General features: G+C 42.1%; 2 protein-coding genes across 5 annotated transcripts; both read right to left on the bottom strand.

Annotated features, from left to right (window-relative positions):
- Nucleotides 1-28,505: 28,505 nt before the first annotated feature.
- Nucleotides 28,506-40,558, bottom strand: TM2D3 (TM2 domain containing 3). Of its 4 annotated transcripts, XM_044917911.1 has the most exons (7): nucleotides 40,443-40,558; nucleotides 39,876-39,953; nucleotides 38,170-38,327; nucleotides 33,209-33,383; nucleotides 30,854-30,929; nucleotides 29,566-29,667; nucleotides 28,506-28,843 (listed from the first exon to the last, which is right to left on the bottom strand). In XM_044917911.1, the coding sequence occupies exons 1-7, from the start codon at nucleotides 40,531-40,533 to the stop codon at nucleotides 28,678-28,680; spliced, it is 846 nt and encodes a 281-aa protein (XP_044773846.1). In that variant the 5' UTR covers nucleotides 40,534-40,558; the 3' UTR covers nucleotides 28,506-28,677. The 4 variants fall into 4 exon arrangements, with proteins under 4 accessions (XP_044773846.1, XP_044773847.1, XP_044773848.1 ...); XM_044917912.1 differs by lacking the exon at nucleotides 29,566-29,667 and having other exon boundaries at nucleotides 39,876-39,968; XM_044917913.1 differs by lacking the exon at nucleotides 29,566-29,667.
- A 1,785-nt stretch (nucleotides 40,559-42,343) lies between these two features.
- TARS3 (threonyl-tRNA synthetase 3) lies at nucleotides 42,344-125,767 on the bottom strand. Its single transcript, XM_021680494.1, has 19 exons — nucleotides 125,389-125,767; nucleotides 124,356-124,421; nucleotides 123,505-123,701; nucleotides 116,479-116,602; nucleotides 111,951-112,072; nucleotides 109,992-110,109; nucleotides 100,695-100,759; nucleotides 97,964-98,042; nucleotides 97,194-97,340; nucleotides 96,262-96,360; nucleotides 89,637-89,803; nucleotides 87,422-87,584; nucleotides 74,924-75,061; nucleotides 71,134-71,211; nucleotides 70,948-71,048; nucleotides 49,048-49,152; nucleotides 45,702-45,774; nucleotides 44,834-44,948; nucleotides 42,344-43,194 (listed from the first exon to the last, which is right to left on the bottom strand). The coding sequence occupies exons 1-19, from the start codon at nucleotides 125,704-125,706 to the stop codon at nucleotides 43,046-43,048; spliced, it is 2,424 nt and encodes an 807-aa protein (XP_021536169.1). The 5' UTR covers nucleotides 125,707-125,767; the 3' UTR covers nucleotides 42,344-43,045.
- Between the last annotated feature and the right edge of the window lie 18,412 nt (nucleotides 125,768-144,179).

Genomic DNA, 144,179 nt, shown 5'->3' with positions numbered 1-144,179 from the left:
TAACTTTTCTAACCTATCAGTAAGGAAATCAAATTTTAATCATCAATGCTAAAAGAAAATTCCATTTATCTTTCAATTCTCTCTGTAGAAAATACTATTACAAAATTATCATCAAGAAACACAGGAAAGAGATACATAAGGGTAAGTTAGAATAGAAAATTAATTTTTAAAATTACATTATTTGGGGCACCTGGGTTGCTCAGTCAGCTAAGCATCTGCCTTTGGCTCAGGTCATGATCTCAGGATCTGGGATTGAGCCCTGTGTCAGGTTCCCTGCTCAGTGGAGAGTCTGCCCCTCCTTCTCCCTCTACCTCTCCCCGCACTCATGCTCTCTCTCTTGCTCGCTCTATCTCAAATAAATAAATAAAATCTTTTTTAACCCCCCCCCAAAATAAATAAAATTACATTTTTCAGAATGTTGTGATATTTGATGTTTAAAATTTGTAACTTCTTGTGATTTATTTTCTCATTAAATAAATATTCACCTTTTACATCATACTTAGTTTTGTTTGCATTATTTCATATTCTTTTTTTTAAAAGCTTCCCAATATGTAAGCTTTGAGCCCCATGAATCTGGATCTGCCTGGATGCAGGCCATTCTTGTGGCTTGAGAACACCCACAGAACCACTTAGTTTGGTTTAGTCAGGAGGGGATTTATTGATGGACATGAGAAGCCTCATGGCACCATCATGAAGATTGAAGGAGTCAGTTCTGGCTGAGTTTCCAAAACCACAGAACCACAGAGCTGGGCTTGCGGACCACAATGCCAACCCATCTCTACCACGCTGGGGCTGGTGCCCCCACCGCCACTGACTCTGGAACAGCTACCTCAGCTGCCCTTGGCATGCTCTCCATGGATGTCTGCCTGCCTGATGCTTCAAGATCCCCCTCTAGGTCACACTCACATGGTGTCTCCTGGGCAGACACCAAACCAGGTTGGGAAAAGGAGGTCAGTTTGGAAGTCAGGACTCACAATGCAGGGGGCTGTGAAAATGTCTGGAGGGGGTGGACAATATTACGAGCATCTCCAATGCCGAATGTCCATTACACTTACTGCATGACAAAAATCCATGGGGGTTCAGGTGTAGATAGGTCAATAAGGCAGTGTCCCAACTTCCAGGACTCCCAAGAGCATGGGGGAGAGAGACTCATGCCCAAATGTGCCAAAGGAGAGCACAAGGGCTCTGGCCACAGGCGCCCTTCACAATCCTCAGACTGTTTTCTGACAAGGGAGGCTAGTGACTTGGACAAATCCTCTAACTGGTTTATTCAGAGGGAGCAGTGCCAAGGAATGACCTCCAGGGCCCCTACTTTATACTCAGTCACTGATGTTGGGCACGTGGGTCCAAGAGCCAGGGGTCTGGTTCTGATCTCACCACTGGCTGGTCGCAGGCCTTGGGCCAGCTGCCCACACTGCCAGGCCCGGGGTGCACTTGTGAGGGTTGGCCTGAGCTTTCTTCCGGCTCCAGGACAAAGCGTCGCTTCGGGTCCACCTTGACGGCAGGACAATGTGTGGACCCCCACAGTTTCCGGGAGCTGCAGCAGCATCCACAGGTGGCATGGTCCTGCTGGGAAACTTTATCCCTGGGAATTGGCCGAGGGCCCAGGTCACAGGACCTGCTCTCAGATAGCTCAGCCTTCATCCAGAGAAAACAAAACACAGGCAAGACATATGATCTTCCTTTTCCACTTTCCCAGGGACCGAAGTCTCTGTAACAAAACCCAGCGGAGACGGACCCTCCTCAGAAACAAAACCCTCTCCCTGGCTGTCTTCTGGGGCAGTGGGGGGCTTGACAGGGAGCCCCGAGAGCTCTCCACCACGGGGCCGGGCTGGGACGGCTGCCTGGAGCCCACACAGTAAGGAAACGAAGCTCCCCTCTGCTCTGGAGCACTTCGCCAGAGTGGGGAACAACCTGGGGAGGGGTCGGCGTAAGGAATATCAGAGAGGACCAACGCCCCCCACAGTTAAGGGGAGAAATGGAAATCCTAAATAGTAATTCCAGGACACACCTATGCCAGGTGCCCCAAGGGCCTAAGGGCGGGACCAGAAAAATCCCCGGCCCAGGGTCCAGCCTGCAGAGCCCCCGGCCAACAGCTGCGGTCCTTCCTTTCCTGCCCTTCCCATCCGCACGCTCCCCTTCCTGCTTGGGGCCAGCACCCCAGGTCCAGCCGGCGAGGTCTTGGCAAAGCTCCACGCTGCATTCTCAGAGAGATTTTACTCTGGCAACTCAAAACGAGTCCCAGAAAGTCTTTCCTAGAAAGGACTCTTTTCTTTGACCTGATGGCTCCCACAACCCCCATTAACCGTCCCCCCTGTCTTAGTTGCTCCTCTCCGGCCACCTGCCCCTCCTGCTCCCTCACTTTCCGTGCCTCAACCAAAGACCTTCCTTCAGGTCACCCTTTCGCAGCTTCTGAAGTCTGACCTAGTCCAAGAAAGGTGCCAGCTGATGGGCAGGAAGGGCCCAGGCGGTGTGATCCGCTTGCAAGGAGCCGGGTCTGCCGCCCTCCCTCCGCCTGCTGGACCCGCGGCTCCCTCTGCGGATACAGAGCGCCGCCAAGTCACGGAGCTCAGAGGCGTGCCTAGCAGCCTGGCACCCACGCGCTGCTTGCCCGGGCTCACTAGTGAGAGGTCAATGAAAGAAGGATCAAGTTTCATTGATTAGAAGGTTATTCTGGAGAAAGGCAGGGAGACGAGAGAGAGAGAATGGAATTACAAATATATATATACACTAATACACATACATACGCCCTGCGGGCTATCCCCGTGGCTTTAGTCACCATGAGACACCAAGGACCCTTGGCTTTTATGTCCAGCCCGACTGCTCCCGGGTTCCAGACCCAGAGACCCAGCCACCGCTTGACACCTGCCCTGGAGCTACCCGGCCTCGCAGCATCGTCCCTTCCGCCAGAAGCCTCTCCCACCCCACGGCCTCTCCCACCCCACGGCCATCCATCACCGGGTTTTCTCAGTCGTCTCTCCCAACGATTCCTCGGATCCCTCGCTTTCCAGCACTGGCACAAGCGTCCGGGATGGTCCCCCCACACCCTGTGCAATCAGAGCGGCACTCAGCTCTTCCCCCCAGGGGCCCCCTCCTCACCGCTCCCTCACTGTGGCCTCGGGCAGCTTGCTCAGCATCCATGGCTATAAAGTGGTTGATGTCAGACGAGCTTTGGATAACTGGTCGCTGATGCGGGTGACTATGCTGCACTCCCCCAGTTCCGGTCCCCATTTCCAAAGCCGGGCTGGGGGCTGCCGGTCGCAGGGGCTGGTGGCAGAAGCACTGAGGCCTCGGCTCGGCCCCCGGTTCCCTCTTCCAGGGATGCGCACCCATCGGGCTGTGGGTGCCCCCTGGGGCAGAGGCCGGCGGCTCCTGCCCGCTGAGGTTGCCCTCTCACCTCCGGAGCCCACAGGGCTGGGGGAGCTCCCTCTTGGCTTCCCTTCCAGTGTATTTCCCAGGCCTGGCGGGGCCTCCCTGTGGGTGTCCCTGACATGCGCATCATTCCAGAAGTTCCTGGCTCTTCCAGCCTTCCTCAGCAGCCAATAGGCCCCGAGACCACCCAAGTGTGTCTGGAGCAGGGATCCAGCTTTAAAGAGATGCTGGCCCCTCTTCCTCCTCACCTCATGTCCAAAAGAGCTGGAAGCTTCAGCCAGAGGGCCTGTGCAGCCCGGTCCCTCTCTTGGCACATCCCAGCTGAGGAGCAGACATGCCTGCTCATGGCCACCAGACACCAGGGCTCCCGAAGAAGGGGACCAAAGTACACATGCCCGGCCCTGGAGCTCCGCCCTGCCCGACAGAAGGGGCACGTTTGGCAGCCTACCCAGTAGAGACACCTGTTCCTAATTCCCTTGAAGATGCCATATGTGCTAATGGGGTCTCTGCCTATTTGCATAAAGACCGAGGCATCTGCTAGGACAGAGATGTCAGGCTTGGCCAGCCACATCTATCCAGACAGCCAGGTCACTAGGGGAGGAAAACTGAAAGGGCTTTTGCACCAGAGATTCTACGGAGAGGTGTGAGCATGAGCAATACGGCTGGGGAGCCACCCAGCAGAGCACGAGAGTGAAGGGCAGCCATCCACACCACCATGCACCCCTTGGCCACAGAGGGCCACAGCAGTGCTTGGGGAGAGACACTCCTGCAGGGCACAGGAGTCGGGGGGAGGGGGACAGAGGGGCAGGGGGGCCGACTTACCCCTGGGCGTTGTAGGAACGCAAGAGGATGCCCAAAAATATCAGTGCCGGAAGGGCCCCAGTATCAGTGGAAGACGTAGATGTCCCCACAAATGCTCTGCTACCGGCAACCGGTCCCCACAAGCCTGGGCCCCTGCGTGCTCTGTCTCCGGGGAGCCACCCATCAGGGCTCTAGGCCCCAGGTGCAGGGTTTCCCTTCCACGCTCTCGGAAATTATCTAGCATTGGGAATCTGGGACCATTCCCACACAAACAGGGTTGCAAGAGCCGGGGGAGCAGAAGCAGGGCTCCGTGAAGGCAGCACTATATGCTAATTACCCCTCCCCCCTCCCCTCTCCCCCCTTCCCTGGGGGACTCGGGACTCAGCCAGGTTGGCCCAGGCGACTGCATCATCCTTTACCATCCTTTGCATTTCTCCTGATAGCCTTCTTCTGACTCCTGAGACGGGCCTGGTCCAACCTGATTTCGGCCAAATTAGTGACTGTCACTCCGTTTCACAGGACTCTCCCGCAGAGTGCCAGAGAATCGGGCCACCAAGGGTCACCAACTCACCAGCCCCGCCCAGTGACATGGATGTGGACTGCGGTAACTTGGGGGTGTAAGTAAAATAAGGACCCACCCCCAGGACTGTCTCCTACAGGTCTCTTCACACCTGTGCACAAAGTTGGAGGCACAGGATTCTCATCCCTGTGAGTTGTGACGGCAAAAGCACATTCCGTCAGGGGCTGGGGGCTGGGGGCTGGGTAAGTAAAGCAGGAACAGTGCAGTGGAGACCGACCCAGCCCCGAAAACACAGAGCGCACTGGGAACGTGCCAGTGCGTGGTCTCTAAGACCTACCCTGTTTCAGAGATGAGACTCAGGAAAGAGTGTGTGGCTTGTCTAGCAGCACATGATGCGGTCCCCACTGAGGCCACCACACCGAGAGCCAGAAGAGCTGAGTGCCCCACATCCTAAGGATGCTGAGCCATACACCTCAGCAAGTGGCTCGTGAGTGTCAGACCCTAAAGGGGGGCTACCCTTTCCGGGCAGACTTGCCAAGAGGTCCCCAAACCACTTTGAGCCCTTCTAGAAGGCCGTTTGATCAAGGAGGCTGAGAAAGAGAGTTTCTGGTTAGAGAGCTTTGGGGACAGTTTGGCAGGAGCTCTATGATGTTGTCCCTGCTCCCACCGTGGGGAGTGGAGGAGGGGGTTGACATTCTTGCCCCACCTCAAGCCCAGAGTAGAGGCTTGGGGCTCCTGGCACCCAGGGCAGGGAGCAGAGCATGGAGAGGGACTCAGGAAACTTGCAGAGGGGACCCGGAATCGGGGCACCTGGACTTCACCTTGGCCCTCCTGCAGGAGGGAAGCGGGCTGGCAGAAGGGCTACAATACGGACAACCTGCTCGTCCACCTTAGCAGGACAAAGGAGACAATGCAGAACGTGTCTGAGTTCAGGCCATCTTGACCAGACTTTGCTCAAGAAATGACCCGCAGGGACAGGGACACCAGCAGGAGGTTATGTGTGCCATAGGATGCAGGAAAGGGGTCCCCAAAGAACCCCTAAAAGCGCACCGGGAAAGAAAGAGATGGCTTTGAGCCTAATGAGTGGAGGAGGAGAAGCCCAAAGAAGAGAAGGAATAGGAAAAGGGGAAGAAAGGGGTGTGAGACGGAGGGATGCAGAAATGGAGGGATCCAGGGGTGAGAGGTGCAGAAATACAAAGATGCAAGGAGGAGGGGATGGAGGGATGGTGGGGGTCACGGGGAAAGCAGGGATGAGGGATGACAGTGTGAACCATGCTGGGAGGCAGAATACAGGGCTGCAGAGACGCAGGCAAAGGAATACAGGATGCAGGTTTGAGAGCTGGAAGGAGGAGAGAAGCCGTGTTGAGGAAAGCAGGTGCAGGGAGATAACCAGTGGGGACCCAGGGATTAGGGATGTAGGGGTGTGGGGGGATGGATGCAAACTGAATCATGTAGGGCTGAGGTGTGCAGCAATGGTGGGGGGCAAGAGTGAGGGAGGCGGCACTGAAAATCCAGGTTTTATCTTAACTCTTCCAATATTTAAATGTGGGCGACAAATTTAAATTTGGGTAAAATACTGAGCCAGATGAACAAAACATGAGACTCAAGCTCAGGGGCACCACACAGGCCTTTGGAGGTCAAGGTGAAGACGGTCCTGGGGAGCATGACAACGGGCAGCGAGCCCTCGCCGAGGCCGGCCGTGCATGCAAGGGCTTTGGTTCTGGGTGCAGAGGCCGCCAGGCCCCTGGCTGAGCTGCTCCTGCACATGGTAGGCTGTGACTGGAGGTTAAGTGTGGGGCAAGATCTGGCTGGCAGGCGAGGGCTGCCCGTGCCCCCCGGGGGAGCCCAGAGCCTGGGAGGCGGAGGCCCTGCAGGGAGGAGGTGCAGGTGAGGCCCCTTGAAACCCTGGCTGGGCTGGTGCCTGGGCTCACACCCAGATGTCCCCAAGGGCACAAGCTGGAGGGTAGAGAGCATGGTGCTGGTTCACAGGGCACTGTGAGCACGCCGCTGGCCCAGGGAGCCACGATGAAGGATCTGGCCCCATGGGGGTCCAAAGCAAGCACGAGGCCTAGGAGGCACAGAGCCCAAAGCAGGTAGGTGGGGATGGGGTCCACCTGAGAGCTGTCTCCTGGTCCCTACCATCGCCACCGTCCCCACACATAGCTGGAGCTGTGTCCTTTTGCCAATAGCCTCCGTCCTCACTGACCTGTCTGCCCTCCACGGTGCCAGGCTCCATCCTGTCCTGCACCCTGGCAAAGAGCATTTGTCAATGTTTGTGCATGACAGCACGAGACACCTTGCTTATTTTGCAGCCCCAAGATACGTTTGAGAGAGGAGGACACCTGCAGAAGAGCATCCCTTGCCCAGTATCTCCAGGTAGTAATGAGGACACCAGGAATTCACAGCCTTCTTCCATTAGGCTAAGATCCTGGGGGTGGGCAGAGTTGGGCCTGGCCTCAAGGCAGCAGCCAGATCAGCATTAGTGTTTGGAACCAACTGCTTGAGCCACCAACTGGGGCGGCGCAACCATAAGGTAATGTCAAGTTGATGCCTTGGAGAGCCGGAGGTAGGTGCGGTGACAGGTGTATGTGCTCAGTGCGGGGTGGGGTTCAGAGGAGGAGAGCGGGCCGGGGGTGCTTGGAATTGGCTCAGAGCCAACTCTCCTCTGACGAAAGAGACCCTGGACTCCCTGAGGTCCCAGGCATGCCCAGGGCCCTGCTTCCTCAAACCCCCTCCCCCCCCCATTCCTCTGGGAGGGAATTTTCAACTCTCGGGACTCACAGCTGGTTCCGACACGTGGAGTCTCGGAAAATCAGACAACATGGGGCCCCCTCGGGAGGTTTTCATCTGTATGTGGCAACAGCAAGGCAGTGAATTAACAAAGCCTAAAGCAGAACAGTGCTGGGCCCGCCCCACCTGGCTCAGGTGAGGAAACGTGGAGAACATCCACCAAGGGATGCTCTTCTGTAGAGCCAGTTCCTATCCCCAGCAGAGACCTGGCTGTGAGATCCCACGCGTGGTCCAGGACACCGTCCAGGCAGGCAGACCCGGGGGTGGAAATGTCCTCTCCGATCCCATGGTCCTGGGCTTCAAGGCTGCCAACAGGCTGAATTGAGCTCCCCAGAAAGAAGTCACCCCAAGGTCCTGTAGCGGGACAGCAGGCCCCCAGGCTTGGGAAATGCTGCGGGGTTCCAGAGCCACCCTTTCTGCCCTTTCCTCCATTCCACCCTTCTCACTGCTCCAAGGTACATCCAGACCATCCTGCTCATGACCATGGCGAGGGCGTTGCTCACCCTAGAAGGCAGGTGACGCTGCTGTGTGCACACCACGGTGACAGCTGGAGAAGGGCCACAGTCAGCTGGAAGTGTCCCCCCCCCCACGCCCCCGGGCTTCCGCAGCCATCCAATGTCAACTGAGCACCTGCTGTGGGCAGGGCATGGTGGCAGTCACTGGGAATCCGCTGGAGAACGGGGGGGGGGGTGGCGCACAGGTAGAGGGGAGACAGCAGCCCTCGGGCCACCACATCAGTAACACATGACTGACTTCACGGAGGAAGGTCCTAGGCGCTGGGTACACCTGGACGCTCAGGCAGGGGCCCCAGGTGCGACCACTTGCAGTTAGAGCGGAGCTGAGCGGGGAGCGGGGCCCAGGCAGAGGCAGAACATGCGGGCCACTGAGACTCCTGAGAGGGTGGGAGGGCTGGCAGCAGAGCGCGCTGGCTCCGTCGGGAAGTCTGAACTTTCTCCTGAGAGCCAGGAGGGGTTTTAGGGTGAAGGGTGACCTGCGAAGTGTAAGAGACCCCTCGGGGAGAAGGCAGGTCCAGGGCGGCCACGATGGGGTGGTGGTGGAGGAAGCAGAGCAAATGGTTGATGTCGAGGGAGGGACACATAGGCTAAGGTCCTGGGGGTGGGCAGAGTTGGGCCTGCTTGGGCAGAGCTTGGACCCTCTGCCCACCATCACCAGGGATAGGCAGCCCTGTGGCCCCTGGGTCGTTCGGGCCCTCGGGTCGTGGCTCACCTGGGCTTACAACCCTCAGCCTGGCCTTGGTCCCCGCAGTGTCACAAACACCTCCTGAGAGAGCTTAATTGTACCCGATGACCACGGTGTGGGCCCCAGTCATACGAGACCCTAAGTACCGTCTCACCAGAGTCTGGGAAGGCAAGGAGCTATCTGGTCTTTGGGTACAGCCCTCACAGCAGACGTGTGCCCTCTGTTACACCCTGAACGTGGCATTTCCTGGTCCTGGGTCCTCCTAAGCTTCCAACTTCCTGAAAACCTTCCCTACCCACCCAGCGCCCCAAGACCCAGCCTGGGGTAACTCAGCCTTCCCCAAGCCCTCAGTCTGGCTTCCCCCCACCTAGCTCAGACCCCCCTGGGGCCCACGTAATGTCAGTAGAATCCATCAGCCATTCGGTCCCTGATGCCGCCTGTGGGGCAGGTCTCCGGCTGCCAGAGCAGTCCTGATGAGGCCACCAAGCAGACACGCCACCAGGGCAGTGCAGTAAAGGCAAGGGACATGACCCCCGGGGGGCTTGGGAGGGTCATCGCCTTCTGGGGCAAGAACCATGGAAGAAGGGTTGGGCCACATACTGGTCCTGCAGAGCTGAACGGGTGGAGTTGGGTTGTGGGGGGAGGTCTCGTGTTGGGAAACCACCCCCCTTGACGTGGAGAGGACTTGACAATGCCACCCACAGAGGCAGGAGGGCAAAGGGTGAGGCCTCGGGGGCTCTGCCACTCGCAGAGCAAGTGACTCCACGTCTTCCAGCCTCCGATCTCCACTGGGACCACCAGACAGAGATTCACAAAGGGGCCTCGGGGACAAAATTAGCTTTATAGCTAGAGATCAATTATTACGCAAATTAACATATGCGGAACAGACAAGTCACCAGAAGCACCCTTTTCTCGTCCACTTTGGCTTGTTCGCCGTCATTATGTCCCAACCTCCAAGCAGGCAGCACAAGGCAGGCATTGCATTGGGAAGCCAGATGTTAAACAGACGTGTGCCAAAAGTCATCATTTAGCATTCGAATGTGCTGCAAGCAGCCCGGCCAGGTGCCCCCGGTCATATCGGAGTCCTGGACTGAGCACCCCATGTGGGACACGGGAGCTACAACTCAAAGTCATGGTTAAGTCACTCAGGGAGGACCAGTAGCGTCTCATTCCCATCAGGAAGCTGGTCTCCACTCCCTACCCACACTCCCCACGTCCCTTCATATAATCCCCACAGCTCTCTAAATGCATGCCATTGTCATCATCCAAATAGTGGGTGGGGCGGGGTCTTGGAAAACAAAGACACACATGTGCACAACAGGTGGATCTGGTTGGTCGCTACTAGGTGGGCGAAATAAAATCTAACTTACAACCACAGTGAGGCGCGAGTGTGCAAGTGTGTGTGTGTGTGTGTGTGTGTGTATTTGGTGATGACACAGGATGGCGCGAGGGCCCCTTATCCTGTATCAGAAGACGCATGATTTGTAGAAACACTGACAAATGTGTTAATTGGAGGATGAACGGCTCTGGGCGCCGTAGGTCTGTCAACCTTGGATTATACATCATAAAGGAGATCTTGATAAAAGAGTGAGTGCACGGCAGTGACATCTCATTGATTCAGCCCTGGCAGGAAACAACGAAATCTAATTTTTCAAGATAACTTGGGTTACCCCTGTAATCACTCAAACTTACAAATTAGCATTTTATCAGAAACATTGTTATCCTTAACCGAAGTATTCCGACCACAATTTAATCTTCCTCGGGGCCGCCTGTGGGAGATGGGTCATTCTGCGGGCTGTGATCAGGACGGCTTCAGGAGTAAGGGCGACCGTTTGGCACCAGAGGAAAGGGCTCCAGGTCACCGCATCTTTTTGCCTCGCATCTACCGTGTGGCTGAAGCAATTGACAAAGGACCATAGGGATCAATTATAGCAAAATGGCCAAGGTTAACATCATCATAATCGGTTGAAATGCTCGGGCTGAGCTGACACATAATGGATTGCATTGCCATCCGTCCAGACTTTGCCGAGGGAACAGAGAGGCTGGAGCTGATGCTGGGTGGCAGGCACACGCACCCATCTCATAACCCCAGGGTGCTGGGAGTGACCCCTAGGGTCAATCTGCAAGCTCTGGCAGTTTATACACCACAGCGCTCAAGACCATCCGGCCTTGTTGTTACTGGTTGGCTTTTACCCCACCACGTTCCATGGAGGATTTGAGGTGGCAACCACCTGTCACCCTGAGCTTGGACCCTCTGCCCACCATCACCAACTAAAGGCTAAACCCTCACTCATGGTGACTGTTGCCCGAGCACGCTGTGAGAACAATCACAAGTCACTGCGACTGATAACAGTAAATAACAGTAAAAGTAAACCAAAGTTTGCCATCTTCTTGTTTGTAAATTAGCGTGGTTTATAAATATCAAATATAGCGGTCATGCATTATGCTGACTGTTTCATACAGATTGTCTCATCTGGTGTCCACATCAACTCAATGAGGTAGCAACCAATAATACCCCTATTTTACAGATGAAGAAATGGAGGCCTCGAGCAAAGACCACACTGAAGTATTCAAGAGCTCTGCAGCCCAAGCTTTCCGCAGCTTTGCTGCCTGCCTCCTCATCAAGCCCCACTGCCCGACCATTTCTGCCACATCACTTGTACTCTGGTTCAGGAGAGAGAGGGGTGCAGGGACGGCTGGCCCACTGGCCCTTGCCTGCCTCCCTCCTGAGTGTCACAGACCAGCAAAGTATTTATAAATCTCCAGTTTCATCATCTACTTTCAAAAGGTTTTCATGATTATTATACAAAAAATTAGCTGAATTATTTACTTCGTCGAGCAATTTCCTCCCTTATGTAGCCCACACCCCAGCTGTTCTGGTTGCATTAGACGCTGTATCAGGTCCTACAGGGGCAGGTCACTGAGGAACAGCACTTGGCTGCTAGGACCGGACCGTGGTGTAAACGAGAGAGCATTTTGTTTCTCCCTCATGGAAATGAAGGCAGAGGTGGGGTGGAGGCTCCGCTGTGTCCTCAGGGACCTTCTGTCTTTCTGCTCTGCCTTCCTCGGTGTGTGGCTCTATCACGAAAGTCATCAAATCCCTGTCCCAGCCAGAAGAAAGAGGAAAAAAAGAGCAGGCAGAAAAGACACAGGCTCCTTCTTAAGGAGTTGTGTTTGTCAGGGTTCGGCCCCCAAAACAAAACATCCAGAAACTACACTTGGTACGTCAATCCAAAGGAGGCCAACACAGGGAGCTGGAAGGTGGAAGGATAAAGAGTAAATACGGGGGCGCCTGGGTGGCTCAGATGGTTAAGCGTCTGCCTTCGGCTCAGGTCATGATCCCAGGGTCCTGGGTTCGAGCCCCGCATCGGGCTCCCTGCTAGGCGGGGAGCCTGCTTCTCTCCCTCTGCCTCTGCCTCTCTCTCTCTCTGACTTTCATGAATAAATAAATTTAAAAATAAATTAAAAAATAAAATAAAAAAAGAGTAAATACAGATGCCTAGATAGTGGTGACGTCACCAGCCAGCCCGTGCAGCCCTGCAGCTAGGGCGGGGGAACAAAGGAGAGAGGTGGTGTGGCCACAGCTCGCAGCTCAGAAGAGGGTTGTGCCACACCTCCGAAGGAGCAGCAGGGCTGACTCTGGGAGAGCCCAAGGGAGCAAAGGCTCATTTGTCCTCCACGGCGCAACGATGGAGTGTGCGCACAATGGGAAATTCTGTGCCGTATGTGGGAAATTACAGCAACCCAGTAAAGTCAGAACCACTGAGGGTTGAGAGGCCAGGAGTGAAGTTTCTCCCTTGCTGCAGCCAGCTAATAAAGCTTACCTTTTTGGGCCATTGATGTGACCCTGGTGGTCTTAGGTTAGTGGGCTGTGACAGGTGGAGGGCCCAGCATGATCCAGCCAAGACCCTCAGTCCTGCAGACCAGGTCCTTGACGTAGTGATTGCGCGCACACCCCTTGAGTCACCTTCTGTCTGAGGCCACATCCTGCCTGCGACAGCAAGGTGAGTGTCAGTCTGAGCTCCAAATATCTCACTAAGCCCTTCAGGGAATTGAGTGTTGTTTGTCTGTAAGGGGTTGTCGACAAGGAGAGGGCAGATGTGGATTGAGTAAGTCCCTCCTCAAGCCACCTCCAAGGGCTACGTCTGCCCTTGCTCTATAGATGTCTTCTTACAAATGAACAACACTCAAGACATGGACAAGCACATAGTTCACAGGAGGGTCCTTGGCTCCACAGTTGAGGACAGCTGGTTCTGGGCCACGTTCTGGAGACATTAGACTGCATACACATCATTCTACCAACCACCACAATTCTTGAGGGATCACTTTAGTCTGAATCTGTGCCCCAACCAGGCCAAATACCTGTTAATTCCATACCTCCACATTACAAGTCTTACTCATACAAATGCCATTATTTCCCTAAGGACAATCGGAAGTCACAGTGGCCATTTTGGGTAACTTTTGACATAGACAGGATTGCTATTTTGATTGGCATCTGAAAACAAGTAGGAAAAAAAAATAATCCTGAATATCCAATGGCTTACATTCTTTTACTTGGCATGAGAGGACCTCTAAACTCAATTCAAATTCTAAAACTGTCTGCCTAGAAGATTTCCCAAATCCCAGGTGAGAAAGGAAAAACTTCAGTGATGAATTCAGACTCATGCCCGGCACATATACCCCAGGCTTTTCTGACCTCCCCCGGCCAGTCCATGTGTGGTTGGGCCAGGAGATGGAAAGCCTTGCATGGGAGAAGCTAGTTGGCATGACCCTAAAATTTTGCACACAAGGCTGACAAATCCTTAAAAACACAAAGTAGGAACTCTGCCAACAGAGACACTTGTCAATATTGCAAACAAAAGAGTAGCTGGCAGTTAATCATCCCACCCTAGCCACAAAGAAACAGCAACTCAAAAGTTCTGAGGTAGGGGCGTGTGGGTGGCTCAGTTGGTTAAGTGGCTGCCTTCAGCTCAGGTCATGATCCCAGGGTCCCAGGATTGAGCCCCGCATCGGGCTCCCTGCTCCGCCAGAGGCCTGCTTCTCCCTCTCCCACTCCCCCTGCTTGTGTTCCCTCTCTCACTGTCTCTCTCTCTCTGTCAAATAAATAAATAAAAATCTTTAAAAATAAAAAAATTAAAATTAAAAAAAAGACATCTATGTCTAAAAAAAAAAGTTCTGAGGTATTCTGAAGGGGCTCTAAGGGAGACGACAGCCAGTTCCCTCTCCTCTTCTTTTCAACCCCCTCTTCCTTCTTTTGTTCCATCTCATGAAAAACTTTGGAAATTAATTACAATAGATTGTATTTTCTATAAATGTCTACTACAGTATTACTAGTTTCCTATGCTTTTCCTGAGTCTACCTACTCCCTCAATAGGAGATGGAGTTCATGTCCATTCCCCTTGAGCTTGAATGGGCCTTTGTAACTGATTTAATGGCTAGACTGGGGTAGAAGTCACATTGCAATGACTTCTGGAGCTGGGCTAGAAGAGGCAATTCAACTTCTGTGTAGTCAACCACCATGCTGTAAAGGATGCCCAACGAGACCCATGCAGAGACCACATGGAGGGGTCCACATGGAGGGGAAGCCCAGGCAGGTGAAGAAGGAGCCATCAGATGATTCTGGCCCCATTCTTGGAGTCTCCCAGCTGCAGTCCCTAGTGATCATGGGACAGAACACATCATTCTGCTGTGCTGTGTCCAAATCTCTGATCCACAGTATCTGTGAAAGTAAGTGATTGTTTTATACCTTTAAGCTCTGAGGCAATTGTTACACAGGCCATGGAAATTCTTTTTTTTTTTTTTTAAAGATTTTGTTTATTCATTTGACAGAGAGAGACACAACGAGAGAGGGAACACAAGCAGAGGGAGTGGGAGAGGGGGAGAAGCAGGCTTCCCGCTGAGCAGGGAGCCCGATGTGGGGCTCGATCCCAGGACCCTGGGATCATGACCCGAGCCGAAGGCAGACGCTTAACAACTGAGCCACCCAGGCGCCCCAGGCCATGGAAATTCTAACATTAAATAATCACAAAAATGTTCTGTCATTATGTGCACACTCCAGAACTAACCACTCAGGCAAACAAACCTAACACAAAAGAAAAATAAACTAGGTTGTAAGGTCTCTTAAAATCCACAGGAGATACTGTCCTATTTGGTTATAGAGAGCTTATATAAATTTAAAAGTAGACAATTCAAGAACTTCCAAAGGAAAGAGAAAAAAATTCACCCATTGGTTTTGTGGTTGACTCAAATTTTTTCAAAGGGAAAGAGTTTAACTGTGATATTCATTAATGACCTTGGTTACAAAATAAGAATAAAAGCAGATCATTCACAGCTTTTAGCTTTTAAATATGGCTGGGAAACTCTTTTAAAGCCATTTTATAAAATAGAAGGATATAATTGAATAAAAAGTTCATGAAATGTTCTTGATAGATGACTGTAGACAAATTAGAATGAGTTCGTAATTTTAATTTAAAACATCTAATCTCTGCTTCCATATAGGATGTAGAAAGCTGCAAGGAACAATGAGAAAATCTGGATAGTTTACAATTAGGAGTACCCAATTTTTCTTGAATCTATCAGAGATGTAAGGTTACAAGGGAACCAAATAAGCTGAATTCCAAAGAAGGAGCAGACCCTCCTGCAAGAGGAAATGCAGTGCACAACCTGTTTCCCCTTTGGCCAAGCACAGGTGAAGCATGGCCATCAGGAGGTATGAAGACATTAGGTAACATTTTAGCAAATCATTAAAAGCCAAGTGTGGGCCTAGATGTAAGTTTGGAAAGGCTGAGGAATCCAGATTTAGGCGAATTGGCACCCACTTGTTCTCAAGGGAAATATTAGGAGCAGAGCAGAGGTGTGGGGGGTGACAGGCATGTGAGGATGCAGGAAGAGGCAAGCTGCTTTTGGAGGATAGGCACAAGGCCCTGCCCCTTTCCCGGATCCAACCCTCCTATGAAGCAAAAGCCAGAGACAGAGAGGGAGGGGCACAGGTAAAAGTCCATTGCTTTTCAAGAAAGACTAGAAGCAAACCCCATTTGCCTCTGGGAGAGAGGTAGGAAACCTCTTGCCCCAAGAACCCAGGGAAAAACCCATGGCTATGGTGGGAGTAAAAGGCAAGAAATCATTTTGGGCCTAGGATCTGACACCAATACAAGCAGAGGTCTGTTACCAGTGACAGGGGAAGGTCAGGAAACTCCCATTCAAAAGCAGAATTTAGAGACAAGGCAGAACTGAGTTGCCATGGGAAGGTTGGGCAGGAATGCTGAAAAAGCCCTGCACTGAGGTTTACAATCTGTCTCAGAGTGAGGCTGGACCAGGATAAGAGAGTGGCCCCTCTCACCAGAGGCCTAGTGTTGAGAAACAAGTCATAGCACAATCCCTGATGGAGAGACAAGAGTATAGAAGGAGCCTCCCAGTGGCACAGCTATGAAAGGAAAGCCTGAAAGGTGAAGGGATTATCAGAAACACTGAGAGAAACCATCTGGTGCCCCAGTCCCCACTATCAGCACAGGTAAAAGCATCCCACATTTAGAGAAATTGAAAGTGTCAGCTGCTCTACAGGTAGAAATAGCAACAACAAAACCCAAACCTGGTTCAACTCCTAACTGGATGCACTGAACCTTGAATACTAAAATCCAGACAGAAGAGGCATGCTCATTTGCAGGTGTAAATGCAATTTACCTCAGTCTGTACTGTTCTTCTACACACAGTGTCTGGCATATAATCAAAAATTACAATTAAAAAAAAGTAAGAGAAAACAATCTAGAGATAAAGCAATCAGCAGGAAATCGATTTGATGACCCAGATGGTTGGAACTATTAGACAGGGATTTAAAAATAACTATAGCTAAAAATAACTATAAAAATAACTATAATAAAAAATATTTATAATAACTATAACTATAAAAAGAACTTAACTTAATATGTTAATGCATTAGTGGAAAGGGGGGATACAAACATGAACAGATGGGGAATTTCACCAGAGAGATGCCAGCTATAACAAGGAGTGAAACAGCAATACTAGAAATAAAGTATATGATATCATAGATGAAGAATTCTTGTGACCAGTGCATAAGTAAAATGAATATAGCTTTGGAAAAATCAACAAACTTGAAGATAGGTCAATAGAAATGCTGTGAACTGAAACACAAGGAGAAAAAAGTGGTGAAAACAAATCAGAGCATTCAAGAGCTGTGGGTAGGACATCATCAGATGGTCTACACACACGTCTAACACACATGTAATTAAAGTCGCAGATGGAGAAGAATTTTAAGATAATGTGAAGAGAAGAAATATTAGAAGATAATAGTCAAGAATATTCCCCAAAAATAATAATAGGCATTCAACTACAGATTCAAGAATCCAGAGAACTCCAAGCAAAATAAACAGGAAAAAGAAAAAAAACACCAATACCACCAACCCCTCCCCCACCCCCCCCACACCTATACACATCATTGTCCCACTGCTCAAAGCTGAAGAAGAAAGGTTTTGAAGGCAGCCAGAGAAAAGTGGGAAGTTACACACAGAAGAGCAAAGAAAGAGTTACAGAACACTTCTGATCAGAAACTATGCAAGCCAGAAGACAATGGAATGGCATCTTTAAAAGTGCTGAAAGGAAAAAAAAAAGCCTTTCAACTCAGAATTCTATACTCAGTGAAAATATCTTTTGAAATTAAGGTAAAACACATTTTCAAACAAACAAAACCGGAGAGAATTCATTGACAGCAGGCTTGCATCATAAAAACTGTTAAAGGAACTTCTTGAGGCAGAAGGAGTGCTTGATAGTCACCCCAAGCAGGGCAGGATGAGCCTTCCCCACCCCCCACCACACCCCCCATCCTGGAATAGTTGAGATGTTGAGACTGATAATGCCATATACACCAAGAAGATATGGAAAGGTTTATTATTCATGGGATTTCCTGAGGAGAGAAGGGCAGGCAAAAGCCAGTCCAAATGGCAAGAGCAAAGTGGGGCCAGTGACTTTGGCTTATACTGTGACTGAGGATAGGGCAGAGGAAAGGGTTCAGGCACTCGGGCTGGGGTTTGTGTGGTTTGAACTTCCTGTGGGCACCACCAGAAGGAGTATTCAGGTTTTCTTATCAGCTTTCTTAATGGCTTTTGCCCCACATGTGGGGCAAAAAGGAAAGAAGGAGGAGTGGGCCTCGCAAGCTGTGAATGGTCCAACATCAGAAGTGGAGTCTTACTCTTTATTACATGTAGTATGATAGCAGGTGGAAACTTGGATTTACACAGGAATGAAGAGCATTATTTTTAATCATAGTAAAAGATAAATTCACAGCTTCTGGTTCCAGACAAAATGAGTAATCACACTTCACCTAATTCCTCCCACTATTTGCAACCATGAACAAAATACATAAAACCACCATCAGAAACTCTAAGAGATGGAGATGGGAAGTTGGGCTGACCAGAGACCTTGAGGAACAACCAGGCAGAGATTTCTTTGGGTTTTTTGTGTGTGCGCACGCGTGTGTGTGTGTGTGTTTAGCCTCCTACATACCCTTGTCTGAGTGCTAGAGACACCCACAACCCAGAAATGTCAACAGACCCAGACCAAAAAACCCCAAAGCTCCAAAGAAACCTTGTTCTCTCTTTGGCCAAAAGCTTTGACAAAGGGGAGTCCTACAAGATGGAACCCACTCTACTCCAGATGGAACTCCTCACAAAAAGCTACACCACCACCCCCAACCTTCAGCGGCAGGGACTGGAGTCAGGGCTGTCAACCATCCCTGCCCTACACTAATGAGGAGGCAGCCTCCCTCCTCCCATTGGGAGGATGGCAATGGGGACCATACGCAGAGACCTGTTGACCATGCCTGCACTAATGAGGAGATCCACCTCCTCCACCCTGGGATTTGGGGCAGACTTTGGAGTGAACCCCCACTAACTTTTCTGATCCTACACTAACATGAGCAGAGGTGGTACCCCTCCTCCTCCATTCCTAGCACTGCAGCGACTATGGAGGGATCCCTGTCTACCATCTCTGTCCTGCACTAAGCAAATGTCAGCAAAAGGTGGTGCTCCTCCACCACCCACTGGTGTATCAGTTGCAGGGACTATAACTACTCCCCTGTGTGCTAAGCAAACAGCAACAGGGAGGCAGTACCCTTCCCCTCCAATCAGAAAGTGAGTGAGGGGGTAGGGCGGTTACAGGAAAACAAACAAACAAACAACTGGAGACAGGGACACTTTACATCTGTGTATGATATCCTGAGCAGACCCCAAAGCAGTCAACGCATGACCAACCAGAATCAAAACATCAAGAGATTGGAGAACTTAACTTAATGTCAAATACTGCTCTTATTTCAGATTGGCCTCTGAGCAGCATACAAGATGAGCAGACCAGAATAGCACAGCAAACTAAACGGGCATTTGAACCACAGCCCACAAAAGTGTGCCAGAACATGCCCTCTGAACCTAAACAGGTTGACTGCCTGCTGAGAAAGATTTAAATAGAAACCAGAATCTCTGTACAACACTCAAAATGTCCTCGTTACCCACAATTACTCATCATACTAAGACCAGGGAAATCTCAACTTGAATGGGAAAAGACAATCAACAGACATGAACACCAAGATGATACAGATGCTATAATTTTATGGGACAAGGATTTTAAAGGAGCTACCACAAAAATGTTCCCAAAAGCAAGTACTAGAACTCTGGGGGAAAAAAAGAAAAAAAATACAAACCTTAAGCAAAGAAAAAGAAGACTTAAGAAGAACACAATAAAATATTGAGAACTAAAAAATAAGGTAAGCAAAATTTTAAAGCTCACCGAATGGGCTGAATAGCAGATGGAGATGACATTAGAAGGAATCAATGAACCTGAAGATAGAATAATAGACATTATCTAATCTGAACAGATAGAGAATCGATTTTTAAAATGAATAGAATCTCAGAAACATGTGGGACAATAACAAAAAAAAATCTAACATTCATGTCATCAGAAACTCAGTAAGAGAAGAATGTGGTGTTGAACAAGTACTTAGGGGCGCCTGGGTGGCTCAGTTGGTTAAGCGACTGCCTTCGGCTCAGGTCATGATCCTGGAGTCCCGGGATCGAGTCCCGGATCGGGCTCCCTGCTCGGCAGGGAACCTGCTTCTCCCTCTGACCCTCCCCCATCTCGTGCTCTCTCTCTCTGTCTCATTCTCTCTCGCAAATAAATAAATAAAACCTTAAAAAAAAAAAAAACAAGTACTTAAATAATGACTGAAAATTTCCCAAATTTGGCAAAAGACAAACTTACAGATTCAAGAACTTAAGCAAACCCCAAAAAGGATAAACTCAAAGAAATCCATGCCTAGGTATATCATAATCAAATTTCTCAAAACTAAAGACAAAGAAAAAATCTTGAAAGCAGCCAGAAAAAAAAAAAGTATTACCTGCAGCTGTAAAATATTTAAATGACAACATATCTCTCATCAGAAATTATGAAGGCCAGGGGCATCTGGGTGGCTCAGTCAGTTCAGCATCTGACTCTTGGTTTTGGCTCAGATCATGATCTAAGGTCATGAGATCGAGCCCCATGTCCAGCTCCACACTGAGGGTGGAGCCTGCTTAAGATTCTTGCTCTCCCTCGCCCTCTGCCCTCCCCCTCACTCCCACATACTGTCTCTAAAAAAGAAAAATCATGAAGGCCAGAAGGAAGTGTTATAACATTTTCCAAGCACTGAAAGAAAAAATTGTCACCCAGAATTCTGTATTCAGCAAAACTATCTTTCCAAGATAAAGGTGAAATAAAAGTATCCTCATATGAAAAAAATTAAAAATTTCATCAGAAGACCTGCACACACACATACAAAAAGCTAAAGGAAGTTCTTCAGACAGAAAGTGATAACAGAAAGAAACCTGGAACATTAGGAATGAAAAAGAGCAACAGAAAGTGTGTATTAGTTTTCTGCTGCTATATAACTAATCACCAGAAACTGGGAAGCTTGAAACAGCACATGGGGATCAGGAGTCTGAGATGGCTTACCTGGCTTCTCTGCTTCAGGGTCTCACCAAGCAGCAAACCAAGTGTCAGTGGGTCTGTGTTCCTTTCTGGATCTTAGGGTCTTATTCCAAGCTCACATGGTTGTTGGAAGAATTCAATTCCTTGCAATTGTAGGACTGAGACCCTCAGCTCCTACAGCTGCCTACAGTTCCCTGCCATGTGGCCCCCCAAATATGTTCATATCATAGCAGCTTGTTTCTTCAAGGACTCCTGTGATTAGCTTGCCCCCATCTGCAACAAGGCAATGTGAATCAGTGGTCCACTTCTGTCAGGGAGAAGTCAATGAAGCCCAGCAGGGAGCTGAACATGCACCCCAACCTAAACAGAAGGGTTTAAAAAAAAAAGAAAAAAATCAAACAGGTCTCACAACACAATACCCCAAATGCCCAAGATACAATAAAAAATCACTTGTTATATAATAACGAGGGCAATCACAACTTGAGTGAGAAAAGATAATCAAAAATGCCAACACTGAGATAACTCAGATTTGGAATTATCTGACAGGAATTTTAAAGCAGCAATAATAAAAATGCTTCAATTATGAACACTCTGAAAACAAATAAAAAATAGAAAATCTCAGCAAATAAATGGAAGATATAAAAAAGAACCAAAGAGGAACCACGTAACTAAAACTTCAATATTTTAAACTAAAAACGCACTGGACAGTCTCAGTAGTAGATTGGAGATGAATGAGGAAAGAATCAGTGAACTCAAAAAGAGATTAATAGAAATTTCCAGTATGAACAACCTGAGAAGACAGACTAAAATCTTTTTTAAAAAGAATAGTGCTCAGTTGGTTAAGTGTCTGCCTTCGCTCAGGTCATGATCCCAGGGTCCTGGGATCAAGTCCCACATCAGGCTCCCTGCTCAGTGGGGAGTCTGCTTCTCCCTCTGCCCTTCCCCTCTGCTCGTGCTCTCTCTCTTTTGCTTCTCTCTCTCTCAAATAAAAAAATACATAAAAAAAAAGAACAGTGCTTCAGGAACCTATGCGACAATAAAATAGTAAAATCTAACATTTGTATCCTTAGAGTCTCAGAAGAAGTGGAGAAAGAGTATGGGGCTGAAAAAATTTTTTGGAGAAAAATGGCTGAAAATAATTTTTAAAAATTCAACAAATCTAAAAGTAAGCAGGAAAAGAGGAAAAAGAATGGATGGAACAAGTAGAAAATAACTAACACAATGGCAGATTTAAATCCAACCATATCGCTAGTGATGTTAAGTGTAAATGGTCTAACCCCCCCCCCAATTAAACAGAAGAGATTGTCAGATTACAGGGAAAAAACAAGACCAAATATATACGGTCTAAAAGAAAATCAGTTTAAATATGAAAACACAGGCTGGTTACAAAAGTAAAAGGATAAAAAAAGATACACCAAGCAAACACTAATAAAATAAAAGGGGAGGTGTTTATACTAATATCAGACAAAGTAGACTTCAGAACAAGGCATGTGACCAGGGTCATTTCATGATAATGAAAGGGTCAATCCATCAAGAAGACATCACAGGTTCCTCAAAAAATTAAACAGAATTACCACATGATTCAGCAACCCACTATGAGATTACCCAGAGTAACTGAAAGCAGGGACTCAAACAGATATTTTTACAACCATGTTCATAACAGCATTATTCACAATAGCCAAAAGGCAGAGACAACCCAAATTTCTATCAACAGATAAATGGATAAACAAAATGTGGTATATACAAATAATGGTATCTTATTCAGACTTACAAAGGAATACAAGTTTGACACAGGCTATAATATGGGTAAGCCTCAAAGACATTGTTAACGGACACACAAAATAACAAATATTGTCTAGTTCCATTTATACGAGGTACCTAGGGTCATCAAATTCACAGTGACAGAAAGTAGAGTGGTGGTTGCCAGGGGCTGGGGGAGGGAGACTAAGGAGGTGTTTAATGGGGGAAGAGTTTCAGTTTGGGAAGATGAAAAACTTCTGGAGATGGATGGTAATGATGGTTGTACAACAATATGAATTTACTTAATCCCACCAAATTATACACATAAGATGGTTAAAATGGTAAATTTTGTGTTACATACATTTTACAACTAAAAAAGAGAAGTCATCACAATCCTACATGTGTATGCTTAACAATAGAGCAACAATTGATAGAACTGAAATGAGAAATACATAAATCCACCGTTACAGTTGGAGACCACAATACTCCTCTGTCAATAATTGATAGAACAAGTAGATAGAATATTGGCAAGTATGTAGAAATCCTGAAAAACGCTATCAACCAACTTGACCTAATTGACATTAATAAAACAATTACCTGGAGCAATAGAATACACATTCTTTTCAAGTGAGTATATGACATCGGGCGACATGATATTTTGAGCCATAAAGCAAACCAACAAATTTAAAAGAATTAAAATACAAATTTTAGTCTCTGACCACAGTGGAATTCAACTAGAAATTACAAAACTGTATCTTGAAAACTCCCATATATTTGGAAATTAAATGATATATTTAAAGATAATCCTTGGGTCAGGGTGCCTGGGTGGCTCATTCGGTTGAGCGTCTGACTCTTGATTTTAGCTCACATCATGATCTTGGGGTCGTGAGATCAGCCCCGCACCCAGTTCTGCCCTGGGCAGGGAGCCTGCTCGAGATTCTCTCTCCCTCTGCCCCTCCCCTGCTCATGCTGTCTCTAAAAAAATAAATAAATAAAATTTAAAAAATAACCCTTGGGTCAAAGAGGAAGCCAAATGAAGACTTACAAAACACTTTTAATTGGACACAACAGAATTTGTGAGATGTACCTAAAGTTTAGGGGGAAATTCACACCATTAAATACTTCTATTAGGAAATGAGAAATGTTTTAAATCAATGGCCCAAACTTCCACCTTAAGAAACTAGAAAAAAGTGGGGGAGTGTTGCTTGTATTCTGTATTTTTTTTTTTTTTTAATCTAGGGGTTAAAATCACAGCCTGGCTACTAGATGTAGTACTGGTTACGACATTTTTCCCTTTCTCAGGATAAACTCACACTGGCTGCCCCTTTTCTTTTGCTGTGAAATGAGTTCTTTGATCAGAAGCAATTTTGTGTGAAGCAGTAAAGGCGGCTACGGGAGGCAAATTCACATCCCAGATATACACTCCAGGCAGTTGCCATTTTTTTAAAAAACAGCTTTCTTGAGATATAATTTGTATATCATAAAGTTCTCCTGCTTTTTTCACTAGCACAGTGTTTTTGAGGTTTATCCATGTTATAGCATGTATCAGCACTTCATTCTTTTTATGACTAATATTCCACTGTATGGATATACCACATTCGTGTATGCATTATTCTTCAGTTGATGGATACTTGGGTTGTTTCCACTTTTTGACTATTAAAAATAATGCTGCTATGTGGGCGCCTGGGTGGCTCAGTTGGTTAAGCAACTGCCTTTGGCTCAGGTCATGATCCTGGAGTCCCGGGATCGAGTCCCACATCGGGCTCCCTGCTCGGCGAGGAGCCTGCTTCTCCCTCTGACCCTCCCCCCTCTCATGTACTCTCTCTCATTCTCGCTCTCTCAAATAAATAAATAAAATCTTTAAAAAAAAAATAATGCTGCTATGAACAAGTTTTTGTATGGGCACATGTTTTCATTTTTCTTGGGCATATATATCCAGAACTGCTGAGTCACATGGTAACTGTTTTAAAAATTTAAGATCTTCTCAACTGTTTTCCAAAGTGGCTGCAATCATTTTACATTCCCATCAGCAGTGTAAGAGGGTTCCAATTTCTCCACCTCCTCACCAATACCTATCATTGTCTTTTTTTTTTTTAAGATTTATTTATTTATTTATTTGAGAGAGAGAGAATGAGAGACAGAGAGCATGAGAGGGAGGAGGGTCAGAGGGAGAAGCAGACTCCCTGCCGAGCAGGGAGCCCGATGCGGGACTCGATCCCGGGACTCCAGGATCATGACCTGAGCCGAAGGCAGTCACTTAACCAACTGAGCCACCCAGGTGCCCTCATTGTCTTTTTTTTAAAAAAAGATTTTGACACACAGAGAGAAAGCAAGCGAGTGCAAGTGCACGAACAGGCACTTGCGGCAGGCAGAAGGAGAAGTGGCAGGCAGAAGGAGAAGCAAGCTTCCCGCTGAGCAGGGAGCCTGACGTGGGGCTCGATCCCAGGACCCTGAGATCATGACCTGAGCCAAAGGCAGATGCTGATCCGACTGAGCCACCCAGGCGCCCTGATTGTCTTTTTGATTATAGTCATCCTAGTGGGTATAAACTGGTGTGTCATTTCTTGTGTTCTTGTGTAATGTGGGCAACTTCATGTTATCATGTGAATAAATTCCCCTATTTTTCTTCTCAGAGCCCCGTTTGGAAGTCCCATTTTGTGTTCTATTTAATGTTGCGTGATCTGACAGCCAGAGGGAAGGCAGGGAAAGCTCAGCTGGAACTACCTTTCCTAGAATACCTAGTCTCTGGTCTCTTTACTGAGTTTTTCAACATGTTTCTCTTCCCCTCACTAGGAAGTGCATTTCATGACCCACGGAGGTCACCTTGGGCTTTGGAGCCTTTCTCTGGTTTAGTGTGGGACCCCCATATCCATCAGAGAATCCGTGCTGCTGGTCCAGAAGCCCCCTCCCCTGTTTGTTCCCAGCAGCCCCTTCCGCTCCCCGCTGCAGTAACCGGGGAAGGATAAGGATATGCCCCTTCCCCGCACCAGTCTGTTCCTCTTGCGAGTCAGTTGCTGGATTTGGCAGATTCACCAGGACCATTTGCGGGAGTAGCCTGGCACACCCGAGCAAAATTTTTTTCTTCTCTGACCATTTTTTGACATTTTTGACATTTGGTTGTCTTCTTCCTTGTTTGCTGATGGGTTCTTTCTGTTTGTTTTTTGCAGGAAGGAAGTGCCAGTATTACTATATCGTGTTTGTGTCATCAGGCATTTTTTGCAAGGGAGCTGTTGTAAGCCACTTTATCCAGACATTCTTAGGAATACTTTTAGAGATTTAGCTTACTTCTGGAGATTCCCCATTATTCACTCTTTGAACAAAGTCACTGTGCACCTACTGTGTGCCATGTAGGGACCTCAAAGGGGGCTACAGCACAGCACCAGAGCCCTGCCCTCATGGAACCTCCTACTTGGTAAATTACGTCCAAGTCTCTCAATCAAAGCTTCCTTATTTTCCATAAAAATGTGTTTGTAAAAGACAATGTCAATACTCCAAATTGAAGGATTTATACCAAATTCATCTAGGTTACAAATTAACTTACATACCCTCCAACATTCTGTGACCCTTCCAGCAGATATAGTATGGCCAGAAAGGAAGCTTCAGAGCAGAAGGGAAGGAATCTGCCTTCATTTTTAAGGTCCTGATGTTGTATGTGAAAAGCTGCATCAGATACAGCTCGTTTTCCACTCTTTGCTTATGGGAGGAGTTAAAAATCATTTGCAAATTCCTTAGCTGATGATATGCCAAAAATAAATGCAATTCTGGCAGAAAGTATTAAAGACTTGTGGCAAAGAGAAGACAGTTTGAGATCTTGAAATATTAAGATGTTTAAAAAAATCTTTTTATAAGCACCATAAACCAGAGCTGTTCCTCAGCAATTTGCAGAAACCAGATTAACGCGGTGCTAGAGCCAGTATTTACTCAGAGCCAGTTGCTGCACGTCGCCTCCCAGCAGCCACCTCAGCTGCACCCCCCGGAAGACCTCAAGTCTTCCAGTACCTCTAAGGCAGCGATGGCATTAACTCAGCCAGCAAAAAATCAGAGCCACGGGGGGAGGACATTGTGCTCTGGACGATGGGGGAGACAGAAATAAGTGACACGGCTCCTGCCCGGGCAGAATTACTAAGGCAAGTGGAAGAGCCCTGCCAAAGCAAGGCAGAGATTCCTAGGACGAAGTAGTGACATACGGCATGCTGCTGTGATAAATTCTGAATTTCCAGAGAACTGTCAATAGAGGGTGATGACTGATACGGTCCTACCTGATAGGGACTTAGCGGTCCCTAGTCAGAGCTTACAGCACACAGGCCTAGAGCCTGAAGGTCAGACCCAAACATGACCTTTTTGCTGCCAGCAGAGGCCCATGGAATTTTCTAGAGATCACACCCACCCTCTCTGGTGCCCTTGGGAAGTCTAGTTTTATTAGGCCTTTTTTTTTTTTTTTTTTTTTGAGGGGCCATGTATGAGCTCATCATTCACAAATTTGTTTAAACTGCATTTGGAAATCTTTTCCTCTTCCTGCTAGTTCTCTGTCGCGGAGGTCATCCACTCCACCAAATCCTGGATAGGAAGCATCCCTGATTTGCTTATAATTTTTAGGTCCCCAAGACTATCCCCTTCTAAAAGTTTCTCAGGAATTAGAGCAATTTCATTTATACGTCTCCTTTCACGGATTTTGAACCTTTGAAACACTGGAACTTCATGACTGAGCTCAGATCCCAAAGCCATAAAGATGCTCAACTGGCAAAGCAGGAGCTCCCTACTTCCTCCAAGAGCACTGAATGCAGCCGGTGATTCCCATCACTTCCCCGGCTCCTCATGGGCTAGCTCAACAGGGAAATATTGGCGAGTCTCTTCTGCGTAGAGCTAACTACGGAGGAGATTCAGGGGGAAATTTTATATAGTTAGCAAAGGAGCTGCTTCCTTGTAGGAACAGAAGCCTACTAAAGAAATAGCGGCTCAAGCCAGAGTCTCGTGTACCCATGACAGACGAGAATGTGTGTTTGCCCTGGAAAAGAAAGGTCCATGCAAACTAGGCTACTCCCATCTGAAGCACTGCCCATGCCCTGTGCCTCTGCTCATGTTCCTAGGAAAGAACCAGTTAACCTCAGCAGCTTCTAGAAATATAATGGGAATGTACCACCTAGTGACCAGGGCTAGAACTGTTAACTCAACTAGACCGAAAAAACCCCTCTGCAGAAGAGATTCTGAGCGTCAGGCCTTCTTAACTAGGAGGTTACTACACCAAGGTGGTTCAATTCCCCTGTAGTTTACAGGTAAACTATAATTAATAATCTTGTGAAGAAAAGATGCCTTTTCTTTCCATGAGATTTATGGGAACATGCTGAGAAATATTTTATAGCTTCTGGATCTGTTAGGCTGGTTAAGCCTTCTAGCTATTAACACAGATGTTTAAAAAGTAATACTCAGATACTCTAATTTGAAATAATGGTCTTTCTTTCCACGAAAGGGCCTACAACAGATTTATAAAGACTTGAAGACATTTCTCACACTGAAACACACTGTTTAACACTTCCACTGTGTGTCAATGAGCCAGCCAATTATGAATACATCTGTTGAAATGGAGTAAGGCTCTGAAAAATAAGACTTCTACCCCAGTAAGAGTTGTTACGATTACTCGATTCCATCCTAATACAGAAAACAGATCTATGTACTTCTTAAAGGAAACTGTAGTTTTATTAATTTTCCAGTACTCCTGCAAATATGTTACTAACAAAATTCAAACCAGAGCAACTACACACAAAAGTTCTGCCGTTTACTTCAAGCGTCATATATAAAGACCAGCCTACGGAGATAGTACACTGCGAAACGTACAGAGGGAAGTTAGGTACAGAACTTTTTTTTTAGCTAGAGAATAAAAACACGTTCCACTTTCTGCACACATAACTGAAAGTCTTTTCAAGGTTGGAGATCCAAGTGACATACTGACTTAATCTAAAACTAAAGTCATAGGAATTACGCAGATTTTCAATCACTGCAGCTTCTGTTCTAGTTTAAGTAAGTTCATATTTTTTACACTTGATCTTAGCCAAAAGGCCGAAAGCGATGAGTAAGTTTAAATTTTTTCACAGAAAAAAATAAATTTCAGGCAAATAAAAACAAATTCCAGATAAACATGGTTTTTATTTTTTATAATTTTACCTTCATCAAGGCAGGCAAAGTACAGATGCTGTACATAAAAACATACAAATACATTACTCACAGCACATCAATTCCTACGGGCAAAGAGACTGCTAAGCACTGCTCCTCTCTGAAGCACATAACCACAGCTAAATGTACAAAGAGCCATCTGCTGGTCCCACGTAGCCAACGCCAATCAGCAGGACGTCTATCAGCGTCCATATTCCCAGGCCGCCGAAGCTGAAGAGCTTGCCAAGGCCTTCCCGCCACTGGCCCAGGTAGAAACGGTCAGCTCCAAACCCGCCGAGGGTGATGCTGCAAGAGCAAACGGGTTATGGGGTGCGAGTCCATCAGTCACCCTCCAGCCACAGCCAGCTATGGCTCAACACTGGCACGAAGTCACACGTGTGAAAGGGCCTCAAATGATCACAATCCTTTGTGAGGACACAATGCCTACTTCCCAAATTCACGACACCAAATAATCACGGGCAAGAAGTCTGTTTAAATGTCAAAGGTAAACAAACAATTTTTAGCTGTGCTGAAATCTAATGGTTCCTCTTTTAAAGAAAAGTAATCCATCTCATTGCTTTTTAGTCTTGAAAATGGCACATGCGGGGGAACAAAGCAGGGAGCCAGTCCAACAGAAAGGACAGGAACACGGAGTCAGGAGGTGGGGTCGTGAGGCCGTCCCAGATCAAGTCGTCTGAACTCTGTCACTCATCTCCAAAAATGGAGTGTTAAGAACAAATGACTCTTAAGGTTCCTTCAAATTCCAAGATATAACAATATTCAGACAACTTCTCATTGTACTTCTTTTAAGCTTATTAAGGAACATTTCCAAACACATAAAAGAAAGTTGAAGACAACAGTAGCCCCGACCCAGCTCCACCACTGATCAGCATGTGGCCAGTCCCGTTGCGTCCGTAACCCCCTTGCCCCCATGCCGGAGTACGGGGACGCAAACCCTGGACATTATCCCATTCAGTGAATATTCTGAAAGAAACTATGTTGAGCTCTGAAAAGAAAATGATGCTTACTTTTTAAAAGTCAAGTTGTAAAATGCACCACGGTAACTTAAGATGTGAACAATCAAGGGGGAGGTGGCTGACAGGTATACAGGAACGATCTCCATAACTTTTCTGTCTCAAGTTATTTCAAAATAAAAAGGTTATTTTAAAAAAAAAAAAAAAAGTCCGTTGTTCATTTTCATTTGAACCACTGCTGACAAAGATGATGGGCAGTTATCAAATCTCATTTTTGTTGTATCGAATTTTCTACCTTGGACTATTCTTTTACTCTCCAGTTGGGGCTTCCCGCCAGGCAGGCTCTGCTCTGTCCCTCCCCAGCCCAAACCCTAAAGCAGTGCTGCTCAACAAGGGGCAACTTAGCAGTCTCTAAAGACATTTTTGCTTATCACACCGTGGAGTGCTACCGGCATCTAGTAAGTAGAGTCCAGAGAAGCTGCTAACCGCCCTGCTCGCCCCACAGCAAAGAATTATTTGGCCTGAATTTCAACAGCGACGAAGGTGAGAATCCCCTGACGTGTCATGCTACAGGCCACAGGGTCTCAGGCTCTAGCGCCAAACCTTCAACTGTAGATGCTCCAACTTTTTAATTAGTGAATAATCGGCATCACACTGCCCTTCCGTCTGGGAGTAAGAATTGGTATTTTTTCCCCCAAACTGTTGAAAAGTTTTAACAAATTCAAGCACATTTTTATGTTAAAATTATAAGTCCATAATTTGGATGGTGGAATTAGAGGTGATTTTTAATGTTTTATCTCAATTTTTCCTATTTTTCCTATTTTTAACAAATTCAAGCACATTTTTATGTTAAAATTATAAGTCCATAATTATCTCTGGATGGTGGAATTAGAGGTGATTTTTAATGTTTTATCTCAATTTTTCCTATTTTTCCTATTTGAGTATATGTTAGTTTTTATAATAAAGGAGGAAGTTACTAAAAATTAAAACTACAAATCATAAACCTATCTATTTCAAATAGTATATACCATTTTACCGACTCACATACACTCAGGATGGAAAACCCTGACTGGTTCTAATGATCTATAATAATAACTCAGTAAGGCATCTCTAGGATGTGCAGACATCTTGGGAGAAAAGCAAACATCCTGCCATTAATGTCCACGAAGGTCCTGGTCTGATCATCTAAGTAACTCCCTGCAGCTATGTTTCCTAGGGCCTCCCTAACACATGTGAAAGAATCTAAATCAAGGAGGAACTTGGCTGAGCTCAATGCATGGAAGATTCCACTGATCCCAATGAATCCGAATGGCATCCTTTACTTACTAGTAGCCAAGCTTACCTCAGGGCCAGAGCAGTAGACCACTTATAACCTCCAGTCCAGTTGCAGTACAGCATCTTTGGAAAAGTGCGGTTACCTTAAAAAAAAAAAAAAAAAAGGGAAAACACTCTACATAGAAACGGGTATAAAAATATTCTTACACAGAGACTAGTGGCCTTGTAATTTAAAATCTAAAAGTCAACTCTCTCTACAATAATTAAAGTTTGCTACAGTGACTGGTAAAAAGAAAGCCCTAACCATCTACAAACATACATTTAATGTTTAAATCAGTTAAGTAAGGGTTACAGCTTTAAGTATGTGAAGCTATCAAGACTTAGATGAAGTTTAGGGCAAATAAGACAGTGTGGTCTTATTTATCAAACAGGTAAATCAAGCAACGGGGAAAGGAGAAAGAGCCCAGCCCAGGCACACAGAAACACTTCCTGTGGGACGCAGGGCACACACAGATTGGCCTGGAAGAGTCCAGAGACAACTAGCTATCCATGTGGGATAAAAAGTAAACCTGAATCTACTTCACACCATATACCAAAACCAATTCCAGGTGGATTACAGACCTATATGTGAAAGGTCAAACTTCAACTTTTAAAAGAAAATATAGGAAATAAAAGGGCTATGAGTTGTATTAAAAAAAAAGTCAAGCTCTATCCAAAAGATACCCCCAAAAGTGGGGGGAGGGGTAGTTAAAATCTGGGAAAGGATTTTAGGGACACCAAAAGGTTATTATCCAAAATATGAAAGAATTCCCGGAAATCTTCAAGAAAAAAGACAACATTTATGAATAATAAGTATTGGAGAGCATGTGCATCAAGAACAGTTACGTACCAATGGTGGGAATGTAAACTGTTAAAAGCATTTTGGACAATAATACATGCTAGAGAGTATATTGCTAGACACAGCCCTGCACACGTGCAACCAGTAGGTATGTGCAAAAAATAATAGCACAACCTGTGAGAGCAAAAAACTGTAAATAATCCAAATACATAGAACAGAGAAACTATGATACAATCTTACAGTGGATTATTATACAGAAGTAAAAAAAAATAAGTTAATAAGACACATGGATCATCTTAGAGCCATAATGTTGAGAGGAAAAGAGGAAGGACAAGACCATAAACAGACTATTATTTTATGTAAGTCTAAAACAGGCACTACTGAATAATGTTATCATCCTTTAACTTATTATTTACATGTGATAGGACACAAAATGTAAAGAAAAGCAAGCGGGATGATAAGAAAATTCATCTACGGGTGGTTAGCTCTCAAGAGAAGCTAAGACAAGCAGGTGCAGGAGAAGCACTCAGCTAGCTGTCATGGCATCTGATTGCTTTAGTCGGTAATTTGGGCAAAACGTTATTACTGTACATTATGCTTTATACCTTACACATTGTTTCTTGGGTTATCATATACTACATTTTAAAAGATAAGAGAATTGCATGGGGTGCCTAGGTGGCTCAGTTGGTTGAGCGACTGCCTTCAGCTCAGGTCATGATCCTGGAGTCCCGGAATCGAGTCCCACATCGGGCTCCCTGCTCAGCAGGGAGTCTGCTTCTCCCTCTGACCCTCCCCGCTCTCATGTGCTCTCTCTCTCTCTCAAATAAATAAATAAAATCTTAAAAAAAAAAAAGATAAGAGAATTGCAAATTTTCTGTTTTTTTTTTTTTTTTTTTTTAGTTCACTGAATTTATTTTTTTATCTTTCAGTGGACACACAATGTTACATTAGTTTCAGGTGAACAACACAAGAAGTAATTCAACACCTATATTATGCTATGCCGGCCACAAGCGTAGCTACCATCTGTCACCACTGAGTTTATTAATGGGGCTTGCTGTAACTAGAAAGTGCTAATAAATGTTTCTGATTAAACAATTTAAATTTAGGGCGCCTGGATGGCTCAGTCAGTTAAGCGTCTGACTCTTGGTTTCGGCTCAGGCTGTGATCTCACGGTGGTGGGAATGAGCCCTGCATCGGGCTCCGTGCTCAGTGCAGAGTCTGCTTCAGATTCTTTCTCCTTCCGCCTCTGCCCCTCCCCACTCATTCTCCCCTTCTTTCAAATAAATAAAAATCTTAAAAATAAAAAAATAAATAAACGGGCACCTGGGTGGCTCAGTCAGTTAAGCGTCTGCCTTCAGCTCAGGTCATGATCCCAGAGTCCTGGGATCGAGTTCCACACTGGCAGCCTGCTTTTCCCTCTGTCCCTCACTCTGCTCGTGCTCTCTCTCTCTCAAATAAATAAATAAACTCTTTAAATAAATAAATAAATAATTTAAATTTAATTCTCAAACTGCTAATTAAAGTTCCACATGTAAGCTTAAAGAAAAGTATTTTGCTCACGAATTTCCTTGAACTCCAACTCACCCAAGCAATGAATGTGGTCCCTCACGGTGCAGTTGGCAATGTAACGCTGCCTGGGACAGGACACCGTCATGCAGCTGGTGGAATTGGAACACTCATAATCGGTTTCTGGAAGCTGCCAGCAAAACCTGCAAGTCATGTTGATGATGAAGTTCTTTTGGGATTTGAAGTCTTGATCCTGTATGCCAAAGGACAGAGAATGAATCTATCATAACAGTTCGTTAATTTGTCAATAAAAATACAAGGCACAAAACTCCTAAAAGACCTGTGAATAATACTAGCAGAAAGTGGGAGGAAAATAGGTACCAAACCAGTATGTACGCAAAATAAACGTACACAGTATGATCCTTTCGTCATAAAAATATACACCCAAAAATATATGCCTAAGGAAAAAAAACCTACATAAATTTACATCAAAATAACAAAGGTTATTCCAGGATGGTAAGATTATTTTACCACTTTCACTTGGCTAAATTTTTCATAATTGAACATGGGTACTTTTATAATACATAAAGAAAAAAGGGAAAATGTATTTTATCAAGCCACAGAGTCACAGGGAGCTGGAAGGACAGATGAGTACATCTGTTCAAGGTCACTGAGCTGCAAGTTATGTGCAGGACCCATGGTCCCAAACCCCAGTCTGACGCTCCCAGAAGTACAACACATGGACTGGCTGCCGAGTCTCAAATCCTCCTGAATATCTCCACCGGGGCCCAGGACCTCCGGGCTGTTACTGCTGCTCACACCTCTACTCAGTATAATCAACCAACAGGTCGCCCCAGAAAATCACTCTTAACTTTGAAAGAGCCACATGTTGAGATTCAGCCAAGTGTTCGTTGTTGGCGCTAAGCTTTTAAGACTGTAGATTTTTTTCACTTCAATTTAGAAAAACCATTATTTTGTTTTCTCTTGGAAGAGTAGCACTTGTTGTGTGCTGCACCTTTGGAAATTACAGGAAAAAACCGGTAACCTCTCCAGAGAGAACTACTTTTAATCTTTCATTTTTAATTCCTATAATACAGATTTATGTAAGTGCAATTATACTGAAAGCATTTTGTAACCTTTTTTCCCCACTTGACATTATAATGTAATACATAGTTTTCAAAATCATTTTTAAATGGTCAATCATCTCGGGAAGTATAAATTTACTAATTTTTTTGATCAATGCAAAACTGCGGTTTATGAATAACATCCAAAACTGGGGAAGGCACCATTTGATTTAGGCAGTATCATCTGAAACATCTGTGTATCTCTAGTGATGCACTGATAATGCACGCTTCTTATCAACTGTTTTTTAAACATCGTAGTCATTTAAATGTGGCGAATGTGGTACAGATTCCCAGATGAGACAGGAGCAAGGGGGAAGCTGGTCGGTCCTGTCTAGCCATGAGCAGCCACTGCCCTCCCCAGCAGCAAGCCCTGCTTAGTCTCTGGCCTTCTGGGGAATCTATTCTATGCATGAGTGTGTTTATGTCAGATACATTTCTTTTTTTTAATTTAACTTTCCCACTGATATTCACTTTTCACTGAATTCTGTAGCTATCAGTAAGTATCTTGAGAGCTGCCTAGTTCTTTTTAATAGCTGCTATTTATTTCATTTCATAGTGAATCATAAACAGTTCTCTCCTGGACATTAAGCTTGTTTTAAATCTCTGTCCGGGTGAACAACGCAGCTAAGAATATCCTTAGGCATATTTATTTGCATCCACGTACAGTATCTGTAAGATAAATTCCTAGACGTGGAATTGCTGGGACAAAAGATATATACATCTGTAAGATTCACGGATGTGACAATTGCCTACAAGAGGCTGACCAATCTGCCCACCCACTAACAAGACAGTGTCCCTTCTGTCCTCATGCACTCAGAGTGTTACCAAGCTTTTTTATTTCTTTGCCAGCCTGATAGGTTTGAAAATACATCCATTTACATTTCTTTAATTATGAGAAAAATTAAACATTTCTTCATATGTCGAAAGCCCATCTGTATTTCCTTTCCTCTGAGCCATCTACTTATGTCCTCATACCATTTTTCTATAGCACTGTCATGTTTTTCTCATTGGCTTTTAGGAAATCTTTACATATTACAGATATTAGTGCATTAGTTGTCACAGGTGTGAGAAATACTTTTTCCTAGTTTGCCATTGATCCTTTGCCTTTATGCTTTTTAAGGTCATTTTTAGCAGTCGAATGTATCGATTCTTTCTTTTACGGCTTCTAAGTTTTATTTCATATTTAGAAAAATATTTCCTACTTTGAGATTATAGCATAACAATCAAGCTTTCTCTGCTTACCTTGTGGCTTCATTTTATTACATTAAATTTCTGATCTCTCTGAATTTATTTTGGACAAGAGAGGGATTCCACTTTTCTCCCCAGAGCAACCCGGGCATCCCAGCACTGACTGAATCCATCTTCTCTCCGGAGAAGTACAGACCCCCTCAAAAGCTTATATATAGTAAAAAGATGTTACCTTTCCCTCTGTGAAACAGCTGTCATTACTAAGAGCCCAGAACCCATCGGAAGAAATTACACCTGCTTCAGATACACTAGCAGTCTGATAGCTTCTCCAAGTAACGCAAAACAACATTTCTGACAAGCACACTTCCAGCAGACATCAACTGGAGCAGGAGTGATAGGACATGGCAGGGGATGCAGGGTTTTTACATTTATTTCTGTAAAAGAATCCAGGTGAGATTCCCTTAGCCTGGGAGTTCTTATTCAGCATGTCTGGAGAAGGACTAGAAGAGTTCATTTTTTGGCCAGTAAGTTCAAAATAAGAGGGGGCAGGGAGGCACCTGAGTGCAAGCATGTGCAGATGAGAGAAAATAAGCATCTGCACGCTTACACGGGGATGGTCGTGGATGATTCCTTCCTGAAATGGTAACTTATTTACCAAGAAGGGACCCTACAGATCTTCGTAAAACAAATAAACACACGTGACTTGCCCTGGCTCACCAGGCAACAGTGGTCCCAGGACCCATGTCTGCAGGCAGTCAATTCATGTTTTTACTGCTCTCCACTTTCAAGAACAGACCACACTCTCTTGGGGCAGACTTCTAAGTCCCTACACCTGAGGACGGGGCACCTGTGATTTGACAGGACTCAGGGTCACTGGCCAAGGGAGGAGGCCGGTGATGTGAAAGCTCCTGGAGGAGGAGGAGAGAAAAAAATCCCGCCCAGGACACATCTCAGCCAGGGCCTGAGCACGGCACCAGGCACCATGACCGAGGAGTTCAGAAACTTCCCTTAAGCTTTGTAACTTCTCTCTACCTTTGTTATTTTTCCTATCTTCTGCTATTTCCTACTAAATGAAACAGTTTATTTTGGAAACATCTAAAGAAGGAAGAAACTGAGTATCCTGTCTCACCCAGTAACCAGTGCTGGGAGTGAACATCAAAGCCTCCGAGGCAAACCACAAAGGAGGCTAATTCTGGAAGAGTTCCCCCATTTTTCACGAAGTACCTACTATCTGTCAGACCTATGAGATAACATTTTTTATTTTTACATTGGAGTACAGCTGACACACAATGTTATGTTAGTTTCAGGTGGAGAGAACATTTTTCAAAGCCTTCAAATTAGTAAGTTTCACCATTAGGTAATTAGGGAGAATACTGTATTTAAGATTCAGCAACAAAGACTAATAATTCAAGGGCAGTCATGAACACTATCTGGCACCTACGCTCAATTTTCCGGTGTGCTGATACAAGATATAAAACGGCAATACTTAAGTTTTATGAAAACTAAACTGAGACACTGAGAGCACAAAATCTTTTTTTTTTTTTTTTAAAGATTTTATTTATTTATTTGACAGAGAGCGAGGCAGCGAGAAAGGGAACACAAGCAAGGGAGTGTGAGAGGGAGAAGCAGGCTTCCCGCTGAGCAGGGAGCCCGATGCGGGGCTCGATCCCAGGACCCCGGGATCATGACCTGAGCTGAAGGCAGACGCTTAAGGACTGAGCCACCCAGGCGCCCCGAGAGCACAAAATCTTATTTCCCCTTTGAAGAGAAGCCTTCCTTGCTCCCTCTCTGATACTAGACTTCATCAGGAAAATTACAGAAAGAGTGCAGGGGTGTAAGAAACTTTCCAGTCTAGCCCTCCACAGACCAAGTTCCAAAGACTGAAGGGGGAAGGTACCCTGTTCAAGTGACAGAAATGCTAGGACTGCCAAGTCAAAAGAGATCTGCAAGAGAGGACATGGTATGGAATCTGTTTCTTCCTCTTCAACCATTTCCCAAAAGTAGGGTTCCACAGAAACACTTTAGGAAAAGCTGTTCTGGGCCCATCTGCTCATTTCCCTCATTTGACAAGAGACAGATTAATAAGCCACACAGCTAGTTACGGCAGGGCCAAGAGTAAAACACTACTTCATTATTCGTTTCTACTCTTCCTCTCACCCAGAGAGTGGCCCCAAACAAGGGAGTGTGCAATAATTTTAACCTGGTCCACTTGTTAAAAAATGCAGATACCTGAGTCTCCCTGCCCTGTTCACGTTTAGCAGGCCAGGGGCTGGCTCCAGAAGTGATTCTAATGGCAGCCAGAGTCAAGCAGCTTGGAAGCAGGTACCCCTAGAGCACTCTATGGAACACCCAACTATGAAAGCCTTCCTAGGCCTCTTCCTGTCTGTCAAAATATCAGGAGATGGGATATCGGTGTGATGACTGTAATAGGGTCATTTCTAATAGGAAACAGTGCACGTGAGCCTTTTCTATTTCTGACTTTCTGTAAGGAGTCTGATAGTTGCTCCAATTTCGTTTGTCAAGAAACTGCCATCTGAACCCTGGCAACCAAACCTCCCTTGGAAAGGAAAGTTTCAGTCTTCTGATCACAGTCTTTGTTCCTAAAATATGACTTGCGGAATGCAGAGCGCTTTCTTTCAGGATTTCCCCCACAGTCAAGTCTAAACTGTACTTAGAACTTGAGGTTTACAGTGAGTTCATTTAAAATTAGTAAGTTGCAGTACTTACAACACAGGTGACGGAAGGTTTGACCGTGCAGTCAAAGGTGACAGGCTTGCCATAGACACAGGAGAAATTTGTCTTGCATTCTACACAGTCTGCAGGAAGTCTGCTACACAAACCATTACTTGGACACTTCATCACATAAGGTGGGATATCAGTACTTTCTGTGAAAAGTAAGAGGGATGCTTATTCTAATATTGATCAGCATCACAGGAGAAAACAATTTCCTGAGGGTAAGGGACACGACTGCCAGCGATGAAATGCTGCACTGGAATGGAAAATGACCGGGCTGGAATCAGAGACACCTGCAATTAAAGCAAGGTTCTGCCACCAAGCTGTGTGACCTGGTCCAAGAGTTCAACAGCTAAGTAAAAAGAATTTAATTACTGCTCCCCAAATGAGCATGAAAATCAAAGGTACTTATGTACATACAATGTATACACAAAGCTAGGTGTAAGTTTGGGCCTCAAAAAAATCTACTCTGTAACAAGATGAAAAATTAAGGCTTAGAGAGGGTAAGATTTGTTCATGATCACAGAGTGACAAAACCACGACCCAAATCTCTGTTTCTAATCCAATATTCTTTTCATCTGAATTCATTGATTTGGTAATTACAACACTGACCCTCCAACTGTATCAATCAGTACAATAGGGTACCAACTGTAGAAAATGTTCTCTGTCATTAGTCCACACTGGTACTTCAAAAAGCCATAATTTGCTAGTACCACTTACAGTTTTATACTACCAAAGTTCAACATAGTTCTCCATATTAATAGCTTGTTTGGTGGGTTATAATTTTTTTCCCAGCCAACCTTCCCAGGAGTACAATGTATTTTTATCAATTAAGAGAGGCTCATTTGCAAGTATACTTGGGGGAGGAAGAGACGCTTTCAATAACATCCAAAAGAATAAAAAATTCTTGTGCTTTCTCTATAATTTGTGTTTTAAATTCAAGTATGCTCCTGTCTTGTAGTAGTCTTAACATCCAAATAACAATCAGTAAAATACCTCTGCCAGTTTCAATTCATTGAAATAATGGAACTTTAAAGGGATGAACTATAGAGACAAAGGTTCTGTTTAGCAAAACACACTAAGACTCATTTAAAACTGATCCTACTTAAAGTCCCTGGATTATGTAATCAATTCTACTTTTCTTTTATTCTGATTACTCTTGTGGCTGGAAGTTGGACACTTAGAAATCACAAAGCCAAAATGATTTTAGAGGGCCAGGCTAACTTCACCACCTTAAAGATGAGGAAAGTGATGCTGAAGGGGTGAATAATCTGCTCAAGCTCCCAGTAGCTCAACCAGACCTACTGTCCAAGTCTTAATCTGTCTGTGATCCTTCCATTTCACACAGCGCCGGGAGGAGCCTCTAATGTCCAACATCAGGAATGGGGCTTAAGAAGAAAAAGAAAATTTCTGAAGGGAAAGAAGCACTGGTTGAAGGTGATCTTGATGAACGAGGCGGAAAAATAATAAAGAGACAGAAATGAGGAATGTGGAACTGGAAAAAGAGATGAGGCTGGAATTGGTACTGCAATATCAAGACAGTCTACAGAAAAACATCTGTGTATCTGTCTTTAGTTCACATAACCTAAAATACAATAAAAATTTCAAAAAAAATTGTAAAGTTATTTTATCTAAAAAAAGAAGAAAGAAACCACTAGATATAAATATACACATTTACTAGAATAGAAAATGTCTAGTACCTGCTGCCCTGGGAACTACTGTGAAAGTACGTGTTGGGCCCGGATCCTTTATTGACTGAGCCAGCGGCTGCGACTGCTCTAAATTTAAGGATCCTACAATTAGAGAAACATGTTATCCTGGGATATGAAAACCTTGGTTTGTGTGGTTAAGACGCAAGGTCCACACCAGGCCAATAAATGCTCATGAAAACATCACAGCTTGACTGCCCAGAAAACTAAACAAAGAAACGCCAATGGGGTCGACACCAATGTGGATCGATAGGCAACTAGGGAACAAAGCGTGGTCTCGGGTTCCAGGTCCGCTTCCCCGGCCGAGACCCCAACCCTCGGTCCCCCGCTCCAGGGCTCATCAGCCGCGCTCGGAGGCTCTGGGGTTCTTGAGAGGAGGCGCGGCCGCGGAGCGGGCGGTCAGGAACCCCCAGACCCGGCTGCAGAGACCTGCTGCCCCGCGCCCGGCACTCAGCCTCCGCCCTCCGCCCGCGGGCCTAGCGCGGACGCTTCCCGCAGCTCCCGGGGGCCTCGCTACCGCTCAGCCCGACCCCACGTGGACCCCGGCCTTTAACTCACCCCCGCCGGACAAGATATAGAACTGGAAGAGGAAGAGCAGCACCCGGCAGAGGCGGCGCAGGGTCCGCAGCGGGACCGCCGCAGCCGCCATGTCGCCGGCGCGCGCACTTCCGGCCCGCGAGGCGGGACTAGGCAGAGGGGCGGGGCGCCGGCGCGCGCCGTAGGGGCGTGTGCAGGCGCGTCCCCGGGGAGCCCAGGGCGCAGGCGCGGGCCGGCTCCGCGTGGGTTCTGCAGAACCTCGCGGGCCGCCCTCCGCGTTGCTGGGGTGGACGTGGGGTGGCCGCGACCTGTGAGGTTGTTTGGTTTCCCAGATTTCCCCACGGACGAGGCGCTCACTTCTCCTTCCATGGCTAGCGACCGGGAAGGGTCACCGGGACCGAAATTCACACCTGAAGTAGCTGCAATCAGAGGCGGGCAGGTTGGGGGAAGTTGGCCATCATCTCTATGTGGATGGATATGTATGTTTAGAGGTTAAAAACTGCTCGGTACTCTGCGAAGGTGTTGATGACGTATTTGATTGCATACCGAAAAGGTACTTATTTGCAAATGAAGAAACTGTGGCACAAACCCAGTAGGGCAAGTGACACCCCACGCCAAGGTGTGACAGGCAGCCTCAAAGGACGCCACCCTTTCCTGCGTTGCTGATCTGATCAGTGCCCAGCTAGCATCTCTGTGTGGTCAGCTTTGGGTTCACCTTTAGCCAACTCTTTAAAGACACTCCAGAAAGTTCCTTTGAGATTGGGAGAGGGCAGTAAATATACCTGGCAAGTATTCAGGTCCAGAAGTACTGGGACAAGAACCCTGGGATGTGAAAGGGGGGTCCAAAGCATGGGCCCCTCTCTGGAGAAGGCCAGCCTTGAGGAGGGGAGATGCACCCCCGGGCCTCTGGCTCCCTGTGTGCTCAGATGGCAGACTGCACCTATTTTTGTCACAGCATACTTTCTCCTGTGTTGTTGACGTGCGTTCCTCCTTCCCCACCCACCTGCCACAAGATTCTTTTGGGGGCCTTCTGACTCCCCACTCCTTCACTAGCAGTTCTGATGAATGAAAAGAATATACCGAATGGTGTCTGGCACACAATAAGACCTCAATAAATATTACCTTAAAAATTACATCACACAATTTGCACCTCTTAGTACTATACAGGTCTGATACATAATACAGTTTTGTTTACTAACTGTTCAGGATGCTAAATAATAAAGATGTTGAGAAGAGAGAGCATGTCTTAAATTTATTTTGAATTCCACAGCATCTAGCCATATAACACCCAATAAATACTTCTTGATTGGTAGCTAAATTCTCTACTGGCATAAAGCTATTTCAATTCGGTTCTGAGCAGTAAGGCGTTCCTCTCAGTTAAAATCAGAAATCCATTTGAATTGTGAAACTGAATAAAGGGAACCTCATTTAAGAGGGAGCCAGGAGGCCAGAAGGGGGAGCTCTCGTGCCCTACCACTCCTAATGGACTACAGAATTGTACTCCAAGAGAGGCACCTTGCATTCCCAACAGGAAGAACCTCTACTTTATTACCCCAGCAAAAAGAAGAAAGATTTTCTCTTTGCCTGGGGACGGTCCAGCCAACGAGAAACTGTCACAACCCAGCCAATGAAAAGCCGCTACACTTCAACTCCCAGTTTACTCCAGTGGACTTTTTGTTTATAACAGCCCTTCCAAACTCCCTCCTGCCCCCTTTATAAAAAAGCAGCGCCCTCTCATTTGTTCTCCAGACTTGTCTATGATTTTGTGATAGCTTACATGTCTCAAATTAAAATTATCTGCCATTCCCGAATGAATCCATTTTGGCTGGTAAAATAATGGACAGTTTTATTTTTAAGGTTAACAGAGTCTGTAAATCAGTAGAATGTCATCTCATGAAAAAAGTAATTTAACTCTAGGGGAGCAGCTTACTGTGGTATAAGCCCATAGCTGAAATACTGGAAACACTGTGTGTTGTCTTTTATTTAGGAATTTATTTTTTCTGCAGATGAACAGTTGTCAATTAGAAGCATTAAAACAGCAACTCTTAACCTACACCGCAAACAACAGTAGATTCCACAATACTGAATTTGAGGTTCTGAGTCCTTTGTCAATAATCCAGTATTTAGTACTAGTCGCTTCTTTTGTGGCTGTTGGTTAATTAAAACAAATTAAGTGACGATTCCAATTTTGGAGATAACGTTTCAGTGCGAACTTTAGTAAAACAATCATAAAAATACCTGAGATGTATTGTCCTAGAAAATAAGATTTTCCCTTATATTTAAACAAGCTTTGCAGGTTTTAATCTGAAGTCTATCTTTTGAAAACCACAATCTCAGCAATAACCTCTCCAAATCTTCATATCCTAGTATTTCCCTCTTTCAATAAATAACATTTCCCACTTAAGTCTTTCAAGGCATTTGGGAAATTAAAAATCTCCCAAGCTTGTCCTCGTATTCTCTTCAGACACATTAATGAACTAAACTTTTTATATCAGCTAATTATTGTCTCCTTTCTCACTGTGCCCATCAGTGAGTCAAAAGTTCTTAGAAGTACTAGCGATAAAGAAAAATGCATTTTTAGGGGTCAAAACAAGGTTACATAGAAGCAAGTACAAGGAAGAACTTCAAAAGTCTTCCTCAGCATTTAGTGTACGTGATTTCTTGAGATTCTTCAACTTATCAATGGCAGAAGTTACAGAAATCTCTCCATGAATTTTGTTGTCTCTTGTTCGAACATTTACAGCATTATTTGTCTTTTCCTTTTCTCCAACCACTGTGGAAAAGAAAGGGTAATAAACATATCTTAAATAAGTGATTTACTAAATATTAAGTCAATAGTCATATGACACGTCTTGAGTTCTTCTTCAGTATTAATCACTAATTATTAATCTAATGGCCATGAAGTCAGCCTCTGACAGTAAATTTCTTGAGAGAAGGAATGACTTCTAATCCCCTCTTCCTTATTGTCCACTTGCACAAACACATATTGTAGTCTTGGGGCACAAACTGGAGCAGGGAGAAAGGTCTCCCTGACTCCACATGCCATGTGGTATATGGGTATGACAGACCCCCTGACTCCATATGGCAATATGGGTAGGCACCAGACCCATGCCCAACCAGACAATCAAAATTTTCTGGAAAGTAGGTAGAAAGTTTCTCTGTAGTGCCCCTTATTGTGGGATGATGCAGCAATCTGCAGGCTTGTTTCTTGCCATGTGGAAGGAAGAAATTGGTCACCAGGTAAGGGGAATAAAGTAGATATTCAAGAGAAGCACAAAGAACCAGAGCAAAGTAGGAGCTAGAAATGAGGAGAAACAGTCCTGGTAAGGGTTGAGCAGCTTGCTCCAGTTACTCTTCTAATACTCATCTAATTTAATTCTACCTTCCATGTCAGGAGATACTCCATTACCCTTCCAGTAAATTCCATCTTTGTCTAAGTCAATGTGAGAGTTCTGTCACCAGAAGGAGCCTGATTGAAACATCACAATATCTACTACACAGTCAAATACTTTCGATGACAAATTGCGGATAGGACAGCCCTATGCATATTTATTTTACCTCCTACAGAATCATTCAACTTACTGGAGATAACAACATCATGCCTGGAGGCATCCAGGATCAGCTTCTCTTGATTTCTGAATCATTTTTTTTTAAGATTTTATTTATTTATTTGAGACAGAGAGAATGAGAGACAGAGAGCATGAGAGGGAGGAGGGTCAGAGGGAGAAGCAGACTCCCTGCCGAGCAGGGAGCCTGATGCGGGACTCGATCCCGGGACTCCAGGATCATGACCTGAGCCGAAGGCAGTCGCTTAACCAACTGAGCCACCCAGGCGCCCGATTTCTGAATCATTTTAAAGTCAAAATTTTAGATACTGCATCCAAGTACTCATATGTCTTAAGGACACTTTTTTCACTTAAATTCTTTTCTTCTGATCACCTTAAATTCGGCATCTTTCCCACTGATTAATTTAATCCCAAAGATTAATAATAAATCAGAAAAGCAAGGGAGAATATTTGAGGCCTGTCACATGACTGAAACATAAACAGCATAATTCTACTGATGAAATCATTTTCACATTTTTTTCCTTGTTGGCTTGAGATATTAACTACTGCTAGTGATACTATCCCACAGGATTCACGTGAGGTTTTATAACTCTTATTCCAGCAAATAACAAAGAGTATTTAAGAACAACTAACCAGGAACACCATGGACTGTTCTTTGTGTACAGGTAATAAACTGTCATAATCACATAGTTATACCATATTCATGTAGTTACACCATTCACCACTCACATAGTTATACCATACTCATGTAGTTTATACTATATTCAGATATTCAGATAGACCAGTTTTTGGAATTAAAGTGAAAAAAAAAACACAAGCATCTGAGAAAATATAAACTTAAGTTACCCAAAATAAAATTATACTGAGCCAGCTGCGCATTTCGTATTTTCTTATTTAATGTACAGCTATGATCTAAGTCAACGTCAGCCATGAACCCTTCTTCAAAAAATGCACTGGACACCTACAAGAAAATAAAACACTTTCATTATGACGATATTTATGGTAGCCAGCCTCTGAGATGACCCACAGGGTATTCACACCTTGTGTCGTCTCTGCCACATTGTACCAAGTGGCTCTATGTGACCACAGAGAAGGGCAGAAGTGATGGCATGTCACTTCTGAGATGAAGCTAGAAGACTATGGCTTCCACATCTTTAACATCACTCCCTCTGGGGAAACCAGCTGCCACGTTGGGAGGGATATTCAGGGAACCTCTGAAAAAGCACCCGGGGTGCAGAACTGAGGCCTCCAACAACGAAGTGAGTGAGCCCGCGGAAGGCAGCCCTGGCCGGCAGCACAACCAGAGGCTCTTGAGGGGCCCTGAGCCAGCAGCGCCCAGCCTCGCTGCTCCCAGATTCTGACTCGCAGAAACTGTGACATAATAAATGCTTGTGGTCCCAGGTTGTTGAGTTTTGGAGTTATCTGTTATACAGCAATAGACAAGTATTCTTCCTTAATAGAGCCATGTGGAAAAGAATAACTTAAGTATGAGATGTTTTAAAATCCCCATTTCTCAAAAACATTAAGAAATAAAATAGTCCTGATCCAGCTACACAGACATGACTCAGATGTTACTCTCAATTACTGAAAATGTGGGTTGCTAAAGTAATGTATTAGTTATGCAATATTTTAAGGCACAAATAACATTCCAAGTCAATAACCTTCACAGATGACATGCCGAGATTATTATGTACTTTTCTATCTCTGATTTTACCTGAAGTGCGTATTTTTCACAAGTTGGCCCCACAGGGATGACCATTACCTGACGAGGAGAGAGCCAGAAAGGCCTGAAAAATATATAAAATATGTATTTTCAAAATCTAATGATGATTATGTATTATGTGATTTAAAACATAGCCAAAGATTTTTTTAAAGTAAGACTTCACAAGAGAGCAGATTCAGCAGAGTGGTGTGGAAGTAAACCAAACTATATTGAGAGCTAAAAAGCAACAGGGTAGACAAAAGGGGAAGCTGGGAATTATGGGAGGAAAGGGAGGGAAGAACAGGTCAGCCACTGGGTCACACCACAGGGCAACTGCATTCCTGGGTATTTACCCCAGAGAAAGGAAAACATGTTCACACAGAAACCTTCCCACTAATGTTCATAGCAGCTTTATTTATAACAGCCCCAAACTGGAAACACTCCAAATGTCCTTCAATGGATGAATGATCAAACTGGTGCATCCACACCATGGAACACTATCAGCAATAAAAGGGGACCGACCACTGAGACTTGAAACGAGTTGGATGGATCTCAGTGGAATTCCACCGAGTGATTAAAGCCAATCCCACACAGTTGCACACCGTGTGATTCCATTTATGTAACATTCTTGAAATGACAAAATTATGGAGATGGAGAACAGATGAGTGGCTGTCGGAGGAGGATGATGGGGGTGGGGTAGGAGGTGTGTGACAATAAAATGGTAGCACGAGGAGTCCTCATAAGTAACAGAACTGTCCTTTATCTTAACTGATGGTGGGTACACAGGTGCTCAAATTTTATAGAACTCAACACACACATACACACAAGTGCATGTGAACTGGTGAGACCTAAATAAGGTTGGTGGATTGTATCAAAAATTTTCTGGTCATGATATTGTATAGAGTTCTGTAAGATGCTGCCATTGAGGAAAACTGAGTAAAGGGTATGCTGGACCTTTCTCCATGATTTCTTACCACTACATGTGAATCTACAATTATCTCAAAATGAAATTAAAAAAAAAAAGATGGGAAGTTGGGTATAAGCAATGTTTAATGCGGGAAATATTTCTTCATCAGTACTTTGTCTGAAGGTGAAAGGAAATGCCGTGGGCACTACCTGGCGGCACCTTATGAACACTTAGAAATTTATTCTTAAATTACAAAAGCAAAATAACGCATATGATAAAAGTAATAATACGTATAATAGAACACGGGAATACAGTGGATAAAGTGAAAAGTAAGCATTTCCTTTTGAGTTCTGTCCTCACCCCATCCCCAGGGGAGCCACATTTTAACAATTTCTATTTTGAGCTCTTGGAGAGGTGTCCACCACAACTCTGGCAGGCGTCTGAACTCTGGATAAATGGATTGCACAGCCTGTGCCCTAAGTCTGCATGGTGAGGGACAGCCCATTGAGTGCACAGCACCATCTCCTGTCTCCCACTCCATCTCCTGATTCCACTAGTTCTTTTTAGTTTTTCTAGCACATTCACTGCCACCACTCTCGGGCGAGACACCACCATCTCTTACCTACATTAAACTATTTAAAACAGGATCAACCGGAAAGAAATGTCAACGTGTTAACTCATACTTAGGTAGCATGCATGTTCTTTTGGTTTATCTGTAACTTTAACAGCTTGGACAACCCATGATACCTAAGTACATTTCTCTAAGATCACAAATCAAACTTCAGGGATGTACACAGACTCTAGCTACCCAGGACCTCTTAGAGACCCTCTGCTTGGGGAATTTCCCACCTTGTAGTACCTGCTGAGAAATTTGCTTTCACCAGCTGCCCTAGACATGTTCGAGTCCAGGCACGTGATCTGGCATGTACAAGCATGGTGCACGGATTTGGGACAGAGTAGCACCTGGGGGGAGGTACTACATGGAATCAATTCTGGCAGGGGTGGTGTGGAGACATGGAGCTCTGGGGGAGACCTGTGGGTCAACAATGGGAGCTGCAGGGACTGTGCCCATCGACAGCAGCATAGAACTAAATCACAACTAAACTGCGTGAGCAGATCTCAGTCAATTTCTTCAAAATATGATGGGAGACAAAGATGTCACACATGGTTGCTGGGCTGCAGCATTTCCACCTCCACTGGATGCGCCATCACAAGATGGATCATCTGCCACCTGGTGCCTTGACTGCCAGTAAGGCCAGTTGCTTCTGGGGGCACAGTAATACTAGCAAATCCTACCATGTCAGCTCAGCACCTTCCTTCTTTTGCTAAAAAAAAAAAAAAAAAATTACTTCCATGGTCAGAAGCATTATCGTGTTTCTGACCATTGAAGCCCAGTAAGTATTTACATGGTGCTGTTGACAGATGCATGGGAGGAAGGAAGAGCTAAGCAAATTCCAGAACTGATATCTTCTCCAGTGAGGACAAGTCACTGGCCCTTGCATGATGAGAAGGACCCAGAAAGCTGACTGTTCCCCAGGATTATGGTTCCACAGGAGGGACCAGGACTGAACCCTACTGATGGCAGATTGAGGCCTCAGAAGAGGCATTGCCAGAAGGAACGTGGGGAGGCCCATGTTGTTGAGCCCGTATCCCCGAGTGGCCACTTTGTTCGTGAACCACGGAGCAGCCACTGGGGGAAGAATGCAGCTGATGGTAACCACAGAATGGGTCCTCCTGTATTTGAATCTTTAAAAACACCCAACAGTGAGGGTTTGGGGTGGGTGACGTCACCGTCATGGCCCATTCTGAGTGATGATCCATGTTCCTCCCCCTCATATCTACTTGTCATCTATTTCCAATCTAATTACTTCTAGGTCTCTGACCTTGTGGCCAAAGCAGTCACCAGAGCCCAGGCATGGCTGTAACTCCATATGTCTGGCCATTTTTCCTTCCAAGGAAGGAGGACTATGAGATGTACTCAAATTCCTGCACTCGGGGGCATTTCACTTCCACACTTCTCCCCATTAGGTTTGTGCCAAAGTATTTTTCAGAGCCATTTGTGAACCAGGTTTACGTGTTTTTCTCCCCATGTTGATTGGGCACCCCCAGGAGGTGAACAACAAGGGTTGAAGGAGGGATGGCCATTCAGCAAGGGGTTGAACTGTACTCCCAGGGTCACCAGATGCAACCAGATCTTTAAAGGACTTGAAATAGGTGAAAAGATAACTCTTCAATTCTACTGTATTCCCCAAAAGGTAAATGATACAGTTTTAGGTTGTGCTGCTTTTGTCTTCTTTGTTTTGGTTTCCTGACATGGCAGATTCAATAAGAATTGATTACTTGCTATTTGGATACTTGCTAGTTATAAGGCAAGAGCCACCAATTTTTTCGCAGTAATCCTATCTTGTTCAAAATGATAGACATACAGCTTTTCTTTTCCATATCACTTACCATTTCCCCCCATAGTTTTCTGAGAGGATGGCTATCATTCGTTCCACTGACCCCAAAATGGCTCGATGAATGATCACAGGGTTCCTCTTATCGTCTCCATCCTTACTAAAAAATGAAAATTATAGATTTATGTATTCTCTTAAGATTCAATAATAACTTTATCTTCTTGCCTTCTATTTAAAAGTTATTTTCCTGAACTAGGAAAAACAACAGATTCCTTATAAATCATCTTTAAGCATATAATGTGCTATGTATTAGAAATAATAATACAAACCAAGGGAAAATGAAATATGTAGGAAAAAGCCAGGTAATATTAGAACACTATTTCTACTATAAGTCTACTGATTATCTTTGATTCTAAACTATTGGCTGTGATCAGTTTACTAATATTGATGGGCAATCTTGCAAATTATACTTTTTTAAAAATTAACTTTATTTTGAACTATGGCTTACTTCACCAGTACTATGTTGAACAATTGTCAGACACTGAAGAAATAAAGAAAATGGATTTGTTTCTAAATTCTCATTTTCTCAGGACACCTGAGTGGTGTAGTCGGTTGAGGGACTGACTCTTGGTTTCGGCTCAGTTGATGATCTCAGGGTGTTGGGATGGAGCCCCAGGTCAGGCACTGTACTCAGCGGGGAGCAGGCCTGAGATTCTCTCTCTCCCTGTCGTTCTGCTCTCCCCCCCCCCCCGCACTCTCTCTGCCTCTAAAATAAGGAAATCTTAAAAAAATAGATTTTAAATTCTCATTTTCTCATAAACACTAAAGATGAATCATGGGATGAATTGTTTTGTGAGTTATAAAGATAGAAAATGAAATTAAAAAAAAAAAACTTGTACTGCTGTAATTAGTTAAGCTGAATGTCATTTTACATGTTTAATGATTGCTTATATTTCTAATTTTTCTTCAATTGCCTACTGTGCCTCTTGTCCATTGTCTATTGGGAATGCGGGAGTAATTAATTTTTCTTTAAAGATTTTATTTATTTATTTGAGAGAGAGTGAGAGAGAGAAAGAGCACAAGAGGGGGGAGCGGGAGAGGGAGAAGCAGACTCCCTGCCGAGCAGGGAGCCCGATGTGGGACTCGATTCAGGGACTCCAAGATCATGACCTGAGCCGAAGGCAGTCGCTTAACCAGCTGAGCCACCCAGGCGCCCGAGTAATTAATTTTTATACATATATGTGAAAAAGTGTCTATATACAGTATACACACACACACACACATATATATACAGTAAACAAATATATGAAGACATATTAAGGAAATTAACTCCTTTTCTAATGTGGGAAATTGAAAATACTTCTTCCAAGCACATTTATTTACTTGTCCTTTGCCTGTTTTGGTACTATCTTTTCTATCATAAGTTTTTAATTTTGGACAAGTCAAGGCTGTCTTTCTCTCTCTCTCTTTTTAAATTTTTATTTATTTATGAGAGAGAGAGAAAGACAGCAAGAGAGAGCATGAGCAGAGGGGAGGGACACAGGGCGAGGGAGAAACAGACTTCCCACCAAACAGGGTGCCCCATGTGGGACTCGATCCCAGTACCCCAAGATCATGACCTGAGCTGAAGGCAGATGCTTAACTAACAGCCACCCAGGCGCCCCGCTGTCTTTTTCTTTATGAATTTTAACAGTAATGTTATATAAAGCAAGAACTTTCTCCAACATAATAGAGATATTCAATATATTTTCTTCTACTACTTTGGATTTTTAAAAATTCCAGTGTAAGGCAGCAACCTCTTTGACCTCAGCCGAAGCAACTTCTTCCTAGAAACATTGCCAAAGGCAAGGGAAGCAAGGGCAAAAATGAACTATTGGGACTTCATCAAGATAAAAAGCTTTTGCAAAGCAAAGGAAACAGTCAACAAAACCAAAAGACAACCGACAGAATGGGAGAAGATATTTACAAATGACATATCAGATAAAGGGCTAGTATCCAAAATCTATAAAGAACTCATCAAACTCAACACCCAAAGAACAAAGAATCCAATCAAGAAATGGGCAGAAGACATGAACAGACATTTTTCCAAAGAAGACATCCAAATGGCCAACAGACACATGAAAAAGTGCTCAATATCACTCGGCATCAGGGAAATCCAAATCCAAACCTCAATGAGATACCACCTCACACCAGTCAGAATGGCTAAAATTAACAACTCAGGAAACGACAGATGTTGGCGGGGATGCGGAGAAAGGGGAACCCTCCTACACTGTTGGTGGGAATGCAAGCTGGTGCAGCCACTCTGGAAAACTGTATGGAGGTTCCTCAAAAAGTTGAAAATAGAGCTACCGTATGATCCAGCAATTACACTACTGGGTATTTACCCCAAAGATACAAAAGTAGGGATCCGAAGGGGTATGTGCACCCCGATGTTTATAGCAGCAATGTCCACAATAGCCAAACTGTGAAAAGAGCCAAGATGTCCATCAACAGATGAATGGATAAAGAAGATGTGGTATATATATACAATGGAATATTATGCAGACATCAAAAGGAATGAGATCTTGCCATTTGCAACGACGTGGATGGAACTGGAGGGTATTATGTTGAGTGAAATAAGTCAAACAGAGAAAGACATGTATCATATGATCTCACTGATATGAGGAATTCTTAATTGCAGGAAACAAACTGAGGGTTGCTGGAGTGGGGGGTGGGGTGGGAGGGATGGGGTGACTGGGTGATAGACACTGGGGAGGGTATGTGCTCTGGTAAGTGCTGTGAATTGTGCAAGACTGTTGAATCTCAGATCTGTACCTCTGAAACAAATAATGCAATATATGTTAAGAAAAAAAAAGAAGAAGAAGAAGGTAGTGGGAGGGGAAGAATGAAGCAGGGGAAATCGGAGGGGTAGATGAACCATGAGAGACGATGGACTCTGAAAAACAAACAGGGTTCTAGAGGGGAGGGGGGTGGGAGGATGGGTTAGCCTGGTGGTGGGTATTGAGGAGGGCACGTTCTGCATGGAGCACTGGGTGTTATGCACAAACAATGAATCATGGAACACTTCATCTAAAACTAATGATATAATGTATGGGGATTAACATAAGAATAAATAAATAAATAAATAAAAAATATAAATAAATAAATAAAAATTCCAGTGTAGTTAACATAGTGTTATATTAGTTTCAGGCGTACAATATAGGCGTACAATTCCATATATTACTCAGTGCTCATAATGACAAGTGTACCCTTAATCCCCTTCACCTTTTCACCCATCCCCCCACCCACCACCCCTCTGGTAACCATCTGTTTGTTCTCTAATAATTAAGAGTCTGTTTTTTGGTTAGTCTCTTTTTCTTCCTTTGTTCATTTGTTTTGTTTCCACATGAGTGAAATCATACGGTATTTGTCTTTCTCTGACTGGCTTATTTTGCTTAGCATTATACTCTCTGGCTATACCCAGGTTGTTGCAAACGGCAAGATCTCATCCCCTTTTATGGCTGAGTAATATTCCATTGTAATATATACAGCACATCTTCTTCATCCATTCATCTCTTGATGGACAACTGGGCTGCTTCCATAGTTTGGCTATTGCAAGTAATTCTGCAATAAACATAGGGGTGCATATATCCTTTCAAATTAGTGTTTTTGTATTCTTTGGGTAAATACCCAGTAGCGTGCTTACTGGATCACAGGGTAGTCCTATTTTTAATTTTTTGAGGACCCTCCACGCTGTCTTCCAGAGTGGCTGCACCAGCTTGCATTCCTACCAACAGTGGAGGAGTGTCCCCTTTCTCTACATCCCCACCGTTTGTTGTTGATTTTAGCCATTCTGACAGGTGTGAGGTGACACCTCATTGTGATTTTGATTTGCATTTCCCTGATGGTGAGTGATATTTAGCAACTTTTCAGGTGTCTGTTGGCCATATGGACGGCTTCTTTGGAGAAATGTCTGTTCATGTCTGCCCATTTTTAATTGGATTATTTGTGGTTTTTTGTATTGAGTTGTATAAGTTCTTTATATATTTTGGATACTAACCCTTTATCGGATGTGTCATTTGCAAATATCTTCTCCCAGTCAGTAGGTTGTCTTTTAGTTTTGTTGATTGTTTCCTTCACTATGCAAAAACTTTTTATTTCGATGTAGTCCCAATAGTTCGTTTTTGCTTTTGTTTTCCTTGCCTCAGGAGACATATCTAGAAAGATGTTGTTATGGCCAATGTCAGAAAAACTACTGCCTGTGTTCTCTCCTAGGATTTTTATTGTTTCATGTCTCACATTTAGGTCCTTAAGTGATTTGGAGTTTATATTTCTGTATGGTGTAAGAAAGTGGTCCAATTTCATTCTTTTGCAGGTAGCTGTCCAGTTTTCTCAACACCATTTGTTGAAGACACTGTCCTTTTCCCATTGCATATCTTTGCCTCCTTTGTCAAAAATTAATTGACCATGGGGGCGCCTGGGTGGCTCAGTCGTTAAGCGTCTGCCTTCGGCTCAGGTCATGATCCCAGGGTCCTGGGATCGAGTCCCACATCGGGCTCCCTGCTCTGCGGGAAGCCTGCTTCTCCCTCTCCCACTCCTCCTGCTTGTGTTCCTGCTCTCACTATGTCTCTGTCAAAAAAATAAATAAAATCTTTAAAAAAAAAAATTAATTGACCATGTAATTGTGGGTTTATTTCTGGGATTTCTATTCTGTTCCACTGATCTGTGTGTCTATTTTTGTGCCAATACCATACTGTTTTGATTACTCCAGCTTTGTAATATAACCTAAAATCTGGATTTGTGATGCCTCCAGCTTTGTTTTTATTTTTCAAGATTGCTTTGGCTATTCAGCGTCTTTTGTGGTTCCATACAAATTTTAGGATTGTTTGTTCTAGCTCTGTGAAAAATGCTGGTGGTATTTTGATAGGGATTGCATTCAGTGTGCAGATTGCCTTGGGTAATATGGACATTTTAACATTTGTTCTTCCAATCCATGAGCATGATATGTCTTTCCATTTGTTTGTGTTGCCTTCAATTTCTTTCATCAATGTTTCATAGTTTTCAGAGTACAGGTGTTTCACCTTCTTTGTTAAGTTTATTCCTAGGTATTTTATTATTTTTGGTGTAACTATAAACGGGATTGTCTTCTTAATTTCTCTTTCTGCTGCTTCATTATTGATGTACAGAAAGGCAACAGATTTCTGTACATTGATATTGTATCCTGTGACCTTACTGAATTCATTTTTCAGTTCTAGTAATGTTTTGGTGGTCTTTAGGGTTTTCTCTAGGTAGTATCATGTCAGTACTACTTTAATGAATTTTTTAAAAATAGTTTATCCAGCTATAATTAATTTTTGTATCTAGTGTGCAATCTAGAATTTCACATTTTCCCTCCAAATGGACAGCCCAGCCAATTGTCCCAATGTCATTTATTGAACCCGCCCCCTCCCCACAGGTTTGAAATGCCTCATTTCCCATGTACTATATCCTCACATAAGTCTATATCTGGATGGTATTGCTTCATTCATATATAGCACTATTTTTTATTTGAAAAATTTAACATGTACAATTTGTGGTGAAGACTCTTTAAAACATTTATATCTACTTTTTTTTTAAAAGATTTTCTTTATTTGACAGAGAGAGAGAGATAGCGAGAGCAGGCACACAAGCAGGGAGAGTGGGTGAGGGAGAAGCAGGCTTCCCACCGAGCAGGGAGCCCGATGCGGGGCTCAATCCCAGGACCCTGGGATCATGACCTGAGCCGAAGGCAGACACTTAACCTACTGAGCCACCCAGACATCCCTATGTCTACTTTCAAGAATAATTTTTTAAAATTGTGTTAAGAAATACAGTATTACCAGTACTTCAAAAACCTCTTATGCACCCCTCCTCAGTCATATTCCCCTTCCTCCCATCATTGCTTTTCTTGGGGGTTTTACTACCACTGAGTTTCTAAGAAAACCAACAAGCAACACACACTGTGTAGCTGTGTAATGCTGGGGTGGGACCACCAGTGGTGAGGGAAGACTCCTTAAAGAAGAAGCCCTAACGAATTTAGAATGAAGTAATAAACTCTTTGGTTTCCCTGAGACTTTACAGGAGCCCCTTCCACGGGAGTCAGCATGAGTCCAGGGGAACACAGGTTCACCACGGTCCAGGCACCTGGCAGCAGCTGGTGTGGACCAGGTTCAGGTCATCCCACAGTAGGGCAGTCAGGGAAGTGGCCATGGGTACTCTCTGCTTCTAAGATCTTCAGCAATCTCTAAATCTCAAGAGGTGGGGGCAGAGCAGAGTGCCTTGGGTTCTTCTCACAGTGTTTTGATTACAGATTTAGATGAGTATTTTTGGATATCTCTCCTATGAACCTTATTTCTTTGGTTTTGGGACTGTCTTGTTTTCTTAAAACAAAAGACGGCTCTGTTTGCTAATCTCTGTTCTTTTATTTTTAAAACATTTTATTAGAGAACATGAAACATAGAAAAGTAAAGAGACTAGTATAATGAACTCCCACATAACCCTCTCTCAGCTTCACCCAAATGTCAACTCACAGCTAATTTTATTTGATCTGAATGCAACCCATTCCTGACACTATCCACTGCTCCCATTGTAAGCCTCATGAAAATGTTCCTGGTATTTGTTCCTAAAGTCCACTGGTCAAATTCCTTAAATAGACATGAAACTTTGATGACATGTACCTTACACTTAATGATTCCCTCCTTCCCTTCCAAAAAAAGATGGAAAAAACAAATTATGACTGTTAACTGTAATGAAGTGAGTTACCCCAAGATCTGTGCATAATTTTCTCAGAAACAAATTTCACATTATTGCAATAAATGTTATATGCTATGCTTACAAATTTCTTACAAGAAATTTGTATCTAAAAATATTAGCTAGCTACTATTAAAATATACACATACAAGGCAAACAAACAAAAACAGAGAAATCCATTCATTAGAGTCACTTCAAACATTAAAATTGGATATCATCATTGCCAATCATTTCTGCTAAGAGCCATTACAACCTGACTGCAGGCCAAATCCTATCTAGATCCCACAGAAAGCTCTGGGGTGGGGGTAGGTAGCTGAGTCCTGTCCTGCTCAGATACGAAGAAATAATTCATTCTATAAAATAATCAGTATGGTATACTTCTGAATGTTACATAACATTGTTTTTCTATAGGGAATGAAAGAGAAGCAGGATGATTCTTTCACAGGCCCCCAGGTACCAGAAATTTCTGTCCCATCATTTCTATCAAAAGAACTAAAATCAGGTCTAGCCTTAAGAAGGGCAAATAGTGACATAACCTATATGTACACATCTATACATTCAGATAAACATTAGAATTAATGCCAGCATCCCCAAAAATAATCCCAGTGGATTTTGTTGGCATTACATTAGATTTATAGATAAATCTGAAGAGAATTAATATCTTCCGAATATTGATTCTTCCCATTCCAAGAGTGTGGTATGAATTTTCATTTAAACAACTCTTTTTTCTTAAATTCCACATATGAGTGAAATTATATGATATTTGTCTTTCCCTGACTGACTTATTTCACTTAGCATAATACACTCTAGCTCCATCCACATCATTGCAAATGGCAGGATTTCATTCCTTTTGATGGCTGAATACAAGAAAGAAACAGACGAACATATGGGAAGGGGGAAAGAAAAAAAGGGAGAGAGGGAAACAAGCCATAAGTGACTCTTAATGACAGAAAACAAACTGAGGGTTGATGGAGGGAGGAGGGTGGGGAATGCGCTAGATGGGCGATAGGTATTAAGGAGGGCACTTGTCATGTTGAGCACTCTGTGTTGATGTAAGTGATGAATCACTGAATTCTACTCCTGAAACCAATACTGCACTGTATGTTAAATAACAAAATTTAAATTAAGAAAACCACACACACAAAATAAATAAACAATGCTTTTTTAATAGTTTTTGATAAAATTTTATGGTGTATATTCCATATAAATATTATACATTTATAATTCTTGTTAAGTTTACTCCTAGGTATTTTACTTCAGTATTGTTGCTTCTGAAATGTTTTTTCCCCACTGCATTTCCTAGCAGGTTATTGCTAATATATATGAAAGCAAATTGATTTCTGCATTTTGACCTTACTTAACTTTATCATTAGTTGCCATTTTTCTCCATTTGATTCTGGTAGATTTCAAGACATCTTAACATCTACAAGTAATAACAATTTTATCTTTTTACTTCAAATATTTGTACTCCCAGAACAATTCTAAGTAACAGTACAAACAGTAGGCATAATCCCCTTCTTTCCAAAAAAGTTGAGGTGTTCTTGTTATTTTCTAATAAATATTCTTTGTAATAGTAAGGAAATTTCTTTCATCTCACGTGTATGAGATGAGATTTCTCACATCTCATGTGAACTCGTGTTCATCTCACGAGTATGGATGTTAAATTTTGTTGATTGAATTTCAGCATTGTTGAATTTAATGAATGACAATAATATACTTTTTAATGCTGAACCAGCCCTGCTTTCTTAGAAAAAACCTTATTTGATCATGACGATGACCTTGATGCTCTTCTCTCCTTTTCCCTTCATATCTAAGCTATGAACAAATCACACTGGTTCTACCTTCAAAATATACCCGAAGTATCTCTTTAAAAAAAAAATCTCTATTATTACCACCTTATTCTAACTGTCATCATCTCTTACCTGGCCTCCAGACCACTGCCTCCACTCTTGCTCTCCTACTCTGTTTTCTACCCAACGCCTAGGATGGATGGATGGATGGATGGATGGATGGATGGATGGATGGATGGACAAATGGAAAGAGGAATGGATGATGGATGGACGGACTGATAGACAGATGAATAGAAGATGGAAATTGCCTTAGCTGATCTGCTTCTCCTCCGCATCCTCCTTGAATGCCCATTAATGCTCAAATTTTGTTGAACAAGTTGGGTCATTTCAGCATTAACAGAGTGCCATCACTCCTCATTCTTTTTGATCATTTTAGTAGGTTCCTGGGAAAAGATGGGTTTTGTAAACATGAACTTAAGATACCATCTTTCCTAAAAGGCCCAAATTTATTTTTGAAAGGTCTGTGCTTTCCCCCTCATTCTCCTAAGCATTTTTATTATTTTCATGTGTTGATGTAACTCTCAATATGTAACACTTCGACTATTCCTTCAGCTCTTTAACTTATAACTCTTAGTGTAGCTCTGTAACTAGGAATCAAAACACAAGATAAAGAATACAAAATAAAAGATTTTTTGAGGCTTGGACACAAATTGAGATCAATCCATAAAATCATACTGGGAAAATGGTGGTTGTTCATTTATTATAAGAATTTTATTAGGGGGGTGCCTGGATGGCTCAGTTGTTAAGCGGCCGCCTTCCGCTCAGGTCATGGTCCCAGGGTCTGGGATCGAGCCCCACATCGGGCTCCCTGCTTGGTGGGAAGCCTGCTTCTCCTTCTCCCACTTCCCCTGCTTGTGTTCCCTCTCTATGTCTCTGTCAAATAAATAAATAAAATCTTAAAAAAAAAAAAAGAATCTTATTAGGAAGGGCCCTGGGTGGCTCAGCCAGTTAAGTGTCTGCCTTTGGCTCAGGTCATGATCCCAGGGTTCTGGGATCAAGTCCCACATCAGGCTCCCTTTTCGGTGGAGAGTCTGCTTCTCCTTCTGCCCCTCCCTCTCCCGCTCATGCACACTCTCTCTCTCTCTTGCAAAAATAAATAAATAAAATCTTTTTAAAAAAAAGAATCTTATTAGGAAAATATTCTATTAAAATTATTGGATATGAAACATGCCAATAATTTTTCCCTTTTTGTCTTTATTAATGTTGAATGAAAGACAACTCAGGGCACGTGGGTGGCTCAGTTGGTTAAGCGTCTGCCTTTGGTTCAGGTCATGATCCCAGGGTCCTGGGATCGAGTTCTGCATTGGGCTCCCTGTTCTGCAGGGAGCCTGCTTCTCCCTCTGCCTTTGCCTCTCTCTCTCTCTCTCTGTCTCTCATGAATAAACAAATAAAATCTTTAAAAAAAAAAAGACAACTCAGCACATTATCTAATCAACACTATATCCAAAACTTAGACATGCTGGTAAGAGAAGAGTTTAAAGGGATGTTGTCATTTTGTCTAACTCAGATCAGGATGCTGGTTCCAGGCAAAATGGAGTAAGCATGCTCCATCCTAGTTCTCTCACTGAATACAAACATACACCCTGGAGAGAATGCATGGAACAGCCATCCAAGAACTCTGAAAAGTAAATGGTGCCAGGTGGATTGCTAAAGGAGACCAGAATTTGAAGTACCACCAAGCCAGCAGTCAGTTTCCTGTAACTTTGTCTTCCAGTATTGTGTGGCCTGATGGTCTGGACTAAAAGGCAGCCCCAAACCAAGAAGTATGCACCGGAAGCAGCTTCAAGAGAAATCCTCATTTCCTGGTCATGAGTCAGAACAAATAACTCCTAAATTTCAGAAAGAGTACAGGCTGAGGAAATCCTAGGGTTTCTTTTTCTCTTTTTTCTGTTCTCTTCTGTCCAGCCCCCAGGCATTCCCACAGAGGCAGGGACTAAACTGGCACTTAAAACTCTAAGAAAGGGGATCCTTCTCTCTGACCAGAAGAGCTATGGTCCCACATGTCAGGGATGAATCACAGTTGCTTTTTTTTTTCTCTCTCTCACCTCCTGATGCTTGGTTTCTAGCACAGATACAGTCACAGAAAGAGCATGGAGAAGAGGGGGAGCTAAAGCCCCAGCTTTCTGGCCATAGGACTATAAAAAGGTACCCCAGGGAATCAAAAGTGCCAGGGAAATCAGAGACAGGGAGTGCAACAGAGCTATCCCATAAAGCAGTGTATGAACTCACCCGGCCTCACCTCTGAACTGCAAATGCATAGGTCTGACCCTGAATAGCACACACCAGGCTTGAGAACTGAACCGTGTATGGGACTTGGCCACTAGGTGGCACACACACAGGACACATCTGAATAGCACTACCAAGGCTTTGAAAATTGAACTCACATTGGAACCACAGCCCACAGAAGGCATGTTGGAAATTAAGGCCTGAACTTAATTAACCCTTCAAATCGACTGCTAAAAAAAAAAAAAGAAAAGAATCAACAATCTCTTTATGATTTAAACAAACCCAGCATCTCCTAATATTCAAATTGTCTGGGATGCAATCCAAAGCTACGTGGCATATCACCAGGTAAATCTCAGTAGGTAAGGGGAAAAGACAACAGATTCCAACAGTGAGATGACAAAGATGGTGGAATTACTGAAGACTATAAAACAGCTGTTATAAGCATACTCCAAGTGAAGGTGAACACACTTGAAAGGACTAGAAAGATAAAAGTCTTAGAAAAGAAACTGTGAAACTAAAAAAATACAATGATGGGAATGAACAAAATTCACTAGATGGACATGGCAGCAAAGGCGATGACAGAAAAGAGTCAGTGAATTTAAAGATTAAAGGTAAAGGTAAAAGGATAGGAAAACCCCAAACAAGCAAAAGGAAGAAAATAATAAAGAGCAGGTATCAATTAAATTAAAAACATAATAGAGAAAAATCAATGAAATTAAAAGTCAGTTCTTTGAAAAGGTCAGTAAAATTGATGAACCTCTAGAAAAATTGACAAAGAAGAGAACAAAGATAGATATATTATGAATGAAAGAGAAGATATCACTACAGTCTCACAGAAATTAAAAGCATAATATGTGTAATATTATGAACACTCTGCATATAAATTCAACAACTTAAATGAATCAATTCCTTGAAAAGCACAAACTATCTCAATTTAACCAAAAAGAAATAGGTAACATAAACATCTTCTATCTCAATGAAAATGAACTCATAATTAAAAACCTTCCCAAAGAAAACCTCCAGCAGTGGTTTGGTATATAACCATCCATGGTTTTAATGGTATATTCTACCAAACATTTGAAAAAGAAATAACCAATTCTACATAATATCTTCCAGAAAATAAAAGACAGTGGACTACTTCCTAATTCATTTTGTGAGGCCGGCATTACTCAAATACCAAAACCAGTGAAAGACAGTGCAAGAAAAGAAAACCACAGACCAATATCCCATATGAACATACATGCAAACTATTAGGAGCTCAAATCCAGTAATATATAAAAACAATACACCATGAGCAAGTGGAATTTATTCCAGCAATGCAAAGCTGGTTCAACATTCTAAATCAATGTAATCCACCATATGAATGGGCTAAAAAAGAAAAATCACATATCAATTGATCCAGAAAAGGAATTTGACAAAATTCAAAATCAATTTTGGGGGTGCCTGGGTGGCCCAGTCGGTTAAGTGTCTGTCTTTGGCTCAGGTCATGATCCCAGGGTCCTGGGATCAAGACCAATATCGGGTTTCCTGCTCAGTGGGGAGCCTGCTTCTCCCTCTCCCTCTAACACTTACCCTGCTTGTGTTCTCTCTCTCTCTCAAATAAATAAATAAAATCTTTTTTAAAAATCCACTTATGATAAAAACTCTCAGAAAACTAAGAGTAGAGGAAAACTCCCTTAATTTGATAAAGAGCACCTACGAAGTCCTACACCTAACAATTGTACTTGAAGGTGAAACAACTATATGCTTTTCCTCCTAAGATTGGGAAGAAGGTGAGCATCTCCACCCTCATCCCTCTATTCAACCTAGAGCTGAAAGTTCTAGCCAGTGCCGTGAGGCAAGAGAAGGCAATAAAAAGCATACAGATGAGAAAGGAAGGGTAAAACGGTCTCTATTTGCAGATGGCATGACTGTCTACATAAAAAAATCCCAAGAATTCTACCAAAAAAAAATAAAAATAAAAAACAAAAACAAACCAAAAAAACCCTGCCCAAACTCCTAGAATATGTAAGTTCAGCAAACAAGATCAATATACAAAAATCAGCTGTATTTCCCAATGAACACACAGGTGCCAAAATTAAGAATACAATACACCATCTACAACTGCTCCACTCAAATGAAATACTTAGGTATAAATCTAATAAGACATGTATAGGACTTGTATGCTGAAATCTATAAAAACTGATGAAAGAAATCAAAGAAGTTCATAGATTGAAAGATTCAATACAGTTAAGTCACTTCTACCCTAAACTAATCTTTAGATTTAATGCAATTCCAATCAAAATTCTCACTAGGGTTTTTTGTTTGTTTTGGTTTTTTTTGTTTTTTTAATAGATCTATTGAAAGCAAAAGAGTTGGAAAACCCAAAACAACTCTGAAAAAGAATAAAAGATTCACATTATCTAATTTTAAAACAATATCAAGCTACAGTAATTGAATCAGTATGGTATTAATAAAGGGATAATCAATGAATCAGTGGAACAGAATTGAAAATCTAAAAATAGGACCACACAAATGTGTCCGGTTGATTTTTGACAAAGGCCCAAAGGCAAGTCAGTGGAGAAAGAACAGTTTTTACAAAAATGGTGTTAGAACAATTAGACATCTAGATGCAAACAATGAACTGTGACTTAAACATCACATCATACACAAACACAAGCTCAAAGTGGATCTTAGATCCAAAGGTAAAACCTAATATTAGAATACTTTTAAAATAAATCATAAAGGAAAACCTTGTGCTTAGGCAAAGGTTTGTGCTTAGGCAAAGTGTTTATAGACATGATGCCAAAAGCATGATCCATAAAAGAAAAAATTTACAAATTAGAATTCATTGAAATTAAAAACTCAAGATTGAAGGGAGAGTTAAGACTTTCACTGTAAAAAATGAAAAAACAACAGCTATAGATAAGGAGAAACTGTTTGCAAATCACGTATCTATCAAAGGGCTTGAATTATATAAAGAACTCTCAAAACTCAACAGTAAGAAAACAACCCAATTTAAAAATGAGCAAAAGGGGGTGCCTGGGTGGCTCAGTTGGTTAAGCGACTGCCTTCAGCTCAGGTCATGATCCTGGAGTCCCGGGATCGAGTCCCGCATCGGGCTCCCTGCTCGGCAGGGAGTCTGCTTCTCCCTCTGACCCTCCTCCCTCTCATGCTCTCTGTCTCTCATTCTCTCTCTCTCAAATAAATAAATAAAATCTTTAAAAAAAAATGAGCAAAAGACTTGAACAGACACTTAATCAAAGAGAATATATGAATGGCATATAAATATATGAAAAGATGTTAACATCATTAGCTACTAGAGAAATACAAAATTAAACCAAGGGGAAATACTACTACACCCCTATTAGAATGGCTTAAAAAAAAGAAAAAAAGAAAGAAACAAATCCTGAGAAAACCAAGGGCTGGCAAGAATACAGAACACCTGGAATTCTCATATATTGCTGGTGAGAATACAAAATGGCACAGCCACTCTGGAAAATAGTGTGTCAGTTTCTTAAAAGTTAAACACACACTTACCATATGCCCCATTCCTAGGTCTATACCCCAGAGAAATGAAAACTTACATTCACTCAAAAGCCTATACATTAAGTGTTTATAGCAGCTCTACTCATAATCACCCAAAACTGGAAATGAACCAAATGCCTTTTTATGAGTGATTGGAAAAACAAATTGTGGTGCATCCATATAACAGCATACTAGTCAGCAGTAAAAGGAATAAATTACTGATACATGCAAAAGCATGGATGAATCTCTAAGACATTATGCTGAGTGAAAAAAGCCAGTCTCAAAACGTTTATACTATATCATTCCATATATATAGCATTCTGTAAAAGGCAAAATTATAGGGACGGACAACATATTCATGATTGCTAAGGGCAAGGGATGGGAGGAGAATATGATGACAGGGGAGCAGCACAGGAGTTTGCTGGAATGATGGAATCATAATTTGGTGGTGGCACACAACTCTATATGGGTGTGAAAATTCATAGAACTGTACACACACATACATACACCACACACATATGAAACTTTACTGTATATTAAGAATTATTTTTTTAAAAAGCTGTTGGTGTGCAGTGACAAAATTGCCTTTTTACTCTGCTCTCCCTGGCAAATACCTCACCCTCAAGATACAGACCCAATGTTCACTCTTTATAAAGTCATCCCTCCTCACATCAGGGAGTTAGCAGCTTTGATTGTTTTAAAGTACTTTGTTCATATCTCTAATCTTATACTTACTTATCTTCCTTCCCCCACTAGATCATGTCCTCAGAAAATTCTCGTTGATCCCCAAATACATTATAAGCAGGTACATAAATATATGAGTATATTGGGAACTGGGGACAGGAAGATAGTGGTGAAGTAAGAGGACCTTAGGCTTGCCTCATCCCATGAATACAGCTAGCTAACTATCAAATCATCCTAAATACCCCAGAAATCAAAAACATTCAACTGAAGACTGAAAGAACAAACTCCACAACTAAAGGGAGAGAAGAAGACACATCAAAGAAGGTAGAAAGTGCAGAGACATGGTTTAGGGGAGAAAAGGATCCTAGCTGCTGTGGTGTGGAGGGAGCCATGGTCATATTGAATGGCAAGAGAGAGACGAGCACACGGGGGAACACACAAGGAAAATGTTTCCCCATAGCCATTGGCTTAGAAAATAGAGGGACTGAATTTCATGAGTTCTTGCAACTAGTGGGGCTTTAAGCCTAGAATTTTAGAATCAGCAGCCTTGGCTGGGATAGAGCCTAGAGGGCACTGCCCTAGTCCTAGAGAGAAGGCAGGCAAACAACCCGGGGGGCAGACAGCATGGAAAAAGCAATCTGAAGAGTACCTGGGGCACACAGTGGGGAGAATATTTGCTCTTCTTGGAGTGAGTCCCTGAGAGGAAGCATTCATGGACAGGCCTCTCCAGGAACAAAGGAGCTAGCCAGCATCATTTCCCTCCCCCAGCCTTCAGGATAAACAGAGCCACCTTTGGGAAGCAGCGCAGTGTGGACGCTGGCTGCCTAACTTGCTCACACCAAATCCCACCTCCCCACCCCCGCACTCCAATGGAACTGCCCTTCTCGGTCACACTTACCTCAGTCCCAGTGCAGTGGGCCTCTCCCCCAGAAGACTACAAACCCCTGCCCACAACACATCTCCCAATCAGAGAGTTCTATAGGGCCTCAGTTCTAGTGGAGGTGATGACATGTCTCATTTCAGAAGCAGACCAGAGCACCCCTAGTTAAAACTCACCACACTCAGCCCAGGGACCAAACACTGCCCACATCAGGCAAGGAGAGCCTCTGCAGATGACCAGCTTGAAGGAAAGAGCAGCCAGAACACAAGAGCAGAGCACACAGCACACAATGGAGACACTCCCTAAAGTGCCAGGCCTGGGCACTACAAGACCTCTTCTTCATAAGGCCATTACTTTCAGGAGTAGAAGACATAACTAGATTTTCTAACACACAGAAGCAGGCAGAGATGTAGACAAAATGAGACGACAGAGGAACTTATATCAAATGAATAAACAAGATAAGGCCACGACCAGAGATCTAAGTGAAACAGATGTAAGTAACATGCCTGATGAGAATTTAAAGTAATGATCATAATGATACTCACTGGAATTGAGAAAAGAAAGGAAGACATCAGTGAGATCCTTACCAAAGAGATAAGAATTAAAAAAGAATCACACAGAGATGAAGTATGTAATAAACGAGATTAAGAAAACACTTGATGCAAAGAACAGCAGGCTGGAAGAGGTAGAGGAACGAATTAATGACCTATAAGACAAAGTAATATAAAGTAATTAAGCTGAACAAAAGAGACAAAGAATTATGCAAAACAACAATAGGCTTGGGGTTCTCAGTGACTCCATCAAATGTAACAACATTCATATTATAGGAGTCCCAGAAGAGAGAGAAAAGAGGGCAAAAACTGTATTTGAGAAAATCATAGCTGAAAACTACCCTAATCTGGGGAAGGAAACAGGTATCCAGATCTAGGAGGCACAGAGAACTCCCATCAAAATCAACAAAAGCAGGCCCACATCAAGATATATTGCAATTAAATTTGCAAAGTATAGTGATAAAGAAAAAATCTTAAAAAGAGCAAGACAAAAGAAGTCAGTAACTCACCAGAGAAAACCCATAAGGCTAGCAGAAGGTTTTTCAACAGAAACTTTGCAAGCCAGAGGATAGTGACATGATACATTGAAAGTGCTAAATGGGAAAAATCTGCAGCAAAGAATACTCTATCCAGCAAGACTATCATTCAGAATAGAAGGAGAGATAAAAAGTTTCACAAACAAGAACTGAAGGAGTTCGTGACCACTAAACCAGCCCTGCAAGAAATATTAAAGGGGGCTCTCTGAGTGGAAAATAGAGAACAAAAGTGACAGTATAAAGGTAGGAAACACAAACGTGGTAAAAATGAATATTTCTGTAAAAAATCAGTCAAAGAATTCACCAAAAAAGGATGTAAAATACAATAACGTACACCTAAAACATGGGGAGGAGAGGAGAAGAATGGGTTCAAACTTAAACAACCATCAACTTAATACAGACTGCTATATGCAGAAAAGGTTATACACAAACCTAATGGTAACCATAAATCAAAAACCACTAATAAACATGCAAATAAAGACAAAGAAATCCAAATATATCACTAAACAAAATCAGCAAAACATGAAAGACGAAAGAAAGGATCAGAGAAAATCTCCAGAAACAACCACAAAACAAGTAATAAAATGGGAATAAATACATATCTATCAATAATTACTTTGAATGTAAATGGACTAAATGTTCCAATCAAAAGACACAGGGTGTCAGAATGGATTAAAAAAAAAAGAACCATCAAATGCTGTCTACAAGAGACTCATTTTAGACCTAAAAGCATCTGCAGATTGAAAGTGAGAGAATGAAGAAACATTTATCATGCAAATAGATGTTAAAAGAAAGCCAGGGTAACAATCAATACTTACATTGGACAAACTAGACTTTAAAACAAGACCGTAACAAGAGGCAAAGAAGGACACTATATAATCATAAAGGGGACAATCCAACAAGAAGATATAACAATTGTAAATAGTTATGCACCCAACATAGGAGCACCCAAATATGTAAAATAATTAATAACAAACATAAAGGAACTCATTGATAATAACACAATAATATTATGGAACTTTAACACTCCACTTACATCAATGTATGGACATCTAAGCAGAAGAAGGAAACAATAGCTTTGAATGACACACTGTACCAAATGGACTTAAGAGATATATTCAGAACATTCCATCCTAAAACAGCAGAATACACATTCTTTTCAAGCGCACATGGAACATTCTCCAGGACAGATCACATATTAGGCCACAAAACAGGCCTCAACAAATTTAAGAAGATCGAAGTCATACCATGCACCTTTTCTGATCACAATGCTATGGAACTAGAACTCAACTACAAGAAAAAATCTGGAAAGACCACAAATACATGGAAGTTGAATAATAAGCTACTGAAAAATAAATGGGCCAACCAGGAAATAAAAGAAGAAATTGAAAAATACATGGAGAAAAATGTAAACACAGGGGTCCAAAACCTTTGGGATGCAATGAAGTGGTCCTAAGAGGGATGTTTACAGTAATACATAAAGAAGCAAGAAAAATCTCAAATGAACAACCTAACCTTATACTTAACAGAGCTGGAAAAAGAAAAACAAACGAAACCTAAAGCCAGCAGAAGGAATGAAATAATAAAGATTAGAGCAGAAATAAATGATATAGAAACTAAAACAATAGAACAGATCAATGAAACCAGGAGCTGATTTTTTGAAAAAATTAATAAAATTAATAAACCTCTAGTCAGATTTATCAAAAAGAGAAAGGACCCAAATAAGTAAAAGCACAGATGAGAGAGGAGAAATATCAACCAACACCACAGAAATACAACAAATTATAAGAGAATATTATGAAAAACTACATGCCAACAAGTTGGACAACCTCGAAGAAATGCATAAATTTCTAGAAACATATGTTTCTATTTCTAAATTACCAAAACTGAAACAGGAAGAAATAGAAAACTTGAGCAGATTGATAACCAGCAAAGAAATGGAATCAGTAATGAAAAACTCCCAACAAACACAAGTCTAGTACTAGATGGCTTCACAGCGAATTCTACCAAACTTTAATTTAAAGAGTTAATACCTATTCTTCTCAAACTATTCCAAAAAATATAAAAGGAAGGAAAAATTCCCAATTCATTCCATGAGGCCAGCAAAACTCTGATAACAGACCCAGATAAGACACCACAAAAAAAGAGAACTACAGGCTAATGTCTCTGGTGAACATAGATGCAAAAATCCTCAACAAAATATTCGCAAACTGAGTCCAACAATACATTAAAAAACCATTCACCACGATCAAGTGGGATTTATTCCTGAGTTGCAAGAGTGGTTCAATATTTGCAAATCAATCAACATGATACATCGCATTAATGAAAGGATATGAACCATATGATCATTTCAATAGATACAGAAAAAGCATTTTACAAAGGACAACACCCATTCATGATAAAAACCCTCAACAAAGTAGGTTTAGAGGAAACATCATAAAGGCCATATATGAAAAACCCACAGCTAATATCATCCTCAATGGGGGAAAAATTGAGAGTGTTTCCTCTACCGTCAGGAACAAGACAGGGATGTCCACTCTCACCACTTTTATTCAACATTGTACTGGAAGTCCTAGCCATAGCAATCACACAACAAAAAGAAATAAAAGGCATCCAAATTAGCAAGGAAGAAGTAAAACTTTCGTAATTTGCGGATCACATGATACACTATATAGAAAATCCCAAAGACTCCACCAAAAAACTGCTAGAACTAATACATGAATTCAGCAAAGTCACAGGATATAAAGGCAATGTACAGAAATCTGTTGCATTTCTATACACTAATAATGAAACAGCAGAAAAAGAAATTAAGGAATCAATCCCATTTACAACTGAATCAAAAACAATAAGATACCCAAGAACGAACCTAACCAAAGAAGTGAAAGACCTGTACTCTGAAAACCATAAAACACTGATGAAAGAAATTAAAGATGACAAAAAGAAATGGAAAGACATTCCATGCTCGTGGATTGGAAGAACAAATATTTTAAAATGTCCATACTACCCAAAGCAATCTGCACATTTAATGCAATCCATATCAAAATAGCAACAGCATTTTTCATAGCTAGAACAATCCTAAAATTTGTATGGAACCCCAAAAGACCCCAAATAGCCAAAGCAGTCTTGAAAAAGAAAAGCAAAGGTGGAGGCACCACAATTCTGGACTTCAAGTTATATTACAAAGCTGGAGTAATCAAAACAGTATGGTATTGGCACAAAAGCAGACACATAGATCAATAGAAAAGAACTGAAAATCCTGAAATGAACCTACAATTATATGGTCAATTAATCTTCAAGAAAGCAGGAAATAACATCCAATGGGGAAACGACAGTCTCTTCAACAAATGGTGTTGGGAAAACTGGACAGCTATATGCAAAAAAATGAAACTGGACCACTTTCTTACACCATATACAAAAATAAATTCAAAATGGATTAAAGACCTACATGTGAGACCTGAAACCATAAAAATCCTAGAAGAGAACACAGGCAGTAACTTTGACAATGGCCATAGCAACTTCTTTCTAGATATGTCTTTTGAGGCAAGGGAAACAAAAGCAAAAATAAACTATTGGACTAAATCAAAATAAAAAGCTTCTGCACAGTGAAGGAAACAAAACTAAAAGGCAACCTACTGAATGGGAGAATATTTACAAATGACATATCTAATAAAGGGTTAGCCTCCAAAATACATAAAGAACTATACAAATCAACACACAAGAAAATAAGTAATCCAATTAAAAAATGGGCAGAAGACATGAATAGACATTTTTCCAAGGAAGGCATCCAGGTGGCCAACAGTCATATGAAAAGATGCTCAACATCACTCACCATCAAGGAAATGCTAATCAAAACTACAATGAAATCAAATGCAAATCAAAACTACCTCACACCTGTCAGAATGGCTAAATCAACAAGAAACAACAGGTATTGGAGAGGATATGAAGAAAGAGGAACCCTCTAGTACTGCTGATGGGAATGCAAACCGTTACCGCTGCTGTAGAAAACAGTATGGAGGTTCTTCAGAAAGTTAAAAATAGAACTACACTATGATACAGCAATTGCACTACTAGGTATTTACCCAAAGAATACAAAAATAGTAGTTCAAAGGGGTACATGCACCCTGATGTTTACAGCAGCATTATCTACAATAGCCAAACTGTGGAAACAGCCCAAGTGTCCACTGATCAACGAATGGATAAAGAAGTAGTACAGGGGTGCCTGGGTGGCTCAGTTGGTTAAGTGTCTGCCTTTAGCTCAGGTCATGATCCCAGGGTCCTGGAATCAAGCCCATGTCAGGCTCCCTGTTCAGTGGGGAGTCTGCTTCTCCCTCTGTCCCTCTCCCTGCTTGTGTTCTCTCTCTCTCTCTCTCTCAAATAAATAAAAATTTTTTAAAAAGTGGTGTATATATACACAATGGAATATTACTCATCCATAAAAAAGAATGAAATCTTGCCATTTGCAACAACATGGATGGAGCCAGAGAGTATTATGCTAAGCGAAATAAGTCAGTCAGAGAGAGACATTCATATGTGGAACTCAATCCTATGTGAAATTTAAGAAACAAAACTAACAAGCAAAGTGGGGGGGGTGGGGAAGAAAGAGAGACAAACCAAGAAACAGAGTCTTAACTATAGAGAACAAACTGATGGTTACCAGAAGGGAGTGGGTGGGAGGATGGGTGAAGTAGGTGATGTGGATTAAGGAGTGCACGTGTGATGAGCACTGGGTGTTGTATGGCAGTGTTGAGTCACCATATTGTACACCTGAAACTGATATTACATTGTATGTGAACTAACTGGAATTTAAATAAAAACTTGAAAAAATCATATATAAAAAATATATGAGTATATCACACATATAATAATAGACATTTACTAGTCTATGTATTGATGTTTATTTTTGTATTGCTAATGTTCAAATGACAAATGATTGGCATATTAGTAATACTTTATTTGTCATATTCAATTACTCACCTAACATATGTAAGATTAAATCTAATAGGTAGTTGGAAGTCCAGCTGAATTGTAGCACATTGATGATATCTGCCAATAGCATCCTTGATTTTTATATCAATCTGTAAATTAAATGATATTTGCTTAAAGACAGCTTTTATTTTTCCTTTAAATTTTTACTCTTTTTGAGGCATATAGTCTACTTACTTTAGGGCCATAAAATGCTCCATCTCCTGGGTTTATCTTCCATGGTTTTCCAAATTCCACCAAGCTGTTCTGTAGTTGCTATTTTTTTTTAAAGAAGAGAACATTTCAAACTTATACGTCATTGTACTTTTTATTTTTTGCCACATAGCTCAAAAAAGTAAGTTATTACAAATCTTAATTATATTCTATTTTAGCTTAACATATATTTATTGGGCATGTTTTATATCCAATAAATTACTGAGCAGGGGCTACATAAAGATGATTAAGATGGTACTTGCTCTCATACGCATTGTAACTGGAAAAATTAACAGACAATGTACTAAGCTGTTCCAGTGAATTCCAGGCAAGTGTTTAGGGAAGCCAATGCAGGCCCCCTCTGCCTACACACTTCCCAACTCTTAGTAGGTGATGCCTCCACTCATTAAAAGGCATGAAACTTTGATCTTTCTCCTTTATCCACCCTGTGTTTCCCCATCTGCTCTGTGTTTAGGTGGGTAAGAAGGTCAAGGGGAAGGGCCTTGCCACTGTCTCTTGCTTTTTTATACCTCTGTACATGTAGCTAGGGAGGGGTGTCCTTTATGATTTTTTTTTTAAAGATTTTATTTATTTATTTGAGAGAGAGAATGAGATAGAGCATGAGAGGGTCAGAGGGAGAAGCAGACTCCCTGCCGAGCAGGGAGCCCGATGTGGGACTCGATCCCAGGACTCCAGGATCATGACCTGAGCCGAAGGCAGTCGCTTAACCGACTGAGCCACCCAGGCGCCCTCCTTTATGATTTATAATGGGTGGGAGCAGGAGGCCCACTTTGATCTTCAGCCTAAGCCACATAAATTCTTTGATTTTAGACTGTAGTGAAAACCCTCAGAACTGCTGGTGATTGGGTATAAGTATTAATATAAGTGTCTTTGAGTCTTCTGGCTATTTCCTATGGATATAGCTTCCTTGGGAAGCACCTGGGCATTCCTAAGTCCCTGGCCAGAATACTGCCATACCAGCATCCAAAGTCCTGTCATCACCTCAATATATCGGTGCCCATGAGGGGGTTGACATTTGGGAATAAACTGCTAACAGGGAAGTCAAAGCAGTGGTGGTGGCTGGGGTCCAAAGCCAGAGTCATCAAGAAAGCTAACTCATGGGGTCCTGGCAGGATTTTCTAGGATCTCAGTTAGAGTGCGTCAGGTGCTGGTCTTGGCTGACATCCCAGGAGGCTCCCTCATGGGCCTGACCTTCCTAGAGCAGCTTGCGTTCTACCTAGGACTGGAGAAGGCCACCACCACAGATTCATTTCACAGGTTGGGAGGCTAGCCTCTGCCTTACTCTGCTTCTGCAAGAAGAGATACTGGAATATATTCCCAGAGAAAATGAGGACCTGCTGCAGGAGGGAACTAAGTGACAGGGAGAATTTAGGGGGCTCCCAGGGAATTAAAAAGCCAAAAAAGGGCCAGTTTGGGGGAAAAAGCATAAAGTAGAGGGCACTGATCCTCACTGGGCCTCTGAGGACACAGTAATCAGACGGCCTAATAGGGACAGCCAAAGCTAAGAAAGCTTTCAGTTTGTGCAAGGTATGGGAGGAAGTGTATGTCTGAGGGGAGACTGAACCACTGTAATTCACATCTGTGGACACTGCCTGCACCCTGGTAGAGGAGAAATCAAGATCTCCTTTTCTCCCCTATTGGCTGGCTATCCTTCTTTTCCAGGTAAACCAAATCTCTGGCTCCCAATAGCACTGTGGGCCTATGCTGTGGTACAGGCTGGGCTCTAAACATATCAATTTGCTTGGAATTTTGTGGGTGTGGGCTTGGAATGTTCTTAGGGATCTCAATGGCTCACTGGAATGCTGGAAAAGTGGGATGCAGGAGAGATTTGGAGAGGGTTATTCCGGCTCCAAGGAGCAGGTGGATTTACATAGATTCCAGGGGCAGAGGCCAGATCAGGTCTGCTGAAGCAGCAGCCCAGACTCCCTTCACATTTATCTGAGTGGGAACCCCATAGCTGAGCTTAGGTTAAATTAAAAAATTGGACATATAGAACATTAACCTATTTCTTTGGGATTTTAATTTTCACAAGAAAAAGTAGATTTTCTTTAGGTCACAGATTTCATGAGGAAACTTAATAGAAAACAGGACTCACATCATTCAAATCTAGGGTATTTTTTGCTCCTGACATTTTGGTTATTTGGACAAGCTGTCATCTGATGGTTACACTGCATAGCTCTCCAGTGAGTTCTGCTGGGTTCCATAACTACACACAATCTGAGATAAGAAATAAGGTAATGGTGAACTGATGACCCAGGAACAATGTGGCCTTGGAGCTGACTTAAATACTGTCTCTTTCAAACCATTTCAGAGACATCTGAAGACAAAAAAGATATATTCATCTCACTGATTCCCAGATCAGGGGTAGACATCATGGGAGAAATTCCCCCAGAGTGGAAGGATTCCCGTCTTCTAAAGGAACAATCAGTGAGCTAAAAGAGAGCAAAATGTTGGTGGGACAGCCCGGCCCATTCTCCCCGTGCCAGGCCCACACCTGGTCCACCCACTTTTTGGCCCCCTGAACTCCATGTATGGAGTGATAATAATGATAATACTACTACTATTAATAATGCCAACATGTAACATTTACTGAACACTTACATGTGCCTGGCACTATGACAAATTCCTCACATAAATTATTCCACTTAAGCCCACCATAACCTTAGGTGTTATCAACATCATCGTCATCATCATCATCATCATTTCAGACCTTAATGCTTATTCTATAATTCACTCATGGAGCTAACCTTTTTGAAAATAGGCAAAACGTGTTCCAGAGTCAAGCTCTGTGCCCTCTTTTCCTCTTCCTACCTCCATGTGGCTAGGCAGGGGCAGGCTGTCTAATTTGACTGTCTTCCTCTATGCAACAGATACGGAAGAAGGTGCATTTAGGATGGGCATGGGACAGTGGGGAGTAGAAGGCCCTAATTAGATCTCAAGCCTAAACCGCTTCTACCCAGTCTCTGCCTGCCTCAGTACCGAACAGAAAACTAACTAACACTATCAATATAGTGTTCCTCTGATTCTTAGTTCCTTAATGATCTCCTCTGATTCTTAGTTCCTTAATGATCTATATGATCATTGTCTGTGAGTATTCTATGAAAATGTGGATCAACAGGCAGGTCAGGGTTTAGGCATTCCTGGGGTGTCTGGCCATAATACCATCCTCATTTCAAATAAAAACTGACACAGGAAATGTACTGTATTCTTTTCATGTTTAGTAAGAAGGAAAAAAAAAGAGAGAGAGAGAAGCATCATGAGCTCCTTAATCTTGTTCTCCAAAGCTGAGATGTGACATGTGAGTCTCTGGGTGCCTCTAGATAGAGGATAGCACTAGAGGCTGTGACTGCGGAGAGGATTCAAGCATTGGGTGTGTGCGTCTACATCTATGAATCACACTAAGCTGGCTCAACAGGCAACAGTTTAAAATAAGCTGAACATACACCAAGAGTGCCTGCAAATCAGAGGATTCCTTTAAAAACTTAGGAAATTGATTATTAGTGACTGAGACTGAAAGAGTATAAATAAAAACCTGATATAAACTTTAAACTATTTGAAACAAATATATTGTTACTATCACTGTTACGAAGAAAACTAGACAACCACATTCTATAATCTGTGTATTTATCCCATAACTTCCAATTTAAACCTTTCTATTGAAAAGCATGGCATCCTCCTCATGCAAAGTAACTACAGTCACTCGGGTGGTTTCCACACTCACAGAAAAGAAGGTGTGCACTTTGTCTCCCCCTACCTTTTCAGCTTCATCCCATATCTCAACGTCTCCTAGGAAGTTTTCAGGTCTTGTTGACAAATTTAATTGAAAGGAGAAGCCAAATGTTGAGTAAACAGATTGCAAAAACTGCAAACAGCCGTTTATTTCTTCTTCAATCTGACATGAGAGCAAAAGAAATATTCTAAATTAGAGAGTTAACATCAAATTAAATTAAATTAAGAAATAAAGTATGGTTTGGAGGAGCAAGATGGCGGAGGAGCAGGAAACCTAAATTTCGTCTGGTGCCAGGAATTCAGCTAGATAGGGATCAAACCATTCTGAACACCTACAAACTCAGCAGGAGATCGAAAAAAAGAATAGCAGCAACTCTCTGAACAGAAAAGGGACCACTTTCTGGAAGGTAGGATGTGCGGAGAAGTGAATCTGAGGCGATATTCGGGAAGATAGACGGTGGGGGAGGGGGGCCTCCGTCGGCCGCTTCTGGCAAGTGATAGAGCCGTGGAGCGCAAAATCAGAACTTTTAGAAGTCAGCTCCGCTGAGGACGTCGCTCCAGTGGCTAAGCAGGGGTTGGAACCCTCTCGGGGACAGTGTGGTCTCAGGACCCTCGGGGTCACAGAAAGACCGGGGGTGCCTGAGTGCAGCAGAGCTCCCAGGTGTTGGAGCAGGGAAGCCGGCTGCAGAGATGGAGCCGAGGAGTGGGCCCTCAGCTCGGGCAGGGTTGCCATAAACCATGATCCGCGGCAGAGTCGGGCCACTGCTCCTCCAGCAGGGACCCAACAAGCAGCAGATCCGGGAGACTCCCCTTCCTCCCCCAGAAGTAGCGGCACAGAAGCACACCACAGGGATCTGCTGGTTTTAGAGACTCCACACAGGGTCATGAACCAGAGACAGAAACACTTGGTCACAGGCCAGGTGAGCACGGAGCGCGGCTGGAGACCGGAGAGACGGGAATGATTGACTGCTTTTCTCTGTGGGCGCACTGAGGAGCGGGGCCCCGAGTTCTCGGCTCCTCTGGCTCCTCCGGGGAGGAGATTGGGAGGCCGCCATTTTCACTCTCGTCCTCCAAAGCTGTACAGAAAGCTTGCAGGGAACAAACTCCTGAGAGCAAACCCAAGCAGATTACTTAGCCCGGACCAGCAAGGGCGGGGCAATTCTGCCTCCGGCAAAGACATGTGGGAACCATGGCAACAGGCCCCTCCCCCAGAAGATCAGCAAGAACAGCCAGCCAAGACCAAGTTTACCAATCAATGAGAACAGCAGAACTCCAGCGCTAGGGGAATACTGCACATAGAATTCGTGGCTTTTTCCTCATGATCCTTTAGTCTTTCAAAGTTATTTTTTTAACTTTCTTTTTCTTTTTTTTTTTGAATTTTTCTTTTTCCCTTTTTCAACCAACATTTTATCAATCCTTTTTTAAAAAATCTTTTTTTTATTTTTCATTTTTAGAATCATATTCTATCCCTTCATAGTAGTTAACCTTATTTTTGGTATATATATATATATATGTAAGTTATTCTCTCTATAAAATTTTGGAATATAGTTTCCTCTAACAGACCAAAATATGCCCTAAGTCTCTAGTGTATGGCTTTGTTCTAGTCTCCTGCCTGATCACATTTATTTTTAATCCTCTTCTTTCTTTTTTCAACCAACTTCTTATCAATTCCTTTTATAAAATCTTTTATAATTTTCATCTTTACAGTCATATTCCATCCCTTCATCGTATTAACCCTTATTTTTGTACATATGTAAGTTTTTCTTTCTTTAAAATTTTGGGAGGCACTTTCTTCTAACAGACCAAAATACACCCAAAATCTAGTGTGTGGCACTGATCTATGCACCACCCTGATCATATTTGATCATATTCTGTTTTTTTGTTTGTTTGTTTGTTTTTTATCTTTTTTTTTTCTTTCTTCTTTCTTTCCCTTTCTTTTCCCCCGGTTTCAGGTCTTTTCTGATTTGTTTAGTGTGTATTTTTCTGGGGATGTTGTTACCCTGTTAGCATTTTGTTCTCTCATTCATCTATTCTCCTCTGGACAAAATGACAAGACGGAAAAAAATCACCTCAAAAAAAAAAAAAAGAACAAGAGGCAGTACCGACTGCCAGGGACCTAATCAATACGGACATTAGTAAGATGTCAGAACTAGAGTTCAGAATGATGATTTTAAAGGTACCAGCTGGGCTTGAAAAAAGCATGGAAGATAACAGAGAAACCCTTTCTGGAGAAATAAAAGAACTAAAATCTAACCAAGTTGAAATCAAAAAGGCTATTAATGAGGTGTAATAAAAAATGGAAGCTCTAACTGCTAGGATAAGTGAGGCAGAACAGAGAATTAGTAATATAGAAGACCAAATGATGGAAAATAAAGAAGCTGAGAAAAAGAGAGACAAACAACTACTGGATCAAGAGGGCAGAATTCGAGAGGTTAAGTGATACCGTAAGATGAAACATTAGAATAATTGGGATCCCAGAAGAAGAAGAAAGAGAGAGAGGGGCAGAAGGTATATTGGAGCAAATTATAGCAGAGAACTTCCCTAATTTGGGGAAGGAAACAGGCATCAAAATCCAGGAGGCACAGAGAACCCCCCTCAAAATCAATAAAAATAGGTCAACACCCCGACATCTAATAGTAAAACTTATGAGTCTCAGAGACAAAGAGAAAATCCTGAGGGCAGCTCGGGAGAAGAGATATGTAACCTACAAGGGTAGAAACATTAGACTGACAACAGACCTATCCACAGAGACCTGGCAGGCCAGAAAGGACTGGCAGGATATATTCAGAGCACTAAATGAGAAAAATATGCAGCCAAGAATACTATATCCAGCTAGGCTGTCATTCAAAATGGAAGGAGAGATAAAAAGCTTCCAGGACAAACAAAAACTAAAGGAATTTGCAAACACAAAACCAGCCCTACAAGAAATCTTGAAAGGGGTCCTCTAAGCAAAGAGAGAGCCTAAAAGTAACATAGACCAGAAAGGAACAGAGACAATATATGGCAACAGTCACCTTACAGGCAATACAATGGCATTAAATTAATATCTTTCAGTAGTTAGCCTGAATGTAAATGGGCTAAATGCCCCAATCAAAAGACACAGGCTATTAGACTGGATAAAAAAACAAGACCCATCGATATGCTGTCTGCAAGAGACCCATTTTAGACCCAAAGACACCCCCAGATTGAAAGTGTGGGGGTGGAAAACCATTTACCATGCTAATGGACACCAAAGAAAGCTGGGACGGCAATCCTTGTATCAGACAAATTAGATTTTAAACCAAAGACTGTAATAAGAGATGAGGAAGGACACTGTATCCTACTTAAAGGGTCTATCCAACAAGAAGATCTAACAATTGTAAATATCTATGCCCCTAACATGGGAGCAGCCAATTATATAAGCCAATTAATAACAGAAGCAAAGAAACACATTGACACCAATACAATAATAGTAGGGGACTTTAACACCCCCCTCACTGAAATGGACAGATCATGTAAGCAAAAGATCAACAAGGAAATAAAGACTTTAAATGACATACTGGACCAAATGAACTTCACAGATATATTCAGAACATTCCATCCCAAAGCAACAGAATACACATTCTTCTCTAGTGCCCATGGAACATTCTCCAAAATAGATCACATCCTAGGTCATAAATCACATCTCAACCCGTACCAAAAGATTGGAATCATTCCCTGCCTATTTTCAGACCACAATGCTTTGAAACTAGAACTCAATCACAAGAGGAAAGTTGGAAAGAACTCAAATACATGGAGGCTAAAGAGCATCCTACTAAAGAATGAATGGGTCGGGCGCCTGGGTGGCTCAGTCGGTTAAGCGACTGCCTTCGGCTCAGGTCATGACCCTGGAGACCCTGGATCGAGTCCCGCATCGGGCTCCCTGCTCGGCGGGGAGTCTGCTTCTCCCTCTGACCCTCCTCCCTCTCATGCTCTCTGTCTCTCATTCTCTCTGTCTCAAATAAATAAATAAAATCTTTAAAAAAAAAAAAAGAATGAATGGGTCAACCAGGAAATTAAAGAAGAATCAAAAAAATTCATGGAAAACAAATGAAAATGAAAACAACTGTTCAAAATCTTTGGGATGGAGCAAAGGCAGTCCTAAGAGGAAAGTATATAGCAATACAAGCCTTTTTCAAGAAACAAGAAAAGTCTCAAATACACAACCTAACCCTACACCTAAAGGAGCTGGAGAAAGAACAGCAAACAAAGCCTAAACCCAGCAGGAGAAGAGAAATAATAAAGATCAGAGCAGAAATCAATGAAATAGAAACTAAAAGAACAGTAGAACAGATCAATGAAACAAGGAGCTGGTTCTTTGAAAGAATTAACAAGATTGATAAACCCCTGGCCAGACTTATCAAAAAGAAAAGAGAAAGGACCCAAATCAACAAAATCATGAATGAAAGAGGAGAGATCACAACCAACACCAGAGAAATACAAACAATTACAAGAACATATTATGAGCAACTCTATGCCAGCAAATTAGATAACCTGGAAGATATGGATGCATTCCTAGAGATGTATCAACTACCAAAACTGAACCGGGAAGAAATAGAAAACCTGAACAGACCTATAACCACTAAGGAAATTGAAGCAGTCATCAAAAATCTCCCAACAAACAAAAGCCCAGAGCCAGATGGCTTCCCAGGGGAATTCTACCAAACATTTCAAGAAGAATTAATACCTATTCTTCTGAAACTGTTCCAAAAAATAGAAATGGAAGGAAAACTTCCAAACTCATTTTATGAGGCCACCATTACCTTTATCCCAAAACCAAAGACCCCATCCAAAAGGAGAATTACAGACCAATATCCTTGACGAACATGGATGCAAAAATTCTCACCAAAATACTAGCCAATAGGATCCAACAGTACATTAAAAGGATTATTCACCACGACCAAGTGGGATTTATCCCTGGACTGCAAGGTTGGTTCAACATCTGCAAATCAATCAATGTGATATAATACATTAATAAAAGAAAAAACAAGAACCAAATAATCCTCTCAATAGATGCAGAAAAAGCATTTGACAAAGTACAGCATCTTTTCTTGACCAAAACTCTTCAGAGTATAGGGACAGAAGGTACATACCTCAATATCATAAAGCCATCTATGAAAAACCCACAGCGAATATCATTCTCAATGGGGAAAAACTGAGAGCTTTCCCCCTAAGGTCAGGAATGCGGCAGGGATGTCCCCTATCACCACTGCTATTCAACATAGTATTAGAAGTTCTAGACACAGCAATCAGACAACAAAAAGAAATAAAAGACATCCGAATCGGCAAAGAAGAAGTCAAACTCTCACTCTTTGCAGATGATATGATACTTTATGTGGAAAACCCAAAAGACTCCACCCCAAAACTGCTAGAACTCATACAGAACTCCAGTAAAGTGGCAGGATATAAAATCAATGCACAGAAATCAGTGGCATTCCTATACACCAACAACAAGACAGAAGAAAGAGAAATTAAGGAGTTGATCCCATTTACAGTTGCACCCAAAACCATAAGATACCTAGGAATAAATCTAACCAAAGAGGTAAAGAATCTGTACTCAGAAAACTATAAAATATTCATGAAAGAAATTGAGGAAGACACAAAGAAATGGAAAAATGTTCCATGCTCATGGATTGGAAGAACAAATATTGTGAAGATGTCAGTGCTACCTAGAGCAATCTACACATTCAATGCAATCCCTATCAAAATACCATCCACTTTTTTCAAAGAAATGGAACAAAGAATCCTAAAATTTGTATGGAACCAGAAAAGACCCCAAATAGCCAGAGGAATGTTGAAAAAGAAAAGCAGAGCTGGTGGCATCATAATTCCGGACTTCAAGCTCTATTACAAATAGATTTTTTTTTTTTTAATACATGTTGTGTCTCCATTTTGGGGAAGGTGAGATCTTGATTTTGAGATCTTGATTGCCATCTGTGGTGTTCTTAAGATGACATCAAGCTCTATTACAAAGCTGGAATCATCAAGACAGTCTGGTACTGGCACAAAAACAGACACATAGATCAATGGAACAGAACAGAGAGCCCAGAAATGGACCCTCAACTCTATGTTCAACTAATCTTTGACAAAGCAGGAAAGAATGTCCAATGGAAAAAAGAGTGTCTCTTCAACAAATGGTGTTGGGAAAATTGGATAGCCACATGCAGAAGAATGAAACTGGACCATTTCCTTACACCACACACAAAAACAGACTCCAAATGGATGAAAGACCTAAATATGAGACAGGTGTCCATCAAAATCCTAAAGGAGAACACAGGCAGCAACCTCTTCGATCTCAGCCGCAGCAACTTCTTCCTAGAAACATCGCCAAAGGCAAGGGAAGCAAGGGCAAAAATGAACTATTGGGACTTCATCAAGATAAAAAGCTTTTGCAAAGCAAAAGAAACAGTCAACAAAACCAAAAAACAACCGACAGAATAGGAGAAGATATTTGCAAGTGACATATCAGATAAAGGGCTAGTATCCAAAATCTATAAACCACTTATTAAACTCAACACCCAAAGAACAAATGATCCAATCAAGAAATGGGCAGAAGACATGAACAGACATTTTTCCAAAGAAGACATCCAAATGGCCAACAGACACATGAAAAAGTGCTCAATATCGCTCGGCATCAGGGAAATCCAAATCAAAACCTCAATGAGATACCACCTCACACCAGTCAGAATGGCTAAGATTAACAAGTCAGGAAATGACAGATGTCGGCGGGGATGTGGAGAAAGGGGAACCCTCCTACACTGTTGGTGTGAATGCAAGCTGGTGCAGCCACTCTGGAAAACTGTATGGAGGTTCCTCAAAAAGTTGAAAATAGAGCTACCATACGATCCAGCAATTGCACTACTGGGTATTTACCCCAAAGATACAAATGTAGGGATCCGAAGGGGTACGTGCACCCCGATGTCTATAGCAGCAACGTTCACAATAGCCAAACTATGGGAAAGCCAAAATGTCCATCGACAGATGAATGGATAAAGAAATATGGTATATATATATATACAATGGAATATTAGGCAGCCATCAAAAGGAATGAAATCTTGCCATTTGCAACGATGTGGATGGAACTGAAGGGTATTATGCTGAGCGAAATAAGTCAATCAGAGAAAGACACGTATCATATGACCTCACTGATATGAGGAATTCTTAATCTCAGGAAACAAACTGAGAGTTGCTGGAGTGGTGGGGGGTGGAGGGATGGGGTGGCTGGGTGACAGACACTGGGGAGGGTATGTGCTATGGTGAGTGCTGTGAATTGTGTAAGACTGTTGAATCACAGGGGCGCATGGGTGGCTCAGTCGTTAAGCATCTGCCTTTGGCTCAGGTCATGATCCCGGGGTCCTGGGATCGAGCCCCGCATCGGGCTCCCTGCTCTGCAGGAAGCCTGCTTCTCCCTCTCCCACTCCTCCTGCTTGTGTTCCCTCTCTCGCTGTGTCTCTTTCTGTCAAATAAATAAAATCTTTAAAGAAAAAAAAAAAAAGACTGTTGAATCACAGACCTGTACCTCTGAAACAAATAATACATTGTATGTTTAAAAAAAAAAAAAAGAAGATAGCAGGAAGGGAAAAGTGAAGGGGGGGAATCGGAGGGGAGATGAACCATGAGAGACTGTGGACTCTGAGAAACAAACTGAGGGTTCTAGAGGGGAGGGGGGTGGGGGGATGGGTTGGCCTGGTGATGGGTTTTAAAGAGGGCACGTACTGAATGGAGCACTGGGTGTTATATGCAAACAATGAATCCTGGAACACTACATCAAAAACTAGTGATGTAATATATGGTGATTAACATAAAAAAAAAAGAAATAAAGTATGTTTTTACTACATAGTCGATGACACTGCTTTGGTTGTTCCTCCACTACTTACCCAAATATTCAGGGAATGCCCACCACATGCCAGGTGTGAGCAGGCTACCAGCAGCTCCCAGGTGTAGGGGGTGGACCAAGAAGCAGGCAAGGCTACCTCACCAGAAGCAGTGCTACACAATAGGGGGAAGGGCGGCTGTCCACGGGAAGTGATAGCCAAGCTGCAGCCAGAGGGTAAGTAAGAGTTCTCCGTGGAAAGCTAGGGCACAGCTTTTGAAGCAGAGGAAATACTGAGAGTATGGACCCAGAGGACAGAGGAGCAGGCTAGGGCAGGGGAGCCACAGGAAGCTGCCATGGGGCCGAGCTGTGTATGACAGGGAAGAGGGCACAGAAGGGTGGCAGGTGATCAGGCTAGAGGCAGGCAGGGGACAGGGAAAAATGAAGGGTCTTCAAAGCTAGTATAATGTCTGTACTTTTTAGCCTGAGAGCAATGGGAAACCAATGAAGGGTTCTTCAGCGAGAGACTAACACAGTCCAATCTGTTCCTTTCAAGTACGGGAAATGGATTGGTAAGACTAGAAGGCAGGCCCATTGGGAAGCTGGTAGAGTCATTTAGGAGTGAGGTGATGGTGGTTTGAACCAGAAAGAAGTAGCTGGAATGCAAGGAATTTGTGCTGGATACTGGAAATCCAGTAATGAACAAAATTATTCAGGAATGGATAATACATTTAGGAAGAGCTTTCAATAAGGCTTGTGATTAACTGGACACGAGCAGTGAAGAGTAACAGGCACCTGGACTCCTGGCCTGGGCACTGGAGAGGATGTTGGTGCATCTCCTGAAAAAGTGAACAGGGAAGGCAGAGGCAGTGGTGTGGGAGGCAGAAACAGACAGGTCTACCAGGCCCTGTGAGGTTGAGATCTGGAGCTCAGGAAGGAGAGCTGAGATGCAGGTGAGACTGGCAGCTGAGCCTAGAACATAAGTGAGGTTCCCAGAGAGTGCAGCGAGATCAGAGCTAGGGGCTGTGAGGGCGGGGGAAAGGAGGGTGGGGGAAAAGGAGGGCACCTTTAAATGCAAACAGAACAGGGCTAACAAAACTAGAGCCCTTTAGGAAGGGGAGGGGGACAGGCAAGGATCTGCATTCTGTCACCATGGATCAGTTTGACTTTCTCAGAATTTTTATCTGTGGGATCATGCAGCACATGCTCTATTTTTGGCTGGCTTTTTTCACTCAGCATAATTATTTTGAGATAAACCCATGTTATATGTGTCCCAATAGACCATTCCTTCCTATTGTTGAATAGTTTTCCGTTGAATGGATGTACCACAGTTACTTTTTACATCTATCTGTTATTGGGCTTTAGGGTTGTTTCTATATTTTGGCTATTTCAAATAAAACTGCAATGAACGTTTGTGTTCAAGTCTTTGTATGGACGTGCGCTTTCTTTTTCTCTTGGGGAAAAAAAAAGGAGTAAGATGACTGGGTCATATGGTAGGTGTGTGTTTAAGTTTTTAAAAAACTGCCCAAATGTTTTTGAAAGTGACCGTACCATTTTATATTCCCACGAATGGGCCTGTCATATGGTGGATTACACTGACAGATTTCTGACACTGAATCAGCCTCATATCCCTGAAGGCTAAACCTCAATTGCTAATGATGTGTAATTATTTTAATATATTGTTGAATTTTATTTGCTAATATTATGTTAAGGACTTTTGCATCTGTATCCATGTGGGATACTGGTCTGTAGTTCTGTCTGGTTTTAGTATCAGTTAATACTAGCTTCATAAAATGAACTAGGAAGTGTTCTCTTCTATTTCAGAACAGAGTGTATAGAATTGGTACTAATTCTTTAAATGTTCAATAGAATTCTTCAGTGAAAAAAATCTGAGCCTGGAGTTTTCTTTTTGGGGAGTTTTTAAATTACATATTCATTTCCTTAATAGTGATAGGGCTTTTCAAATATCTATTTCCTATCAGGTGATTGTGGTAGTTTGTGCTTTTCAAGGGATTAGTACATTTCAACTAAGTTATCAAACTAATTCATGGACAGTTGTTCATTATATTCATTTTTTATGCTTCTGGTGATTTCAAGGTCTTTAGGGATATCCCCTATTGATTCCTGATATTGGTTAATTTGTATCTTCCCAACTTTTTTCTTTGTTAGTCTTGAATGAAGTTGCCAATTTCTTAATCTTTTCAAAGAACCAGTTTTTTGTCTCATTAATTTTTTCCATTATTTTTCTGTCTTCAATTTCATTGATTTCTGCTCTGGTCTTTACTGCTTCCTTCCTTGTTATTTTGGGTTTATTTTACCCTTCTTTTTTTCTAGGTCTTGAGGTGGGAGGCTAGATATTGATTTGAGACTTTTCTTCTTTTATAATATATGCATTTCGTGTTATCTGTTTACTTTTTAGCACTGCTTTTGCTGTGCCCCATACATTTTGATATATGTCCATTTTTACTGATTATTTTAACCATCGACATTTAACATATGTTAGGATTTCAGTTTGTCTTTTTTGTTGTTTTTATTGTTTCCTTCTTGTACTGTCATATTATTCATTTCTGTTTTCTTTTTCCTGCCTTCCCTTGGCTTAATTTAATATTTTTTAGAATTCCATTTTACCTATTTTTAAGCATATAGCTATGTATCTTTTTTCCAGTGGTTTCTCTAGGTATTACATAACAGCCTACTGATGTCATCATTTTGCCAGTTCAAGTATAGAAACCTTACCTCCTTTACTCGATTTATAGCATAATTTTCTTACACATTTCCTCTTACATATGCTCAGAACCATATCAGACAGTGTTATAATTTTTGCTTCAACCATCAAACATAATTCAGAAAACTTAAAAGGAAAAGGAAATTATGTTTTACTTTTACAATTTTTCCTTCTTCCTTCTTCATGTTCCAAGACTCTTTATCATTTCCTTTCTGTTTAGAGAACTTCCAATAGCCATTATTTTAAGGTAGCCTTAATGTCTTGATTTACCCTTCATCCCTGAGGAATATTTCTTCTGTATGTAGAATTCTGAATTGACAGTTCTTTCAGCATTTGAAAAGTGTTGTTCACTTCATTCTGACATCCATGGTTTTTGATGAGAAATCTCTTGTGCAAACAAAACAAAACATCTTTTCTTAAAGATAATGTTGATTTCTTTCTCACTGCTTTCAAAATTTTCTTTGTCATTAGTTTTCAGAAGTTTGGTTATGCTTTATCTTGGTGGGGATTTCTTTGGCCTTATCCTTTTTAGAGTTTTCTCAGCTTCTTGAATCTGTAGGCTTAGGTCTTTTGCCAAATTTGGCAAGTTTTCAGCCATATGTCTTTGAGTACTTTTCACCTCCACCATTATTCCCTTCTTCCAGAACTCTGGTGACATAAATATTAGACATTCTGTTTTAGTCCCATCGGTCTCTGAAGTTGTGTTCATTATTCTTTCAGTCTCTTTTCTCTTTGTTGTTCAAACTGGGTCATTTCTATTGTTGCCTTGAAGTTCACTGATTCTTTTCTTTGCCCCCTCCATTCTACTCATGAATCCATCCACTATTTTATTTCAGTTGTTTTATTTTTCAGTTCTAAGATTTCCATTTGATTCTTCTTTGTAACTTTTATTTCTTTAAAAAAAAAAAACTTATTTGAGAGAGAGGAAGAGAGCAGAGGAAGGGGTAGAGGGAGGGAACCCTCAAGCAGGCTCCACACCCAGCATGTGAGGTGGAGGCTCGATCCCAGGATCCCGAGATCATGACCTGAGCCAGAACCAAGAGCTGGTCACTTAACAAACTGAGCCACCCAGGCACCCCTCTTTTATTTATTTCCTGAGATTTTCTATTTCTTTCTTGAGGCTATTTTTTCATTTGTTTTCAAGTGTATTTGTAATTGCTTGGTAAGACATTCTTATGATGGCTTCTTTAAAATCTTAGTCAGATAATGCAATATCCTTGTCATCTCCACATTAGTGTAGGCTGTCCTTTTTCATTAAGTTGAGATTTTCCTAATTCTTGGCATGAATGACTTTTGATTTATAAAATTTAAAATTTGGGTAGTATAAGACCTTTAATTTTATTTAAACCTCTGTTTTAGCTGGCTCCCATAGACTCTGCTCCAACAGGGAGGGTGAAGTACTTCCTGGTTACTGCAAAGTAGGAATAGATGGTCTAGGTTTTCTACTGAGGACCCATGAAAGAAGTAGGAACCCCTCATTACTGATGGTGACAGTGGGATTTATGGCTCCCCACTAGGTTTCCTCAGATAACACGTTAAGAATGCATACTCTGCTGTTACTGGTTGAAGTGTTCTATGAGTGTCAATTAGGTCAAATCATTTGATGGCATACTATTTCATGGCAATTTTTATTTGAACTGACATGAAAACCTGAAAAAGTAAGCTCTCACTTCTAGGCAATATTGAAAAACAAACAAACAAAAACCAAAATTCTACCAAGTCCCTTAAAATATCCCACTTAATGTATTTAAGTTAATAAAACTGAAAGAAACTTGATAGAAAAAGATAATAAATTTCATGACAAGAAATTACTGATCTATTACCAAATTAGAGCATCAAAAATATTAGAGCTGAAGGAGACCTCAGAGATGAGAACAGACATCTTATTTTATAGCGACTCTGAAACTGTGTCCAAGGCAACACACTGAATTTATGTCAACCATGCTTCACCCTGTATTACTGTTTACCTGCTCTACTGTGCAGAAGATATGGGCATCATCCTGCTGGAAGCGCCTAACTCGAGTCAAACCACTTAAAGTTCCTGATAATTCATTCCTATGAAGAATTCCAAAATCAGCGAATCGGATAGGCATTTCCCTCCATGATCGTGGACGATGAGCAAACATTAGACTAGAAAAGATGCAACAACACACAGCTTTTACTTAGCACAGAAAAGATTAAGTAATTATCTAAATGTTAATAAGTTACAGCTAAAATTCCTCAAGGACACCTGGGTGGCTTAGTTGGTTAAGCATCCAACTCTTGATCTCAGCTCAGGTCGTGATCTCAGGGTCGTGAGACTGAGCCCCAACATCGGGGCTTAAGATTCTCTCTCCCTCTCCCTCTGCCCCTCCCTGTGCTCACTCTCCCTCAAAAAAAAAAAAAAAATCTTCTAGGAATTTTTGAACCTTGAATTTATATCACTGCAGCACTCTGAGAAAGAACCCTGTCTGTTATCTCTTCCAGAAATTCTGTTCCTTATTCTTTTTCACCCAGTGAATTTCCACTTACTGTGTACAATTCATTTCAAAGGCTACTTCTTAAGTGAAGGCCCCCTGGACACTTCCCTAGATGGGGCTAGGCAGTCTCTCCTCAGGCTCTGAGATCACCTGGAACATGCCACTAACTTGACACTGAACTTACTTTTTCAAAACTGATTGTCTACATATCTGCTTCTGTCCCACTCTGCTCATGAGCTCCCTAAGGAAATGGACGGTGTCTTAATCACCTCTGCATTCCTAGCACCAAGAGCCATAAGCGCTCAAGTTTTCCCTGTTGAATAAAAGACCTCTCTTCCGGGGGGGGAAAAAAAAAACCACTCCTGGCTCTCACCTTCTGTTTAAAAAGAGAGCAAACAGAATGTTTACACACCAGTTTTCACAAAATTAAAGTATATATTTTTTTACATGCTGTCATCGTAAAGTTGAATTTCTTTTAGTCTTTAATGTAAAGGGCAAAAAGTTTTCTTCAGTTTGTTTTGAGGTTTTATAGTTACCTTCTAAGGCCAATTTACTTGAAACTATGTATGCTGATGATATAAAACCACAACACTTGGGAAATTTTTTGGTGGATACTCATGTCTGTTCACAACCTATTGTGAAATATGCTTGTCTTACAAGGTTGAATTTGCATACCAGCTTTATGATAATTACATTCTTTCAAAAAATCTAAGACAACACTGTAAGATGTAGCACTATATTATGTACCACTAGAAAGGAAATAACCATTAAGTTATGACATAATGCTAAGATGCCCCCGATAATATGATGCATTCTGATTTCAGGGATGTTGAAATGGGAGTGGGTGGGAAGTTATCTTAGAATCAATGAAATCCGGGCGCCTGGGTGGCTCAGTTGGTTAAGCGACTGCCTTCGGCTCAGGTCATGATCCCAGGGTCCTGGGATCGAGCCCCACGTCGGGCTCCCTGCTCGGCGGGAAGCCTGCTTCTCCCTCTCCCACTCCCCCTGCTTGTGTTCCCTCTCTCACTGTGCCTCTCTCTGTCAAATAAATAAAAATAAAATCTTTAAAAAAAATAAATAAATAATCAATGAAATCCAGTAACCCATTGATTATGACTTCACCGGTCTTGTTTTAATCAACCCAAACAGTATATAAGAACTAAATGTTCTGCAAATATGTGTATTTGAAGTGTATTACTATTACAAAAACATAATAATTTATAAAATTGATATATAATTCTATCTCTAAGAGGCACAAAAACTAAATGGTTTCCAGTTAACATTCTACACCTGCCCAAGATCAAACATATCTTTTTTTTTTTTTTTTTTTTTTTTTTTTTTTTAAAGATTTTATTTATTTATTTGAGACAGAGAGAATGAGAGAGAGAGAGCACATGAGAGGGGGGAGGGTCAGAGGCAGAAGCAGGCTCCCTGCCGAGCAGGGAGCCCGATGCGGGACTCGATCCAGGGACTCCAGGATCATGACCCGAGCCGAAGGCAGTCGCTTAACCAACTGAGCCACCCAGGCGCCCCAAGATCAAACATATCTTAAAATGTATTCTCCAGAATGAAATAATTTGGTAAAGATAACTGGTAGCCACCACTCCTCAGATTAAAGGAATCCCTTAACTCCAAAAAAGCAAACTAGTAATATTCAAAGCTGACTGTGATGAAGTGTGCTATGTGCTCTTATGCAAAGATCTGCTTCACTTTTAATACTCACCAGTGCCCTGGACAGTTCATGGGCTTAAGGGCAAACGTGTCCTTTTCAATATCAAAGGTAAACATGTTCTCACTATAATGCTGCCAGTGACCTGAGGTTTCCCAGAGTCTGCTGTTGTACATGTTGGGAGAGAGCACTTCTGTGAAGTTACGTCGGTGATATTCCTCCTTTAAGATAAACACATTTAATGTTAAAATGTGGCACAACAGATCACAATTCCATGCAAAGTAACACTAGTAGTGAATATTTCTTAATTTGGGATTACATCTCATATTAATTAGTGGTTAATGTGCCCTCAGTTTTAGGTGGGGTGTTCTGGATCATGAAAGAAAGATTAATGTACTTTCAGTCTCATTTTCACATTAAGTATCTTTATTTTATATTATATAATAGTATATAGTACATAATCTGTTAATTCTTTGAAAATTAGTAACTAAAATTATATGTATAATATATATCACATATAATATTATGTATATATAAACTTCCTATAACTACAAATTCCAAAATCCTTTACATTCTAGATAAACAGCAGGTATTTTTCTATTACTTAAGAGGGAGAATCACTTTATAACTCAATAAGCCTGAATGCTATGTTGCATGCAAATTTAGTTTTGATCTATTTAGTTTTAAACAGAAATGAAGCTGAGAATTTTAATATATAACACATTAAGTGGCTGGTATCTATAAAGTCATAAGCTGGTTTCTCTTCCTCCCTACCTATCAACAGCTTCCCTAATTCAGTCACTCGGGACCGGAAAACAGAGTCTTTCAACCAAAGTTCTTATTTTATTTAAACTTTTTTTCCTTCAAGATATCGATCAGATGATCTCTGTTGGTGGTTTCTTAGGTTTTTACCATTTGTTAATCATTTAAGGGGTATCTGGCACAGATCTAGACCAGCATATTTTAATGAAGTAAAAAAAAATTTTCTTACAATTAAAAAAAGTATAAAACATAATGTTTTAAAATTATGAACAACACTTGTTTCATATCATTTAAAGGGATGCCATTGTTACTCTTCAGCAGAGCATGTTTTCAGTCCAGTTGTGGATAGCTGGGTCTTGGCCATTCAGTAAGCTGCTTTACCTATCCCTCATTTTTACTAAATTTACTAAATTAGAAAGTTTTAACAAAATTAGAGATCATTACAAATGGCAGTAATTATTCTGCGGCTATGTCAGATGCCTCTATATATTCAGATTAAACAAGGACCTAGAAATTGAAGAATTTTTTGTGTTTCCTTGTTTGTTTTGACTGAGACTATTTTAAAGCTTGGCTCAGGAGATAATAATAATGGACTTTTAATCCACTCTGGATAATATTGCTAATCATGTTAGTATCTCATGTATTTGGGAATGATTTTAAAGTATGCTCTATGATGGGAAATGTTATTATGTTTATAGCTTACTTTGTGCAGTTTTGCTACTATAAATAAAGTTTCTGTGGACATTCCAATATAAGTCTCTGTATGGGCATGTTTTTATTTTTCTTGGGTAAAAAACTAGGAGTGGAACTGTGTAAGAAACTGCCCAAACTGTTTTACAAAGTAGCAGTATCATTTTGCATTCCCACCAATGGGAGTTAGAATTTTCACATTCTTGCCAGTCTCTGGTATTTTCAGGTTTGTTGTTGTTGTTGTTGTTGTTTTGCCATTGGGTGGGGGGATATTCTAGTGGACATGCAGCTTACTGCAGCCTTAATTTTCGTATCTTTCTTTTTTTTGAGAGAGAGAGAGAGCAAGCATCGGTGGGGGTAGAGAGAGGGAGAATCTTAGGCAGGCTCCACACCCAGTGCAGAGCCCAATACAGGGCTCAATCTCACAATCCTGAGATCATGACCTGAGCCAAAATCAAGAACTGGATGCTTAGCTGACTGAGCCACCCAGGTGCCTCTAATTTTCATTTCTTTGATGACTAATGATGTTGGGTACCTTTTTTTTTTTTTTAAGATTTTATCTATTTATCTGAGAGAGAGAGAGAGAGAGCATGCACTCACACGAGCAGGGGGAGGGAGGGAGGGAGAAGCAGACTCCCCGCTGAGCAGGGAGCCTGACAAGGGGCTTGATTCCAGGACCCCAGGATCATGACCTGAGCCAAAGGCAGAGGCCCAACCAACTGAGCCACCGAGGCGTGTTGGGCACCTTTGTCTGTGTTTCTCCACCATTTCCACTCAAAAAATTAAATGTCTAGGGACAAACCTGATGAAAGATGTGCAAGACCTCTAAAATAGAAGTTACAAAATACTGCCGAGGGAAAAGAAAGAACTAAATGAACCGACAAAATTTCCATGTTCATAGATTAGAAAACTCAATGTGGTTAAGGTATCAATTATCTGCAAATTAATCTATAGAATGAATGCAATTCCAATCAAAATCCCAGCAGTTATTTTTTAGGAAATGAAAAGCATGATATAAAATTTATATGTAAGTACAAAGAATTTAGAATAGCCAAAATAGTCCTGAATAAGAATAAAATTTTAAAACTTAATTAAACTACTGATATTAAGACAATACATAGTTACAGTAAGCTACAGTAATCAAAGCAGTGTGATGTTAATGCAAGGACAGACAACAAAGGGACCAAAAGAACAGAATAAATATCCAGAAATATATAATGGTTTAGGACAAAGATTCTACTGCAGTAATAAATGATACTGAAGCTACTGGATAAACCTGTGGATAAAAATCAACCTTGACCCCTCTCTTCCACAAAACCTAAAAATGAATTCAAGATAGATCACAGCATTGAGTCTAAAAACAAATACAATCAAGCTTCTAGAATAGGACAAAGAAGAATATTTTCATGACTCTGAAATAGGCAAAGATTTCCTAAAGAGGGCATGAAAAGCCCTAACCAGAAAAGAAAAAAATAATAAACCAGACTTTGTTAAACATGAGAACTACTGGTTAAAAGGCATCATTAAGAACGTGAATCAATAAGCTGCAGCTTGAAAAAATGCACTCACAATATACACATTTAGCAAATGACTCATATCAGAACAAAGAAAGAGCCCCTAAAAATCAATCATAAAAAGACAACTCAGTTTTTTTAAATGGGAAAAATACTTAAACAGGAAATTCACAAAAGAGGATATCCAAATGACCAACAAACATATGGAAAGGTTGTCACATCATTATTCATCAGGGAAATGCAGAATAATACCATGGTACCTGCCCAAATGGCAAACTGATAACACCAAGTGTTGAAGAGGATGCAGAGTAACTGGAATGTTCATACATTTCTGGAAGGAACATTATATGCATCAACCACATAAAACTATTCAGTATTTTCTTAAGTTAGTCATTACCACCCTATGACCTAGCAATTCCACTCCTAGGTATATGCCCAAGAGAAGCGAGTACTTTGCCCACCAAAAGACATGTACAAAAATGTTTGTAACAGCTGCATGTATAATGGCTCCAAAGTGGAAACAACATAAATGTAAATGTACACCTACAGGAGAACAAATAAATACCCTGTTCTACAGTCACAAAATGAAATACCTCAAACAATAGAAAAAAAATTATACATAAAATGTGGATGAGTCTCAGACATTAAGTTGAACAAAAGAAGCCAGAAACACAATAGCTAATACTGTATGAGTCCATTTACATGAAGTTTAAGACGAGGCACAATTGATCTATGGTTAATAGAAATCAGCAAGATCATCTCAGGTGAGCAAAGGGGAGGCAGGTATTGACTGGGAAGATACAAGAGGATCTTATGAAAGGATGGAACTGTCTTAGGGATGCCTGCGTGGCTCAGTCAGTTAAGCATCCAACTCTTGATTTCGGCTCAGGTCATGATCGCAGGGTTGTGGGATCGAGCCCCGCGTTGGGCTCCACACTCAGCAGGGAGCCTGCTTGTCCCTCTCCCTGTTCCTCCCTCTGCTCTCTCTCAAATAAGTAAATAAATAAAATCTTTTAAAAAAGGATGGAACTGCTCTATGTCTTGATTTGGGTGGTGGTTGTACACATGTACACATGTGTGGAAATTTCTTGAGCTGTAAGCTTCAGATTTATGCATTTTAACAAATGTAACTTAAACTTCAATCAGCAACTCTGGCATTGGCCTCCATCTGAATGCAGTCATATAAGGAACTCAATGTAAGAACCACCTTGATAAGCCTAATGCATAGACCATTAGAGATAATAATCCAAAAAATGGCCATTTTAAGTTAACTAAGCTTCGGGACACTCTGTTATGCTGCAATAGACAACGAGAACAGAATTTGCACTGGATGTGGGTGCTGCTTTGGGGCCAGGTGGTGGGCGGGAGCTAGAAGGCTAGAGACTGTCTGCGAGGACTTGGCAGGACAGTGAGAAAAATATATTGGAGGATGAAGAAAAGGGGACTCTTGTTATGTGGTGCCAGAACACTGGTAACACTATCACCTGAGGTGATGAAAAACAGAAAGGGTACTCAAAGAATTCATGGACCGTAGCTAGGGATGTGTCTAGGCAGAAAGAAGAAAGGGACAACTGACTTCTTATGGCTGCCTATGACAAAATACAAAAGAGATATAAACTAAACTGGGTACTATTAAGTTTTTGAGAGGAAATATCAAAATGCCAGGACCTATTGGTTTCATAAATAAAACTATTGCATCCTTAGACTCACAAGGTAAGAATGACTTCAGCACAAAGAAAAAACACAGGTTACCACCCACAAAGCATGGCCTAGGGTAAAGCTCTTGAGGGTATGGCTGTATACCACTTGGGAAGACCTCAGAATGATCTACGCAAGTAGCTGGTAGGGCTTCTGAGAGTCTTAAGACTGTGCTTGGTAGACTCTCTCAGCTAAACATTGGTAGACGTGCTTGGTAGACGCTTAACTGACTGAGCCACCCAGGTGTCCCTCAGCTCAATCTTTAACTGGATTGAGCAATTAGTCTTCAGTCTTGGCAGGGGGTAAATGCTCTAGTGGGAGATGACGTTATCTACAGCCTCTGAAGTTCTTTTTATATACAATATTTAGATATAATAAAAAATTACTAAATATGGGAAAAGGCAAGACCATATTACAGAAAATCAAGAGAAAAAACAGGTAAAGTCCCTGAATGTTTTTTATTTTTGTTTTGTTTGCATGGAAAGGCCAATTTCTTCAGACAAAGGTATCTGGGAGTTCAAAGTCTTCTGCCTCATCTGTGTCTGCCAAAAATTCTTGTCCAAAACTCAGGAACCCACTCTTTCCCACAGGTGCCCTTACCTTAGCATAAGAGACCACTGGGGTTGTGAATTTAAATGCCTTTATAATTGTGCAGCCCATACAAATCAGGCCATATAAATCAGGCCTAATCATCAGCCATGTGGGTCTTGCATCTATAAAGATAAGAGATTCCTTTCAGGCCACCATAGAGCCTTTCTATTTATTCTCCAAAACTCGACCTCCAACCTCGAGAGTTCAAGGCGCCAGGGGCTGTGTTGATTTTCCAGCATAGCCCATCCAAAACAGCAGCGTCATGGTCATCACCACCTGCTGAAGTCTCAGATAATCTTCAGTGATTCTTCAAGGCCCTCTGGCCTACCATGGCTTCACACTGGCCGATCCCTACCAGAAAATAGGTAGCCCAGGTGGTAGATTCCACAGAGCTTAGCCTCCAGGGACACAGCACAAGAGAAGGAAGGGAAATGAGACTGGTGAGGCGGACAGAGAAAAACCAGCTCACGCCATTAACCTTTTCCCAGGAAGTTACTGAAGAAAGTGCTTCCCCAGATGAGATGGATAAGGAAGAGGAAGATATGGTATCAGGAAAGAGGAGAATCAACATAGCAGAGACATGAGGGGAGTAGCTAGAATGATGAATAAAACAAGTCCTAAGACATCAGTTAGCAAGAATCCTTGTAGCAAGTTAATTCTAGAACAAGAGGACCACATTTTTTAAATTACTGAGACATTACCTGAATCATCAGAATACACTGTAAGGAGTTTTGCAGTTTTGAGGAAAAACTTGAGGATGAATAAGTGATAAGAATTAAATAAGTCAGTGATATAAAACTGAGTGTATGAAAATTTTAGGTAATTATTAATTACAGGAAGACAAAAAACACACAAAAAAGGAAACGTAATCCTAATAGTCTACATGGATCATCTCTGGACAGTATCTATAGTTCAAATGATGTAAAATAAAGAATTTCTAATCTATAAACTTTATTACAAGAAGGTATTTCACACAATTGTCTTTACCTTTTGCTCTGGATGGAGCTGCCAAGTCACTTGGGAGTCATTGGAGGGGGACCATGGACCACATTTTGAGAAACAACACTTCATCATTTAGCATTGTGTACCAGATAGGGTACTTCCTCCTTTCTTCTCCTTCACAGAGAGTTCCACACTTAATCTAATGCTTATCTCTGTACTGTTCATGCTCTAGAAATGTATATGGACAATAGGTGCACTTACTGAAATCCCAAGAATGCATTTTATTTAGGGAATATAGGATTTATCTCAATTTTTTCTGAGGTGCAACCCAGTATTTCTCTTTTAGGTTCAAAATTCTTATTAATATTACTAAACTAAAGTTAATGAAAACACTTGGCGTTTTCATTCAATTTTATTATGAGAGAAAATAGTAAAATGTAAAATGGGGCTGAATAAGAAAAACATTTTAAAAGTTAACTTACTCGTATGAAATCCATAAGTGTATTATAAATGAAGGCTCCTCTGGGAAGAAAAAAGCAGCTTCCAGGACTCAGATCATGGAAAAAGAACAGTTCTTGTTCCTAGATTAAAACAATAAGTGCATCTCAAATCTCACTGCCATAGATCAATATTTACTGTATGCATGTGATATGCTAGGAATGACTCAGTTACAATTTCCATCTTCTAATAACTGACTTCCCAAAGCCCTTCAATACTTACCTCTAACTATATGTACTAGCGCATGTAAAATTACAATCCATTTTTATGGTTAGTTAGCTTTTCATTCACCTTTTATTTACTGCTGACTTCTGACTTGGCACCTGGGAGTGTGTATCTCATGGGGAGAGAACAAAAGATCACAAAGATCAGAAAAGCTCACGGTGGGAGGTGGGCTCTAACTGGTGGTGATCATCATCATGGCTGTCACTACTGAACACCTGCCCCATGCTGCCACCAAGATCCAGCATCTGTCCTCGTATCAGCCCTGCAAAGGCTACCGAGTAAGAGACCAGCACATAGAGTCCCATAAGCGAATACCTGGCCCACCACATAACATAGTTCGTAAGTGGCCAGATGGGAGACTGAAACCCAAATCTGCTTGCTCTCAAATCTCATTCTTTCTTTCTGCTGTTTCCCAAATACAAAGTATGTTATTAAGTACATACAATTTTTTAAAACATTATTTTTATATCATGGTAAGAATGAGAGAATGGTGTGATTTCTAAATTTAATAAAAGACACGGGAAGGGAAGAGGTGAGAGGACATTTGGGGGATTAGCATACAAGAACACAACAGCAAACTCTGAGTGCCAGCAGAACAGAAGACCGGACAAGTGCAGAAGAAATACCAAACAATTTGATCATAGGCCAAAGAACGTCCCCATCCTGCTGGGGATTAGGACGCACGGCGTACCTTTCCAATCTTCCTGTGATCTCGGTTCTTGGCTTCCTCTTGGAACTTTTCCCAGGTCTTCATCATCTTGTTATCAGGGAAGGATATCCCATAGACCCTCTGCAGTGTTTCCATTTCGGGATTGCCCTCCCAATATGTTGAGGAATTCTAAGCACCAAACAAGATTTGGGTCAACACACCAAACATCTGGTGATCAATAAAACTGCTCTTAAATATGTGCACAATTTTCCGCTACATCATCAACATAGCTTTACTTAAAGATGACTTTCTGTAGCACTGGAAAGACTTTGAAATTGATTCTAATTAAACCTGCCCAGCCGGAATTCATCAGAAAACGATGTAGTCTGCTGTGGATTGTGGGAAAGGAAAGTGAGGAAGGGGAAGGCAGCAGGGCCAAGAGTAACTGCACCACCGACGGGAGGAGCAGCAGAGGAAGCAGGATCGGGGACGTGAAGATCCCAGTCAAGTGTTCTTGTTCACATTAGGGTGATTTGAGAAAACCATGATACGCAGAACAACATGTTAACACAGCATATGAGAAAAAAAGGCACTGTCACATGTATAGTGAGTTTAGATAATAAACAAAACTACATGTAAGGTCCTAATTATCAAAAAATCTAAAAAATTATAGTATTTTTAGAAGTTTTTGTAAAAATCAAATAATGAAGTATTTTACAATACCATGATATTCAGATTATAAAAGATGTGATTGAAATTCCTCATTATCTGGGTCATCTTAAGTTTGCTGTATTAAAAAAAAAAATCCTTACCTTGAAAATTTTTATGGTTTTAATTTTTCCAGTGTGTCTTACATGGGGGCCTTTGCAAAGGTCAATTAGCGGACCGCACCTATAATGAAATATTTCAGACATGCCCAGATATAGTTATAGCTTTTTGGACCATTCGTTACAAACCATGTTTTCATATGTTTTAAGTGAAGGATCTCACTTATTTGTACATCTTAGGTCAACTTTTGATTTGGGGACAATTTAAAAAAATTTAAATTAATTTTTAATTTAGGATGAAGAGGCAATCTATCTAGCCTTAGATCCCAGTCTTCCCTCCTTTGCTCAAATTCAAAAGTTACAGAATCTTCTGAAAGTAACTGTACATAAAGACATCACTTTTCACTGTCATATCCCAAGGCTCTTAAAAACCTTCTACTTTCATAAAATCAAAAAGCCATTCCCCTGCTCTACACTAACTTTCAAAACCAAAATTACCTCCAATTTATACAAAATGCACTAACTTCATACCTTACTTTAAACTTCACCAAACCCATAGAATGTACCCCAACAAGAGTGAACCATAATGCAAACTCTGGACTCTATGTGACTATGATGTGTCAGTGTAGATCCATCAATTGTTACTAATGCGCCAGTCTACGGGGGATGTTGATAGTGGGGGAGGCTGTGCATGTGTGGGGTAGGGGGTACGGAAGAAATCATTGTACCTTCTCAATTTTGCTGTGGACCTAAACCTGCTCTAAAAAATCAGGTCTGGAGGCGCCTGGGTGGCTCAGTCGGTTAAGCATCTGCCTTCAAGCAGGTCATGATCTCATGGTCCTAGGATCGAGCCCCACATCGTGTGCTGGGCATGGAACCTACTTAAGATTCTCTCTCTCCCTCTCCGTCTGTCCCCTCCCCACTGTCTGCGTATGCTCTCTCTCTCTCTCTCTCTAAAAAAAACAAAACAAACAAAAAAACACATGATACTATCGCTGGGGATTCACTTGCACCTCTAACAAACATGGACCCCCAAACCTTAATAAGCACAGACTTTTTTTCAAGTACAGAAACATTTAAAAAGTTAAAATACTAATGACACTGATTGGAGGGAAGGTCCTTAACATCAACTAATTTAAGAAAAATTTAGTAAAGAAAGTAAGTTTCCTTAACTATCCCAACCAATTTTAAATATTTTTGAAGTTTACTAGTTAAAAAGTTAAAAATTACAATGAATACATAAAGGGACTGGTTTATTCACCAAAGTGAAATAAGCTTTAAAGATGAAAATATCAGGGCGCCTGGGTGGCTCAGTCATTAAGCGTCTGCCTTTGGCTCAGGTCATGATCCCAGGGTTCTGGGATTGAGCCCCGCATCGGGCTCCCTGCTCTGCCGGAAGCCTGATTCTCCCTCTCCCACTCCCCCTGCTTGTGTTCCCTCTCTCGGTCAAATAAATAAATAAAATCTTTAAAAAAAAAAGATGAAAATATCATTTCTTCAAATGACCAGGATTTATTGTTCTCTGTCCAAGATGGAAGCGGTAAATCAACGTTCAGAGGAGTGGAAGGAATGCCTAATTAGCACAAAAGACTTCAATACTCTGATCTTTGAACCCTATAGAACGAAAAGCAATTCATTTTCCAAAAATTAAACTGACAGAATAAGAAGCATCAGTGTTGACCTGTGTCTTTCTCTGTCAAATAAATAAATAAAATCTTAAGAAAAAAAAAATAACCACAAAGGCTCAAGTATTAGAAGCCAGAATTTTAAAACAGCGTATCTTTTTTATTTATTCATGTATTTTTAAGCTTTAAAATGCATATACTAACAATTATTTGAATTACAGGTAATGAATAATAAAACCTTATCTGGTCATTGGAGAATGGCAAAAATAAGGTAAGCACAGTATCTACCCCACTTCAATGTCAAAGGGCAACGAGTTCATATTGTAACGTAAGACATAACCTGTGCATAGCTTTGCTTAGAGGGGAGATGACTTTACTTACAGCACCATTAAACCCCAGAACCATAAGTACTTGACTGTGGAAAGTAAATGCCCTTGTGGAGAGTATTTGCGATTTCAAATACACAGACAGCAGATCTTCTAAGATGGGACCATGAAGGTCACAGACGCAGCCAGAACACACAGACATGAGGAACAGCGATTACCCGTCAGGCAGCTTAAAAGATGTACGAAAAAAAAGGGGCTCAAATGTTAAAGGAACAGAACTAAGTCATGGTGGTACTGACTTCACTTGCCTCTTCCTACCATTTGATTTGCCTTTGGTTCCCCAAGGTTGTCTTTCATTGTGTTTCATGATGAATATCTGGCTAATGCATGAAAGTTAATGCTCCTGGACTCCAGGAAATGGGGGGTATAGTAAGAGGCAGAAAATCATTGTAGGAGGCAGATGACGTATAGCAACTCCCGCTGCTACATCAATAAGAACGTGGGAGGACAGAATAAAATTCTCTTCCCTAACAGCCCCCACTAAAACGTAAGGCACTGGGCAAACAGTCTCACCCACATGGGGAAAGATGCTGTCACAGCTAATGTCTGGAAAACAAAAATTCGGGTTTTAGCACCAGCCTGATAAATACAAATGAAGAGGGGAATAAGTTCCCTTTGCTGATAACATTTCAGAGTCCCAAACTAAAGTAGTATATCAACTACGCAAATTTATAAATACACCACCCACCCAAAGACCAACTGCTTCTACTTCTAACACCTTCAAGTTTACCACAGAGCAGGGCTTAAAATTTACACACACGTTACCTGTAAACTGTCGTAGTTGGAGTGTTAATTTTCTCATTCAGGATGCGGCATTTAAATTTATTGTACTACAAAGAAAAATATATTTACATATTATTACATAAAGTGTTTAAATGGGGGAAAAAAAACTTTTACTTTTTTCAACAAACACTGAATGGGTGTCTCATATGTTCTAGGTACTGAGACCCGGGGAATACCCGAGCTCACAGCGTAGAGCTGTAGTGTCTAAACCAGGAACCACAAGCCCGAGTGGCTACTGAGCACTTGCAATGGAACCAGTCTGAAATGAGATGAGCTTAAGTGCAAAACACACGGGATTTCAGAGACATACTGTGAAAGACAGATGTAAAATAGCTCATTAGTTATTTTTATGTTGGTTACATGTTGAAGTGATATTTTTGATATAATGTCATAAAAATTCATTCCCCCATTCTTTTACTTTTAAAATGTGGCTACCAGAAAATTTAAGAATACATATGGGGCTCAGATTCGTGGATCACATTATATTTTTTTTTTAATTTTTATTTAAATTCAATTAGCCAACATACAGTTAAGTACATCATTATCACATTATATTTTTATTGAACAGCACTGTTCTAGAAGACTACGATTTTTTTCATCTCATTTTCAGAATGTATTTCTTTTAAGTTTTTATTTAAATTCCAGTTCGTTAACATACAGTGTAATATTAGTTTCAGGTGTACAATATAGTGATTCAACACTTCCTTACATCACCTGGTGCTCATCACCTATTTCATCCATCCCCCCACCCACCTCCCCTCTGGTAACCCTCAGTTTGTTCTCTATAGTTAAGAGTCTGTTTCTTGGCTTGCCTCTCTCTCTCTATTTTCTCTTTGCTCATTTGTTTTGTTTCTTAAATTTCACATATGAGTGAAATCATGTATTTGCCTTTCTCTTATTTTGTTTAGCATTATACTCTTTAGCTCAATCCATGTCTTGGTAGGAAACATTTCATTCTTTTTATGGCTGAATATACTCCATTGTAGATTATACCACATCTTCTTTATCCATTCATCAGTTGATGGATACTTCGGTTGTTTCCATACTTTGGCTAGTGTAGATAATGCTGCTATAAACACTGGGGTGTAAGTATGTCTTTGAATTAGTATTTTTGTGATCTTTGGGTAAATCCCTAGTGGTGTGATTACTGGATCATAGGGTAGTCTATTTCTAACTTTTTGAGGCACCTCCATACTGTTCTCCAGAGTGGCTGCACCAGTTTCCATTCCCACCAATAGTGCAAAAGGGTTCCCCTTTCTCCACATCCTTGCCAACACCTGTTATTTCTTGTGTTGTTGATTTTAGCCATTCTGACAGGTGTGAGGTGATATATCATTGCAGTTTTGATTTGTATTTCCCTGGTGATGAGTGATGATGCGCATCTTTTCATGTGTCTGTTGGCCATCTGAATGTATTCTTTGGAAAAATGTCTATCCATGTCTTCTGCCTGTTTTTTAATTGGATTACTCTTTTTGGGGCATGTTGTTTGATAAGTTCTTTTTATATTTTGGATACTAACCTTTTATCAGATATGTTATTTGCAAATCTCTTCTCCCACTCAGTAGGTTGCCTTTTATTTTGTTGATTATTTCCATTGTTGTGCAGAAGCTTTTTATTTTGATGTAGTCCCAATAGTTTATTTTTGCTTTTATATCCCTTGCCTCAGGAGACATAGCTAGTAAGAAGCTGCCACAGCCTCTGTCAAAGAGGATATTGCCTGTGCTCTCCAGGATTTTTATGGTTTCAGGTCTCACATTTAGGTCTGAAGATTCCAATTTTAACTATTTCATTTATTTCATTAACATGAAATAAAATTCTGAGGACATAGCTGCATTATTAATTTGCATAAAACAAAAACAAAGTTTATAGTAAATGATCCTATCGTTACATTAAAAACTCAGCAGACACTTTTCTTTCCTGCTTTCATCACTACTGCCTTGGTGCCAGGTACTTTTTATTAAATAACTATTTAAAGAGGATAGTTGTTGAGAGAAAAAAATAGATTTGTATGATTTAACTGTTTCATACTTATATGTTCAAATCAAATCATTTTTCTTCACAGAGATTTCATTAAGTTTAGGTCTTAAGAGTGGCTGCAAAAAGGCAACCCACAGAATAGAAGAAAATAATTGCAAATCACATATCTGATACAGGATTAATATCCAGAATATATAAAGAACTCTTATAATTCAACAACAAAAAACAAACAACCCAATTACAAAATGGGTAAAGGACTGGAATAGACATTTCTCCAAATAAGACATACAACTGGCCAATAAGTCCATGAAAGTATGCTTAACATCACTCGTCATTAGGGAAATGCAAGTGAAAAGCACAATGAGATACCACCTCACACACATTAGGATGGCTACTATCAACAAAACAGAAAACTACAAGTGTTGGTGAGGATGGGGAGAAATTGGAACCCTCATGCACCACTGGTGGGAATGTAAAATGGTGCGGCTGCGTGGCGAACAGTCTGGCAGTTGACAAAACAGAGAATTTCCATATGATCCAAGAGCTTCTGGGTATACACCCCAAGGAATTGAAAGCAGGGACTAGAACAGATATTTGTACAGCTATGTTCACAGTGACACTTTTCACAATAGTCAAAAGGTGGAAACAACCCAAGTGTCTACCAGTAGATGAATGAATAAACAAAATGTGGTCTATACATACAACGGAATATTATTCAGCCTTAAAAAGGAAGGAAATTCTGACATATGCTACAACATGGACAAACCTTGGGAACATTATGCTAGTGAAATGAGGTCACAAAAGGACAAATATTGTATGATTCCACTTATATCGTTCTTAGAGTAGTCAAATTCGTAGAGGCAGGAAAAGGGGAAGTAGGAACGGGGAGTTAGTGTTTACTAGGTTGGGGTTCCAGGTGGGGAAGAGGAAAAAGCTCTGGAGATGGATGGTGGTGATGGTTGCACAATATGAATGTACCAAATGCCACAGAACTGTATACTTAAAAATGGTTAATATAATAAATTTTTCTATTTTGTGTATTTTACCACACACACATACACACACATACACACACACACACACACCCGAGTACCTGCAACTTTACCAAGCCCAAACCTATTTTTTAATTCAAGCCCACAAAATTAACAATATTCTGTGTTCAAATTACGTGCTTTCTTTGATATGATTTAAAAAATAAAAGCAGGGGGCGGAGCAAGATGGCAGAGGAGTAGGACACCTGGATTTTGTCTCCTCTCAGGAATTCAGCTGGATAGGGATCAAACCATTCTGAACACCTACAAACTCAACAGATCGAAGAAAGAAGAGCAACAACTCTCTCATCAGAAAAGCGACCACTTTCTGGAAGGTCTTTTCTGATTTGTTTAGAGTATATTTTCTGGGGACGTTGTTACTCTGCTAGCATTTTGTTCTCTCATTAATCTATTCTCCTCTGCACAAAATGACAAGACGGAAAAAATCACCTCAACAAAAAGAACAAGAGGTAGTACCGACTGCCAGGGACCTACTCAATACAGACATTAGTACGATGTCAGATCTAGAGTTCAGAATCATCACTTTAAAGATACTAACTGGGCTTGAAAAAAATACGGAAGTTATTAGAGAAACCCTTTCTGGAGAAGTAAAAGAACTAAAATCTAACCAAGTAGAAATCAAAAAGGCTATTAATGAGGTGCAATAAAAAATGGGGGTGCTAACTGCTAGGATAAATGAGGCAGAAGAGAGAATCAGTAATATAGAAGACCAAATGATGGAAAATAAAGAAGCTGAGAAAAAGAGAGATAAACAACTACTGGATCACGAGGACAGAATTCGAGAGATAAGCGATACCATAAGATGAAACAACATTAGAATAATTGGGATCCCAGAAGAAGAAGAAAGAGAGAGAGGGGCAGAAGGTATAATGGAGCAAATTATAGCAGAGAACTTCCCTAATTTGGGGAAGGAAACAGGCATCAAAATCCAGGAAGCACAGAGAACCCCTCTCAAAATCAATAAAAATAGGTCAACACCCCGACATCTAATAGTAAAACTTATGAGTCTCATAGACAAAGAGAAAATCCTGAAAGCAGCTCGGGAAAAGAGATATGTAACCTACAAGGGTAGAAACATTAGACTGACAACAGACCTATCCACAGAGACCTGGCAGGTCAGAAAGGACTGGCAGGATATATTCAGAGCACTAAATGAGAAAAATATGCAGCCAAGAATACTATATCCAGCTAGGCTGTCATTCAAAATGGAAGGAGAGATAAAGAGCTTCCAGGACAAACAAAAACTAAAGGAATTTGCAAACACAAAACCAGCCCTACAGGAAATCTTGAAAGGGGTCCTCTAAGCAAAGAGAGAGCCTAAAAGCAACATAGACCAGAAAGGAACACAGACAATATACGGTAACAGTCACCTTACAGGCAATACAATGGCACTAAATTCCTATCTTTCAATAGTTACCCTGAATGTAAATGGGCTCAATGCCCCAATCAAAAGACACAGGCTATCAGACTGGATTAAAAAACAAGACCCATCGATATGCTGTCTGCAAGAGACTCATTTTAGAACCAAAGACACCCCCAGATTGAAAGTGAGGGGGTGGAAAACCATTTACCATGCTAATGGACACCAAAAGAAAGCTGGGGTGGCAATCCTTATATCAGACTAATTAGATTTTAAACCAAAGACTGTAATAAGAGATGAGGAAGGACACTATATCATACTTAAAGGATCTATCCAACAAGAAGATCTAACAGTTGTAAATATCTATGCCCCTAACATGGGAGCAGCCAATTATATAAGGCAAATAATAACAAAAGCAAAGAAACACATCAACAACAATACAATAATAGTGGGGGACTTTGACACCCCCTTCACTGAAATGGACAGATCGTCTAAGCAAAAGATCAACAAGGAAATAAAGACTTGAAATGACACACTGGACCAAATGGACTTTACAGACATATTCAGAACATTCCACCCCAAAGCAACGGAATACACATTCTTCTCTAGTGCCCATGGAACATTCTCCAGAATAGATCACATCCTAGGTCATAAATCAGGTCTCAACCGGTACCAAAAGATAGGAATTATTCCCTGCCTATTTTCAGACCACAATGCTTTGAAACTAGAACTCAATCACAAGAGGAAAGTTGGAGAGAACTCAAATACATGGAGGCTAAAGAGCATCCTACTGAAGAATGAATGGGTCAACCAGGAAATTAAAGAAGAATTAAAAAAATACATGGAAACCAATGAAAATGAAAACACAACTATTCAAAATCTTTGGGATGCAGCAAAGGCAGTCCTAAGAGGAAAGTATATAGCAATACAAGCCTTCCTCAAGAAGCAAGAAAGGTCTCAAGTACCCAACCTAACCCTACACCTAAAGGAGCTGGAGAAAGAACAGCAAATAAAGCCTAAACCCAGCAGGAGAAGAGAAATAATAAAGATCAGAGCAGAAATCAATGAAATAGAAACTAAAAGAACAGTAGAACAGATCAACGAAACTAGGAGCTGGTTCTTTGAAAGAATTAACAAGATTGATAAACCCCTGGCCAGACTTATCAAAAAGAGAAGAGAAATGACCCAAATCAACAAAATCATGAATGAAAGAGGAGAGATCACAACCAACACCAAAGAAATACAAACAATTATAAGAACATATTATGAGCAACTCTATGCCAGCAAATTAGATAACCTGGAAGATATGGATGCATTCCTAGAGATGTATCAACTACCAAAACTGAACCGGGAAGAAATAGAAAACCTGAACAGACCTATAACCACTAAGGAAATTGAAGCAGTCATCAAAAATCTCCCAAAAAACAAAAGCCCAGGGCCAGATGGCTTCCCAGGGGAATTCTACCAAACATTTCAAGAAGACTTAATACCTATTCTTCTGAAACTGTTCCAAAAAATAGAAATGGAAGGAAAACTTCCAAACTCATTTTATGAGGCCAGCATTACCTTGATCCCAAAACCAGACAAAGACCCCATCAAAAAGGAGAATTACAGACCAATATCCCTGATGAACATGGATGCAAAAATTCTCACCAAAATACTAGCCAATAGGATCCAACAGTACATTAAAAGGATTATTCACCATGACCAAGTGGGATTTATCCCTGGGCTGCACGGTTGGTTCAACATCCGCAAATCAATGTGATACAATACATTAACAAAAGAAAGAACAAGAATCATATGATCCTCTCAATAGATGCAGAAAAAGCTTTTGACAAAGTACAGCATCCTTTCTTGATCAAAACTCTTCAGAGTATAGGCATAGAGGGTACATACCTCAATATCATAAAAGCCATCTACGAAAAACCTACAGTGAATATCATTCTCAATGGGGAAAAACTGAGAGCTTTCCCCCTAAGGTCAGGAACGCGGCAGGGATGTCCACTATCACCACTGCTATTCAACATAGTATTGGAAGTCCTAGCCACAGCAATCAGACAACAAAAAGCAATCAAAGGCATCCAAATTGGCAAAGAAGAAGTCAAACTCTCACTCTTTGCAGATGATATGATACTTTATGTGGAAAACCCAAAAGACTCCACCCCAAAACTGCTAGAACTCATACAGGAATTCAGTAAAGTGGCAGGATATAAAATCAATGCACAGAAGTCAGTGGCATTCCTATACACCAACAACAAGACAGAAGAAAGAGAAATTAAGGAGTCAATCCCATTTACAGATGCACCCAAAACCATAAGATACCTAGGAATAAATCTAACCAAGGAGGCAAAGAATCTGTACTCAGAAAACTATAAAATACTCATGAAAGAAATGGAGGAAGACACAAAGAAACGGAAAAATGTTCCATGCTCATGGATTGGAAGAACAAATATTGTGAAGACGTCAATGCTACCCAGAGCAATCTACACATTCAATGCAATCCCCATCAAAATACCTTCCACTTTTTTCAAAGAAATGGAACAAATCATCCTAAAATTTGTATGGAACCAGAAAAGACCCCGCATAGCCAGAGGAATGTTGAAAAAGAAAAGCAAAGCTGGTGGCATCACAATTCCGGACTTCCAGCTCTATTACAAAGCTGTCATCATCAAGACAGCATGGTACTGGCACAAAAACAGACACATAGATCAATGGAACAGAATAGAGAGCCCAGAAATGGACCCTCAACTCTATGGTCAACTCATCTTTGACAAAGCAGGAAAGAATGTCCAATGGAACAAAGACAGTCTCTTCAACAAATGGTGTTGGGAAAATTGGATAGCCACATGCAGAAGAATGAAACCGGACCATTTCCTTACACCACACACAAAAATAGACTCCAAATGGTTGAAAGACCTCAATGTGAGACAGGAGTCCATCCAAATCCTAAAGGAGAACACAGGCAGCAACCTCTTTGACCTCAGCCGAAGCAACTTCTTCCTAGAAACATCGCCAAAGGCAAGGGAAGCAAGGGCAAAACTGAACTATTGGGACTTCATCAAGATAAAAAGCTTTTGCAAAGCAAAGGAAACAGTCAACAAAACCAAAAGACAACCGACAGAATGGGAGAAGATATTTGCAAATGACATATCAGATAAAGGGCTAGTATCCAAAATCTATAAAGAACTCATCAAACTCAACACCCAAAGAACAAAGAATCCAATCAAGAAATGGGCAGAAGACATGAACAGACATTTTTCCAAAGAAGACATCCAAATGGCCAACAGACACATGAAAAAGTGCTCAATATCGCTCGGCATCAGGGAAATCCAAATCCAAACCTCAATGAGATACCACCTCACACCAGTCAGAGTGGCTAAAATTAACAAGTCAGGAAATGACAGATGTTGGCGGGGATGCGGAGAAAGGGGAACCCTCCTACACTGTTGGTGGGAATGCAAGCTGGTGCAGCCACTCTGGAAAACAGTACGGAGGTGCCTCAAAAAGTTGAAAATAGAGCTACCGTATGATCCAGCAATTGCACTACTGGGTATTTACCCCAAAGATATAAAAGTAGGGATCCGAAAGGGTACGTGCACCCCGATGTTTATAGCAGCAATGTCCACAATAGCCAAACTGTGGAAAGAGCCAAGATGTCCATCGACAGATGAATGGATAAAGAAGAAGTGGTATATATATACAATGGAATATTATGCAGCCATCAAAAGGAATGAGATCTTGCCATTTGCAACGACGTGGATGGAACTGGAGGGTATTATGTTGAGCGAAATAAGTGAAACAGAGAAAGACATGTATCATATGATCTCACTGATATGAGGAATTCTTAATTGCAGGAAACAAACTGAGGGTTGCTGGAGTGGGGGGTGGGGTGGGAGGGATGGGGTGACTGGGTGATAGACACTGGGGAGGGTATGTGCTCTGGTAAGCGCTGTGAATTGTGCAAGACTGTTGAATCTCAGATCTGTACCCCTGAAACAAATAATGCAATATATGTTAAGAAAAAAAAAAGAAGAAGAAGAAGGTAGCAGGAGGGGAAGAATGAAGCGGGGGAAATTGGAGGGGTAGACGAACCATGAGAGACGATGGACTCTGAAAAACAAACTGAGGGTTCTAGAGGGGAGGGGGGTGCGAGGATGGGTTAGTCTGGTGATGGGTATTAAAGAGGGCACGTTCTGCATGGAGCACTGGGTGTTATGCACAAACAATGAATCATGGAACACTTCATCTAAAACTAATGATGTAATGTATGGGGATTAACATAAGAATAAGAATATAAATAAATAAATAAATAAATAAATAATAAAATCAGGGGGCGCCTGGGTGGTTCAGTCTCTTAAGCATCCAACTCTTGATTTCAGCTCCAGTCATGATTTTAGGGTCGTGAGATCGAGCCCTGAGTCAGGCTCCACAGTGGGCTGGATGTGGAATCTCCTTAAGATTCTCCCTCTCTGCCTCTGCCCCTCCCCTCCCCCATGCCCCACCCCCATTCGCACACTAAATAAAAATTAAATTAAGAATATGTTTACATACATTGGTCAAAACAACATAAAGAGAAAGCAGAAGTATTATTGAATTTAGTAGTCAAAATATTAACAATACTCAAAATTAATCAGATTTATAAACACACACATGAAAATTATCACCTGGTCCTTCACCTACATATAACTGCATTAAAATTTTCAGGACATAGTAGGGACATATCACATTGGGTGACTAGTGACAACCTCACAGTAGGCTGCCAAACTGACTAGAACAATGTGGCAAGCAACACTCAATTATTTGTTTAAAAAAGAAAAAGCTATGTCAATGAATCATTTTTAATATTCCTGGCAAAAGGTTTTCTTATTCTAAAGAGTTTCCTGAAATTACCTTAAACATTTCGAGGAGAACTTCCTTGCTGACTTCCAGTCTTTCGAAAGGTTGCTTTTCTTTTATGATAGTCTTACAGATGTTCTCGAGGGCTGACAGTTCTGTGCTGGACACTGCTCTAAAAAGAAGAGCAAGTGAGAGTCAACTCAGATTTCTCAGCCTTCCTGACCTTTCTGTGGACCCTTGTCACTGACATTGAGGAATTTCGTGTTTTATTGTACCAGGACTTCAGAAAGTCATACATCCACATGCAAGGCAGATAATCTCATTTCTCAAAGAAGAATCCTGAGGCCCCAACAGAGGAAATGATTTGCCTGCAGTTCTTCTCTGCAATGAGGTGTGTAATTTGAAAAGCCCTGTTAGAATCTTCCCCAGTTAGACTAAGCTCCTTTGAGACCTGTTCTTCATGAAGTCAACCTTATACTTCACGCATCTACATTTTTGTTCTAAAGAGATGTGGTAAGTGCTCACAAATCCCCGCCCTCGGTGACTGTGGAATTGGGTTGGGAGAAAGATCTGTGGGTGTGAACTGCAGCATCCAGTCTGGTACTCACAGGGAATGGACCTCCAGGAGCCATCGGCTGACCTCTTTCAGCTGCTCTCTGGTTTACCCTCACTCCCTCCACCCACGCTGGCTTCCTTGCCTTTCCTCAAACAACCCAGGCACAGGCCCACACCAGGGAGGTCCCAGAGGCCTAGAATGTTCTACCCCCAAAGGCCCATAAATACACCCGCCCACACACACAGCAGCCTCAGCACTTGCTCCCTTCCTCCATTCTGGTCCCTGCTTCAGCATCACTTTACCCTTTCCTGACCACCTGTCATCGCACACACCTCCCCACACCTAGTTTCTTTTCCTCCATACCACTCATCACCACCTGATAGGTGGCTGTTCGTTTGTTTATTGTCTAAGCTAACCAGACTGTTAGCTCCACGGGAACAGACTAATCTGTTCACTGCTGAATCACCAGCACCAAGCACAGAGCACAGTCAAAAAATCTTGTTGAATGAATCTTGGGGTGGTGGGAACAGGAGATGAAGCTGGACAAGGCTGTACGCAGGAGCTATAGAGTACTGGGTGCTCAGTTAGGGAGATCATTTGAGCAGTGCGGTGGTGACAGGTAGGGACAAAATGTACCAAAGTCATCCGGCAAGAGATGTTATGAGTCTAATTCAGGCAGAAGTACAGAGGAAGAAGGGAGGATGGGAGAACTATTTAGGAGATAGGACTGGAAGAACTGCATTGAGGGAGGGACAGGAATTAGGACCCTCAGGTTTCAGCTTTGGCAGCTAGTCCTTAAGAGCTATGGGGAATACAGGTGGCGGGCTGGGGCTGGGCCTGTTGCTAATGATTTCAAGCACAGACCTACAGAATGTGAGGCCTCTGTGCCCTACTCTGCATGGTACTTATCTGCGTGAGATGTCTGGCCAAGGTGGATAGCACCCTTCATTATCATGGAGCAGAACTGAACCAGCCACTCCCTGGGGATTAAATTTGAGATTCTGTTCTTAATTTAGTACTAGGCTCTAGCAGGTCTCATGTGAGATAAATAGTATTATCACTTCCTTCTGGGGACAAGAAAGAAAGTTCGAGAAGGGGCGCCTGGGTGGCTCAGCTGGTTAAGCGACTGCCTTCGGCTCAGGTCATGATCCTGGAGTCCCGGGATCGAGTCCCATATCGGGCTCCTTGCTCAGCAGGGGATCTGCTTCTCCCTCTGACCCTCCCCCCTCTCATGGGCTCTCTCTCTCTCTCATTCTCTCTCAAATAAATAAATAAAATCTTTAAAAAAAAAAAAAAAAGAAAGTTCGAGAAGTTCCTCTGGAATCTAAACCCATAAAAGAATAATTTTCAAACATAGCCAATCTATGCTCAAGTCATAGAACATATACACATTCACTGAATTAATACGTAACCATTATAAACGCATGCCTTCAGAAGTGACTGTGCAGCGGCATTACCTGTCTCCAATGAACGTGTCATAATAAAATCCGTTTTCAATGGGTGGACCATAGCACAGATGGCCTCCGTAGTAAAGCTCCATGGCCTCCCCAAGGATGTGAGCACTGGAATGCCAGTACACCTGTGTGGAACACAGAGGCCAGTGGCCATCGAAATTACGGCATGGGAAACTGTTAGTCCAATCACACAAGGAAGCGAGTGGGTCACCTTTAAGGGGACAAACGCCAAGACACAGAGCAACATCAATTTGAAAAGAAACGCTTCAATGCCCACGTCAAAGAGAACACTTTCTGAGCGTTCCTGGCAATTACACCAGGGCCACAAGCTGGGTTCAAGTGTAAACTGCTGTCTTGAGTCACAGCTAAAGCACAGCTCCGAAACCACGTCCTTCCAAGTCCATCTTCACTCGCAGAGAGGTTGTCTATCAAAGCCTCAACCATCCGCTTGGAAGGCTGAGCGGAGGAGTCGCGCGGCAGCCCGGCTCAGCCCAGAGTGGAGGAAAGCCAAGGGTGACAGACACCAGTTTCCTTCCTTTCTCTCCAGGGACAGCCTCAAAGCTGAACACAGAGGGCCAAAGTAGTTTGCATCTACACGGCAGTGTCCGCAGGTTGAACAGCTTTTGACAAGATGGCCCTGGAGGGAGACGAGTGTGGCCTGGGAATGTGGCCTGAGAGCCCCGGGCAGCACCCACATGAGTTTATTTACCACCATCCAAGGGCCACTCAGCAGGTCTACAAGGTCGGAAAGTTGGGTCTTAAATCTGGTTTTGAATTCGCAAGGAATCAGTGGTTTACAGATAAACTAAAACTAACCGAAGTCACCAAATAAATATAGGTGCCGAAGAAGCAAGACAACGGAGTCCCCTGGCAGCACTTTCCTTCCCTTATCAAATAGGAAACGTTACAATGAGAAAGCTGTTTGACAAATAAAATCAATCAGAACAGAGGGAGGCTGGCTGGCTGAGCAGGCTACGTGTAATCCCAACCCGCAGCATTAGGCTGGGATAGGACCTGCCAACGGCCCCAGAGGGTCGGTCCCTTTGCTTTGGATGGTGCCAGGAGGGCAGGCCAACATGAACCCAAGCCTCTTCTTTGGTGCTCTGTCCACACCTAGATATTTGTTGAGCCAAACTCTGTGTTAGGTGTTGGGGATACAACAGTGAACAAAAAGGAGTCACCAGCCTCCTGCAGTTTGCAGCGCAGGGTGGGAGACACAGGCATAAACAAACTAGTAAGTGCATAATCACAAGACGAGAAGATTTAAAAGGAGATGAACAGGGCACTGGAATGAAGAGTAACAGTGAAGGCTCCACCTTCACAGAGAGTCAGGAACATGTAAGGGGAAAGCAGGGTAGCCTGAGAAAGGCTGCAGAGAGAAGAATGGGCCAGCAGCCATGCAGGCCTTGGGCCGGGGGAGGAGGGAAGCTGAGTTTTATTCTAAATGCAGTGAGATGCAGTGAAGGGCTTTAAGCAGAAAAAATTTCAATTTACCTTTTAAAACACCATTTGGTAGCAGTACAGGAATGGATTGGAGGGGAATAAATAGGACAGCAGGTGGGCAGTTTCTTGGGTTGTGCTATAATAACACCATCGTGGACTCTTGGACAGTGGCAGTGGAGATAGGGAGAAGTGGGCAGATTCAAGATACATCGGGAAAGTAACGGCTTACCAATTAATTCAAGCCTGGAGCTGGGAGAGCAGGCTGTAATCACACACAACCTCTGAGACTCTAGGTTGAGCAGTTAGGCATGTCGTGGAGGTGTACACTGAGATAGGGCTAAAATCAAGAGTTCCGCCGTGGACATACTCAGGATTTCTGTACGATCTCTGGATGGAGATAGCGCATGGCCAGCAGCGTACACAAAACTGAGACATGTCTAGCCACAGACAGAAGAATTGACAGCGGACAGTTAATAGAACCGCTTGGAACGGGAATCTAAAGGCAGACGGTGCCATGACTGAGCACTGAGGAAGTCTTCACTCTGCAGGCAGATGAAGAAGAAAAAGCCAGCAAAGGAGACTGAGAAAGAACCGATGGTGGGAATGAAACCAGAAAAGCAGTGGCACCATAAAGGACCTTAAAAGAAGGGCGTGGTTCATTGTCACTGCTGAGAGAATCCAGAGGATGGGGGAAGTGGCCATTGAAATGGGGGGTGAAGCCCGACTCATGCCCTGATGTACTGGAAGAGACCCCTGAGCTGCACTAAAAGCACAGAACTAGCAGCTTTGGTTCTTATGTAAATCTGCTTTTCTGGTTCACACCTCTAAGTACCACCAAGTACCTTGTGTTTTCTTGAGCATGAAATCATAGCCGCACATCACTGGTTTCCCTGGGACTTCCCCCAAAGATTTAAAGTAGAATAATATCTACCTACATATATTCTTTTAGTGGACAATACGCTTACAAAAGGAAATACCATTAGATATGTTTTAAACTTGCAAGCTGTATCATTTTATAAAATGCCCCTTGTTTCTGTTGTGTATATTTATCAGCTTTATGTGAATATTCTTCCTGTCATTTTCTATATGAACTTATCTAAAGGGCAGAGGGTGTTTCTTCTGTATGTTATGTTATGCTCTAACTATTCTTATAAATAGAATCATCTTTTACAATATAAAGGAGTCTTGAAATTTTCCATAAAGCAAAAAATGCTTTTAAAAAATCATTAATTTCTCATTTTTTTAGATCTGGGTTTTCAAGATTCGTTTTTCTATAGGGTTTCTTTTTCATGGATATGTGCTAAATATTTGTAAGTTGGTTTATGTTCAGTATCTTACTATGTTTATAGCAACAGGAAAATAAATTCCAGGAACAACAACAACAAAAATCTTTGTTACTAAATTACATTAAAAGCAGCACCAAGATCTTAGAAAAGTTACTTCACCATTCCGAGCTCTGGTTACTTCATCTGTAAAACAGGGATTAAAACATACATGTGTGCTAGGGTAACTGGGAACTCAAGGGGCCAGGGTCACTTGGTAAATGTTTGGTAAATAAACATTTGGTAAATGTTTTTGCCTATTATCATTTTCATCAACAACCACACATACTTATGGTAACTCTACAATCCGATGTCCGACACCATGTTATGAGCATGGCAAGCAGAGGGGCCTGCTGGTTCGGCACTCTAGAAAGATTTCTAATGATAACAAATGTTTTCTTTTTCATGAGGTCACTGAATGCAAGGAGAGAAGAATCTCAAAGATGCCCACATCTCCATGGAACATTAAAGTTGGTAGTTCTTCCATCCCCTACCACCCCAGTACATGGCAGATTGAAGGAGTTCAACAGCCAACTATGTAAAAAGAGTCTCAGGAGCAACACCTGCAGATAAACCAAGAGCCTGCCAGTGTGGGAAAATGCAAGGCTTTCAGGCAGGATCTGGGCCCTTAGTTGAGGATCAAAACTAATTGCCCCACCAGCTATCATGGTGGCTCTTGGTTCCAGCCCCTATTAGACTTTCTCCAGAAACTGACACTATCTGAAACCTCTAGTTGTTTGTTTCCTTGTTTACTACCTCCTCCCACTGGCTGTAAACTCTTAAAACTCTTGGAAGTGGGAGTCTCCATGCTTTGTCCACTGTAGCCCTACAGTGTCTTTATGTGCCTCCAGGGCCTTAGATGCTGGTCAGTTGACTGAAGAATTTATAAAATTTTAAAGTCTAGGGATGAAATCTGGGATGAAGTTAAGTGACAGCTGTTAACAACTCATGAGAAAAACTAAGTAATACATATATGCTATGTATTTCTTCTAAAAATTGCTCTTTCCAAATCACTTTTAAATGTGATTTTATTAATATGGTATTATTTAGCTACTGAATTGTTATACCTCACATATTTCACACAGAAAAGTAATTATAATATGCTTCTTATAAGTTTGAGTTAATAAATCAAGAAATTTAGCCTAAGTTTCAAGATTAATACAACCTAAACTAATCACAGGTTAGGTTTTAGGTGGACAGCGGGCCACATGAAAGGAAAACTGCAAACTTAAGGTAACGATGCATATCAGAGACCTACATAAAAATCTGGTATCTATTTTACAGAATATTACATTAATAACTATTTAAAAGATATCTGAGTTTTGATGTTTTCCAATTCTCCTACATATATTATAAAGTAGACCCATTTTTAAGAATCTATTAAAATTCACTTGGAATATACATTGATTTTATAATAAAGCACTATAGCTTAAAGAAATAATTATTTTAAAAAATGATAAATAGGGGCTTCTTTAAAAGCTGATATATATTTGTACATATGCATTCCATAGAAACTCATGAAATACTTACTAAACACCAATAAACAAATTTTAAATATTAGGAGGTGAAACTCATGAAATACTTACTAAACACCAATAAACAAATTTTAAATCTTAGGAGGTGAAACTCATGAAATACTAAACACCAATAAATTTTAAATCTTAGAAGGCTACAAAACTCATCATTCTTGACTTCAATATGTGTCTTTGTACATAATACTGTTTACAATTACTCAAAGTTTCATTGATTCGTTTTTAAATACTTACAGCTTGAGCTTCCTCATTATCAAACGTAAGCAGCTCTAGAGTGGAATCCCCTTCCAATGGACGGTCCAAGTCCCATAATTCACCATTTACTTTGGCTACAACCGTGCTTTCAGCCAGCTCTGGACTAGGAAGAGAAAAGTCACTTGGGAGTTAACCTTATCGCAAGCTACAATGATTCATTAAAACAAAAGATTAGGGGCGCCTGGGTGGCTCAGTTGGTTAAGCGACTGCCTTCGGCTCAGGTCATGATCCTGGAGTCCCGGGATCGAGTCCCACATCGGGCTCCCTGCTCGGCAGGGAGTCTGCTTCTCCCTCTGACCCTCTCATGCTCTATCTCATTCTCTGTCTCAAATAAATAAATAAAATCTTTTAAAAAAATAAATAAATAAATAAATAAATAAATAAAATAAAACAAAAGATTAGAATACTTTCCAGGGTTGTTTTTTTTTTTTAAGTGAATAGAAAGTACAAATGTAAACTAACAGAGCAGATTTTTTTTTATTTCGTACATTTATTTTAGATACAAAAGTAGTATACATCCACTGTAAACAACCACCACCACCACCACACTTGGAAAACAGAGAAAACACAAAGAATAAAATAAAACTCACATCTAAATCTTACCACCCTGAAAATAACTACTCCTAGCATTTTAGTACATGTCTTTCTAGTCTTTTTCTACATCCACCCCTCCTTCTGTCTCTCTCTCTCACTGCCCCCCACACACATTTATTGTTGTTTGAAAATTATTGACGGGCGCCTGGGTGGCTCAGTTGGTTAAGCGACTGCCTTCAGCTCAGGTCATGATCCTGGAGTCCCAGGATCGAGTCCCACATCGGGCTCCTTGCTCAGCGAGGAGTCTGCTTCTCCCTCTGACCCTCCCCCCCTCATGCTCTCTCTCTCTCATTCTCTCTCTCAAATAAATAAATAAAATCTTAAAAAAAAAATAAAAATAATTATTGACAAAAATAACACATTAAGAACCTGGAAAGCACAGGAAAGCAAAGGAAAAAAAAAAAAAAACCCTCAATCCCACCACCCAGAGATTACTTGTTAACATTTTGTTCTATGTCCTTCCACATTTTTTGATAAATATATACACCACAATAAAAATCTAATAATAGTACCACTCTGTATATGTTATCTGGGAACGTACTTTTTAAACTTTGTAAGTCACACGTTTTCCCTGACAATAGACAGACTTGAAAAACACACTAGTAATTAGTTGCAGAAGAAACAAGACTTGCTTACTAAGCCCTCTCTGGCTGGGCATTTTGGTTATTTCTTTGTGGGGGTTTTTTGCTTTGTTTTGTTTTGGGACAAATAACACTGCAATGAACATTCTTGAATACACATCTTCATGTCCAATCATTTTCTCTGGAAAAATTCAAGAAGTAAAACTGCTAGGTCAAGGGAAATATGCTTTAATGACATCTGTTGGAATATACTGCCAAATTTTCCGACCAGGAAAGGTGCAAGAATACCTTTTCTCTTTCCCCTCATAATGTCAGGTACTATGAAACCACGTCCTCTTTCCAATATGATGTTTTAACTTGCATTTCTGTGAGTAACTTGAGCTTCGGTACAGTGCTGTGGTTAAGAGCACCTGCTCTGGGTTTGAACACTGAACAATTTACTCTAAGCCTCGGCTCTCTCATCTGTAAAATGGGGATTTACAGGACCTTCCTCATCCGTTTATTCTAAGGATTAAATAAGGCATACTCACAATAAAAATTTCCTAATAAATGCTAGCTACTGTTATTAATGAAGCAGAATTTTATTTTCATTTTTACTGGCTGTGTAGACTGCTAAGTGTTCTTCAAATCCATTCTCTCCTTCTTGTACAGGAGTTTGCAGCCTTCCTTGCAGCCAGATGTGGCCATGTGACTAGGTTTGGAAGCAATGGATACAAGCAGAAGTGGCCTGTAGCACTTCTGCATCTCAGCCTTAAGACAACAGAGAGCCCTTCTCCATCCCCTCCCCGCGTCCTGCACACCACAGCGCATGTGTGCTGTTCCCCCCGACCATGCAGACAAGCGCAACACTGGACATACATACAGATGGTCCCGCAACCAAACGGAAGGAATTCAGGTCTCCAGATACTTATGAAGAAGAGTGCTGTCCTGCCAAGTCGGCCCCCCGCACCTCCAGACTGCCACCGGAGAGAGACTCTGATCATATTTACACCACTGAATTTTTTGTTGCAGCAGCTTAGCCTGTATCTTAACTAATACAAAAAAGTAAGGACCTGGAGGTGAGTAACAAAATCAAAACACGTCGCACTGGCTTAGCAAACGGGCAGCAAGATGTGGCCAACACCCCTTGTCGTGGCATCATTTTGTATTTGATAAGTATCAAATATTGATAGATACGTGATTAAATAGTTGAGATCATATTTGGTAAAGCCTGAAAGCAAACAAATGCGCTTACAATGCTTGTAGCATATAAGGAAGCAGGCATAAAAAGGCAGAATGTTGGTAAACGCTGGACAGCTACTGCAGCTTTTGCAAAATACCACCAGACCCAGCTCCGCCCGGGTGAGAATTATACGGTTTGCAGGCAGAAGATGGAAGGCACAGGACTTTGCCAAGAGAGGCTCTGCCTGTGGCCTGTAATCCAAACTGACTAAGAGTCCAGAAATGTGAGGCTGTGCCAGATTGGAGAAACAGTCATTTGTCCCAAACAGCAGGAGAGACAGGCACGGACAGCCCTTCTCAAAGGCCAACGTCAAGACTGACAATAGGGGCCAGGCCCACTGCAGGGATCAGAGTAAGGGTGCTGCCCTCCCACAGCCTGTTGTTTCGTATGACTTCAGGCCATTAAACTGAGGGACAGAGGAATGAGCCAAGCACAAAAGCCAGGAAAAAAAGGGGTGAGAAGTCTCTCTCTAGAATTCTTAGATGATGGAATTGTCTAGATGATGGACAACTAGGAACCTCCCCAAGAGCAAAACCAGGGCCTCCGGGGGACTGTGGACCAGAAAACAAAGGGTGGCCAGATGGGCTGACCCAAGCACTGCCCACTGCCAGGCTGTGGGCCTCCCGATCGCTGCCAGCAGAATCTGATGGCTTCTGTCCACTACCGGATGCCCTACTGCTCCTTCCTCTTTTTTCCAAATACACTTCAATCGTGTTGGCCTTGTGTGTATTCCACCACTGTATGTATACACATGTGGGGTGGGCAGCCCTGTCTATCAGCTTATTTGTTGCTAGAGTGTAAGGGGCCAGCCTAACGAACGGGGTGTTCTGCACATCACTTGGAAATCCCATGCTTTCAGCTGTTGGGACCCACAGCTGTCTCACCTGGGGAGTGACCAAGTGTGCAGGATGATGAAAAAGGGATCTCACATATTTCTGGATGTCACAGGGACACACTGTGGCAGACGCTGCCCCTAAACCATGCTTTCCCTCTTCCACGGGGAGAATGCTTTAGCTGGACATGTGGCTGGCCAGCAGAAGTGACATTTCCATTCTCTCTTACTGCTAGGGGTGGCCAGGTGACTAAAGGTGAGCTAATAGGATGTAAGAGGAAATCAGAGTGTGCCGTTGTGGGGTCTGGCCCTCAAAGCATTACTGTTCCTCAGCTGTCTTCCCCCTGCCTGCAAGCAAGTCCGTGAGTCCATGAACTCAGCTTCCACCCCTAAACATGGACGAACTGTGACCTAGGAGATGGCAGATCAACAAAACAGAAGGAACCCAGGTCCATAAATGACTGCATGGACCAGGGATGTCCACTAGCCTGGACTGGTCATCTCTGGACTGCCATATGAGAGAACGTGAGGTCTACCTTATTCAAGCAATGGCTGTCGGGGGAGATCTCTTAAGACAGCAGTGTAGCCTAACTCAGTGGTTCTCAAACTTGAACTTGCATCAGAAACTCCTGGTGGGGCTTACAAACACAGAGACTAATTATTCAAGAGGTATGGAGCAGGACCCAACAATTTGCTCTCCTAAGTTCCCAGGTAATGCTCATGCTGTTGGTTTGGGGACCACACTCTGTGAACAATTCTTTCATGAACTACTACGAACTGTCCTTTGCCCCGTTTTTCTACAGGGGTCTTTTCTTTTTTTTAAATATTTTATTTATTTATTTGACATAGAGAGTATGCACACACAAGCAGAGGGAAGCTGCAGAAGGAGAGGGAGAAGCAGACTCCCCACTGAGCAGTGAGCCCCACCTCTACAGGGGTATTTCCTTAGGACAAATGGCTATGTATAGAATTGCTGGGTCCAAGGTTAGGGTTTGCATGTTTTTAAGGCTTTAAAAGTTTGAAAGAGACTAGACCTCTTTATCCACCCTCCAGCAGTGCCATTTCCCCAAGACTGTATCAATGTTAACTGCTATGCATAAACCTTGGTCAAATCGAGAACACATAATTTTCATTTATACTTCTAAGATAATCTGTTCCTCTCTTGAAGTTTTCATCTTTTTCCTATTAATTTGAAAAACACTTAGAGAGCAATCATTAGTTTTATATGGTACATTTTTTTTACATCTGTCATTTCCCGTTTTATGTGTCATTTTTACACAACGCCATTTTTCTTAAGCATTTTATTTTGTGTGCCGTTTGAATTTATCCATCTTTTCCTTAATGATTTCCACGTTACATGTTATGCTTAGACTCCCCCAGAGCAGGAATAATCATCTATGCAATCAATTCTCAGTAACCCAAGAGAATAGGCAGTATAATTTAATAAAACTATTAATTTCTCATTTATTTTATATCCAGCCACCTCACTGAACCCTTACTTATTCAAACAGTTTTCCAGTTACTACTATTCTCTAATTCACTTTTTTTTTAAGTAGGAGCCCAACAACACAGAGCCCCACTCACAACCCTGAGATCAAGACCTGAGCTGAGATCAAGAGCCTGTCGTCCCACCAACTGCGCCACGCAGGTGCCCCTCTCTAATTCGCCTTGGAGCTCCCCCCTTTTTCTAACTGCCTGAGTTGAATTCTTAGTCTGTTTCTTCTTCTTTCTCATTAGAAAAACCTTTGACACTACAAATCTGTTTCTGATCACTACTTTGGTCCTATTCCATAGATTTCTGATATATATTCTCCTCATTAAAGTATTTTCTAAAAATCCTGTGGTTTTTATTTTCTTTTACCTGAGTTATTTTGAGGTGTTTATTTTTGTAATTTTCAAATTTTATTTTGTTTTGTCTTGCTGTCATTTAATGTTTACTGAGTTCATAACAGATTTCATTTTACCTACAGAATATGTGAACTGTACTTCCACATGTAATTAAGGTTCTGAGGAGCCAAAAACCCAACCACAGGTGCTGAGATATCTCTGTCTGTAGACCACAGAGACTGGTGAGCAACCACTAAGTCCCTGTCACAGTGTTATTATTCAGACACATATAACCCTAATGTTTACCTATGTGATCGGTCTAAAACCGGTCCAAAGACAGGTTAAAGCCTACCACTCCTGAGTGTCTTTAATTTTGTATTTCTGATCTGATGCTACATCATTTAACTCCTAAAGTTCTGTGACAAATAGTCATTGTGGATTACACTGTTTGTCTATTTTTGAAATAAGCCTCCCATTTGATGATTTAAGCCCTGAATTCTGGTGTCTTGAAGTAATACTATGATCCCGGCTCTCTTCTTAACAGGTTTGCTTGATATGCCCGCTTTGCTCATCTTTTGGTTTAGGCTAACTTTACTTTTTAGACGCTCCTACAATCCCACTACCATGAAATTTGATTGTACGATTTGTAAGCTGGTACCCTGTGGAAATGCAGATTATTAAGGGTACAATGAAGAACCTGTCCTATAATCCAGTAACTTTGCTTCCCAAGTTCGAACAGGATTCTTCCGTGCAGAACCAGTCTCTAATATGCCAACATGCAAACTGACTCGCCATGAAGAAACATAATTTATTTTTGCCTCAAAGCCCGTTTTTTCCCAAGCACATCTAATGACCTCTCTCCTGGAAAACATGGGAATAGGTTGGGAGAGGCTGTTAGAGTACAAGATATGATGGGATGGAAAAAAATATATATAATTTTAATCATAGTTTTCCAAGGAAATCTGAAGATTTCAACTGTTGAAAAAGCTTGCTTTTTAAATAGTAAAAGTTTATTTACATGGCAGTCTTGAGCTATAGCTTCCATAGGATTATATTTAATGCTAGGAATTAACATTGGTCAAAATAACATAACTTCACTAATGTATCTAATTTCTAGGAAAGTCAAAGTATTTATTCCAGGGTTGATAATAGCTCTAACACATACACCTTCAATCTATAATAAGTTGCTTTGTACATTTCTAGAGGCACTTTAATTTTCAGAGTATTTTTCATATGCAGTATTTTATTTAATTTTTACAACCTCATTAGGTAAATGGGAAAAGCACTATTATTCCACAGAGATAAAAAGAAACAGGCTTGAAAACCTTCAGGGATCTGCCCAACGTGGTTCGAAGAACCACCCATGGTTATTTACTGGTGGGACGATGACTTGACTTGGAGTCAGGTCCAGCAAAGGATCAGTAAAATCCCATGGAAATACTTTGATGATGAACAAAGTCAATGTAAAGTGACCTGTCAAGGATTACACATTTTTCTCTACTATATATTTTTCTTAGAACTTTAAAACATGGCGGGGGGTAGTGCCTGGATGGCTCGGTTGATTAAGCGTCTGCCTTTGGCTCGGGTCATAATCTCAGGGTCCTGGGATCGAGCCCCACATCAGGCTCTCTGCTCAGCGAGAGCCTGCTTCTCCTGCTCCTTGCTGCTTCCCCTGTTTGTACTCTCTCTCTCTGTCAAATAAATAAATAAAATCTTAAAAAAAAAAAAAAAAAGAACTTTAAAATACATTTTAAAGAAGAAGAGATTTTATTCTGGTATTCAACTACTTATCTAAATGCCCTATTTCGAAGCCAGAGGGAAAAAATTAATGACATTTAACTTATTCAAATAAGAAAAAAAAATATTTTCACAGTCCCCAGGGAACACACTGTCACCAAGCTCTGGCACAATACTACATAATGAATATCTTCTCCAAACTATGGTTTTACCTAATTTCAGTGGCCACTTGATAAGGTGTTGTTTTCCAGACTTCCCCTTCCACGGTTTTCCCACCAGCCACTCTCACTGTGATCACATTGCTTGTATTCCCCTTTTTGTCAGTAACGGCAAATAAGAGCTGATGGTCTTGCTTCAATATTTCAAACAGCTTCAATCTTTCCTTCACAAAATCTGGTCGATTTGTCACCTGAAAGTCATTAGAATACAAGAAGGTTAACATACACAGCCCACTTTTTTCTACCTGTTCACCCTGCAGTAAGGCTCACCCCATTCTCTGCACACCCCAGGTCATTTCCAACTCTCCTGCCAGTCACTTCCCACCTCCTTCTTAGGTCTTAGGGTCCAGCTCAAAGCCCACCTCTTCTAACTACCATATCTCCCTCCACCATATGTTTAACACTCGTCTATGCACAGTCGCACAATTCAGCACCTACCCATATACCATCCTACTTCGTTCTCTGTTGTCTTTCCTGTTTGTCTGATCTCAACCAGACTGATTCCTCCGCGGCCAGGTTTTCCTCTTTTGCTCCTGCCAAGTGTTTATCCTGAAAACCTATTCTGGTTTGTTTTCATGATTGATATGGTAGCTAATTTCCTTAACACAAAAGTAAAGCTCTGCTATCTCAACTTAAATAGACAAAGAAGCACTTAAAGAGAGCTGTGTGGCTAGCTCAGCTCGAAGTTAAGACATCTTGTAGCTAAAGCTTGCAAGGTTTTGAATATACTACTAGTGTTGTAATTTAATTAGTAACTATGTTTTAATTTAATCTGGGCAATTAACTGTATCAGCATGTTTAAATTACAGGTAGTATTTTACATTATTTCCATAGCAACAACTCACCTCCCTCTCAGGCCTGCTATCCTCCTTCACTTCAGTGTTCTTTTCTTGGGTTTGACTGGAAGGAGGCTGAGAAATAAAGGTAAGTTATAAATAACTCATACCAATGACGAGAAAGAGGAACACATCGGAAACAGAGGAGAGAGCAGTCAGCAAGTGTCCCACGTTGGAGCCTGGGCTTCCCTGACCACCACCTAAACTCTAGATGGGCAACTCACTTTCTGGGGTTCCATCCTTCCTGTCTGTGCATTTTCACACACTCTTGCTAAGTACATTTAACATATTTTGCTCTCTAAAGTTTTTTCCCCTAAACTTTAAACATAATGTCACTGGAAAATGGTAGTGTAGCTGCCGCCGCACTGTAGATACACTATTTTAGGAAGATGTTGCCCGTGCACCACAGTTACCCTTGGTAAAGAACTCAAGAACACCCCACAGTCTGAGAAAGCTTTTAAACTTCAGAAAACGTATTATGTTACACGATGATAATCTGTCCTTCAATGAGCCAAAATATTAAAACACTCTATTAAATAATAACGCTAAATATATAGATCTCAACAAGTGAACAACAACAAAAGCCCCCAAAACCACCTGTCGTAAACAGCTCAGAACCAGCCATTCATTAGACGAAATGGATGAGTTTACTTTCGTAGCTGTTGGTCTTCCTGCTAAGAATAGTGAGTTTTAAACACTCCAGCATTTTTTTTCAAACAAAGGAAAATGCTATTTCTGCTACTGAAGAAAATATGTGGCAATTTACTGGAAGAGCTGAGAAATGACACCATTAAGTCAGTCTGGCGACTGCTGGAAATACAGGGCTCCAAGGGGTGTCCAGGCCCCGCACTGGTTCCCCAGGCCGTAGCAGGTGCACAGGGCAGCGCTCCGCCAGGCGCCGGTCCAGCAGCGCGCCGCGGCCGCACCCGTCCTTCCGGCGGGATCACCGCCACCCGTGCACCACGCAGCCCGCGGCGCCGCCCGCCCGGGGCTCTAGGCGGCACCCGCCCCCTTCCCCGCAACGAGCCCGCCGCCCCGTTACCTGCGCGCCGGCAGCCGCGCGCCCGGCCTCCTCCTGCGCCGTCGCCGCCTGCGCCCCGCTCTCCAGCGGCGCCTGCTGGCTCAGCTCCTCGGCGAGGCACAGCCGCAGGCGGTAGAGGCGGTGGCGCAGGTCGCGGTTCTCCGCCCGGAGCTGCGCCACCTCCCGCGTCAGGCACGGCCCCTCCGCCTGGCCGCGGTCGGGCGCGTTCAGCTGCTGGTCCCTCAGGCGCTGGACCTCCGCCCACAGCCAGCGGATGTCCTCCTCCTGCCGCTCCAGGCGTGAAGCCACGGCCTCGGCTGCCAGGGCCTCCGCCGCCATGGCGGCCGGCTCCCCAAGCCACCGACGCCACTCAGGTGGCAGCCGCTGCGGTGGGGGCAGTGGTGGCGGCCGGGCTATAGAGACCGCGGGGAGGCGGGGCGTCGTGGACAGGCGGGGCGACGAGGAGAGAGGGGCGGGGCTCACTGCAGGGCGGGGACTATAGGAGCCGCGGGGAGGCGGACTGACGGGGAGAGGCGGGGCGACGAGGAGAGGAGGGGCGGGGCTCACCGCAGGCTGGGACCATAGAAACCGCGGGGAGGCGGGGCGAGGAGAAGAGGCGGGGCAACAGAGAAGGGCCGAGGAGGCACACTGCAGGGCGGGGATTATACTCTGGAGCCTCGGGGGAGGCGGGGCGAGGGGGGAGGCGGGGTGAGGGGGGAGGCGGGGTAGGGAGGAGGCGGGGTAAGGGGGAGGCGGGGCAGGGGGCGACTGCAGGGGTGGGGCTGAGGCTGGGCACGCTGCCGGGGTGCAGCGGTTGGGTACCCGCACGCGCGGTGGTCAGGGCGTGGGGAGTGGCGTGGGGCCTGAACAGGCAGACCGTGCCTTCAGGGCTAGCCATGAATATCACCGTGAGCTGGTTGAAACGCAAAGTGTCCAAAATCTTGGGAAGGTTAACATCTCCCTTCCCAGCGTGGCTCTGTCTTTCCTCTCGCGAATTCTAGCAGTCACCATCCTTCCAACTTGCAGCTAGATTCTGAGAAGTGACTATTGAGAGTCCACCATCTTTGGCTTTCATGCCAAAGCTCACCAAGTGCAGAGGCCGCTGGGCCAAGGCACAGAAGATCTCTAAGAAAATTTAAAGCTGACGGGCAATTGCTAGCTCCTCGCTCCAGGTTAAGGCAAATGCCGCAGACATCCCTGTATACCACGTAACTGTGAGCATGAACCTTCCTGTAATAGGAACACAAATTGATTTTTATTAACATTCTTAGGGCTTAGAATGTGGCAGACGCTGGTTTAAGCTCTTTATAAATACTAACTCCTCTAATATTTATAGCAAAAAGTACTCTTATTATGTCGGGTAAATTAATGGATAAACTGAAGCACAGAGAGGCTAAGCAACTTCACCAAGGTCACACAGCCACTGCATGACAGAGCTGAGATTCAAACTCAGATAATCTGATGCCAGCGTCTATGTGCTTAACACTATGGTGCCTTTCAACATTGGTGAAATTGAATTGAACACGTCATATGATGAGAAAGAGGTAGTAAATGCCCTCAGAATTCCAAAATGGGAGAGCTTAGTTGGACTGATGAAGTTACACAGAGAGCAATTGCTCTGGAAAATAAAGGCTGGCAATTATTAGAAAGGTAGAGAGGCGAATGAATGCCACTCTGGGAGCAGATCCGCATTCCAGGGGCTGAGGGGGGCAGCTAATTGGAGTAAGCTAACTGGAATCACAAACAGCTCCCAGGAGGAAGTTCCGTAACGTATGGCACTGAAACCACTGTACTATTCCCTTCCCTGGTAAGCTTCCTGACAGAGTTACACAGACTCACTGTCTGCACACTCTTCCCAGTCACTTCTCAACCCGCTGCCATCTGGTTTCTGCTCCTCCCATTCTGCCACGACTCATGTATTGTCAAATGCTATGGCCCGGCGTAGCCCCCTCCCCAGCCCCCGAAGTTTTCTCAGGCTCCGTTGTAATTTGTCTCTCTTCAGCCTCCACCTACAATCCTCAGGCGACCAGTGATCTGCTGTCTGTCGCTACAGATTAGTTTGCATTTTCTACAGTTTTCTATAAACAGAATCATATCCCATGTACTGTTTTTTTGGCTCCTTTCATTCAGCATAGTTTTGAGATCTATCCATGTCTTTGGGTGTATCTGTTGTTCATTCCCTCATCCACCCCTGGTAATATTCCATTATATGGCTATACCACAATTTGTTTATCCATTTATCTGTTGTTGGACATTTGGGTTGTTTCCAGGTTCTGGCTAGGATTTACCTGATGGTGAGCTCATCAGGTTACTGTGGTTTTATTTCCCCAGTTTCAGAAAGCGGGATTTGAACAGACATATTCAGCAACTGGCAGAATATCCACAGTGGTTCCCTAACCCATGGACTTAAAGCTATTCTGGTAGGAAAGACCAAGTGGAAGCCACTAGAACTTTCTCGACCATGGAAAATAGTAAACCAAAAGCAATGCTATAGTCCTGGAGGAATTGCAGAGATTACTGCCACCCTCAATGACTTGAAAGATGCAGCGTGCTGATTCTCACCACACCTCCATTTATCTCCCCTATTTGGCCTATAGGGAAGGCAAATGGATGAAGAATTACAGTGGATCGTCATAAATTTAATTAGATAGCGACTCTAGTAGCAGCTGCTCTTCCAGATATGCTCTCATTGGTGGAGTATATCAGCATCCTCTCTGGCACCTTATATGCAGCTATTGATCTGGCTAATGCTTTTACTTTATGCCTATTAGTTAAAGGCCCTCAAAAGCAGTTTTCATTCAGTTGCCAAGACAAGCAATACATTCATCGTTTCACCCTAGGACTCTCTAGCTTTACGTCATAATCTAGTCCACAAGGACTTTGATTGCTGCTCCATTTCAAAGACATCATGCCAATGTCCTGTCGTGAATAATATCCTGCTGATTCTACTTGGTGAGCAGGAAATAGCAAACACAGTTGACCCTTAAACAATACGGGGGTTAGGGACACCTATGCCCTGTGCAGTCAAAAATCTGCATATAGGGCGCCTGGGTGGCTCAGTTGGTTAAGCGACTGCCTTCGGCTCAGGTCATGATCCTGGAGTCCCAGGATCGAGTCCCACATCGGGCTCCCTGCTCGGCAGAGAGTCTGCTTCTCCCTCTGACCCTCCTCCCTCTCATGCTCTCTGTCTTTCATTCTCTCTCTCTCAAATAAATAAATAAAATATTTAAAAAAAAATCTGCATATAACTTTTGACTCCCCAAAAACTTAACTATGAACAACAGAAGTCTTGAGTTGACTGGAAGCCTTACCAATAATGTTAAGTCAATTAACACATATTCTGTATGTTATATGTATTATGTGCTATATTCTTACAATACAGTAAGCTAGAAAAAAGAAAATGTTAAGAAAATCATAAGGAAGAGAAAATACACTTTCAGTACTCTACTGTATTTATTTAAAAAAAAAAATCCACATATAAGTGGACCCATGCACCCAACACCCAAGCCTGTGTTGTCAAGGGTCAACTACGCTATAGTCACCTTGAGAAGGCACGTGAAAGATTTGGGAGGAAAATAAATCCTAAAATTAAAAATTGCAGGAAACTGCCATTCAGTGAAACTTTTAAGGGCCCAGTAGGTCAGGGCATCTAGAGATGTCATTTCCAGAGTGAAAGAAAAGTTGCTGAATCTTGACTTGTCTCACTAAGAGGCACAATGCCTAGGGGTCCTTTTTGGATTTTGGAGACAACATACACCTCATTTGAGCACATATGTTACTCTGACTCAATTACTGTTCCACTCAAAAGACTACAGTTTTGAGTAGGAGTGAGAGCAGAAGGCTCTAAATAGGTCAAGCTGCTGTGCAAGCTCTTTTACCCATGGGCCACAATGATGCAACAGATTTGATGGTGCTTGAAATGTCCACTATAGGTAAGAGTAATATATGTAACCTTTGATGGAACTTACAAGGAAATCAGAGTCATAGTCCTTTAGGAGTGGGGAAAAAAACATGTCATTTTTTATTTCTGAGAAGCAACTCTGGTTTGCTCCTGGACCACAGTGGAGACTGATTTCTTTCTTTTTTTTTTTTTTTTAAGATTTTATTTATTTATTTGACAGAGAGAGATGAAGAGAGAGAAGGAACACAAGCAGGGGGAGTGGGAGAGGGAGAAGCAGGCTTCCCGCTGAGCAGGGAGCCCAACCCTGGGCTGGATCCCAGGACTCTGGGATCATGACCTGAGCCGAAGGCAGACGTTTAACGACTGAGCCACCCAGGCGCCCCTGGATACTGATTTCTTGATCGTGAGCCATTAAGTTACCGAGCTACCTAAGTTGTCCATCATGAACTGGGTGTTGTCTGACCCACCAAGCCCTAAATTTAGGCATGTATAGTAGCACTCTATGATCAATAAAAAGGTGGTATGCATAAGGTCAAGCTCAAACAGATTCTAAAGGCAAAAGTTAGTTGCACAATCACCCATAGGACCACAGCTCCTATGGCCTCATGGGAAATTCTATATCACCAGTTCACTGAGGAAGAAAAAACTTGAGCCTGGTTTATAGATGTCTCTGCACTCTTGTGGAGTAGAAGCCTCTTCAAACTGACTCCTGAGACATTTCATTGCTGTCTTTCTTTCTGGTGTGATAAAATATTCTAGACTCATCTGTATACCCAGGATCTGTCATGTCTCCAAGGTGCCATGCCTAGTTGCTTTTAGTGAGAATTGATATTTAGTTTGCACAGCCTGGGTACTGGCAATGATCCTTATTTCTAGAACTTGTCTGTATTTAGCGTTGTAGATAAAATATATGAGGCATAGTTAAATTTGAATTTCAGATAAATAATAAGTAATTGGGGGTGTAAGTATGCCCCATGCAATATTTAGAACATATTTATACTAAAGAAGCAAGCCAAAAAACATTCAGTGAGACAAAGGACACTTTATAATGTAAAAAATATCACATTCCGGGGACGCCTGGGTGGCTCAGTCGTTAGGCGTCTGCCTTCGGCTCAGGTCATGATCCCAGGGTCCTGGGATCGAGCCCCACATCGGGCTCCCTGCTCGGCGGGAAGCCTGCTTCTCCCTCTCCCACTCCCCCTGCTTGTGTTCCCTCTCTCGCTGTGTCTCTCTCTGTCAAATAGATAAAATCTTAAAAAAAAAGAAAAGAAAAAGAAGGGAGAAAGAAAATAAGTTATCTCTGTTCAAGATGACATGATAGTATACCTTGAAAATTCTAAATAATCAATTGTAAAGCCAACACAAAATCAACAAGAATTTATCCAGATAAAAGGGTATAAAACTGGGTGCTTGGGTGGCTCAGTCAGTTAAGTGCCAGACTCTTGATTTCGGCTCATGTCATGATCTCAGGATTGTGAGATAGAGCCCTGTGTCGGGCATGAAGCTGCATAAGATCCTCTCTCTCTGACCCCCTCCCACCCCCACCCCTCTCTCTCGCTCTTAAAAAAAAAAAAGAAAAAGAAGCCTAAACGTAATGTGCAAAAATCAATAGTATCCACACACATAAGTAATATCCAGTCAGAAGGCACAATGAATGGAAGAATCCCAACTAAGGTCAGAGCAATAAAGAGAAAATATTAGAAATAAGGCAGCAAGGAATGTAGGCGTATCTCGGAGATATTGCAGGTTCAGTTTCAGGCTGCTCCAATGGAAAGAATATTCCAATAAAGCGAGTCAAATTTTTTGGTTTCCCAGCGCATATAATACTTACGTTTATACTATAGCCTATTTAGTATGCAATAACGTTATGTCTAATAAAAAATAAGGTACACACCTTAATTTAAAAACACTTTATTTCTGAAAAATGCTAACCATCATCAGACCTCTCAATGAGTCATCACCTGTTTGCTGATGGAGGGTTTGCCTTGACATTGATGGATGCCGGCTGGTCAGGGTGGTGGTAGCTGAAGGTTGGGGTGGCTGTGACAATTTCTTAAAATAAGACAACAATCAAGTTTGTTGCTTCAATGAACACTTCCTGTCACTTGAATACTTAGAGTTAATAATTAAATTTATTCATTGGCTTCATTGGCCTAATTTCAATGTCGCTGTGTCTCATGGCACAGGGAGGCCAGAGGAGAGGGACAGAGACGGGGGAACAGCTTGTTGGTGGGGCAGTCAGAACACACACAACATTCATCAGTTAAGTTTACCGTCATAGTAACATCAAAAATCACTGATCACAGGTCAGCATAACAAATACAATGATAATGAAAAAGCTAGAGGGGTACCTGGGTGGCTCCATGATCCCAGGGTCCTGGGATGGAGTCCCACATCGGGCTCCCTGCTCAGCGGGGAGCCTGCTCCTTCCTCTCCCTCTGCCTCTCTCCCTGCTTGTGCTCTTTGTCTCTGTCAAATAAATAAATACTTTTTAAAAAAGCAAATTGCAATAAATAAAGTATGCCTGTACTTAAAACTTATATGAAGAAAACCCTAAAACACTTCTGAAAGTCACAGGAGACTTGAGCCAATGGGAAAACATCCTCGTTCTTGGTTAGGCTTTCTCGATATCCTTATATGTCAGCCCACCCTCAGTTTATTTATAAATCTAATGTGACCCCAGTAAAAATTCCAGTGACCATTTTCAGGAAACTAGAAAAGCCAATTCTAACATTCACATGAAAAAATAAACACAAAAGAATAACTAGGAAAACAATGAAGAGAAAGAGCTATAAGGAGCTATATCTAGCCCTACTAGATATTAAAACATACTACAAAGGCTCTAACATGAAGAATATGGAACTGGTGAATCGACAGATGTATCTAAAGAACAGAAAAGAAAGTCCAAAAGTAGACCAAACTTCGTACAACAACAACAAAAAATAGTAAATGATCAAGGTGGTATCTCAAGTAACTGGGCAAATATGGTTGTTTTAAAAATAGTCTTGGGGCGAAAGGGGTCAAAAGGTACAAGCTTCCATTTATAAAATAAATCAGTCATGGGGATGTAATGTACAACATGGCAACTGTGGTTAATAACACTGTATTGCATATTTGTAAATTGCTAAGAGAGTAGATCTTAAAAGTTCTCACAAGAAAAAAATGTAACTATGTACAGGGACGGATGTTAACTAAATTTATTGTAGTGATAATTTTGTAAGACATACAAATACTGAAGCTTTACGTTGTACACCTGAAACCATATACTGTAGGTCAATTACACCTCAATTAAAAAGTAACTTAAAAAATAAATTTTAAAACCTCAAATTGGACCGGGGGTGGGATTGTTAAAAAAGCTATTGAGGGCATTATTAGATCAACCGGACAAAATTGGAAAAGGAATGGTGTATAGGTAAAATATCTAATGTGATACTATGTTAATGTGAATTTATGAAGTTGATAATTGTTCCAAAGCTATGTAAGAGAACATCTCCAATCTTAGTAAAAACAAGCTGATGTTATTCAGAGGTAAAAGGTCACACTGATATATGTAATTTAATGTCCAAATAGTTCAGAAAAAAATATTATAGAAAGAAAGAGAGCAAGTGACAAAGCAAAGGGTAAAATGTTAGCAGCTTCTGAACCCATCCATCAGATGATATCCCTCCCCTGGGTAAAGCCTTCAGGAGCTTCCTATTGTGAACAAAGGAAAATCCAAATTTCTTTTTTTTTTTTTTGAATATTTAATTTATTTATTTAATTTGAGAGAGAGAGAGAAACAGCATGAGAGGGAAGAGGGTCAGAGGGAGAAGCAGGCTCCCCGCTGAGCCGGGAGCCCAATGTGGGACTCGATCCCAGGACTCCGGGATCATGACCTGAGCTGAAGGCAGTCACTTAACCACCTGAGCCACCCAGGTGCCCGGAAAATCCAAATTTCTTATCAGGACCTAGCACACGAGCAAGACTGAGCTCCTGATGGCCTCCGCAATATTATCCCATGACCCCATCCTACAGCCCCATCCACTGGTTCACGGAGCCCTCACTTTTTCCTGACACTGGGATTTTACACGTCCTGGGAGCATCTTCCTTTCGCGGTAATACCTGCCTTCTTGTCATCCTGGCCGTTTTAGCTTCCGTGCCTCCTCTGCTTTTTATTTAAGGTTGCCCCTACCCTCATTTTCCCTCAACTTCTTTTTCAGCTATATTGTAATTATTTTATTTGTCTACTTGACTTTTTTTTTTAATCTCTATCTGCACCTCCTCTCCAGGGTGGGATGCTGTCTGTCTTACACGTTATTCTATATCACGCACCAGCCAAAGTGGACATCCAAATAAAGACAATCTTAGAGTAAAGATCACCTGCGGCAAAATTTGGAGCCAGTAAAAAGCTCAGTGGGTGCCAGGCGTTGGGGGTGGGGAGCAGCGATGAATGGGCGGATCACAGGGGATTTTTACGGCAGTGCAACTATTCTGTATGATGCTGTAATGATGGATGTGTGTCATTACAGTTGTCCAAACCCATGAAATATACAACACCCAGAGTGAACCCTAAACTATGGACTGTGGGTGATGATAATGTATCAGTGCAGGTTCATAAGTGTAACAAATGTACCACTGGTGGAATATGTTGATAGTGGGGAGGCTGTGTGTGTGTGTGGGGGGGGGTGGTCAGGGGGGATGAGAACTGTGTACTTTCTGTTCAACTTTGCTGTAACCTAAAACTGCTTTAAAAAAAAAAAAAGTCTTAGGGCACCTGGGTGGCTCAGTCGGTTAAGCATCTGCCTTCGGCTCAGGTCATGATCCCAGGGTCCTGGGATTGAGTCCCACATCAGGCTCCCTGCTCCGCGGGAAGCCTGCTTCTCCCTCTCCCACTCCCCTGCCTGCGTTACCTCTCTCGCTGTGTCTCTCCCTGTCAAATAAATAAATGAAATCTTAAAAAAAAAAAGTCTTAAAAAGAAAGAAATGCCCTGAGAGACCACAACACACCACAAGATGGCACTCTTTCCCTCCCAAGCTTCAATATGGGGCACATTTACCTTAATTGTTGGTAGTGAAGAAATTGCTGGGTTCTGGGCGCCTGGGTGGCTCAGTTGGTTAAGCAACTGCCTTCGGCTCAGGTCATGATCCTGGAGTCCCGGGATCGAGTCCCACATCGGGCTCCCTGCTCGGCAGGGAGTCTGCTTCTCCCTCTGACCCTCCCCCCTCTCATGTGTTCTCTCTCATTCTCTCTCAAATAAATAAATAAAATCTTTAAAAAATTAAAAATTAAAAAAAAAGAAATTGCTGGGTTCTGTCACTGCCTGTCCCCGTTCTTCATGGGGCTCAGAGCACTTTGTGATATTGTCCCAGCCCAGTCCCAGATTTGTACTTTCAATGGATGTCTTAAAATGTAGAGTTCATTGTTATTCAGGTATATTGAAGCCAAGAGATCAAGAGACCACCACCGATGAAAAGATAATTCGTGGGGCGCGTGGGTGGCTCAGTTGTTAAGCGTCTGCCTTCCGCTCAGGTCATGATCCCAGTGTCCTGGGATCGAGCCCCACATCGGGGTCCTTGCTCAGGGGGGGACCCTGCTTCTCCCTCAGCCTGCTGCTCCCCCTGCTTATGCTCACACTCTTTCTCTGTCAAATAAATAAAATCTTAACAAAAAAGAAAGAAAAGATCATTTGTTACCGATCCCAAGTGGCAGGGGCGTGCCACACCAGGCAGGGCCACATGGGGAAGCACCGGGGTAGGTCAGGAGGTGGACAGAGTGGGAGGAAAATGTGAGAGAGCCTTTATTGTGATTTCTGCAGGAAAATCATGGGCGATTCAGGGGAAGAAGGCTGAGGAGTGGCTAGTTTGCACACTTTCGGGGGGCTCTAGGACATAGGAGCTGTCCCTAGTCATCTGGCCCCTGGCCAGGGGTGATTAGGGCGGGTGGATGGTGGCCTGAAATGTGAGCCTCTGATAAAAGAGGTGCTTGGGGTTGGGGCTCTGGATTGGTCGGCTTGCATGTGAAAATCACTCTAGCATGCTGGCTTTCCAAAGTCACACAAGAGGTCAGAAGCAAAGCCAGGAGACGTCTTCTCCTGTGGTTACCACAATCACATCACTCCAAGGGAGTTCTGATTTCTGAAAAATAAATCTCCCACCCAGATTCTATAGAAAAATATCTAATTGCTTCTATAAACCAAACTGAATATCACAATAACCACTGATCTTTTTGTCAATTTCCTAAGTGGAAAAATGTAAGAGACCTTTGGACTTCTTTAAATCATTTCTCTTTATCTGGGGTGATTTTAGGGTGACTTTTAGAGAGAAGACACATATGATAGAGGTAGGAGAAGGACCCCAAAGCCATAATTCACTCCCATGCACAGATGGAGAGAGAGTATGGGCAAGCAAAGAATTGGTCACCTGCAGACCCAGCCAGGGACACTCCAGGGTTACTCTGGGGCCTGGGAGGTTCCGGGCAGGTGGAAACACAAAGGCTCTCTTGGAGCAATTGAATTATATCTGTGGAATCTGAGGCATCACTGATGTCAGAGGCCTCCCCTGAGCCAGCAATAATCCCTTCTTCTAATCTGGCTTCATTAAGTGGACACCAGGGTCAGATCAGAGGAGAGGGGTTATTCATGAGATTGAATCATTTAACCAAGTGATCACATAGAAGTGTTTGAATTTCTTAGGAGGAAAGGGACCATGCCAGAAGAAATAGTACTCAGTAGATAGTTGAATAAAACTGAAACACTGTTAAACAACCACTGGCTTTGGCTACTTTGCTCTACCATCTATAGTTTTACTGCAAGGCCAAGTCTAACCCCAGACTGGGGGGGTGGGAAGAGATGAGCCGCAGGGTTCCTGAAACCCCTTCCAACATAGTGATGAGACCATGTAATTAGATGGTGAGCGTGTTACGTTCATAACGTTAAAAACAACCATTTGGGGGAACTCAAGGGGGAAATGATCACCTGGGGCCCAGAGGAAGAATTTCAATGGAACGGGCGGTAGCCAGACTGTTTCTTCATCTTTTAAAGTTAGCGGCTGCGAGGGGCTAATCAGTGCAGTACAATCCTCTTAGGGCCACATGGGTCAGCATGCGGGTTTAATCCGAGGCCTTCCCTCTCCCCGCAGATCTATAATAATTCCAGACAGTAGGTGAGTCTGCCTCCAGATGTCCGTGCAGTGCGGACTTTGCCTGCGGAGGCCGCCGAGCACCCAGGCCCGGGAGGGAGACATTTCACCGGCTCTATATAGGATGGGGGAGGGAGGGGCCAGGTCGTGGTTCTATTACTGCCAGTCAACAGCACAGAGAGAAAATGAGGAGAGAAACAAGCAGCTCTCAGAAATACTGATGAGTTACAGAGAGAGGATACTGAGGGATTTCAACGTGAGCCAGGTGCTCCTGCATTTGGTGTATGATGGTGTGTTCTCCTTGAGAGAGCACAGCGAGATCCTCTCCTGGGATTGCTCCTGGAAGAGAGTGGAGTCTTTTTTTCTGAAGCTTTGCTCCAAAGGTCCAAAGGCTTTCTGTGCTTTCTGCTCTCACCTGGAGGAATTCTGTCCTTACCTGCTCACCTGCTTTTTCCTTTATTACCAAGGTAAGAACATAGTTTGCTCTGGAAAGTAGTGAGCTTAAGGATAGTCTAAGCAGAATCTCTGGCACCCCACCCTCACGATGTAATAGTGAGCTTCATCATAGCATTTGATTAAAAACTCCGATGCTTCTCTCTCAAATCTCATGATACGGAAGTCAATTTTTGTGATGCCAAGTAAAACCTGATGTAACCCCCCAAACAACCTGGGGGATGATTTCAGTTGACTAATAGAAAAATATGCACCTTTCTTGTCTTAATGAGGACTTCGAAGTACTAGGCAGAAAAGAGTAGTAAGTTAAGGAAGCTGGACTGAACTTTCATTCTATAGGCGAACGCACGGAAATGATCATAGTTCCTCCAAATGTTGTCATATGACCCAGCAATTCCTCTCCTAGGTATAAACCCAAGAGAAATGAAAATATATACCCACACAAAAACCTGTGTAAGAATGTTCATAACGGCGGAGCTCCTGGGTGGCTCATTCAGTCAAGTGTCTGACTTCAGCTCAGGTCATGATCTCCCGGTCCTGTGATCAAGCCCCACGTCAAGCTCCACGCTCAGCAGGGAGTCTGCTACTCCCACTCCCTCTCTCGCTCTCTCGCTCTCTTTCTCTCTCAAATAAATAAATAAAATCTTTTTAAAAAGTTTATCAATTAAAAAAAAATGTTCATAATGGCATTACTTAAAATAGCCCCAAAGTAGAAACAACACAAATGTCGGTCAACTGATAAATGCATAAACAGAATGTGGTATATTCCTAAGTGGAATATTCTTCTGCCCTAGAAAAGGATAAAGACCTGACACATGCTACAATACAACACGGATGAACCTTGAATATCTTTTGTTAATATAAAGAAGCCAGTCACAAAATGCCACATACTGTTACAATTCCTTCCATTGAAATGTCCAGAATAGATAAATCTGTAGACAGGAGTAGATGAGTGGTTGCCAGGGGCTGGAATTAGAGGGAATGCACAATGACTGCTAGGGGGTACAGGGTATTTTTTTAGGGGGGCAGTGAAAATGTTGTGAAATTAGTGGTTGAGCGCATCTATGAAAACACTAAAAACCACCAAATTGTATTACTTTGAAGGTGAATTTTATATGTGCACTATATCCCAATAAAGCTATTTTATTTTTTTTAAGATTTTTAAAAATTTATTTATTTGACAGAGAGAGAGAGCACAAGCAAGGGGAGCTGCAGGCAGAGGGAGAGGGAGAAGCAGGCTCCATAATAAGCAAAGAACCCGATTGCGGGGCTCAATCCCATGACCTGAGCCAAGGGCAGATTCTTAACTGACTGAGCCACCCAGGTGCCCCAAAGCTGTTATGTTTTTAAAACTAGCACAACGATCTTCTTAGCTGTTTCTCTTCTCCTAGCCTTCCAAAGAGAACCCTGTAATTGCCTCTCTCAATTTCCCTACCTCCTAACGTTGAAAGAGAAAGGACCCTTTCTGCTAAGAGAGGGTTTGGGTTGGGCCATAGAAAAAGGAACGAAGAGTTGGGGAGGGGAAGGTGAGCGTGGGTGAGAAAAGCTGCGCAGAGCTGGACACAAGAGGAGGGTTTGGGGGGCAGCAGGTGTTCTGGGGCAGTGGTAGGAGTCACGGGGGCAGAAGCAAAAGAAAAGGATCCCTCTCTGTGATGCTGTGGTCTGCATGTGTGGGGATACTCACTCACCTCTTTGAGAATTGCAGGGCAGGACGAAGCAGTGTTTGGTTGTTGGTCTGCAGCACTTCCTCAAGCCTGAACCATCAGGGTCCCAACTGGACATGTATTACATGTATTTTAAGATTGGTCTTAAAAGAAAAATTATCCTTGGTTATTAAGATAGTTGTTGTGAATCGTAGTCTTATTGTAACCTCACCCCTACCACAGCCCCCATAATCTTCAGTAAAATGGCCCATCCACTGAAAAAGTCAAGTTGGTGAAAATGAATATTTAGACATGGTTTTTTATTTATACACTATTTTAGGCTGTCATGTCATACATTCTTATAGCCTGTGATGTAATATGTTTATCAGAGAAGTATTCATCTATGCATTTATTAATTCCATACAACTTCATAGAGTACTATGATAAACAAGATTACTGCAAAACTTTATTTTTTTATTGCCAAATTCTTTATTTCTATTAAATATCTAATATCTATAATACATTAAAAAACTTTGATGAATATTTTTTACAATGCAACTTAAAATTCTTTTAAGTCAAAAATAGCCTGAATGTCTATCATAGTAATCATTTCATTTTTTAGGTAACGGACAATTACAGAGTGAGGTTTGTTTCCTGGGTTTGCCAGTTAATTTTGCTGATAAAGAAATAACTTTGGCTGAGAAGGAAGAGGGAGAGGGAAGGGATCAGGTGGCGTTTAGCTGCATCTTTAATATTTTAATTCTTTAACAAATTGTGAAGTGTATGTGTCAAAATGTTATCACCTGTTAAATCCAGAGTTAGAAACATGGATATCTCTTATAATCATTTTTTATACTTTTAAACTGCATGTTTGAAAATGTTTATAAGTAAAAATAGAATAGAAATATTTCATTTAAAAAATCACGTGATTGTGCTGGTAGTTGCACAAATCTATACCAATGATAAAATGTTATAGAACTATACAACAACCACACACACACACACACACACACACAAAGTGAGTGCATATAAAACCCAGTACAATCTGAATCAATCTATAGTTTAGTATTGCACCAATATCAATTTCCTTGTTTTGATTAACATACTAGGGTTATGTAACATGCTATCTGTGGGGGGCAACTGAGTGAAGGGTACATGGGAACTTTCTGTACTTTTTTTTTTTATTCTTATGTTAATCCCCATACATTACATCATTAGTTTTAGATGTAGTGTTCCATGATTCATTGTTTGTGCATAACACCCAGTTCTCCATGCAGAATGTGCCCTCCTCAATACTCACCACCAGGCTAACCCATCCTCCCATGCCCCTCCCCTCTAGAACCCTCAGTTTGTCTTTCAGAGTCCATCGTCTCTCCTGGTTCGTCTACCCCTCCGATTTCCCCCACTTCATTCTTCCCCTCCTGCTACCTTCTTCTTCTTCTTTTTTTTTTTAAACATATATTGCATTATTTGTTTCAGAGGTACAGATCTGAGATTCAACAAGCTTGCACAATTCACAGCGCTTACCAGAGCACATACCCTCCCCAGTGTCTATCACCCAGTCACCCCATCCCTCCCACCCCACCCCCCACTCCAGCAACCCTCAGTTTGTTTCCTGCAATTAAGAATTCCTCATATCAGTGAGATCATATGATACATGTCTTTCTCTGATTCACTTATTTCGCTCAACATAATACCCTCCAGTTCCATCCACGTCGTTGCAAATGGCAAGATCTCATTCCTTTTGATGGCTGCATAATATTCCATTGTATATATATACACCACTTCTTCTTTATCCATTCATCTGTCGATGGACATCTTGGCTCTTTCCACAGTTTGGCTATTGTGGACATTGCTGCTATAAACATCGGGGTGCACGTACCCTTTCGGATCCCTACTTTTGTATCTTTGGGGTAAATACCCAGTAGTGCAATTGCTGGATCGTATGGTAGCTCTATTTTCAAATTTTGAGGCACCTCCATACTGTTTTCCAGAGTGGCTGCACCAGCTTGCATTCCCACCAACAGGGTAGGAGGGTTCCCCTTTCTCCGCATCCCCGCCAACATCTGTCGTTTCCTGACTTGTTAATTTTAGCCATTCTGACTGGTGTGAGGTGGTATCTCATTGAGGTTTTGATTTGGATTTCCCTGATGCCGAGCGATATTGAGCACTTTTTCATGTGTCTGTTGGCCATTTGGATGTCTTCTTTGGAAAAATGTCTGTTCATGTCTTCTGCCCATTTCTTGATTGGATTCTTTGTTCTTTGGGTGTTGAGTTTGATGAGTTCTTTATAGATTTTGGATACTAGCCCTTTATCTGATATGTCATTTGCAAATATCTTCTCCCATTCTGTCGGTTGTCTTTTGGTTTTGTTGACTGTTTCCTTTGCTTTGCAAAAGCTTTTTATCTTGATGAAGTCCCAATAGTTCATTTTTGCCCTTGCTTCCCTTGCCTTTGGCAATGTTTCTAGGAAGAGGTTGCTTCGGCTGAGGTCAAAGAGGTTGCTGCCTGTGTTCTCCTTTAGGATTTGGATGGACTCCTGTCTCACATTGAGGTCTTTCAACCATTTGGAGTCTATTTTTGTGTGTGGTGTAAGGAAATGGTCCAGTTTCATTCTTCTGCATGGGGCTATCCAATTTTCCCAACAAGATTTGTTGAAGAGACTGTCTTTTTTCCACTGGACATTCTTTCCTGCTTTGTCAAAGATGAGTTGACCATAGAGTTGAGGGTCCATTTCTGGGCTCTCTATTCTGTTCCACTGATCTATGTGTCTATTTTTGTGCCAGTACCATGCTGTCTTGATGATGACAGCTTTGTAATAGAGCTGGAAGTCCGGAATTGTGATGCCACCAGCTTTGCTTTTCTTTTTCAACATTCCTCTGGCTATGCGGGGTCTTTTCTGGTTCCATACAAATTTTAGGATGATTTGTTCCATTTCTTTGAAAAAAGTGGAAGGTATTTTGATGGGGATTGCATTGAATGTGTAGATTGCTCTAGGTAGCATTGACATCTTCACAATATTTGTTCTTCCAATCCATGAGCATGGAACGTTTTTCCATTTCTTTGGGTCTTCCTCAATTTCTTTCATGAGTATTTTATAGTTTTCTGAGTACAGATCCTTTGTCTCTTTGGTTAGATTTATTCCTAAGTATCTTATGGTTTTGGGTGCAATTGTAAATGGGATCGACTCCTTAATTTCTCTTTCTTCTGTCTTGTTGTTGGTGTATAGGAATGCCACTGACTTCTGTGCATTGATTTTATATCCTGCCACTTTACTGAATTCCTGTATGAGTTCTAGCAGTTTTGGGGTGGAGTCTTTTGGGTTTTCCACATAAAGTATCATATCATCTGCAAAGAGTGAGAGTTTGACTTCTTCTTTGCCAATTTGGATGCCTTTGATTGCTTTTTGTTGTCTGATTGCTGTGGCTAGGACTTCCAATACTATGCTGAATAGCAGTGGTGATAGTGGACATCCCTGCCGCGTTCCTGACCTTAGGGGGAAAGCTCTCAGTTTTTCCCCATTGAGAATGATATTCGCTGTAGGTTTTTCATAGATGGCTTTTATGATATTGAGGTATGTACCCTCTATGCCTATACTCTGAAGAGTTTTGATCAAGAAAGGATGCTGTACTTTGTCAAAAGCTTTTTCTGCATCTATTGAGAGGATCATAAGATTCTTGTTCTTTCTTTTGTTAATGTATTGTATCACATTGATTGATTTGCGGATGTTGAACCAACCTTGCAGCCCAGGGATAAATCCCACTTGGTCATGGTGAATAAGCCTTTTAATGTACTGTTGGATCCTATTGGCTAGTATTTTGGTGAGAATTTTTGCATCCATGTTCATCAGGGATATTGGTCTGTAATTCTCCTTTTTGATGGGGTCTTTGTCTGGTTTTGGGATCAAGGTAATGCTGGCCTCATAAAATGAGTTTGGAAGTTTTCCTTCCATTTCTATTTTTTGGAACAGTTTCAGAAGAATAGGTATTAAGTCTTCTTGAAATGTTTGGTAGAATTCCCCTGGGAAGCCATCTGGCCCTGGGCTTTTGTTTTTTGGGAGATTTTTGATGACTGCTTCAATTTCCTTAGTGGTTATAGGTCTGTTCAGGTTTTCTATTTCTTCCTGGTTCAGTTTTGGTAGTTGATACATCTCTAGGAATGCATCCATATCTTCCAGGTTATCTAATTTGCTGGCATAGAGTTGTTCATAATATGTTCTTGTAATTGTTTGTATTTCTTTGGTGTTGGTTGTGATCTCTCCTCTTTCATTCATGATTTTGTTGATTTGGGTCATTTCTCTTCTCTTTTTGATAAGTCTGGCCAGGGGTTTATCAATCTTGTTAATTCTTTCAAAGAACCAGCTCCTAGTTTTGTTGATCTGTTCTACTGTTCTTTTAGTTTCTATTTCATTGATTTCTGCTCTGATCTTTATTATTTCCCTTCTCCTGCTGGGTTTAGGCTTTATTTGCTGTTCTTTCTCCAGCTCCTTTAGGTGTAGGGTTAGGTTGTGTACTTGAGACCTTTCTTATTTCCTGAGAAAGGCTTGTATTGCTATATACTTTCCTCTTAGGACTGCCTTTGCTGCATCCCAAAGATTTTGAATAGTTGTGTTTTCATTTTCATTGGTTTCCATGTATTTTTTTAATTCTTCTTTAATTTCCTGGTTGACCCATTCATTCTTCAGTAGGATGCTCTTTAGCCTCCATGTATTTGAGTTCTTTCCGACTTTCCTCTTATGATTGAGTTCTAGTTTCAAAGCATTGTAGTCTGAAAATAGGCAGGGAATGATCCCAATCTTTTGGTACCAGTTGAGACCTGATTTATGACCTAGGATGTGATCTATTCTGGAGAATGTTCCATGGGCACTAGAGAAGAATGTGTATTCTGTTGCTTTGGGATGGAATGTTCTGAATATGTCTGTGAAGTCCATTTGGTCCAGTGTGTCATTTAAAGTCTTTATTTCCTTGTTGATCTTTTGCTTAGACGATCTGTCCATTTCAGTGAGGGGGGTGTTAAAGTCCCCTACTATTACAGTATTGTTGTCGATGTGTTTCTTTGCTTTTGTTATTAATTGCCTTATATAATTGGCTGCTCCCATGTTAGGGGCATAGATATTTACAATTGTTAGATCTTCTTGTTGGATAGACCCTTTAAGTAGGATATAATGTCCTTTCTCATCTCTTATTACAGTCTTTGGTTTAAAATCTAATTTGTCTGATATAAGGATTGCCACCCCAGCTTTCTTTTGGTGTCCATTAGCATGGTAAATGGTTTTCCACCCCCTCACTTTCAATCTGGGGGTGTCTTTGGTTCTAAAATGAGTCTCTTGCAGACAGCATATCAATGGGTCTTATTTTTTAATCCAGTCTGATAGCCTGTGTCTTTTGATTGGGGCATTGAGCCCATTTACATTCAGGGTAACTATTGAAAGGTAGGAATTTAGTGCCATTGTATTGCCTGTAAGGTGACTGTTACCGTATATTGTCTGTGTTCCTTTCTGGTCTATGTTGCTTTTATGGTCTCTCTTTGCTTAGAGGACCCCTTTCAAGATTTCCTGTAGGGCTGGTTTTGTGTTTGCAAATTCCTTTAGTTTTTGTTTGTCCTGGAAGCTTTTTATCTCTCCTTCAATTTTCAATGACAGCCTAGCTGGATATAGTATTCTTGGCTGCATATTTTTCTCATTTAGTGCTCTGAATATA

Source organism: Neomonachus schauinslandi, chromosome 9, assembly GCF_002201575.2.
Source record: "Neomonachus schauinslandi chromosome 9, ASM220157v2, whole genome shotgun sequence".
In the NCBI taxonomy this organism is placed as follows: Eukaryota; Metazoa; Chordata; class Mammalia; order Carnivora; family Phocidae; genus Neomonachus; species Neomonachus schauinslandi.
Note: the sequence above shows the minus strand (reverse complement) of the source record. Positions and strands in the feature narration are given on the sequence as shown.

Excerpts from the sequence above, each read along its gene's own strand:
- TM2D3 (XM_044917911.1), bottom strand. The coding sequence starts at position 40,533 with ATGGCGGCTGCGGCGGTCCCGCTGCGGACCCTGCGCCGCCTCTGCCGG. Across the intron at positions 38,328-39,875 it reads AGTAGTTCCCAGGGCAGCAG|AAAGTACTGATATCCCACCT; the intron begins GTACTAGACATT and ends TACTTTTCACAG. Across the intron at positions 28,844-29,565 it reads TACAACTTGACTTTTAAAAA|CATCACCCTCGGCGGGTTTG; the intron begins GTAAGCATCATT and ends TTGCTCTTGCAG.
- TARS3 (XM_021680494.1), bottom strand. The coding sequence starts at position 125,706 with ATGGCGGCGGAGGCCCTGGCAGCCGAGGCCGTGGCTTCACGCCTGGAG. Across the intron at positions 123,702-124,355 it reads ATAGCAGGCCTGAGAGGGAG|GTGACAAATCGACCAGATTT; the intron begins GTGAGTTGTTGC and ends AATGACTTTCAG. Across the intron at positions 112,073-116,478 it reads ATAATGAGGAAGCTCAAGCT|GTGTACTGGCATTCCAGTGC; the intron begins GTAAGTATTTAA and ends TGTTCCACACAG.